The 144,179-nt window shown below is 38.1% G+C and overlaps 1 protein-coding gene and 1 pseudogene across 17 annotated transcripts; both read right to left on the bottom strand.

The window, feature by feature from the left end:
• Positions 1-47,434: 47,434 nt before the first annotated feature.
• On the bottom strand, positions 47,435-131,575 carry RBM26 (RNA binding motif protein 26). 17 transcript variants are annotated; one of them, XM_062194046.1, is made up of 25 exons: positions 131,442-131,575; positions 109,115-109,233; positions 108,372-108,508; positions 104,740-104,828; positions 103,842-104,059; positions 101,338-101,598; positions 99,254-99,493; positions 98,668-98,838; positions 98,207-98,362; positions 92,097-92,208; positions 90,885-91,044; positions 87,784-87,948; positions 86,102-86,224; positions 84,815-84,886; positions 78,458-78,583; positions 78,038-78,112; positions 75,595-75,762; positions 73,377-73,481; positions 69,137-69,337; positions 66,326-66,412; positions 57,600-57,713; positions 56,492-56,559; positions 54,777-55,978; positions 54,105-54,163; positions 47,435-50,413 (listed from the first exon to the last, which is right to left on the bottom strand). In XM_062194046.1, the coding sequence occupies exons 1-23, from the start codon at positions 131,510-131,512 to the stop codon at positions 55,873-55,875; spliced, it is 3,144 nt and encodes a 1,047-aa protein (XP_062050030.1). In that variant the 5' UTR covers positions 131,513-131,575; the 3' UTR covers positions 47,435-50,413; positions 54,105-54,163; positions 54,777-55,872. The 17 variants fall into 17 exon arrangements, with proteins under 17 accessions (XP_062050030.1, XP_062050027.1, XP_062050026.1 ...); XM_062194043.1 differs by having other exon boundaries at positions 47,435-50,410; positions 86,102-86,233; positions 131,442-131,574; XM_062194042.1 differs by having other exon boundaries at positions 54,105-54,160; positions 86,102-86,233; positions 131,442-131,574.
• Positions 74,475-74,588, bottom strand: LOC133762685 (U2 spliceosomal RNA; annotated as a pseudogene).
• Positions 131,576-144,179: the final 12,604 nt, after the last annotated feature.

Here is a 144,179-nt window from a genome sequence, read left to right as displayed (position 1 = left end):
ATCCACTCTGTCTGTCAAAAAAAAAAAAAAAAAAAAAGAAGTTGATAGAGAGCAGGTGCCATTTTAGATAATGCGTAACAGCTGCGGAAGCCCATGTCCATGCCTAGCAACCAGCTAAGTGGAGAATCCTGAGTCTGGTGGGGAAAACAGACAGGGGGCTGGATGCCCGTGACGGGGAGGTTTGTGTGCTAGGACTGTGAAAATACTGAAGCTGCATGGGAGGACTCAGGGTGTGGCTGGGACATTGGGAAGTCACTGTAGGAGCCTCCACACACTCAGAGCTCCCTGGTGACCTGGTGAGAGACATTGCTGGGGAATCTGAGCTTACACTGAGGACTGCACAGATTCTTTGTATAGTCCTTATGGCAGAGCTGATGAATAATATACCCACTGGGGCTAGCTCCCAGCACTGGTCTCCTTTGAGGAGAGGAGCTCAGCTGAGTCTATGCCAACAGACAAGAACAAATCTCCACTATGATTTAAAAAAAGAGAGAGAGAGAAAGAGATTTACCATGCTAAAACTGGGTGTGTCACCTCAGACACATCCTTCACCCTGCAGAACAGAACAGAGTTCCCTGGCCACACCAACCACACACATCTAGGTATTCACTGAAAGCAGACACTCCACTAATCCACACATAGTCCAAAGATAAAAGCCACCACAGCAAAAAAAAAAAAAAAAAAAAAAAAAAAAGAAGAAACCAACAAGTATCTCCACAAATGCCAAACAACAATCACACCTATTCAAGAAACGAGAATAAGGGAGACAATATGACGCCCCCAAAAGAGCACGACACCTCGATATAAGATTGTGAAGATGATAAGATTGAAGAAATGCCAGAAATGGAATTCACAAAATTGATCATAGGATTACTTAGAAGTAATCAGAAGTAAGTGCATGAACTAATGAAATCTGTACATGACATGAAATAAAATTTCTCTCATGAAATTGAGATCTTAAAGAGAAATCAAAATGAAATCTTGAAAATAAAAAATCCAATAGAATGAATGAAAAATACAGTGGAAAACCTTAACAACAGAATCAGTGAAGCCTAAGAAAGAATATCCAACTTAGAAGACAAAGCACAGGAAATTATACAATCAGACAAAACACAAGAAAGAGAAATTAGAAAATCAAAAAACGTTGTTGGTAATCTACAGGATACTACTAAATGACCCAACATATGAGTTCTAGGAGTTCCTGAAGGCATGGAAAGAGAGAAAGGATTATAAGACCTTTTTAGTGAAATAATAAGAGAAAATTCACCTACTTTGGAGAAAGAAAGGGACATCCAAGTTCAGGAAGCACATAGAACTCCTAATAGACCTGACCAAAAGAGATCTTAACCATGACACATTGTAATCAAACTCTCCATAACATAAAACATAAAAAAAAAAAAGATTCTAAAATGTGCATGAGAAAAATGCCAGATTACTTTCAGATGATCTCTAATTAGACTCATAGCAGACATCTTATCAGAAACCCTACAGGCAGGGCCAGTGCTGTGGCATAACAGGTAAAGCTGTCGCCTGCAGTGTTGGCATCCCATATGGGCACTGGTCTGAGTCCTGGCTGCTCCACTTCTTTTTTATTATTATTATATAGGTAGAGTTACAGACAATGAGAAAGAGAGAGACAGAGAGAAAGGTCTTCCTTTTCTGTTGGTTCACTCCCCAATTGCCCACTACGGCCGACGCCGCACTGATCTGAAGCTAGGAGCCAGGTGCTTCTCCTGGTCTCCCATGCGGGTGCAGGACCCAAGGACTTGGGCCATCATCCACTGCCTTCCCGGGCCACAGCAGAGAGCTGGACTGGAAGAGGAGCAACTGGGACTAGAACTTGGTGCCCATATGGGATGCTGGCACCACAAGCAGAGGATTAATCAAGTGAGCCACGGCACCAGCCCCACTGCTCCACTTCTGATCCAGCTCTCTGCTATAGCCTGGGAAAGCAGTAGAAGATGGCCCAAATCCTTGGGCCCCCGAACCTATGTGGGAGACCTGAAAGAAGCACCTGGCTCCTGGCTCCAGATCAGCACAGCTCTGGCCATTGTGGCCTACTGGGGAGTGAACCAGTGGATGGAAGACACCTCTGTCTCTCTGCTTCTCCTTCTCTCTCTGTGTAACTCTGACCTTCAAATAAATAAAAATATTTAAAGAAAAAAAAAAAGAAATCCTACAGGCTAGGAGAGAAGGGAGAGATAATTCCAAGTCATAAGAGAAAAGAACTGTCAACCCAGAATACATACCATAAGCTACAAAGCTCTCATTTATGAATGAACATGAAATTAAGACCTTCTATGACAAACAAAAATTGAAAGAATTTGTCACCATCTATACAGCCCTGCAGAAAATGCTTAAGGATGTGCTGCACACAGAAACACAGAAACATGGTCATCACTATGAAAGGAGGTAAAGAAGGAAATTCTCCAGTAAAAGAACAAAGGAAATCTGAAAAAACACTAGGAATATTTATGGGAAAATGGCAGAGCAAAGTCTTTACTGATCAATAGTCACCTTGAATGTAAATGGCCCCAACTCTCCAGTTAAAAGACACAGACTGGCTGAATGGACTAAAAAAAACCCATCTATTTGCTGCCTACAAGAAACACATCTCACCAACAAAGATGCATGCAGACTGAAAGTGAAGGGATGTAAAAAGATAATCCATGCTAACAGAAACCAAAAAAGATCTGATGTACCCATTCTAATATCGGACAAAATAGACTTTAACACAAAAACTGTTAAAAGAGACAAAGAAGGGCACTATATAATGATTAAGGGATCAATTCAACAGGAAGATGTAACTATTATAAATGTATATCCACCTAATAATAGGGCACATGGCTATTTAAAAGAAATGTTAAAGGACCTAAAGGGACACATAGACTCAAATACAATAGTAATGGGGGACTTCAATATCGCACTTTCAGCAATGGACAGATCAGACAAAAAAATCAGCAAGGAATCAGACCAAATGGACCTAAGAGATATCTACAGAACTTTTCATCCTATGGTTACAGAAAACACATTTTAAAATTTTTTTGGTAATATATACTTCTTTATTAACAAAAATATAGAAGGGGTGTTAGATTCTATCACTATAATGAGAGTATTTCAGAGGAGAGGAAATGGGAGGGTGGTCTCTGGACCCTTGTGAGGACAGTTTGATGAATGTGGCTTAAAGCTGATCCCAGCCAAGACTGGGAGAAAAGGCCACTTAACTTTTGCAGGTAGCAGGGTTTGTCTGTAGAGAAATTCTGAACAATCATACAATATTAAGTGGGGGAGAGGACCATCAAGACAGTTCCCAAAGGTGACAGTGGGCCAGAGGTCGATGCACCAAGGACAAGAAATGGAGGTCAGACGACCTGATTTTCCTGTCTGGCTTGCTCTTGATAAAACAAAAGAGCCATCAGAAGGGTGGGATACCTAATTTGTTTCTCAATAAGCAGGGAGCCCAAAAGGATGGGATTACCACTCCCTTGCTATTCTTATGGTAAAACTGGAACAAGAGAGGGACAAAAGACCAGTTGGAGGACAAGGGCTGGAGAGTGAAAGCATGGAGACAATCATTCCCAAACTGATAAGACAGAGAGAGTAGACTTTGCACCAGGTGAGTAGACTTTGGACCAGTCCTGGTTCTAAGATAAAGTCTGAATTGCTAGGTGGGAGCAGGAGGTACAGTGAGATAGTGAAGAGTTGGGGCCGCAAAAGTGGAAGGCAGAGGTTTTGGCTTAGGCACTTGACCTCTAGTGGAAACTTTGGAGGCCAATAGGACCTGGACCAGAGAGCAGTAAACATAGAAGGTTTAGATCAAAGGTAGAAAAGCTTGAGCATATGGGATCGCCTTCCATTTTCCTGAACGCTCACAGAAGTGATAAAAATCCTGGATGATATCAGGGTCAAACCACTCTGACTTTGGGCCGATCCCTCAGGGCCAAACGTGCTGCTGTGGAGGGGCCAATTTTGATTGACTGTTAAAGTCATAATGGGCTATGCTCGATTACAGAGAAATATGAGGCATCAGTGTTTGAGAGCTAGAGCCAATTTGAGAGGGACTTAAGAGGAGAATTGAACAAAACGCATGAGAAATTTCCCAGGGTGACTTGTAGAGTCAGATTCATGGACTGCAAGCATCCTTGAATCCCAGCAGTCTGACTAATGAGAGGATATGGGAGTAGAAGGCGGGGTCGTCACCCAAGCGCCCACTGGAGCCCATGGCTTAGCCTGTAAAAGGGGAACAGAGGTTGAGTCGTCACTCACACCCACTGTTGCCAGGACACAGTGTCCGTAGAGACTAAAAGCCTTAAGTAGGAGTTGTGGTTAGTGCCTAGTACTATGACTTAGAAAAACCTCAGACAAGCAGACGACAGTAGACCACAACTCAAAGTAGGAGTCACCGTGAGAATTTCCCTTTCCACATCTTACATCAGAATTTGGAAGGCTGATGTATGGATGGCGATCATGGAGCATTCAGTGGCGTGGAAGGAGTTCCAGGGGTGTGTTTTGCAACTGGCAGAAATCCAGGGCCCCAGAGCAGCTCAGAGATCACCAAGGGGAGAGCAAAGTCACTGGATCACCAATGTAAGATTTTCCCGGCCCATGCACCAATGTTAGGCAGTCACAAACACACCAAACACTGGAGTAAGGGAAAGAGTTTATTGGGGAAAATCCAGCAGACTGGAGGGAAGGAGTGAAGAGGGAAAAAGGGAGAGAAAGAGAGTATAAGAGAGAGACAGAGAGGAGAGGAGCTAGCGAGGAGAGAAGAGAGAGATGAGAGGAGAGCAGACGAGAGGAGCCAAGAGACTAAAATTGTTTTTAACCACTGTACTCCATCATTCTTTCATTCTCCTAGATTCTAAACACCCATAATCACAAACCCTAATAATAAGAAACACAAGATAGGAAGGCAATCATCATAGAGGTTACTGCTGTAGCACACACTCAATGTTTATTGAGCTGGAATGGGTGTTAGCTTCACTTTGTAGATTTATACTACTTATGATATTCTTAAATTCACATATTTACTCTAAAAATATGGAATCTGGCCGATATGAAACTGTCCATATGTCAGGTGAGCTTTCCACATCTTCAGGATCTGAAATGCAGTAGCAACTTCAATCCCAAAACTATGTCTATACAACATTAGATCACTCAGTTAAAGAAAATCTAAACTTTTTTTTTTTTAATTTGACAGCAGAGTTAGACAGTGAGAGAGAGAGAGGCAGAGAGAAAGGTCTTCCTTCCATTGGTTCACTCCCCAAATGGCTGCTATGGCCGGAGCTACACCAATCCGAAGCCAGGAGCCAGGTGCTTCTTCCTGGTCTCCCATGTGGGTGCAGTCGCCCAAGCACTTGGGCCATCCTCCACTGCCCTCCCAGGCCACAGCAGAGAGCTGGACTGGAAGAGGAGCAACTGGGACTAGAACCCGGCGCCTATATGGGATGCCAGTGCTGCAGGTGGAGGATTAGTCAAGTGAGCCACAGTACAGCAAGTGCAAAACTCACCAAACACCTATTTTCAGACCTCCATAGAAATGTATTTTCATATGGGGCCAGGCTTGGGAGGTGGTGGGTATTGCCTATAACAGCGGCATCCCATATGAGTATTAGTTCAAGTCCCAGTTGCTCCACTCCCAACCCATCTCCCTGCTAATGTGCCTGGGGAAGCAATGTTCTCAGGGCCTGGACTCCGGCCATCCACATGGGAGACTCCAGGCTCCTGGCTTCAACCAGGCCCATCTCTGCCTTTGGCATCCAGAGAGTGAACCAATGAGTAGAAGATTTTTTTTTTTCTCTATCTCTGCATCTCACGCTATAACTCTGCCTTCCAAATAAATAAATCTTGTTTAAAAATAAATTTATTTTTACAAATCAACACAATCTAAAAGGGAGGCCTTGGTTCTCTCCATGGGCGAAAGCTTACCAATATTATGAAATAAGATGAAGAATGAAGCAATAGGGCTTTTGTCTGGAATATCATTTCCTTGAATCTGAAAACATAAAGTGCTGTTAGTGTCTTAGTATTAATCAAAGCAACCTACATTTGGATGCCGGAAAACACATGACAGTTCTTTCATAAAGAGAAAAAGTCATCCCATACTTCATCTTCCCTAGATCTTACGGGGAATTTTGTTTTGGTTTGCTTTTTTGTGGTTGTTCAGGATGCTAAAAAGCATTCAAAACTGGTAGCAAATCAAGTCAACCTAATTTACAGTCTCAGAGTTAACTGACATTACATTAAACAGATGATCAACCATCAAAATTACTACAGCAGTGTTTATTTTCCAGATCATATTTTGTAGTCTTTGAAATGTCAAATATGCACTCCCACTGAGAGGCAAATGTGGCTATACATATGCAAAGATGTCATCAACATGGAGAAGATTGAAAGGAAGTTTACAAGGATTCATCATGGATGTAATCTTTCCTAAAATTCTGATTAAACAAGGGATAGCAGACAGCTTGTTTGATTCTAGGGGATTCTGGTTACTAATTGACTGACGTAGAAACTAGAGCACCTGAATTATTTGACCAAATGGAATTTTGGACCTGAATGTCCATGACTTCCTCAAAAAGGACATCCATCTAAGCGTATTTTATCCAAACCGATGTCATATACTCCCTTCCGACCGGCAACACACTGGGAGCTGTCACCTGAAGCACTGTGTTCCTTCCCATCACATCGAAGAACAAAAAGTCACAAACATGCCTGTTAATGAGTCTGAGTCTCTTGGATACACACAAATGGTGTAGAACTATAACAGGAAATGTTATTCCAGACACAGTGCCAATCACTGGTGTTCAAAACTTCAACTTGCCTTAGCTTTCTGGCTTCGGCAACTCCTCCTCAACCTGCATCAGCAACACACACTGTGGATGCATCACCATGACACACGGGAGGGGCACCTCTCCTGGTAACCACTCTCCTTAATCTACCTTTCCCTGCTTCCTGTCACAAAACATAGAGATGCTATTTTAGAACAATGGCTGACCTGCCTTCACACTCCTCATCCCTTTGTCTTCACACTGGGATAGAGAAGGTCATATAGTTTTCTCTTTGAGAGACTCACATTTCACCGCATGGAAACAAAACCAGCCAATGGCCAGGTAAGGGAGGAGGACTAGAAAAGATGCCAGCTTAAGGGAGGAGTAAAGGGCAGATAAAGGATGAGCAGAAGAGAAGCAAGCAGGAGGAGCAGAGGAGGGACAAAGGGACACAGACAAAAAGCACAGGAAGCAGAGGTGCCGTGCCTGCCAGGGCTCCGTGCGGAGCCTCATTTGAGCCAGGCTGGAAGGGACTAGGAGAGCAGTGGGACACAGAAAGCCAAGGGCCGCATTCCCACTCGGGGAACAGCTTTGGAGAGTGCAGTATTTCCTGCAATGATGACGCCTGTCGGAATGTACAGATGGGCTTTACATCACTGAGACTGGAGCGTGTTAGTAGCAAATTTTAGGGATAAATTACTAAAGGTCTTCCATGCTGACCTGGGAACTGTTTTAAAGAATTTCATTCCATAAGTAAGATATTATAGTTTTAGAAGTTTCTAAATTAATCTGTTTCTTCGTGTTTTACCACATATTCACCTAAGACCATGAAAAGGCTCTTACCTTCATTTGAGAGTTTATAGTATTCTCCAACCTATGCAAATACCTTTATTAACCTTAGCTCAAAGGCCCATAAAAGGAGAGAATGCATCTATTCTAAGTATATTAAGCCCCCTCTAACTCCTCTTAGCCCTCAGCAAGTGGGCTGGAAGTGCAAGGTAAATCTCTTCCTGAATTTCTCTGAGTAATCTGCAGCTTTGAATTGTCTACAAGTAATATTCACCAGAGAACCCTTCAGAAGCCACTCCTCATTTTTCTGTTTAATTTTAAGATTTATTTATTTATTTATTGGAAAGGCAGTTAAACACTGGTTCACTCCCCAAATGGCTGCACTGGCCATGGCTGTGCCAGGCTGAAGACAGGCACCAGGAGTTTCTTTGGGTCTCCCACGCAGGTGGCGGGGACCCAGATACTTAGGCTATCTTCTACTACTTTCCCAGGTTTATTAGCAGGGAGCCGGATCAAAAGTGGCACAACCGGGCTTGAACCGGTACCCGTATGTGATGCTGGACATCACAGGCACAACACTGGCCCCTGAAGCCTCTCATCTTAGTTCTTCATATTCAGTCATATTTTAGGAAAGATGTCTCCAAATAAACAATGTTCATATATTTGGACCTTTTGTCCTGCTTTGTGGTTGTGCAGTGTGACGACGCTTCCATTCCTTTTCCACTGCTGCCGTCAAGTGCTGCTAGCACTTGATTCTGGGTACACCTGAAACACAGGTGAAGATTATTTTCTTGCATTCCTATGCAAAGAAAGTCTTTACAGAAACTCAAATGCTCAAAAATGTATTCTCCAAGTGCCTGGTTTGGGAGAACTTTCGGCTAATTTCCAAGTAAACAAAAGGAGCAGCATAGCTTCAGACAAGGCCACCTTCCTGGAACAGATCTGACCACAGCACACAAGAGTCTTTGCAGGTGTTGTAGCACAGCAGGTTGAGCTGGTGCTCGGGACACATGCATCCCATATCGGAAAGCTGGCTTCAATCAGAGCTCATTTGAGTCAGAGCTGGTTTAGCCAGAGAGCAGGCACATTTGCTTCCATTCCAACTTCCTGCTCATGCCGTGCTGGGAGGCTGCAGGTAATGGCTCAAATGCTTGGGCTCCTGCCACCCCCATGGAACAACCAGATAAAGTTCCTGGATCCTGGTTTTGTCCTCCCCAGCCCCAAATGTTGCAGGCATTTGGGAAGTGAACCATCAGATAGTAGAAAATCTCTCTCTCTCTCTCTCTCTCATCTGTCTCTCTCTGCCCTTCAAATGGATGCAAATAACTAAAGGTTTTTTTAAGTAAATAAAGAAAATCAGCCTTTGCTTTACTTCCAGCTGGAGCGAATTCTCTGACATCATGGCCCCAGGTCCACAGATGTAGTTTATTCTGAAAACGTTCCAGAAAGCCCCAGGAGAAAATCTCTGCTAGGGCTCAGAAGAGCACTGGTGCAGGCCTGCAGGTCACAAGTCCGAGGCCAATGCAAGCCACCCTGACAGGCTGAGCTTCTCAGCAACTCCTACATACTCCGCAGCCCCTCTAAGTCAGCCACTATGCATCAACAATGACCTGCGGCCCTGGACTGATGGAGCTGAGGTTCCATCAACAGTGCCTGATAATTAGGTCACACAATCACTCCACAGCGACTGGTATTTCAGCTTAACAAAGGGTGGCTAGGGAATGGAGCCACTTTCTAAAGCACTGTTCTACGCCCATCCCATTTCATCCTCATAGCAAGCAATGGCAACCCTGGAGCTGAGGAACACCCGAGGCTGAGGGGAGCAGTAACTTGCCTGTCCTGCAGCTTTGAAGGCATGCACTCAGAGCCACCTCCAAGAGGTCTGCCCTGCCCTGCACTGCTACGTATGCTGAAGCAAGGAGGGTTTAGTGAGTGATCCAGGGCGATGCGCAATTTATTTCCTCCTGGAGACAGCTTTCAGGTGTGTGATGGGCAGAAGGGAGCAGGAGAACTGAGGAAGGGAAAGGCATGGAAGGGGAAAGGAGAGGAGGGAAGAGAAAAAAAGAGGGGAGTTTTCCTTGCTGATTTCCATGTTTCCAAGTAGACAATGAGATTGACTTGTACAAAATTGAAAGCACATTTCATTATTGGAAATGCGCTGGCTTCGTGGGGTGTGCACTTGACACAGAGGTTATGATACCACTAGGGAGGCTCACATCCCGTATCAGAGTGCCTAGGTTTGAGCCTGGCTCCACTTCTCACTCAGTTCCCTGCCAGTGCACTCCCTGGGAGATGACAGGTGATGGCCCAAGTACTTGAGGCGCAGGCACCCACATGGGAGATTCTGGGTTCCTGGCTCCTTGTTTTGGCAGTGCCCAGACCCAGTATTATAGGCATTTTGGAGAGTGAAGCAGCAGTTGGGGATCTCTCTCTTTCTCTCTCTCTCTCACCTCCCTCCCCCGCCCCATAGAGTAAATAAATATTGTAATAAAATATTAAGCTAAAAGAAGTATGTGTGGTTTCAGAGTATGTGTGGCGTAGAGTTTACAAAGATATTGGAGATTTTGCATATTGATATCCCTGCTTGTCTGCCACGCCGATCTGGTGGCCCTCAGTGACTCAGGGGCAGGAAATTCATGAGGCATTCAGGGCTCAAGGCCTTGAGTGCTGTGCCCTGCTGGTAGAAGGCAGGGATTCTGAACAATGATGGAGTTAAGACACTAAGATGGGAAAATTGAAAAAAAAAAAGTCATTAAATTTATCTTTTGCTAGCTAGTTCCTGCAGAAATTTCATTTTCTCCATAACTCCGTGTCTACGAAAAGGGCCACTTTTTCTTCTTTTTATTTTTTATTTCCTTGGAACCCAGGCCTTTTGCTCACGTTGCATCCAGAAATATTTGTAGAGGGACAATTTCACTGAGGAAATACTTTGTGAAGCACAATTGAGAGACATCCCCACCCTGCTCCATGCACGATGAACATCGGAGATACATCTCAGAACCCTCGTGTTAGGCCTTGCAGCCTTTTGATTCGCGAAGTGTAATAGTTAGATTACATAGAAATTACCTTAACTGTGGGGCCAGCAGAACAAAATAGCTGGTAATTGGTCTCAACCAGAGTAAATAATGCCCTTCTTTTTACTTACATTTGGTTTTCGTATAAACTGCCTACTGGGTTGTGTGGAACTCAGAGGCTAGCAAAAAACTGAATCCCCATCCATCAGTATTAATCTCACACTTTACTGTGGCTCCATCCATTTATCTTTCCGACACAAATTAGAAATTCAAGAGTTTTAACAAATGAGCCTGCAAATGTAAACTTATTAGGCCATATATTTTTACTACACACTGTGCAGTGCCCTCCACAAAGCTGTCCCTTCAGAGAGCATTTTCCTATTTTGTGTTATTGATGGCAGCTAACTAATCACATTTTTAATGTTGTCTTTGGGGAGGGCGGTTTGAGTGAATGTGCAAGCTAAACTACCCAGAATAAATCTACCTTATTAAATGCTTGAAATTATGTGTCTTTTACGATAAAGAAACTCCCGAGCATTGTTACATTTGCTAACCTTCTTTTTGCAGGAATCAAAAGACTGGGATTAATTAAAATAATACATCAAAACTGGGGTGTTGTACAGAATGTGTCTGCACATGAGGAAGGGCCAAGAAAAATTGGTTAATTGGTCTCTTCATCCCCATTCACTCCTCTCCATCTAAATAGCGTTAAGTGTTGCTTTCTGGAATGTTACTACAATAGCATGGGCTGGGGAGGCAGAGTTGCTCTTCCTGTATGTCAGACAATGGCCAGTCCCAGCCCTACCCCACCCCCTAGGAAATTGGTACTGGTTCACACAGTGCCTCTCTGATTAACAAAGAACACCAAAATTTTTGGTCCCTAGACCTACATGCTCTAAAATATATAAAAGGCATAAGTATATTGTGACTTCAACTTGGTATTTCATCTAAGCAAAGATGCATGGATTTAAACGCCTCGGACTTCTGTCATTTTTCACAAGTGTCAAAAGAAAACATCTGGCAGGTAAATAAATGCTTCACTCAAAGCCCAGGTCCTCCTTTCCCGGGCAATCCAACAGTGGGCCTCCCTCAACAATGTACACAATCACTTCATTATTCTGAGATGGTTTAATTACTGGCAGGTCCTTTATGACTGAGCTCACGGGCTAATCTGAACCCTGAGAGCATCTGCTTTCTATTTCTTTGTAAGTTTTGCACCCTCAGAAGCAAAGGCAAACATGGCCACAACTCCAGCCTGTCGCATGCATTTCAAGGATAAAGAGTGATGTGTAAGTTTGAGGAGAGGGTGTGGGGATCATTTGGGAACCAGAGTTCTCAATGGCACAAGTACTACAGAATTTGGAATCCACATCAGTACTTACCCTTCAGGACATAAAGAGGTGTAATAGAAATCTTCATAGAAGAAAAAGAAGATGTTTGGAAGTTGGAAAGATAAAGCAAGAACTCAATTTTTTGCAAATTATTTTCCAGTTCTTGACCATCCCGCTTGAGATGTATAGTCTTTGTGAAACTGACATTGATACACAATAAACATATGCTTTTCATAGACATTAAAGCCACAAGTATTGCAAGCTGATGCAATAGATGGTTTTAGTGTCCCCCTGCCAGCAGAGTCCTCTTTTACTTAGCTTGGAGGAAAAACATAAACTTGATTAGTACTTAACTAAAGTGTGATGGCTGATAAATTGTCTGTAATGTTTCAAAGCTAGACAACCAGGGTAAGGTTGCTTAGAATTTATTTCTTGACTATACAGGCAGGCTCATTTTTCTCACTCAGTCACAAGAAATCAACATTTTAAGGATGCATTGGCTCTCTTGAAGTGCATTTCTTATTTATTTGGGATTATTTGATCAGAGTAAAGATTTAACTCTTACATCTAGCAAAGTTACAACCCAAAGACAAGGACTAATGGACTCATAAGAGTGTCAGGGATTGCTGAGGTGAAAGTCACTGGGCAGGTCTTTTGTATTGGAAGTTGGTTGAAAAAACGCAAGAAGGTTTTATTTAGTCACTCAATGAATATTGATTGAGCACCTAATAGGAGCCAAGCTAGAAAGATAAGGACAATAGCCCCGGCCCTCTGGGATTTACTAGAGATGACAACCTTTTATAAGCAGGTAATGAGGCTGGCACCGCGGCTCAATAGGCTAATCCTCCGCCTTGCGGCGCCGGCACACCGGGTTCTAGTCCCGGTCGGGGCACCGATCCTGTCCCGGTTGCCCCTCTTCCAGGCCAGCTCTCTGCTGTGGCCCGGGAGTGCAGTGGAGGATGGCCCAAGTCCTTGGGCCTTGCACCCCATGGGAGACCAGGAGAAGCACCTGGCTCCTGCCATCGGATCAGCGCGGTGCGCCGGCCGCAGCGCGCCTACTGCGGCGGCCATTGGAGGGTGAACCAACGGCAAAAGGAAGACCTTTCTCTCTGTCTCTCTCTCTCTCACTGTCCACTCTGCCTGTCAAAAATAAAAAAAAAAATTAAAAAAATAAGCAGGTAATGAAACACAGTGGGCAGTATTGTAGAAACATAAACCAAGAGTTGGGGAGCCCAAAATCATCACCAAACAAAAGGTCCTGCCCCTCCAAATTAAACTTACAATGTGCTTAGAATCTAAATTACACTTGCTGTCACTGCATTCTCAGGGAAAAAAAATCTATTTGCTGTTATTATTAATGGAACCAATATTCACACTTTAAATAGTTATGTTGGTACCTTCATTGCAGGCAGGTGAAACTCCACAACACAGAAGAGTTTCTACAAATTAACTATAAACACCAATATGTATTCCTTTCAAGTAGGCCATACCAAGGGCTATTTACCCTTAAGGAACACTCTGAAATTAATCCTTTACTTAAGCAAAGACTGCTTTTTCAATAGGAACAATCTGCATATTTACAGCATAAGCCTGGATTTTCATATATTAGATTTGAATGCAAAAATCTTAGTGATAGGTCCCCAGGCAACATGCCTCATTGTCTTCTTAGGCTGTGACATTGCCTGTGCTAGCAATGAATAGAACAAAAGCCATTAAAAGCACTAATCCTCTTGCCCTCAGGATAAGTTCCACGGTCCTTAACCTTTCCTGGATCTGGTCTACACTGCTTAATTCTCCAGCCTGTGGTTGTGTGACATAAGATGATAGTGGGGCCTGCTGTCAGCTGGTTCCTGAGTGACCACATGGAACAGAGTCACCCACACCTGGTCACTGCCCCCTCTTGTCACATTGGATTTATAAGATGATCCATAAATCGATCATGGTTGTGAATTCCCTTGATTCAGGCATTGTCTGTCATGGCAGCATAGCCCAGTCCTTTCTCAGCCCTTGGCCAAGCCATAGGGTAGCATGATCTAGATCAAGGGTTTTCACACCTTGGGCACTCAAGTACTATCTTCACAAGTTTCTACCTATCTGAATAGCTTTCACTTCTATCAACTTAATTTCATCCACCCAAATATATTTATTTTAAAATAAAACTACATATCACTTCCAATAGGTAGAAAACTAACTGTAAAAAACAAAACTTCTAAAAGGAAGTATTTATCTATGTACCCCATTCAAATCTCTAAAGTAACACCAGGATAGATCTAACCCACTTTTAGAAAGGCTGGCATAGAAAAGAAAGGCATAGGTCTTGATGTCCACCATAATTCAAGTTGAGTCCCAACCCTACCACCAACCAACTTACATGAGGACACATGGTTGGTGGTAGGGTTGGGACTCAACTTGAATATTAAATGAGAAATGGATATGAAATGTCTGACATGTATTTTAAATGCAAAAATTCTATGGTTTTTAATATACTAGTCTAGCACACATTTAACGCTCAGTAACATTAGATGTGGCTGTTATTAATGTCACATAATCAGAAGGTGGTGGGTGCCATCTCTTGTGGTGCTTATTTATCTAAATCCTCATTTCCCACAGCGCTGCCTTTGCACATCAGTAGGACTAAATAAATGCTCATTGAAAAGGTCTGCAGAATTAAAGATTTCCCATCTTCCCTAAGGGGATTGTTTTCCATCTTTTGTATACAATCAACCAAGCAGTTAATTGGTTCTCAAGGTTCAACTGTCAACCCACTGTGTCAAGGTCTTGCCTGCTTCCCAGCTAATCAAGGATTCTCATCTTTTATGAGCTGCTCTCATCCCTAAGAAACAAAAAACATGCTATCTGTCTTTTAGTTTGAAGATTTACTAATTAGTAGCAGAAAAGATCTCAAATCTGAAGGTTTACTGAATGTAATTATAACAGAAGTCAAAGCCAGGTTCTACTTTCAGAAGCCACAGGATCCATGACATTTAGTGTCAATTACTGCTTCCCTTTCATGGACACACTGGGAAGCCATTCTGTAGAGTTTGAACATGCAGAATATAAAACCAGACAAGTTTCAGTTTGAACCTTGAACCCACCATGGCCAAGTTTTACTAAACTGCTCTCAAGTCCTTAGTTTCCTCATCTAAAATACACAGCAGCCTCCTCTTTGGATTGTCATGGGCTCAGAGGTGAAGACGAACAGAGTTTGGATGGGTTTAGGACAGGTAGTGGCATACAGCAAGAGCTTAATAAATGTTAGCTGTTAGTACTCTCCTGTTTGTATGCCCAATTCTTGTGATTATAAAAATTTACATTCTGACAAAGTATAAGGACTCAGACTTCGATTCAGTATAAGCATTTCAAGTGACTAAAGAGGCAGTTTTGGGCATCCTACAACTGCCTCTCTCTTATATTTTAGTGTTTCAATTCAGCTATTAATCAAGATAAGCTAGATTATCCTGTAGCAAGAGAAAGAGAAAGAGAGAGGGAGGGAGGGAAGAAAGGAAGGAAGGAAGGAAGGAAGGTAGGAGGGAAGGAGGGAAGGAGGGAAGGAGGGAAGGAGGGAAGGTCCAACAAAAGTTGTATTTGATGCCCCCAGATTTGACTGCTGTGGTGCAGATGAGACAATACACCAGAGTAGCTAGTCCCTCCATGGGGCCTTTGCTCTCACCTGCTTCAGTCTCTGGACACCTCCACAGCAACACCCAAGTCTGTGACTGATTGCTGTTGGAGGGAAGAACAAGTTTAGCAGGAGAGCAAAGAGTCATCACTAACACACTCACTCACCTGGGCCAAGAATACTGCAAGCATAACATGACAATCTTTAGGGGCAGCAGGTGGGCAAAAGCAGCCCACTGAGCTGCAAAAGGTAGAAAAGAAGCAGAAAGGAAAGCTGTGTGGTGATGCCCGCCTTGTTTATTAATGATCATAATAATCACTCATCCGGTCTTTGAGTCTAGATAGTTATAATGTATCAAAGCTCATTTTAAAAAAGCTGGTACGGCATTGCAAATCCTATAGGACACGGAATTCCATAGCAGATGTTAAAGACTTTTAAAGAAGAATCCTACTAAAACATTTTTAATAGTTAGTACATTTTTAATTATATCACAATTTCAGGAACTTATAGTAACTTCCTTTTGCACCCCAAATATCCCCTCTTTGCTCAGATTACCTCCATGGCTTACACTTGCTTTCATCTTCAAACTACTGAAACAAATTATATCCTCTGATATTCTTGTTGGTTATTTTCCACTTCCTTCCATGTAACTTTCATATTGGATCTCCAGATTTGCAGCTCTAGTCTCAATAACCCATCGAGACACCCTGCCTCACTTTGAACACCTTACTTCACATATTTGGAATCACACTCAGAATCCCAACTCCCCCAGTTTTCATTGTTTCTTAGTTCATCTTTTGCCCAAGTGTGAAACATTGGTGAATGTTGACACCTCTTTTTTTAGCCCCCAAATGTATCTGTCCTCAGAAGTATTAATCCTTTTTATATGATGTTTCTTTAATGTGGTTTTCTCTTTCAAATTTTCACCACCAGTATACCAGTGTGGGTGCTTATTACCTCACACTTGGACCATTGAAGTCATCTTCTAACTAGTCTCCCTTTCTCTAGGCCACTTTCCATCTTGCAATTTCACCATGCCACCTGCACAAACACCCTAAAATGTTCCTATTCTTATTTTAAGCTCTAGGGGATGGGAGGCTCTTTTGTAGTTGCCACTGCATACAGCATCAATACCAACTTTTCATCGTTGGGGTTTTCAACTTGGACATGAGTTTCCTCTTCAATCAAATCTCAGGCAGGATCACCTACCTTTTTCTTCTGACTTTCCCATCCATTGCCTCCATCTGGCATATGGCCTCTCGTCTTTACCTAGCTAAACCCCACTAGTCACGTACAGTCTAATACCAATGCCTTCCTAATCTTTCTGAACTGCAGTAAATATAATGTAACCTGTATGCAAGTAGTCACAGAGTAGCTTCCCATAGAATGTCCTTCAGAAGTATCTTCTTTGGTCAACACAGTGCTGGTGTTTTGTTCTTGTTTAAAACTAAATTTTGGGGCCAGCGCTATGCCGGTGCCATGGCTCACTTGGTTAATCCTCTGTCTTGCAACACCGGCATCCCATATGGGTGCCAGGTTCTAGTTCCAGTTGCTGCTCTTCCAGTCCAGCTCTCTGCTGTGACCCAGGAGGGCAGTGGAGGATGGTCCAAGTGCTTGGGCCCCTGCACCCGCATGGGAGATGAGGAAGAAGCACCTGGCTCCTGGCTTTGGATCAGTGCAGCGCCGGCCATAGCGGCCATTTGGGGAGTGAACCAACGGAAGGAAGACCTTTCTCTCTGTCTCTCTCTCTCACTGTCTATAACTCTACCTGTCAAATAAATAAGTTTAAAAAAAAAAAAACTAAGTTTTAATGCTCTTAGGGAGCACTTGAGTTTGAAAACCTTGGTCTGTGCCATGTCATGCTGGTAGTATTGTTTATTTCCTAATCTTCATGACTTTTTTTAAACAATATATTTTGTTTATTTTGCCTACTAACTTGCAACTCTCTTAAGGTCAGGGAAATGTTTTATCAAATTAAAAATTTAAGTAGCACAAGAAGAGTAGAAAGCACTTTGTAAACATAATTAGCCAAAGAGGTATAAACAGCTCCACGGCTTTTATCCCAAGCCCTGCCAGCACCAAGACCCAAGGGTATCTCGGAGTCCCTCAGGTACAGAAATGCTTTTATTCACTGGGGAAAGCAATGAACCCATCGACGTCTCTTCTCTTCTTTTTCCCTCTCCCTACCAAACTGAAAACTTTGATCTCCACATTAGTTGATAAATTCCTTCAACCTGTTACCCCTATCTAAGCTTGAATAAAAATTTCTTCCTGTTGAAGCATGCACTGGGAAGACTTTCAGATCTCAAATAAAAGAAGAAATTTTGAAGCAAGGAGGTTCAATATGAAAAAAAAAAAAATGAGGAAAGATTACCTCAAAGAACAAAATCAAATTCAGCACAGAGAAAATATTATCTCAGTTGTTTACAATGCTTTGGAAATTGAGAAAGAAAACTACCTGCTGGAAATGTTTTAGAGAAAACAGCAGAAGAATGTAGTAATGGTTGAAACAGTAAATAAATGACTATTTAATTGAGTGCCTAATGCCAGCCAAGATTTCACATGGCTGATATCCCAGTAACCCTGCAAAGTTAGTATATGTGGTTGTTCTTACCCCAAGATGAAGAACTGAAGTTCTCTGAGTTTACACAACTTCATAACTAGTAGCATCGAGATTCAAAGTAGGATCTCTTTGATTTGAAGACCTGCATTTTTGGAACTAGGATACAACATCTCACAATAGAATGAAATGGAAATAGTGGGCTTAGTAGATGAAAGCTGATGTAATTGTTTATTTGCACTCATAAAACTCAGGGTGAGGATCTGGTATAGTAGTTAAGACGGTACTTGGGAAGCCTGCAACTCCTATCCCACTGACTGGGTTCAGGTTCATGGCTCCTGCTTCTAACCCAGCTCCCTGCTAATGCACATCCCTGGAGGTAGCAGTTGATAGTTCAAGTAGTTGGGTCCCTGCCAGACATGTGGGAGAAGCAGACTGAGTTCCTGGCTCCTGGCTTCAGCCAGGCCCAGCCCTGGCTGATGTAAGCATTTGGGGAGTAAACCAGTGAATGGAAGATTTCTCTCTCTCTCTCTCTCTCTCTCTCTCTCTCTCTCTCTCTCTCTCTCCCCTACCACACTCCATCTTTAAAGATAAAATGAAAATAAATCTAAAAGTTTTTTAAAATTCATAACTTGGGGTCAGTGCTGTGGCGCAGTGAGTTAACGCCTTGGCTTGCAGTGCTGGCATCTCATATTGGCTCCAGTTCGAGACCCAGCTGCTCCACTTCCAATCCATCTCTCTGCTATGGCCTGGGAAAGCAGTAGAAGATGGTCCAAGTCCTTGGGCCCCTTCACCTACATGGGGGGCCCGGAGGAAGCTCCTGGCTCCTAGCTTCGGATCGGTGCAGCTCCGGCCATTGTAGCCTATTGGGGAGTGAACCAGCGGATGGAAGACCTCTCTCTCTCTCTCTCTCTCTCTCTCTCTCTCTGCCTCTCCTCTCTCTGTGTAACTCTGACCTTCAAATAAATAAATAAATATTTTTAAACAACTCATAACTTTAATCAAACAGATTTAGAAACACCGATGAAGAAGAGCAATTTCATTAGATAAAAAAGGGCAGAGAATAATTATTTCATAGTGAAATGAACAAGAAAGGAGGTGTCACACACAGATAAATACAAAAGACCATTATCATAGTTTAGAGTTCTCAACCTGGCCTGTGACTTTGAGATGATGAAGACCAATGGCAGGAAATTCTAGCAAGACCAGCCCTGGTGAGGGCAGAGGGTACAGTCAGAATTGTGAGGTGGCTCAGTGTTTTTGGATGATGGTTTTACAGCATTATTCAAAAACCTAAGATGATTATGCCAAATGAAGCAGGAAGCTCACCTCTGAAAATGATTCAGAGGGGTAATATGAAAGGGGGGAGTGAGAGCAAAGGGAGCCTGAATACAGAGAGCTGCATTTATTTATAAAAGAAAAATTAGGGAGCCTGGCACTGTGGCACTGTGGCACAGTGGGTTAAGCCACCACCTGCAGTGAGGGCATCTCATATGGGTGCCAGTTAAAGTCCTGGCTGCTCCGCTTCTGACCCAATTCCCTGCTTAAAGGCCTGAGAAAGCAGTGGAAAATGGCCCAAGTTCTTGGCCCCTGACACCGACATGGAAAACCTGTATGACACTCCAGGCTCCTGGCTTCGGCCTGGTTCAGCCTTGGCTGTTACAGCCACCTGGGGACACCCCATTGGCCCAACTAACTAAAAAAAGAAGAGAAAAGACCCAAATCAATAGGATCAGAGATGAAAAGGGAAACGTAACAACAGACACCACAGAAATAAAAAGAATCATCAGAAATTACTACAAGGACTTGTATGCCAGCAAACAGGGAAATCTATCAGAAATGGACAGATTCTTGGACACATACAACCTACCTAAATTGAGCCAGGAAGACATAGAAAACCTAAACAGACACATAACTGACACAGAAATTGAAACAGTAATAAAGGCCCTCCCAACAAAGAAAAGCCCAGGGCCAGATGGATTCACTGCTGAGTTTTACCAGACATTTAGAGAAGAACTAACTCCAATTCTTCTCAAACTATTCAAAACAATCAAAAAAGAGGGAATCCTCCCAAATTCTTTCTATGAAGCCAGCATCACCTTAATTCCTAAGCTGGAAAAAGATGCAGCATTGATAGAGAATTACAGACCAATATCCCTGATGAACATAGATGCAAAAATCCTCAATAAAATTCTGGCCAATAGAATGCAACAACACATCAGAAAGATCATCCACCCAGACCAAGTGGGATTTATCCCTGGTATGCAGGGATGGTTCAACGTTCGCAAAACAATCAACGTAATACACTACATTAACAGACTGCAGAAGAAAAACCATATGATTCTCTCAATAGACGCAGAGAAAGCATTTGATAAAATACAGCACCCTTTCATGATGAAAACTCTAAGCAAACTGGGTATGGAAGGAACATTCCTCAATACAATCAAAGCAATATATGAAAAACCCATGGCCAACATCCTATTGAATGGGGAAAAGTTGGAAGCATTTCCACTGAGATCTGGTACCAGACAGGGATGCCCACTCTCACCACTGCTATTCAATATAGTTCTGGAAGTTTTAGCCAGAGCTATTGGGCAAGAAAAAGAAATTAAAGGGATACAAATTGGGAAGGAAGAACTCAAACTATCCCTCTTTGCAGATGATATGATTCTTTATTTAGGGGACCCAAAGAACTCTACTAAGAGACTACTGGAACTCATCGAAGAGTTTGGCAAAGTAGCAGGATATAAAATCCATGCACAAAAATCAACAGCCTTTGTATACACAGGCAATGCCACGGCTGAGGAAGAACTTCTAAGATCAATCCCATTCACAATAGCTACAAAAACAATCAAATACCTTGGAATAAACTTAACCAAGGACATTAAAGATCTCTACAATGAAAACTACAAAACCTTAAAGAAAGAAATAGAAGAGGATACCAAAAAATGGAGAAATCTTCCATGCTCATGGATTGGAAGAATCAATATCATCAAAATGTCTATTCTCCCAAAAGCAATTTATACATTCAATGCAATACCAATCAAGATACCGAAGACATTCTTCTCAGATCTGGAAAAAATGATGCTGAAATTCATATGGAGACACAGGAGACCTCGAATAGCTAAAGCAATCTTGTACAATAAAAACAAAGCCGGAGGCATCACAATACCAGATTTCAGGACATACTACAGGGCAGTTGTTATCAAAACAGCATGGTACTGGTACAGAAACAGATGGATAGACCAATGGAACAGAATAGAAACACCAGAAATCAATCCAAACATCTACAGCCAACTTATATTTGATCAAAGATCCAAAACTAATCCCTGGAATAAGGACAGCCTATTCAATAAATGGTGCTGGGAAAATTGGATTTCCACGTGCAGAAGCTTGAAGCAAGACCCCTATCTTTCACCTTACACAAAAATTCACTCAACATGGATTAAAGACTCAAATCTATGACCCGAAACCATCAAATTATTAGAGAGCACTGGAGAAACCCTGCAAGATATAGGTATAGGCAAAGACTTCTTGGAAAAGACCCCAGGAGCACAGGCAGTCAAAACCAAAATTAACATTTGGGATTGCATCAAATTGAGAAGTTTCTGTACTTCAAATAAATAAACATTTTTTAAAAACCAGTAATATCAATAGTTGGGGAAATAGTAGGTAAACTACAGAATACTAAATGAAGCCATTAATATGGTCAATATGATTGTTTAGAAATCTTAGAGGGGCCAGCACTGTGGCATAGCAGGAAAAGCTACCACCTGCAGTGTCAGCATCCCATATGGGCCCCAGTTCAAGATCAGGCTGCTCCACTTCTGATCCAGCTGTCTGCTATGGCCTGAAAAAGCAGTAGAAGATGACCCAAGTCCTTGATGGCCCTTGGCCCATGTGGGAGACCTGGATGAAGCTCCTGGCTCCTGGCTTCAGATCGGCCCAGCTCCAGCCATTGCGGCCATTCTGGGAGTGAACCAGTGTTGGGAAGACTGTCTCTCTCTCTCTCTGCCTTGCCTCTGCCTCTCTGTAACTCTTCCTTTCAAATAAATAAATAAATCTGTTTAAAAAAAGAAATCTTAAAGAAGAATTGAAAATTGGTAAAGAAAAATGTAAAGCATTACTCTTGAATGCACTATATTAATAGATACTGTTTTTGAACACTGCTTATCAAATTCTGATCTAAACTATCACACACATTAACTAATTTGAGCTAATAACTTCTCTATGAGAATGGTGTTATTATCATCTCCATTAAGTAGAAGAGAAATCATGGAGAAGTCACAGCAAGGTTGCCCAAGATCACACAGCTACCATGAGAATTGGACAGGATTCAAATTCTCATTTTCTGACTCTGAAGTTCAAACTATTAACAACAGTGTTAATTCTACCTTCATACGGATATGGAATTAAACCAGTGCAAATGTGAAATGTCTGTGGACAAGGAATAAGAAATATTACTGAAGTGGAATTAGCATGACTTGCAGTCGAATGAAAAGCGACTAGACTAATTTTGTGGTTGTTGCTCCTACTCTGTACAGGGCTTTTGTACTAAGTGTTTTAAGGAGGAATTTCTCTGCTAATGGTTTCATTCAATCCTTCCTGAAGTATTAAATGAATTTTGGAAGAATTTTCTGGGGGCCAGCGCCGTGGCTCACTTGGCTAATCATTGGCCTGCAGCACCGGCACCCCAGGTTCTAGTCCCGGTTGGGGTGCCGGATTCTGTCCCGGTTGCTCCTCTTCCAGTACAGCTCTCTGCTGTGGCCCAGGAGGGCAGTGGAGGATGGCCCAAGTGCTTGGGCCCTGCACCCGCATGGGAGACCGGGAGGAAGTACTCGGCTCCTGGCTTTGGATCGGCGCAGCGCCGGCCCTAGCGGCCATTTGGGGAGTGAACCAACGGAAGGAAGACCTTTCTGTCTCTCTCTCACTGTCTATAACTCTCTCTCTGTCTCTCTCTCTCTCACTGTCTAACTCTGCCTGTCAAAAAATAAAAAGAAAGGAAGAAAGGAAGAAAGAAAGGATTTTCTGAACTTTTAGATATATGAAATATCCCATTAGTAATATTTACCATTGTGATTCATATGTACCTAGTCAAAATTCATGCATACAAGCTCATACTGACTTTCATTCACAAAATGAGAAATTATGATATAAAAATCATGAGTTATAAACAAAATATGAGTGAATTTATTCCCCTAGGTCTGTCAAAAATTTCAACACTTAAATTTTTCATGTATATTCCAAAGCATTTCATGCCATAATCTAACTTCTTTGAACTGAAATGGGATGAAACATTCTAAAGATATTTATATACACTTAAATTTTCTAATTAGATTTAATTCCTTCACAACTTGCCACAAAGAGAATGACATATTGGGTTTTTCTAGGATTATGAGTGTAGAAAATGAAATAGTTGTATGTGTAATACATTCATTTATTTATTTATATATTCAAATGCATATACATTCAAATATTTCTTCCATTAATCTACTTCATGTGACCTACTAAAAATAAACCTTAAGGGAATAGTGCAATATATGATGATACATCCAATTCTTGCTACATTCAATTTTTGACACAAACCGTCACTGTAATGTCACATCTCATTTCAACTCAAGTTCAAAAGTATCATCTTCCAATTCTCAAAGGTGACTTAAGCTATATTCAACCTTAAAAGGGTTCAACTTAAGTTAATGCCATCTTCATTGATGCTTTAACATTACATATATAAAATACCAGGAACAAATTAATGCAGCAAAGCAATCAGAGGTATTCTCCTAAACAAAAGGGACTTTTTCTTTTGTGACTTCTGGAAAATGAGTTTTTGAGTATGACACAACATATGTATTGTTTTAATGGGTATTTTAAAAATGACCAACTGAATGCCCATAGAAAGAAAATACCTAAAGCCTCTTTATAACAAATACTGAATACGGATTGTGCATACGACACATATAAATTTTTGAATTGTCCATATTATGTACCATTTAAAACAGTGCTCCTGCGATTGGGAATTGTAAGCAAAGGAATTTTACCCATTGTTTCTAATACTATTTCAAAGGGAATCATTTGAAACCTTGATTTAAAATGTATACTATTTCTTCAGGTCAGGTATTGGGAAATAGGAATGTGCTTTTTAAGATCCATTATACAATCTTTGTTATTTGGAGAACAGAAATAAAGAAAATAACACATAGATTTTTAAAAGAGCAAAAAGCTAGATATAACACCCAACCTGACATTTCTCCTACAAAAAGGTTATATAAGGAAATAAAATAATCAAATGGAACAGCTCATGGAGGCATACACCAGCATTGTAAAAATCAATTTAAGGAGTGCAACTGCAGTTGTCTTTCCTGGGTTTTAATTATGTGTTTGTTTGCCAGGGTGGCCTAATTTAGTCAAGGAGATGAGCCCACATTAAAAGCTGGTAGGAGAGGTAAGTAATCCCCAGGGTGGGCTGCGAGTGCTCAAGAGTTTAAAAGCTACACAGACAGAGGCAGAAGCCAAGGCACATTTGAGAAGGGGGTCCACATGACAAACAGTGAAAGGCGAGCAAATCAAATTTTTCACAATTAGTTGAACAACAACTGTGACAGGTTTAGCGCTTAGCATTTTCATTTGTGTGCTCAAATTTGGTTATCTGTCCTCTTTTATGCAAATGCAATGTGACAGGAGAAGCTGGGAGCATTGGAGCAGGCCAATCACTCACAACAGGGGCTAGGGCTGCTGGGCTGAGGGGCCAGGATTAAATGGACTGAATGCTGATGGATAAATGACAGGAGCCGCACTGAAAGCCTCATGAACTGATTTAAAACTTCTAAGGGAGGATACCAAGAATATAATTATGCTTTATGCCCTCGCCTAAACTGTCAAAAATAAAAAGATAAAAGAAGAATATAAATTATACCAAATGAATATTATCAGCATTCATAATTTAACTAAACCCAACATATTTATCCTACACTGGAAAATAGATAAGATTGGAAAGCTGTGTTCTTGTACCACAGGCCTTAGGACTGAAGCAAAGTTTAAAAATTTACAAGCTGAGTACAATGGAGAGGAAATCAGGGCAAGTCAGCCTCCTTCTCAAAGAGGTTCCATCTCCAGAGGGGCAGGAGTCCCCTCTGTAAAGTCGGCACAGCCAGTTCGTCTTTAAAAGCATCTCCACTCCATTGCACTGACGTGATTCTGCAAAGAACTACAGGGACAAGGAGGCATCTCATTTGCACTCAGGGCCTTGGAGAACAGTCTCTGGCACCTCTCAAGGGCCATTGCCATGAATTTGTAGGATGTCTGCCCTCTCTGCCTCCTAGTACTAACTTGCCATGGGGTCAAACCTCTCCAGAACTTGGTAGCTTAATTCCTTCACCTGGGTTTACACCTTTATGCAATTATACAAAGTACTTTAAAGAAACTATTTTCCAATGTGTTTATTTGAGAGGTAGAGGGAAAGAGAGAGAGAGCATTCCTATCTACCGATTCACTTCCCGAAGGACCAAACCAGCAGAGGGCTAGACCAGGCCAAAGCTTGGAGACGGGAACTCAGTCCAGATCTCCAATGTGGGTGGCAGAAACCCGATTACTTGAGCCGTCTCTGCTGCCTCTTGGGGTCTGCAATCACAGGAAGCTGGAGGCAGGAGTGAGAACTGGGTAACAAACCCAGCTACTCTAGTCTGGGATACAGGTGTCTTCACCTCTAGGCTAAAATTCCCCTCCCTCTACACGTTCTTAAGAGGATGTTTTACAGCTCTAAATTTCTTCGGGAGTAGTCCCCTGTCTGAAAACAGGGATCTGAACTGTTGCCCTTGGTTTTTCAATATGATTACATTTTCTCTGTTATCACTGCATATATATACTAACATAACTTTCTGGGAAGATACCAACCATCAGAGACAAAAAGAAAAATATATATATGAGTATATGGGCAAATGTAATCTTACACTGTTTTTAAAGAAAGGAAGAAAGCCAAATATTACAACCAAAATGTAAAGAGAACAAAAAGCAAAGACAGCAGCAAATGCAAACTGTTTGAATCGAATATGAAATACCTATATCCAATGAAGTAAATATATAATATTAAAAAATAATTTTTCCTACTAGTTAGCTAATTCCATTAGCTAATAAAATTTTTCCATTCCATATGAAACTTAAATTCATGTTTGATGTAGAGGTTAACCACTATAAAAGATGTTATAAAATTTAGAAAATACTGATTGGTATGCATACATGGTTTTGAATAAAAATACTGCCCCCTTGTGCAAGAGATTTGACCCTCATGTACTAATATGTAAGAAATAACTAAACCCATCTTTACAAGACTAGGCTAATATTATAAATAATATTATAAACATCTTTATTAATTATTATAAATTACAGTGTATTTTATTTATGTTATATTATAAATTATTATATCACATTATAAATGATAACGTGATAATGTTTGTTACAAACAGCCCTTTCCTGAAATGTTTTATGGAAGTAACAATGTGCATGCAGAAAACTGCACAAGTCTTACGTATACATATGGGTGAAGTTTCCTACAACAAACATCTGTATAGGCATCATGCAGACCAGAAAATGGGTGTCACCAGCACCCTGATGAGCTGCTTCTCAGTCACTGGGTAACTGTTCTCCTGAATTCCAGCAGTGGGGCTTGGATTTGCCAGTTTGGAAATTCATACAAATCAAATCAAACAAAATCTATTCTTTGTGGTCTGACTACTTGTGAGTGTGGGGCTGGAGGGGTGGGAGACTGAGTACTTTAATCAATATTATGTTCATCGTATCTATTTACGTTCTTTAAGCAGTAGTTGATTCTTTTTTGTTGTTGCATGACATTCTATTGTATGCATCAAATATTCAATCATCAGTGAGCATTTGGGTTGTGTTCAGTCTGGAAATAATACAAATGTTACTATGAACATCCTTGTACATTTACTTTGAGGTAGGTACATCTATTTCAATTTCTGTGGATTATATAGCTAGGAGTGGAATTGTTGGGTCTTAGGATATACACATATATTTTAATTTGAATTTTAGTAGATCCTCCCCAAGAACAAAACATTTTTCATATAGTAAAGGAATCTCTCTAGGGTCTGTGAAATTTTGTTTCAAGTTACAAAAGAAGAAGAAGAAGAAGAAGAAGAAGAAGAAGAAGAAGAAGAAGAAGAAGAAGAAAGAATATCAAGAAAAAGAACTGCCCCAAATTAAATACACACACCACACATACAACTCTGAGTCATAAAATATCATGCCTAACTTAATGTTCCCTTTCCCTCACCCCATCCCTCTTGTAAACTTGAAAAGAAAGGGGTGATAATGTCGACCATCAACTCTGATGCAGTCTTCTGAAAGAGTTCTTTGTTCTGCAACGTGAGCACTTCATTGACTGTCTTCCCAGAAAGTATGCTGAAGGCTAAAACTAGATATATCTGCCCACAAATCCTAATCTTAAGTGGCAGACACAATGTCCAATCTATATCATTCAGAATATGAGCCTCTTTTTACTCCTCCAACACTTCAGGTCTTATCTTTTTAGAACAGAAGCCAAGTTTCAGTTTTAATCCATAAATGGGCTTTTCCAGTGGGTTGGTTAAATGTACAGAGACCTCACTCTTCAGCCTCATAGCTATTCTCAGCCAAGAGAGGGCCTAGACTACTCTGTCCGTCATCATGGCCTAAATCAGCCTCACCTGCTGCCAAACGGTGACGCGAATCCAGCTGACACCTGCACCGGCTGGGCCTCCAGCGGGTAGTCTAAGCACCAGCAATGGGACCCTCTGGATAATGTTCAGGTCTGTTGCAGGGAAATTTGCAATCAGATCCAGCGCACTTCATGCCATTCTCTTCTCTTTTTCTTCTTCTCTCTCTCTCTGGCTCTCACTCTCCACATCTTAGCAGTTTTTATTCTGAATTTTGGAAAGGCAAAAATCAAAATCAAAAATAGTTGTTAGAGGAGAAACAATCTGTCACAAGTATCTAAACACAAGAGATATCTACAGTGAGCATTGCAAAATCACGTAGCAATAAGCAATGGCTACTAGCAACATAATTTTTTTTTCAAAAATAAGAACTCCTTCCAAAAATGATTTAAGAATGTGTCAAAAAGTACTGAGAGTTAACAGATTACTTGGGTGACCAAAAAAACTCTACTAACCTGGGAAGAAAATAACTTCATCATTTCACTGAACAAGGATCCAAACTTCTACTTTTACTCTTTTTGTACAGTATTCATGTAATAATTTGTAATAGAAGATTTATTTCTATAACTCTATATGTATGTATTTAGTCATATATAGAAATAGAAATATGCAAATAGGCAAAATCTTTAAAGTTTTGGCTATAGCTTTAAATTGTAATTAATATGATAAACCAAATAATGCATACATGATGGTACTTTAAAAAGTTTAGTGGAAAAATAGAATTAAAAGATGTTGTTGGGGCTGGCGCTGTGGCATAGTGGGTAAAGCCGTCGCCTGCAGTGATGACAGCCCATATAGGTGCCAGTTTGATTCCCGGCTGCTCCACTTCCAATTCAGCTCTCTGCTACGGCCTGGGAAAACAGTAGAAGATGATCCAAGTGCTTGGGCCCCTGCACCGGCGTGAGAGACCCGGAGGGAGCTCCTGGCTCCTGGCTTCAGATCAGCTCAGCTCCAGCTGTTGCGGCCCACTAGGGAGTGAACCAGCAGATGGAAGACCTCTCTCTCTTACTCTCTGCCTCTCCTTTTCTCTCTGTGTAACTCTGACTTTCAAATAAATAAATAAATCTTAAAAAAATGTTGTTTTGGCCGGCGCCGTGGCTTAACAGGCTAATCCTCCGCCTTGCGGCGCCAGCACACCGAGTTCTAGTCCCGGTTGGGGTGACGGATTCTATCCTGGTTGCCCCTCTTCCAGGCCAGCTCTCTGCTATGGCCCAGGAAGGCAGTGGAGGATGGCCCAGGTCCTTGGACCCTGCACCCACATGGGAGACCAGGAGAAGCACCTGGCTCCTGGCTTTAGATCATCGAGATGCCCTGGCCGCAGCGGCCATCGGAGGGTGAAGCAAAGGCAAAAAGGAAGACCTTTCTCTCTGTCTCTCTCTCTCACTATCCACCACTCTGCCTGTCAAAAAAAAAATGTTGTTTTGGCCCCCAAAATTTTCAAATCCATACAGTTTCATCATAATACACAATTTCCATGTACTTTTTGAAAAGCTCTCATACTAATTATCTTCTTGATAAGTTACAATAACTTTTTAATAAACATAAACCCATTTCATATACATGTTATATTTATAATTATTTTTACCTAGTATAATCCCACTCATTCATTATCTTTTTTAAAAGATTTTATTTATTTATTTGAAAGACAGAGTTATGGTCGGCGCTGCGGCTCACTAGGCTAATCCTCCGTCTTGTGGCACCGGCACACCGGGTTCTAGTCCCGGTCGGGGCACCAATCCTGTCCCGGTTGCCCCTCTTCCAGGCCAGCTCTCTGCTGTGGCCAGGGAGTGCAGTGGAGGATGGCCCAAGTGCTTGGGCCCTGCACCCCATGGGAGACCAGGAGAAGCACCTGGCTCCTGCCATCGGATCAGCGCGGTGTGCCGGACGCAGCGCGCTACCGCGGCGGCCATTGGAGGGTGAACCAACGGCAAAAGGAAGATCTTTCTCTCTGTCTCTCTCTCTCACTGTCCACTCTGCCTGTCAAAAATTAAAAAAAAAAAAGAAAGAAAGAAAGAAAAAAAGAAAGACAGAGTTATAAAGGTAGAGGCAGAAAGAGAGAGAGAGAGAGATCTTTCAACCACTGATTCACTCCCCAAATGGCCACAATGGCTGGAGCTGAGCCAATCTGAGGCCAGGAACTTGACCTTCTTCCAGGTCACCCATGAGGGTGCAGGGGCCCAAGTACTTGGGCCGTCTTCTGCTGCTTTCTCAAGCATATCAGCAGGCAGCTGGGTTGGAAATGGAGCAGCTGAGACACAAACTAGCACTCATATTTAATGTCAGTGTTTCAGGCTGTGACTTAACCCACTGCACCATAATGCTGCCCCCTAGAAGAAATTCTTTTGGAGATAATGCCAAAATACTTAAATTGCCCTCTCAGTGACACATTTTTATTCATTCTTGAACCCTCAACTCAGATGTGACCACCTCTGTGGAAAATGCAGCAAATTCTTTGAGACTAAGTTACTCATTTCATGTTCTGGAGTCACAAATCTGTTACAAGTTCTATTGTAATTACCTGCTAGGATGCTTGGCTACCCAACAGGGCCACGATCCCCACAAGAGCAAGGACTGTGCCTTATTCGTCTTCCAATCAGTCATTTCAATTCAATTCAGCAAATATCCAATACCTAGCACTGTGTCAATTTCAAAGTTGGTGTTTATAAACATTTCACAGGAGAATGAGAGTGAAGGTGATAAATTTGCATTATCTCAAAACACTTTCAAAAAGTTCTGGCAGAAACTTCCTTTTCCATTCCCACTTTCAAGGAAAAAGTGTGTTTTTCCAAAATTTACATTTAGATCAAGGAACCTCAATGTTTGTTTTTCCAGATTGTTTGTTTATAAGTTTGAATGATCAATTATGTGAATTCACAGTACAGCACAAAAGGCCTGGAGGTAAACCTAATCTGGAGAGATGGCTAATATGTGACACTAATGGCTCACTTTACCACCTGCACCTGTAGCAGATAGCGCTAATAGATTATGGCAGTCTTTCTCATTAATTTCAGACTTAGCACTAGGAATTCTCAGCACTTCACAGGTTGCTTTCTGGAGCTGGTGGTCAAGGTAAATCCTGTTTGCCTCCCATTGTTCTAATTCATTCTCTTACATTGCAGATAAGCAAATCGAGGTCAGAGATGTTAAACAATTTTGCTTAGGCAGGTCGCAGTGCTCATTCTCATTAGAGCCTGAACTAGAAACCAGGTTACCTAAAGGCTCTTTCCATTGTACCACACTTCAATTTTGAAATCCATGCATAGTTTCTTCAAAATGCATATTTTTCATGAAATTTTTAAGACCCCTCATATGTATGGCTTGCAACAATTTTTCTACCAAGTAAACTTATCATATAATTCCATTTCCCATTAACTTTCTTGAAGTGCTCTTTTATATGAATGAGTATTTTTATATATGTATGATGTTATGATTATAGTCAAACGTTCAAAATTACAACACAAAGAATTCTAAAATGTGCAAGAGAAAAGCACCAGATCGCTTTTAAAGAAAATCCCCTAACATTGATAGCAGACTTTGCAATAGAAACCTTACTGGCCAGGAGAGAATGGAGAGATATAGTCCAAATTCTGAAAAAACAAAACAAAGCAAACAAACAAAAAATAGCCAACCTAGAATAGATTATCCATTTAGGAAAGTTCTCTTTCCTAAATGAAGGAGAAATAAACACTTTCAAAGACAATCAAAAAGGAATTCATCACCACTGAACTAGCCTTACAAATGATACTTAAGAATATAAGATGCACTGGCATTGTGATATAGCAAGTAAAGCTGCCGCCTGTGAAGCTGGTATCCTATATGGGCACTGGTTTGTGTCCTGGTTGCTCCCCTTCCAATTCAGCCTCCCCAATAATATCCCAGGAAAAGCAGTAGAAGATGGCCCAGATGCTTGGACCCCTGTCATCCACATAGGAGACCCAGATGAAGCTCCTGGCTCCTGGCTCCTGGCTTCAGCCTGGCCCAGCCCTGGCTGTTGTGGCCATCTAGGGAACGAACCAGCAGATGGAAAATCTCTCTCTCTCTCTCTCTCTCTCTTTCTCTGTAGCTCAAATAAAATAAATGAATCTTTAAGAAACAGAATGTAAGAAACAAATAAAGGTAACTTTCATCGTTAAAATGCGAGAAAGTGTGCAATCTGCTAGAAAAGAAAAAAGGATACTTAAAAAAAAACACAAGAAATTTTAAAGGAAAAATAGCAAAACCAATTCATTACTTATCAATAATAATCTTTAATTTAAATGGATTAATTTTCCCAATTAAAAGATACAGAGTAGCTGAATAGATTTATAAAAGACCCAAAAATATGCTGGCTACAAGAAACTCACTTTACCCATAAAGATACACATAGACAGAAAGTGAAAGGATGGATATTCTTTATAAATGGAAATCAATATTGGTATCTGATAAAGGCATTTAGGGAGTGGCCAATTGATGGGAGTGCTCTTTCTTTCTCTCAATCTCTCTCTCTCACTCACTTTCTCCCTCAGTGTGTGTGTATGTTTCTCTCTGCCTCTCAAATAAATAAATGAATCAACAAATAAATAATTTCTTAAATGGTAAAACACAAAGAAATGTAATGAAAAGTAAGCCCTGGTTAGTTTAACAGGGTTATCATTTAAGGCTCTTAGCACATCCAAGACATACTTGGAAAAATATACTTACAGAACTTGGAAAATAAGACTAATCACCCATATTCTTCTATCAATCAGTTATTATTTATTAGCTTTCACTGTTTAAATTTCAATCCTCCTCCTCCACTGAGATGGCACTGCCGTCAATGCCAAGGGCAGTCATGGGGGATCTCAGGACTGTCTCTCATACTTTTTAGACTGCTTAATTGATGCAGGTGCCTATCTTTATGACACAAAAATGTTTATGTGTAAAATGTATATATAGAGAGAGGTGGAAAGGGGGAAAAACAAGAAATACATCAAGAAATAAATAAAAGCTACTGTTTTCTTTGTCAGGGCATGAGCTTAAAATTCTCTGAAGGGACAGACTTGATTCCTCCAAGTAGGCCAGCAGGGGTATAAGAAAGAAACAGAGAATGTTGAAATAAATTAAAATCTCAGATTCCTCAGTCTCTTTTCCTTTGAGTAGCAAACTGAAAGATACTCTCAGAGAATCAACACCCAGGACACCTCATTACAAGAAATACAGACGCAAATGAGAAAGGGAGTACACAAAAAGCAACCCCACAGTCTGAAAATAGATAAAAGATGACAAGCAAAGGTCCTGGATATGGAATCACACAAAGGTAGTCATTTGAGGATAAGAAACGAAATAAACTATTAGCAATAAACAGTGAGAGCCTTCAGGAAAACAATTTCTGATTTTTGTCGACCAAGAAAAAAAGTTGTAACTGACCTCTGGCTGACATTTGGGCTACATACGTCCATTTGTGTCACAGCATGATTTACAAGCGTAGAAGACTTATGGCAATGGTCCTGGAGATGTGCTTCTTCAGAGACTGGGGGTATCAGAGCAAGGTAATAGCAGTCCTTTTTGCCAACAATCTCCAGGAGAAATAGTGGTGGCAGCTATATGAGTTATTTATCTAGTGTCTCTTTGTTGTGATCTAATCCATATATTTGACTCAGCAACACCAGGATATTTTCCGGACTGACCTGACAGGTAGCTCCCAGTTAGTTTCTGCCCATGAAAAGCAGCATTGGGATACTGCAAAGGGGAGGAGACAGAAAGGGAGGTATGATGCTCCCGGTTGTAGCTCTTGTGTACCTCCCTCCAGTATGCGATCAGTTTCAGAAGCAGCAGTGTCTGGTCCCCTTAGAAGTCCAGTTTCCTGCTGTTAACTGGTGTCTCTTCCATGAGAGCTGTCTATTCCCTTGTAGTCTTTGCTCTGGAGACAACACTTCCGCTCCATCACTTATAAGCTGTTGTAACTCACACATCATCATCCAGTTTTGTAAAACATTATGTAAGTTCATGACTGGGAGATAAGCAAGCAACACAACTACATGTTATGCTGTATGTGTATGAATTGGATAACAGACGCACTGTGGTCAGTAACTGAGAGACTTTGCAGAAGCAAATAATTGCTCAAGGATGATGGTACGTGTCTCTTATTTACCATGACTTATGAACTTAAGAGATAGCCGTGAAGTTTGTGTTATATACAATCAATCTCAGTTGACACATCATGGTAACTGATTCTTAATCATGCTGTTGGAGGATTGGTGTTCTCTGAGTAAACTGTGGTAACATGTTTGTACCCATTGGAACAGTCCAAAGATAGGACTACCCATGAATATTTTTATTAACACTTAACTATTTGAGGAGTGCTGTGATTTGGATGTGGTTTGACCTTCAATGTGGCAGTGTTGACACGGGAGAACCTTTACAAGGAAGGGCCTAGTAGACACGTTTAGTACACCGGGAGCCTTGCCCTCTGAAATGATTAAGGTAGTTTTTATGGGACCATATTAGTTACCAAGAGAGAGCTATTATAACAGAGATAGCCTGGCCTCAATCTCTCTCTCTCTCTCTCTTTGGCTTTTTATGTCATCATGGGATCTTTCCCTCTTGCAGACTCCCACCACAATGACATCACCATGAGGCCCTCATAAGAACTGGCTGCTGCCTAGACTTGCAACCTCCAAAATTAAGCAATAAACCTCTCTGTTTTTTAATGCACTCCTCAGCCTCAGATATTTTTATATAACTGCAGAAAATAGACTAATGCAAATGCTTATAACTTCATTCTTTTTGAATCATAATTCATCTATCTCAACAAATATATCTCTGAGATTTGATTGACATTTTCTTTCTGATACAAATTCATGACAGAATTTTGTTAATGTTAAGAGTAATCAGTTCCCTTATATTCTCCATTCCCTTGGGCCATTTACACTGTTCCCAGCATTCACACACTGGAGGAATAGGTGAATCATATCCATTGATCTATTTACCATGGGCTGCTCTATTCAGTTGCCTTTTGTCTAGGCACAGTTGAACACTAAATGAGACGAAATACATGATGAGTTGTCTAGAATAAAAGTTGAGTGGTTGTTCACTATTCTTCACAATTTACTGTTTGGGAATTTTACATCCATATCCTTTGCCATGTGACATTTCTCTGTTAGAGAAGGCAGCGAATTCTTACTGCCAAATTAGTAGGTTGGCAGATGGAATTTGGGTGGAGGTAACAAAGTGCCAGAATGGGACCCACTCAACTTTGTGAAGACCCCCTAAAGTCATTTGATTCAGTTCACACAATCACTAAACCTGAATTGCTCCAACTCTGTATTCTAGACACATTATCTACTTGTTTTTAGAAAGCAGTGGCAGAAACCATCTCTCGCCTGGGAAGATTTTCATTACTCTAGGCAACAAGACTCAGTCCTTGAAGGAACCAAACAATTGCGATTGAGAAAAATATTAATTTTGTTCTTACTCATTGCAAGTATAGACAAAACACATTTTTCCTTATACCAGGTATTTTTACTGACACTAGGATTTGTTATCCCATCTCTCCTCCTTGGGAGCCACTCTCTCCACTACCCAGTCCTGCACCAATCACTATTTCCCTTCTCCTAATCCCCATAAAAACAGAGGGCAACAGAATCCATTTATTTGAAAATGTTTTGATGCTTATGATGCACAAGGAACTTCTATTGTGCAGTGTACAATTAGAACATTCCAATTGTGCTCATATTTCTGGGAACTGGTTGCCAGTGACAGCACACCCCATCACCTGATACCTCCTCTAGTTCCAATAAAGTTTCTAGTCCTGGTTGGGGCGCCAGATTCTGTCCTGGTTGCTCCTCTTCCAGTCCTGCTCTCTGCTGTGGCCTGGGAGTGCAGTGGAGGATGGCCCAAGTGCTTGGGCCCTACACCTACATGGGAGACCAGGAGGAAGCACCTGGCTCCTGGCTTCAGATCGGTGCAGCGCACCAGCTGCAGCAGCCATTTGGGGGGTGAACCAACAGAAAAGGAAGACCTTTCTCTATCTCTCTCTCTCTCTGTCTAACTCTGCCTGTCAAAAAAAAAAAAAAAGAGAGAGAGAGAGAGAGAGAGAATATTTCATTAAAACTGATTTAAAACTCTCTATCCAGTTTATTTCATGCATTTCTGTCAGCCACACCACACTCAGGTAGTCCTCAAGAATGTGGGCTTTGGTTACCATATTCTAGTATATGATGGTATTTTTAAAAGTTTTTGGAAAATATAGTTTCTGAAAATACTATTTATAAATTTCAAGAAAAATTGCACCAAAAATATATTATTTTTCTATTCTATGTTCCCACAAACTTTTCAAAGTACTGTGGTGCTCTTATCACTGTTGTCACAATTTCTTCTCTGCCATTCCTTTCCATGGTATACTCTGAAACATCTACCAATTATAAATTCCTTTACATTTTTAATCTCTTACTTCCCATTTTTTCTTTTTCTTCAGTCCATAAAACTTGCTTATGCAATTTCTTGCCTATGAATTGGGGCCCACCATTCAAAAAGAAACAAGTTTCATCTTAACTGCCAGTTCAAACTTCAGTTCTTTCTCTAGAGATTTAAGTCTCTGTCCTCCCTTTATTTTCTGCTCTGGGAACGTTTAGTGTCTTTCTCTTCTACCCTTAAAAATCATCTCAAAAACTTGCCTGTCTTCATATCCTCATTTTCTTTTAACTCCCAAATTCATCGTAAAAAGACAATTAAGGGTACAGTTAAATGGCCCAAGTTTTTGGGTTTCAGCACCCACATAGGAGACCCACATGTAGCTCCTGGCTTCTGGCTTCAGCCTGACCCAGCCCTGGCCATTGCAGTCATTTAGGGAGTGAACCAACAGATGGAAATCAACCTCTCTCACCGCCCCCCCCCCCCCCCGAGTAACTCTACCTTTTAAATAAATAAATTTAAGAAATAAAAAGCACCACTTGGGATGCCCACATCCCATATCAGAGTGCTTAGGTTTAAGTCTCAGCTCTGCTCCTGATTCCATGCTCCTGCCAATATGCACCCTGCAAGGTAACAGATAATAGGCAACTTCTTGGATCCTTGCCATCCATGCTGCAAACTCAGGTTGAGTTCCTGGCTCCCGGCTTCAGTCTGACCCAACCCATGATGTTGCAGGCATTTGGAGAGTGAGTCTGCAGATGGAAGATCGAACTCTCTTTCTCCCTCTCTCTGTCTATTATTGTATGTGTATGTGTGTGTGCATGTGTGTGTGTGTGTGTGTCCGTCTGTCTCTGTTCTCTTACAAATAAAATGAAAACAAAAACTGAAAAAAGGCATAAAGTAAAAAGCAATAATAAAAACCCCCACTTCAGGGTCATCAATAAAATCTTGTTGGGGACCACCACATGACCTAAATTCTGTCAAAGGCCTAGATTTTGGAGACCACCACATGGCCTGAATTCTGCTGGAGACATGCTTGGCCAGACTGCAAAGGTGATGGGTTGAGTTATGTCAATGGCAAAGGTCATTTGACATGATGCTGAGGCAGCTAAGGAAATGCTGTGGGCCCTCGTAAACAGCAAGTGGGATGTTCACCCGTTAATAATTAGTCCCCCTCAAGACCCCTCCACATTGTGAATGCTCTCCTACTCCCAGCTTCCGAGCAAACAAGTCCTTCCTGTAAACACTGAAACTCCTCACTGTTTTCTGTTGCACTGTTTAAACTCCTTCACCATGAAATCTTGTTTCCATGAAACTGCACATTATGTAAGATTTATCGATCACGTCACCATTGATAAGAAATACTTGGAGTAACCAGTATTACTGGGCTTTTGCCTCTGCTTCTGCTTCCCACTTGGCAATGGACAGAGTGTCCCCTGGCTTCCCCACATTAAAATCTCATGTCTAAATCTGCTTCCTTAATCTACAGGCCACCTTCCTCTTTTGGCTTAACCTGAAACCCTGCTGTGCCAGATGCAGAAAAATCTAATGCACATTTTTGTAAATTTCATCTTATTTTACCTTGCAATGTTGACACTGTTTATCATTCCCTCATTCCTAAAACATCTTATTCTTATTTTGGCTTCCAGAACTCCCTTTCTGGAGCTTCCTCTTACCTCTTTATCAGCCCATTCTAATTCTTTTTTTTTTTTTTTTTTTTTTTTTCAGAATCAGTCTACACCACCAAGATGTAATGCAGAGTTCCTCACTGTGTTTTACTTGACCCCTAAACAATCTCATCCTTACCCATAGATTATCTTAAGATTTGCACACCAAGATTATCTTAAGATTTGCACACCAAGGCCGGCGCCGTGACTCAGTGTGGCTCCGCCTGCGGCGCCGGCACACTGGGTTCTAGTCCTGGTCGGGGCACCGGATTCTGTCCCAGTTGCCCCTCTTCCAGTCCAGCTCTCTGCTGTGGCCCGGGAGTGCAGTGGAGGATGGTCCAAATGCTTGGGCCCTGCACCCGTATGGGAGACCAGGAGAAGCACCTGGCTCCTAGCTTCGGATCAGCACGGTGTGCCGACCACAACGCCCATTGGAGGGTGAACCAACGGCAAGGGGAAGACCTTCCTCTCTGTCTCTCTCTCTCTCTTACTGTCCACTATGTCAAAAAAAAGATATTTGCACACCAATACTTCTCAAATTTTATGTCTGCACATGCAGCCACATGACCTTCTTTCAGTTCTTCAAAGGCACTATATTTGGTCTTTGTATATTTTTGTGAAAACTGTTCATTCCATCAAGAATGCATTTCTTCTTCTTCTTTTTTTTTTTTTTTTGACAGGCAGAGTGGACAGTGAGAGAGAGACAGAGAGAAAGGTCTTCCTTTTGCCGTTGGTTCACCCTCCAATGGCCGCCGCGGTTGGCACGCTGCGGCCAGCGCACCGCGCTGATCCGATGGCAGGAGCCAGGTGCTTCTCCTGGTCTCCCATGGGGTGCAGGGCCCAAGCACTTGGGCCATTCTCCACTGCACTCCCTGGCCACAGCAGAGAGCTGGCCTGGAAGAGGGGCAACCGGGACAGGATCGGTGCCCCGACCGGGACTAGAACCCGGTGTGCCGGCGCCGCAAGGTGGAGGATTAGCCTAGTGAGCCGCAGCGCCGGCCAAGAATGCATTTCTTCCAATAAACTGGTACTCAGCTCTTAGATCTGTACTTAACTTCTTTGTAGGAAGCCTTTCTGAACATCGTCCCAAATCAGATCCATCTGCTTTACAATCCCATAAAACTGTTTCTTTTCTTCAAAGCATTTGATTTATGATTATGCTGCTGTTCTATGTCTCTCCCCTTCAGGATGATTGGAAGCCTGATGACCTATGGATAGGGCAGGGAGAGCAAGGTTAGCAGCAGCTGTTTTAATAGTCAAACACATTTTCAGGTAGGTGAGCTCTGCCATTTCTCAGTCTCATGGCTCTTAAAGGCAGCAGTGCTGATAGAAGAATAAATGAAGCAACATGTGTGAGGGATTCCCTTCATTTACAGGAACTGACGGTAGTGTAACCAACAGGAGAAATAAGGATCTGCAGTGTCTAAGAAATTCTCAGGTACGCAAACTCAATTTATTCCTTGTATACCTCAAATTCTTGCTCTCAACACCTCATCTTTTATAGGGAGCACACATCCTTCCAAGACATTTCTTCAGACTCTACAACTCTGAGATGTAACTGGTTACATGTTACTCTGCCTTTGATTGCATTTTGGCTTTTTTTCCAAATTCAACTTTTTTGATAATTTTAAATTTACATGCAGGTCTAAGAAACAACAGAGAGCGATCCCAGGTACCCTTGCCAAGTCTCCCCCATCCATGGTATTATCTTGCACAACTTCAATGCAACACCACAATCAGAATACTGATAGTGATATAGTCAAGATATAGAATATTTCCACCAATGTAAGAATCCCTCAAGTCACCCTTTTACAGTCACTCCTATTTCTCTCCTAGCTCCACCACCCCACAGACTTCAACAACTACTAATCTGTTCACCACTTCTATAATTTTGTCATTTCAAATCTGCTATATAAATGAGATCACTCAATCCCCTTTTTGTGATGCTCTTCTGTTTTCACTCAGTCTGGGATTTCATCCAGCCTGTGGCATGGATCAATAGCTTGTTTGTTTTTGCTCCTGACAATTATTTCCTGAAGAGTACACCAATTTACCCATGTATCTATTGAAAAGATGTAGGGCTTATTTCTTTTCTTTTTTTTTTTTTTTAAGATTTGATTTTATTTGAGAGGTAGAGTTACAGACAATGAGAGGGAGAGACAGAGAGAAAGGTCTTCCTTCCGCTGGTTCACTCCCCAAATGGCCGCAACGGCCGGAGCTGCGCCCATCTGAAGCCAGGAGCCAGCTGCCTCTTCCTGGTCTCCCATGCAGTTGCAGGGGTCCAAGGACTTGGGCCATCTTGTACTGCTATCCTAGGCCACAGCAGAGAGTTGGGTTGGAAGAGGAGCAGTTGGGACTAGAACCGGCGCCCATATGGGATGCCGGTGCTGCAGGCGGAGGATTAACCTACTGCGCCACAGCAATGGCTCCGATGTATGGCTTATTTCCAATTTTACTACGATCAATAGTTTCTAAAAGGATTATGTATACAGGTATTTGTATGAAAATAAGTTAACTAAGAGTGGAAACAGTAATTGCAAATGTGCTACTTAGGAATCTGCCAAACTGCTTTCCAGAGTGGCTGTATAATCTTGTATTTCCATTGGCAGCATACTAATGATGAGCCTTCTCTGTGTTCTTCAGCATCTCGTGTTGTTACAATTTTTTCTTTTGCAATTCTGGTAACTGTATAGTGACAGCTCATGGTTTAAGCTACCATATCACTAAAACCAGGTTGAACATCTCTTCAGGATCTTATTTGCCATCTGTACATCACCTCTGCTGAAGTGTTTATCTTTTTCCCATGTTTACTTGGATTGTTTCCTTTTTATTGTTGAGTTTTGAGAGTTACACATTCTGGATACTAGTGATTTGAAATATATGAAAACTAGATATGTGGTTTGCAAATACATTATTCTGCTCTGTAACTGGTCTTTTCATCCTGTTACCAGGTTCCTTTCTAGAGAAAAGATTTTTACTTTTGATGAAATCCAATTTAACATACTTTCATTAATCACGATTTTTGGTGTCAAGTCTAAAAAATTCTTGCCTAGTTCTAGATTCAAAGATTTTCTTCTGTTTTTTCTTAAAAGTTTTATAAAAAAATAAAAGTAATTTTTAAAAAAGATGGGTATTTGGCCTAGTGGTCAAGATGCTGGTTACAGTGCCAGCCTTCCCATATTGGAGTGCCTGGGCTTGAGTCTCAGCTTAGCACCTGATTCAAGCCACCTGCTAATGAACACCCTGAGGGCATCAGGTAATAGCTTAAGTAGTTGGGTGCCTGTTACCCACATGGGAGACCCAAATTGAGGTTCTGGCTCCTAGCATTAGCCTGGCCGGCCCCAGCCACCATGGACATTTGGAGAGTAAACCAGCAGTTGAGAGTTCTCTCTGCCTCTCAATAGAAAAATTTTCGTTTCAGTTTTAAATTCTACATTTAAATCCATAATCCTTTGTAACGGCTCTGTTCAGTAAGGTGTGAGACTTGGTATTTGTTTCTTATCTATGATGCTCAATTTCTTTTTTTTTTAAAGAATTTTTTTTTATTTGAAAGACAGTTACAGAGAGAGGTCTTCCATTCAATGATGCTCCACTTGTTGAAAAGGCTTAATTTCGTCTGTTCAATTTTTTTGTACTTTATCAAAAATCAGTTGCACATTTGTCTAAGTTCATTGTGGGGTTCCATGTTCTGTTCCATTGATCTACGTATTTATTCTCCTATCAAGAACCCTCCAACAAGACCATATAGTCTTGATTATTGTATCTATACAATAGGTTTTCAGACTGCACTGAGTTCTCCCATTCTTTTTCTTCAAAATCGTTTTAGCTGTTCTAATTCTTTTGCCTTTCCACATAAGTTTTAGGATAATCTTGTAATTAAAAAAAAGTCTTCTGGAATTTTCTCTGTATAGTGTTAGACCTGTACATCAATTTAGAGACAATTAACACATACATTGTTAGGTATTTGATTCATAAACACAGGTTGTCAATTTCTGTAGGTACAGATTTCATCAGCATTTTGTTTTCAGCATGAAAGCTGCAGTTTGTTAGATTTACACCTAAATATGTCATTTAAAAATTATGATTGGCATTATATTTGTGTGTGCAACGCTCATACAAATACAATTGACTCCTGCAAGTTTAATTTTATCCTGAAATGTTACAAAACACTGGGTGTAGACAAAAAGGCCAGTTTTCTTTCTTTCCAACCTGTATGGATTCTTCTTGATTTATTTCATTAGCTAAAATTTCCAGCACTATGTTGAATGAACAATGATGTGAGCAGACACCCTTCTTTCTTTCCCCCATCTTGATGGGGAAACTTAGAGCTCACCATTAAGTGGAACATTATCTGCAGTTTTATTGTAGGTAACCTTTATCAAATTGAGGCAGTTACCCTCTATTTTTGTATTTGAGGTTTTTTTTAAATCATGAATTTTAACTTTTGTGAAGGGGTTTTTCCTTTGATTGCATGATCAATGACCACCACATTTATTTTTTTAGCCTGCTGACAGACTGATTTTTAAGTTCTACATCATCTTCACACGTCTGAAGTAAACGCCACTTGGTCTTTCTGTATATTTTTGAATTTGACATGCTAGTATTTTTGCTGAAGATGTTCATATCTATATTCATGAAAGGTATTGGTCAGATTTTTGGTTTTTCTTGTACTTTGTTTTGATATCAGGATAATACTAGCTTCCTAAGATGAACTGTTAAGTATTCTATTTTCTGGAAAATATTGGGTGGAATTGGTATTAATTCTTTAAATACTAGGTAGAATTCTCTAATGAAACAATCTAGACTTAAGATTTCTTTCGGGGCCAGCGCTGTGGTGCAGCGGGTTAACACTCTGGCCTGAAGTGCCAGCATCCCATATGGGCGCTGGTTCTAGTCCTGGCTGCTCCTCTCCCAATACAGCTCTCTGCTATGGCCTAGGAGAGCAGTAGAAGATGGCCCAAGTCCTTGGGCCCCTTCACCCACGTGGGAGGCCCGGAGGAAGCTCCTGGCTTCTGGCTTCAGATTGGCGCAGCTCCGGGTCGTTGCAGCCATCTTGGGGGTGCACCCGTGTTGGAGACCTGAAGAAGTTCCTAGATCCTGGCTTCAGATCGGCGCAGCTCCGGCCATTTACGGCCATCTGGGGAGTGAACCAGCAGATGGAAGACCTCTCTCTCTGTCTCTACCTTTCTCTGTAACTCTTTCAAATAAATAAAATAAAGCTTTAAAAAAATAAAAGATTTCTTTTGGGGAGTGAGGGACTTTTAAACTGCAAGTTCAATCTGCTTAGTGGTTTTAAGAAAGCATCCTTTAAACTTTTAGAAAAAGGAGAAATGACATTCTGACAAAGAGGTATGTAGACAAGATTCCAATGTAACAAAATTGGGGTACAAAATGTGGCACAGAATACCTGGTTTTCAGTATTGTAAAAACCATGGGTTCAGGCTGGTGCCGCAGCTCAATAGGCTAATCCTCTGCCTGCGGCGCTGGCACACCGGGTTCTAGTCCCGGTCGGGGCACCGGATTCTGTCCCAGTTGCCCCTCTTCCAGTCCAGCTCTCTGCTGTGGCCCAGGAGTGCAGTGGAGGATGGCCCAAGTGCTTGGGCCCTGCACCCACTTTGGAGACCAGGAGGAAGCACCTGGCTCCTGCCTTTGGATCAACGTGGTGCGCAGGCTGCAGCGGCCATTGGAGGGTGAACAAACGGCAAAGACCTTTCTGTCTCTCTCTCTCACTGTCCACTCTGCCTGTCCAAAAAAAAAAAAAAAAAAAAACAAACACATGGGTTCCTTCAGGAAATCTGTCAGGGAATTAACACAAGACGAGCTAGCTGCTCTTGTTCAATCTCAGGTAAGGACATCACACCCCCACACACAACCACCACCTCTCCATTGAAGCGCCACTAAATTTGGAGAGATGCTGTGGTAGACCATAGCTGGAACTATACACATGAAGGCTCTAAGTGAACACATATGGAGAATTTCCAGGTCCAGCTGGGCAAGAGTAGTCAATTTAAGTTATAAAGAACAGCACAGTAACAATCTTGAGTCACTGAGCCTTGACCATGGCTTTGAAGAGTATGGCTTATACCTCATGTGGTAATATAAATTGTGAAGTGCTCTTGTGGCAAAGAAAATGAAAGGGTACGCAGGAAAAGCAGCAGCAAATGGCCTTAGTGTGTGGACCCCTGCCAACCACCAATGTGGATGACCTGGAAGAAGCTCCTGACTCTGCCCTGACCCAGTCCTGGCCATAGAGGCCAATTGGGGAGCTGGTGGATCAAAGATTGATATCTCTGTCTCTTCCTAACTCTTTGAAATAAACCTTTAAAAAAACTTTTTAAATAACAGAAGCTCTGCTCTTTTAGGTACCCAAAAAAAGGTTATTAGGATTCTGAACATTTTTACAGTATGTAATTTCCTTCTAGTATTATGACATGTTGGGGCCACCATTGTCGCACAGTGGGTTAATCCCCCGGCCTGAAGCGCTGGCATCTCACATGGGCGCCAGTTCGAGACCCAGCTGCTCCACTTCCCATCCAGCTCTCTGCTATGCCCTGGGAAAGCAGCAGATGGCCCAAGTCCTTGGGCCCCTACACCCATGTGGGAGACCCAGGAGAAACTCTTGGCTTTGGATCGGTGCAGCTCTGACGCGTGCACCAATAGGGGAGTGAACCATCAGATGGAAGACCTCTCTTCCTCTGACTCTCCTCTGTGTAACTCTTTCAAATAAATAAATAAATCTAAAAAAAAAAAAGTCAAATTACTATCAGACCAGAAATCAAAGAATATTTTTGTCTGATTGCCTTTTTGGGTTTTAATTAAATTATGATATAATCTTTGTTAAGTGCCAGATACCCTCCTTTGCATTGTTTGTTAATGTTTCTTTTCAATTTTTAAAATTTGAAAGACAGAAGTGGAGATTGCCACTTGCTGGTTCATCCCCAAATACCCCTAACAGGGCTCAGCCACACTAAATACAAGAGCCAGGAATTCAATGCAGGTCTCCCATGCGAGTGGCAAGATTCTAAATGCTTGAGCTATCACCACTGCCTCCTAGGGTGCAGGCAGCTGCAGTAGGACCAAGTATCAAATCTAGGTACTCTGATAAGAGATGTAGGGATCTTCATGGCCAACCTAAACACCGCCCTCTTTTGTAAAAATTCAGGTTTAGTGAGTCCCTTGACATGGTGGATATTCACCTACATTTACAGATAACCTGAAAAACCTGATTTAAATCAGATCTTTAGGATAAAGACATTTTAACACTAAAAATGTTTCATGAATTTCAAACTTTAATGGCTTCCTTTTATGTGATTAACTTTGTCTATGAAATTTTAAGTTTGTTGGTCTTCTCATTAACCCCATGTCCTAAACTCAAAACACACAAAAAAAGCACATAGCATATGGTATACCATCAGAATCTTAATTCTCATAGCACTGAATGCAAAATGTATTACTGCATATTACAATACACACTTTTTATATTATTAAATGAACCAAAAGCTGAGAATTTAAGAAAATTCTACTGTAACATTACAAATCTTCTAATATTGGAATGTTATACTGTAATTACACCCAAAATGTTCCCATTTTCAAATATTATCTACCATTGTAGATAGCTGATGAAAATATTTATAGTTTGCAAAGAATTTTGCTTTTCAGTAAAATGGATTATAGTTCCAAAAATGGTCTTTCATGTTTATGAGGGAAAAAAAAAGAGGGAATCACTGTATTTGCATTAATTTTCTTTCAGTCTATTTCATTCTGTGTGCGTATCAATCTCAACATCATAGGGAAAACACACATTACAATTTTTGGAAAAAAAATTTAGGGATGAAAAATGTGGTTTTTTGGATTGTTATATTATTGGCTTTTTTATATATTCCTGTAGTGAATATAGTACTAGAAACAGAATTTACTATACTGATTCTGCCATTTAATCTTATTTAAACATAAAGATTACTTGCCATATCTTTATGAAAATTTACTAGATACTGTAACAAAATTATTAAAAATCTGCAGTTCCAAGAAAAAACAAACTCTACTAAGGTATACAGAATCCTGACAATCCTATAGTATGGAAAATAACAGTGCAGCCGTGACTGCATTAATGCTTAACTGCTCTCTCAGCCATAATTCCTATTATAATATAAATATGGAATAAATTCAGTAAGTTTGACAGCTCCAAAGAAAACTGAAGTTCTGCTATTTTTCAAAGCTAAATTATGAATGTATTGATGTGTTTATACATACTTTGCTCTGTAAAAGATCAAATTCAAGATGCATCCTAGTTTTAGAAGCTAGTATACTTTGACCACATAGTTCTGAGGATTACATATCATGGAGAAATAATCAAAGGTAGACAGATTTTTAACGGCACAATAGCGTCATTTATATTAAAGTAACAAACAAAAAGGCACTAAGTGTCCCAAATGAGAACTGATTACTTAGGGATTCATTTTCAAATGAAGGAACTCTTAAAAATGGTATAAACTTATCATAAGTGAAAAATGGCTACATTATAAATTATATCCCAGTTTTTAAAATACCCAGTGATCATTTATTGTAACAGACTATAATACTATGCCTTTGCTTTAAATTTCTAGCTTCTCTACAATGACATATACAAATTTCATGTGATTTTTTTTTAGAAAGGATTTTAAAAGGACAAGTTTATTCATACTTTGTGGAGAAATTCTTCTTGGATTAAATAAATAACTTATATTTGCTCAGTCCTCAGGGGATGGCTATATATACAAATATGTGTGCTTTAAAATAATTTTACCAAGTGCATTGTTATTCATTAATAATCAAAGTTGTTGACTATTTCACATCCAAATATTTTGTTAGATTTTGAGGCGTGTGTGCTTCTATGATGTGAATGTATTTTTTCACAGAATTGGTATCACAATCAGAAGTTAACAAACTTAATTCACCCATATTACAGATAAAAGGTATATCTACAGTGAAAAACAAAAGAACAAATATGCAATATTTGTCATTCAGTGAAGTTAAATACAATATGAACACGCTGAATGCTAACTAAGCAGGCCAAATGAAATCAGGAGGAAGAAAAAAAAGTTCAGATAAAAATGGTGAATATTATGAAGCAAAGTTCTCTGAAGGCTTTCAATGGCTTTGAAGACTGACATCATGAGTACTTTATGTCTAACTTCACATCTTGAACCAACGGTATTTTTATACATACAATAAAGAGTACTCCTTGACTACCAAGTGGAATAAAGACCAAGTTTCCAGCAGTTAAGTTAGGAATTAGAAAGGGTAATGAAGATTTTGTGTATGTGTGAGAAAAGGAGTCAGGGACACATTGGAACCAAAACTGACAAAAACAGTGAGAATGGAGGGTAGAGACAGGAAGAGAAAATGTGGAGCCATTTCTTTTTGTAAACATTTTCAAGGCTCTCAACTGTGAATACCTGACAGATACAAATTTTTCTTTCTAGTCTATGTTAATATAACTGATGTAAGAGGTAGGGCAATTTTAAAACGTTAACAACTGTTTTTAGTAAGACTATTTTATTTTAAAAATTTGCAAAATATAAAAATAATAAACATGAATATTTAACAAACAAAACAAATTCAACTATAAATAAAAATGTTGACAATCTCACATAAACATGTAATACTATAAACATTCTAAGCATACAAGAGTAATTTTCTAGTTCAAGTTTTATCTTTTTCAGTTCAAGTTTTATTATCACTTCTTAAAAATAAACAAAAAAGCTGCTACAGCTTAACCAATTACTTTCGCTCCACTCAAAGAGCAGGGAATTTTTTTTCCCCCATGCCAACACACATTCATGAAATGGGATACTTATGGGCACAGGTATTAAAAACTGGAACAATCCAGTCTCCAGACAAGAAAAGACTCCTTTGGTGTTTTCAGATTCAACAGTCCACAGAAATTGTGTTAAAATAAACCACTTATTAAAAGGAAACCTGGTGACAGACAGTAAGCTGAAGTAATTATCACACCTCAAACAAGTTCAGGATTCTGAAGAATCAAAAGTAAACATCTATGAATGCTTTGTTGATAACTAACTGTATCTTATGAACATTCAGTTGAGTGCTGGAATGAAATCTTGGGGACAAAACAAAAATCTATACATCAAAGCAAAACCTTTACAATGTAATAATACATGTCTTTACAACTCATCAAATGTTCTATAAATATTTAGGAATTACTGTTCTTCCTACTAATCAGACTGATGGAAATTTAAAGCAGAGCAAGATCATGTCACATTTTAGGATTAGAAAAGTTTTCCATTTGAAATGAGAAAAAGCCCTGCTGTGAGCCAAATGAACAACTTATCAAAATAAACTACTGAGGAGATGGAAACTGGGCACAAGTAAGTGTACATTCTGCATCACTTCCTTAAATTATGAGGTGTTTTTAAAGGGTTGGGCTCCTTAAGTGACTCAGCACAGACCACTTTTATAATTATTCTGCTAGATTAGGATAAATCACAAGCAATCATAAATGAAAGCCTAGCAAAGTCTAGACAACAGGTTCAAAATTAATAGTGAAATGTTTTGTAGCACCAATAACATTTTCCTAAGACACTTGAGGGGCTAGTATCACTTTAAAGTATTATTTATCTTGTAAACAAGACCAAAAATATTCAGTTGATCTGTATTTTGAGCATAAATATTTATAAACTCTATTTAAAAAAAAAACAAATATAGCATGACTAGAGCAGCTAATAGTGTAAAATCCAAGTATACCCAAAAATATAAAGATATATAAAAGGCTTCCATAATGCAATCATGCAGAGTTAAATCACTTCATTCATTTACACAAAAGTGATTCTATACATTATCTACACACAGCTCCATAAGAATCTTATTCAGGAAAATGAAATAATGAGAACCTTATCTTAAATTTATCAACGTATGGGAATTTAAATATGTAACTGATCGACTGGATTTTGACAATTTTCAAAAAGCACAATGATCTTAAAGAGAATGAAATCATACTGACTTCCAATTCTCACTTTTTTTTTTTTTTTGGCTTTATTTTGCTTTTAATTTAAAAGCAAAGGGGAAAAAAGGAAGATGCCAAAATAAATTTGAAGGCAATCCACATTCAGAAACCAATCAAAACTGTTAACAAGAAGTATTATCTCTTCAGAAAATGTTCTCTGGGTTCCAACCTAGCAGGGAAACTACACTGTACAGGGGCAGACAATCCTTCCTTGAGAATAAAAAGTTCCAAACTAATCTAGGAAAATATTCATGAACTTACTTGCAGCTATTTACTAATTGCAAATGTGAACCAAAACAAAAGTCTACTTAAGAAAATGCCTTGCAGACTATTAGGACATAATTATTTAGAAGACCTTCAAATATACATACTTTTCCTTTAGTCATGCCATGTTTAACCAATGTAGATCAAAACAGAAAATTTACATTATGACTGATGTGTTCATTACATTTTCTTCTTTATGAAGACAACTGCAACACATATGCAAGGAAAAAAAAGTGTTTGCAGAACAGTTAGCTTTGCACAAAAAGAGGGATAAAATGAATATGGCTGGATATAAGTAAAAAAGGGGTAAACATAATCTGTGTAATTTGGACTTTTTTCTAATAGATTTACTACCAAAAGTAACTACCAATTTCTAAAATGTCTCTTGATAATCTATGAAAGAACACTCAGAAACATTGTCAAAAATTTTTTTGATGATGCCCACTATGTATGTGGGTGAATTCAGGATAAGATTTAATCATATTTGTCATAAGTCTAAGCCATATTGCTTATAAACAATTTACACATAACTTTTTAAGCAGAAGAAAACTATACTCTTAAGATTGTCTTTGATGTCTTATTGCAAGTGAAGAAAACATGGAAAAAAAAACCCTGTAAAATTAGATATTTAATAGATATTTTAATATTTATATTCCACAGATCATCATCTATTATTTGCAAGGAAAGAAAATTATTCGCTTTTTGAAGAACCAAGAATAAAAAAGAAAATCAGTTGGTGAGTGGTCTTGGCAACACCAGTAAACACATTCAGAAGAAACAGGCAAGCTATTACAGGGTTAAAAAAGTATTTCATCATCTGTTCAAAATTATTTTAACTGACTATTAATCCCAGAAATATATATTAAAGCCCAGAAAAATTTAAACCAAACTCATATTTAAAGTTTTTAATTAAGTTCTTCATTCTAAATTGTTCACACTAATGAACACAGTATCATGGCTTTATAGATTTCCCAGACACAATTCCCAATTTGGCTGAAACTGAATGTATCTCATATTAGGAAACCAAGAGGCTTGTTCCTTCATAAAATGTATTTAAAAAAAGAAATGGTTAGAAAGAAAATACTGAAAAATAAGGTCAGAGCACACATTTGGATACATTTCTAGACTCAGATGTACTCTCAGACTAACCATAAAGATAAAATGATAATAATGTACATGTGAACATCTATTCAAATTAATTAATAAAGGACACACATAAAATGATAGAGTGGTATTATTTTAACAGTCGTCTCCAGACAGGAACAGCTCTTGCTCTTGTAGGTCACAAAGCTAAATTCAGGCAATGATGATTTCTCTCTGCTGGAAAAAGAGAAGACTATTAAAAGAAAACCTTTGAAAACAGTAAATAAATCTAAAAATTAAATAATACCATAAACTGATCTCCAATTTCTCTAAATGTCCAAAAAAAAAATCTATTTGAAAAAGGAATAAAAAAAGTCAAAGTTGTAGACGAATTACACAGAGGACCATTTTTGGGCTAAAATGATTTTTAACAACACTTCTCTATATCATGCTCCCTTAAGTCATTGAGCTGTAAAGATCATACAGTTATCACATGGCTATGATCTAAAATTTTTAGCTAGACAATCTAGTAACTTAATAAATAGCATATTTTCATAGAGGTGTGGATAGGCAAAGAAGTTTTAAGAAATCAGGAACAAACTTTAAGACATTGTAAATAAAAGCAAAAATAATTTTCTCAAAGCTTCCCAAATATTTAAAAGTAATTGCAAGGTATGTGTAATTTCCTTTAAATGCCATATGATGATCATTTCATTCTTTAATTACACTACATAATGTGAAATTCCATACCAAGAGCACAAAGGGCAACAAGAAAAAAAGGAACACATCAAATGAGACATTGTTTGGTAAAAAGGGGAAGGCTAACTTGATGATGGGAAAATGAATGGACAGATGGAATAAACAGGAAGGGAGGGATTTAGAAAGGAATAGTCATAGAATAGACAGAAAAAAGCAAAATTAAAAATGGTTTCAACTATATTAAGTAACGAATACATGATACTGATAAACTGTAATAAAAGTTATATCAAATTAGATGTTTTTCTAAGCAAGCATGTTGTCATTAGAAATTACTGAGAACAGTAGTTATTTTCACTAATATTTCTTTCTGTCTTTTAGGGAGCTATTTTGGAAGAATATCTGTTTTATCTGATAAGTATATAATGAGAGAGAGAAAAGGAGAGAAAAAACTCTTCTCTAAAGGCCTATATACATACCTTAGAGCAACTAGCCAGGTCAAGAAGTTAACAAGAACAAGGCAGTTTCTGAAATCTGGGAAAAGGAAATGTCCTTTCTGCCTCACATATACTTTACACTAGTATTTAATTCTACAGTAAATTTTCATTTTTAATTTATAGGATTTTAAAAGAACAGAAAAGGCCTAAGAAAAAGATCAAAAAGGGAACTAATTTAGTTACCTAGAATTTCATGCAGAATATTGTATTTTAAAAGGCTAACAGTCTTTTCTAAGGGGGGAAAAAAGTTTACTTAAATAAATTCTAGGACTAAAATGAATTGTCCATAATTAGTCTATATTACATGTTAGAGGAAAAAGAAAATAAAGATTGATCAAATTTGTATAATACCCTACAAAAGCCATTGATATTTCAACATACTGAACAAGAAATTGCTTTCTTTCTGAACCTTCATAACCAATGGTTAGTGTCCCAAAATTTGAAATACAATCCCCCAAAACCTAGTTACAAGATATTTCCTTCAATTAAGTTCAGCCATGCTTTCTATAGTTAATCAGCTAAAACAGCTTAAGTTTTGACTTTATAGTAAACTACTAGGTATTACATTTGATCATAATACAATACAACAAAAGCTATGGAAAACTCCCATTCCTGTAACACATTTTCAATAAATGCGTGGGAATCAGTTAAATAATTATTAAAATGTTACAATTACCCAATAACATTTAAAACAATGCTGCTTAGAGACAAAAAGAGTAAAATATGTAAAATGACAACTCAACCATCCCTTGAGGTAATCCTAATCAATCTTTGTACCAGTAATATTTTCCCTCTTTTTTTCCTACAGGAGCTGTTCACATTGTCCTCAATCCTTTGCCCACTCCCAAATCAGCCTGCACAGCCCAGTTCTGTACTAAAGCAAAGAATTTGTTAGAAGAGCTGTTGGATTAAAAAATGCATTTATAGTTTCAGGCAGCACATTGTAAAAGGAACAAGCAAAGTAAACTGAGATGCAAAGATTTAAATCCATCTTGGTGGGAGAACTGACTGTGATTACAGGCACATATTTATATTTGTAAACACTGAGGATAGAAACAAAATGAAAAGTTAAAAGTTCTAATGGGGAAAGGGAAGTGCTAGTGAAAACAGAAGTTAGTCTATATAGTTTGAATGGAATTTGTGCTGGCAAATGCAAGCACTTTGGAACACCATATAGAAACTGTACCAAGAGACAGTATATGAATGAACATACATCTAAGTTGTTTCCACTGATAAGATGATAGAAACAACAGCAACAACAGGTAGGAAGTATTGATTTAGATATTTTAAATTAATTTAGGCCAAATGCTAATATAGTACCATGTAAATTTCTCATGTGAAAGTGACCTTAGAGATCATCTAGTCCAACCCTTTTCTTCACAGGCAGGGAAACAATCCTTGATGAGGTAGGAGACTTATCTGAGGCCACAGTTAGTTGCATAGCCAGGACCAAAAATCTCTTACCCCCTGGCCCAGTCCTCTACATTAGGCTGTTTTTAATGTAAAAACTAGTTGGGTGGACTAGATTGTGGTTCTCAGCCTTTGCAATCATAAGATACAGAAATCAAAAGGCTTTTTACACATGAAAATGACTGTTAACATTTAATATTTCAAAATATTAATGGTCTAATTATTGTGGAAATGCCACTTGGGATTACATATGTATACCTCCAGCAGTACTTGTCACCCCACTGTGAGCAGCTTAACTGTATCAATTGTTTAGCAAAACGGTTCTAATGACTGAGCAGACCTTCAAGAGAGATTTTTAGAAAATTGATAAGAATTAACAAGGGAGGTAATTGTCACTCCATTACTGGAGATTTAAATATGCATTCATTCATTACTTCAATCAACAAACATCTAAGTGCCCATTATGATCAGGGCTTTATGATAAGCATTAGAGATAAAAAGATGAATAAGACATGGTCCCCTTCCTAGAGGAGCTTGTAATCTAGTGGGGAAGACAGACATATAAACCAGATAAATTAATTACAACATAAGTACTATAACAGAGATATGAACAAAGTGCTGTATTAAAAGGGAAGGTAAAAGTAAGAATTACCTAATGACCAAGAACTTCTAATTTTGAGCAATATCTTTGAGGCAAGAACTATGACAATTATATAAACACAATCTCATGCACAATCCATAACCAGGAAGAGGCAACAATGTGGAGTTTAAAAAATGGCACTGGAATCAGAATGTCTACATTTAAATCTAATCCTTCCATTTACTAGGAGTTAAGTCACTCCATCTGTATTAGCATAAGTTTCCTTATCTGTAAAATGAGAACTAACTACTTCAAAGATGTGTCTTAAGATTTAAATGAGAACATGAAAGTATATGTAGAATATTAGTATACAAATATATTCATAAATAAAAATATAGTAATAATACTAAGTAATATTTATAATTCAAATCATACAAATGCTATAAAATATAACTGTAAATCTAATCAACATTTGTGGTATTTAATCCCCATAACTTGGGACCAAACTGAAACATATCTGGAAAAAAAAAAAAACCATGGCTTAATACATTTTAAATCTAGGCTACTAGAGAATTTTACGATAAGGTAATTGAATGGCTATTTATGGACTGAAATAAACAGAGTAGATCATTTCAGTTACTTTATAAAGGGATTTTACAATAATTTTTAAAATATCAAATTATAAAGCCAATAATCAGTATGGAGATTTAACTGGCCTTTGAAAGATTTACTTTCTTTATAATACCTGTTTGGTGTAAAGAGAAGAAACGTGAGCCTCTGCCAATTTGGCATCTTTCACGACTACTAAAAAGAAAAGAAAACAAACTTACCTAATGAATCATAATAGCACATAGTCAACATACAAAAGACTACATAAAAATATACCAAAGAGCTTAGTAAAGAAGCTTTTGTGTAAAGTCACTATTTTGAAAACTGAAATCTGATTTTGAGATTTTAAAGTATAAACATGTGCACCAATTGTAGCCAAACGTTTCTATAAAATGGTATTATCGAGAACATACACACAACTTTAACCCCAAGTGGGGTGTGGGGAAAGAAGAACACCCACAAGTTACTCCATTAACACAAGACCATGATGGTGTCAGAATTAACAGTTTTTGATTGTGAGGATCCCAATATAGAAGAAAGTTACTTTGAATGTAATTTCTATATTATCATTATCAAGAAAGGAAAAATACTTGCAGCAAAAATGATGAATTTAAAGATAAACATGTCACCTCCCACCCCCTCATGCTACAAAGAATGCATTTATTTCCTAGAAACTGCTATATTAACTTTCAATGATCATGTTCACGTGCCAGAGAAATCCACTTAAAAATCACATTTTTGTAAAGTTCAAAGATTTTTATACAGGTATAGGAAATACACACTTAAAATATCAGACTGAAACACTTACCAAACAGTGTTTTCCTAAAGTAGTATCTATAGTACATTTCTTTATTCATATATCTTCAAATGGTCAAGTTTTCTTTCATACATCCAAAATGTAATGTGATGTTTTCTTATTCACCAAATGTTAGCTCTACTTGAAGTCTGGTTCCAAACTAATCAGCCTGCTTTTAAATTTTAAGACATCTGTTGAAAATTTATAGGATCAAACCAAACTGAAGTGGTATAAATTTTAAACATTGGATTGTACATTATTATAAAGGTACCGGTAACTATTATTATTATTAGGAATAAGTTAGTGATTATAGCTCCTTTTGTGATAATTGGGGGGAAGGGTAGATCACCATCTGGAATGGTCTATGTATTTTAATTTTTTTTCTTTTTCTTTTCTCTTTTTTTCTTTTTCTTTTTCTTTTTCTTTTTTTTTTTTAGAAATCAAGGAACATTGTCTTGGTCTTTTTTTTTTTTGTCATTGCCTTTTTTTCTTTTCTTTTTTTTTTTTTTAAGAGACCATTCCACTTTATTTTTTAACATCCAGATGCATAAGGGCTCATATGTAAAGCAGTCATACACCATTATCATTAAAACCCATATGGTAAAATACATACACAAGTCCAACAAAAGGCTAATACATAGTAAAGCCTAGGCATACTACTATGTAATATTATGAATACATAACTTGGAGACTTTAGTTAGAGTACTATGTTATCTATTCATTTTTGAAAACATTCATTAAGATTTTAAATGCAAATTCATTCCTTATTTGGAGTAAAACAAAATCCTCTAAGTTATAACAAGTATTGGTCATAAGTTTTCAGACCTATTCATTAAATTACAAAGAACCCAAAGAATTCTGTAATGTTCATAAGTATGTAATAAAAACATTGCATATGTTTCTAGTGTGATGTCTTTAGCAATTGTTTACTGAAATAAAACGTAAATATCAATCTTTCAAAATACAGGATCAGAAGGTAGTTTTCTTCTCTTTTGTCTATTTGTGAAATCCATCTTCATCACATTTTACCAAAAATTGTTTTTACAAATATGTAAAAGTACATTAGATAATACTAATGCAACACAGGTAGAGTTCTAGCATATGCAGATCATTGATCAGTCAAATCATCTTCTCCAAGAACGAGATTCATTGTCCTCTTCTTCTTCATCATCATCTTGAAGTAATGAGTCATCCACCAAAGACTCTTCCTGAAACTTTAGGTTAAAATGTGTTTAGGAATTTACCCAAAAAAAAAAAAAAAAAAAAAAAAAAAAGAAAAAGGTGACACTTTTAAATATTGAACTCTCTCAACAAAGCTGAATACAAAAGGTACTTCTATAGCTAGAACATTCAAGAAATAAAGAAAAGTAACTTTTATTCATTTAATGGTTTTCTACAGTATCAACTGCTTGCATGAAATAGGCACCAAAGAAATACCATAATAAGCCTTTGTAAATGCCATTTCTCCTGCCTCTCTTTACCAAATTATTCTACTTTCTACATATTCAAAATAGTGCTCAGCATTTTTGTAAAAAAAAAAAAGTCATAAGTTTTCTGACTTATACTAACCTTGAACACTAATGAACCAATAACTTGCATAAAATTCTACCAAGATTTCTATTTCTTTTCTGCTACATGTAACAAACATTTCCTTGTATAGCATTCCTTTCTTTCCCACATTCCCTTTATAAGTTTCTCAGACTGCTTTTTCAAACTTTTTAAAATACCTAATACCAGGAGCTCTCCTGCTTTTCTCCCCATTGAATTCAAACTCATGGAAGGACAAAGGTATAATCTAAAATATAAAATGACAAATCATGTATATGAGTTTCATAATACACATTTTATTCTTGCATTTGACTATGGATATGTATAACAGCCTTGAAATGCTCTTCAAACAAACTGAAGTGCCATTATGAAATCTAACATAGGTAAAATATGGACACATTACCTTCCTTACCTTAAACTTAGAAACTTTTTCCTACAGTTGTTTCATGATTAAACAAAATAGTTAATTACTTTTAAGTGTTTGGTTTCCAAGGGCTCGCTTGTTTCACGGTTCTGCATGCCCACATCTCTCAGTCATCAAACTAACTACTGATTCCCAAGAAAAATGCACTTCTCCAAATCTATCCTAAAGCTTATCACTCTGCCTGAAATCTCTCTCTCAACTACAATTCCTAGTCCATTGTCTAATAGAAAGCTATTTTATCAGTTAGGGTCCAGCTCTACTGTCAATACCTTAAGATTCTTCTTGACAGTAATAGTTACTCCTTAATCAAGGTTTCCACAGCATGTTGTCCAAATCTGTATTCAGCGTATCAGCCTGCCTTTTCTTATAATTAATTTCTTATGTATCTGCCACAACCCCTCTTTCCAGATTATAAGCTCCTTGATAACGGGACCGTGTCTTATTCATTTTTGTGCCTATCACCATATCTACCATATAGCATTCATTCTAATGAACTAAAATGATATGAGTTAAAATAAAAGAAAGCTGAAATGTTAATAAGGCAATTGAGTAGAATAGATATCCTAAAACTTAAAAATGTTACAAGATTTCCTGTGGATAAAAATCTAATGAATAATTATGATGTTCTAAGAGTAAATGAAACTCAGTATATTATATGGTTTTCTTATATTTTCTTTGGATTAGCAATCCACAGTTCTTCTCATTAATCCAGAAAATTTAGTTGTCTGTATTTATCTGATATCCCCTGCCTGGAATATGGCTCAGGAATAAAAGCTTATGTTAAAAATCACAGCCATAAAAATCACACTTTATATAAAAACTATAAACAATTAAGGGCAAAAACAAGTGGGAAAAAAACATACTTCCTCTTCATCAGGTTCAATTTCTTCTGTTTCCACTGCTGAAATATTAGCTATTGGTTTATTCCATGCCAGTTTTAGATCCTGCCCTTTGAAACGGGCTCCATGAACTGCAGCCTAAAACAATTAAGAACATTGGAATAGAAAACATTAGTTATTTCTGAACAAAAAAATAAACATAATTAAAGACAGCTTCCTATTTTCTTTGCAAGAGTTATTCATCTCTAAATTTACTATATTATTATAATTTATTATGCTTATGTAATTTACTTTTTATGGTTCTTTACTTCTAAAACTGGATTAGTGATTGGAAATAATTTTAAAAGGAAAACAGGGAACAGTTTAACATAGCAGAGTTATTTTATCATTGGTTAATATTTGACCAGAAAAAATATGTCTGTATGTTTACTATATAACAATAACTAAGATAGCAATCCCAAGACATTTCAAGATCCTGGATGTGACTTCAGAAGCAATGTCTAAGTCAGGATTGTATTTTAATTGCTGATTTACAGATATATATATATATATATATATATATAGTTATATGTATATATAACTATTAACTAGAAACCTTTAACAAGAACAATTTTACATTTGTAAGGTATCTCATCATTTTCAAATTACATCAAATGAACATAACTGCTGTAAAAATGTCTGATGTGTAAGTAATATGCAACACAGATAACTCAATAAATGGGAAAAATCCTTGACCTTTCCTATTGGAAAATACAGATCTCCTCAAAGTTTTTATAACTCAGTATGAAAAACCTTGAATTTTGGAAACAGTCAATTCTAAGTACTTGCTATCTTACGTGCCTGGTTTGGAAACAGTGCATTCAAATTAAAGTAACACAAAGTAACATAAATCAATGTTAGCAACATACCGAAATAACTCATAGTCACAAAAGATTTATAGCACAATCTCAAAGTATGGCATAATATGAAATGTAGAAACAATTACAGGTTCAATGACATCTGAACATGAATTGTGTGATATTAAAGTCCCTAGGTATAAATTTTAAAACTGCACATATAAATTTATAATAAATTTAGAAGATTTCATGTCCATTAAAATGCAGCTTAAGAGTTTTTAATCTATGGTTTCATCACAATGTCATTCAACTAGAATTTTTTTAAAGTAGTCACATATATTTAACTTCAGAAACAAATTGCAAATTTTAAAGCTATAATTATTACATAAAAATACATCATGCTACTGTAAGAAATTCCAATTATTGCATGCAAAATTATATTCATAAAACTCATCTTTCGATTCGGTTTCTTCTAAAAAGCAAAAAATGTTATTGACATTTTCCATAATTTCTTAAGAAAAATTTCTCATGAACTACTTCACACATCTTTATATTCAGCACACAATTCAAATTTATAAGATGAGCCTACACTTTACAGTGGCACAGCAGGTTAAGCCATGGCATGGGATGTTCACATGCCGAGATTAAATCTGCCTCCACTTCTGATCCACCTTACTGCTAATGAGCCTGAGAAACAGTGAATGATGGCTCAAATACTGAGTCCCTGCCACCCACATATGAAAAACTAAGTACATTTAACTTTTTATTAATTTTGCTCCATTGGAAACCTATTAGACTATGTAAATCTTTGAAATAACTGAGTTTTTGCTTAATGAAGATGTAAATGTAATTCAAGAACAAAAATTTCTAATGTTATTAGAAACATTATTTATATTCCATAGTTACTTTCACTTTAACAACATTTTATAATAAACAGAAAATTTAATAAATAATATTTCAGGTAATTTACAACATAAAATCTCTAAACAATTCCTTCTGCAACCCACACATTTTTTTTTTAATTCAAAATTTCAGACCATATAATGTAAAAAATTCTAACACATGGTTATCCTATCCTCAAGAGGTAACCACTATTCTATGAAGAGTTTGTTATAAAATCCCACAAGTATTTTTCTACATATATACCAGAAAACTTTCCATACACAAGTATATATGATAGTTTATGGGAACATATTTTACTAATTTATATCTTCTTAAATTATTACAATTGATTTTTCAGATACTTTTCAATATCCATATTATTAGATGTCATTTTTCTTGAATGACTGGACATATATTATATGCTGATATGTGTTTATATAATTAACAAACTCCCATCTATTGACATGAACAATTTTGTCTTTTTGTAAATATGTGTGACTTTCTACAGGAATAAAATACTTCTTTACTTCTCAAGTAATGGCCTTTCTGTATTCTAATTGAATGGAGTTTGTCAAATGTATGGCAACGTACCTTCCTCAACTGGATTCTGATTCTGTTTACAATGCATGCTTTTACTGAAAATGAAAGGGTGTTTTTTTTTTCCCCATGATTTTCATATATTAGAATTTGTCAACAATTTTCCTTTTCGAATACTGCACCGTATTTTTAAAAACCCTCTCTACATTTACTATTTTCAGAAATTCCCCAGCCTTTTCTAGTTTTATTAAAAACAGAAAAAGAAAAAAAAAAAAAAAAAAAAACAGGCCGGCCTTGTGGCACAGTGGGTTAATCCACCACCCAAAATGCTAGCATTTCGTATGAATGAGCATTGGTTTGAACCTTGGCTGTTCTACTTCAAACTCAGCTATTGCTAATGCACCTAGAAAGCAGCAGAAGATGGCACAAATGTCTGGGCCCCTGCTACATGCATAAGACCAAGATAGGGTTACAGGCTCCTGGCTTCCATCTGGCCCAGCCATGGCTACTGCAGCCATTTGGGAAATGAACCCATGGATGGAAGATCAATCTCTCTTTTTGCCATTCAAATAAATAAATAAATAATCATTTAAAAAAACCCTCTTATTCAATTTGAATTTATTTATATATAAAAAATAAAAGACATAATGCCCTTTTTCCCTCAAATAAATAGTGGGCTGTCCTGTAACACCACTTACTAAATAATCTGTCTTTATTCCTTGTTTTAAAATAACTCCTTTGTGATACATACTAAAACCCTTACATAAACTCAGAACAAAATAGAATACAGAAACAGATCTAATATCTGTTTATTCCATACCATTTCTATATTTTTTAATTTCATAATAAATTATTATTCTTAATTCTTTTCACAATATTCTTGGTTATTCTGATGCTTTTTTTGTCCTGTGACCTTCAGAATCTTTTGGTCAAGTCCAATATCATATTGTCTCTATCACCACTACACAATAATTAATATGAACTAGTCAGTACTTTTCATAACAATGCACTGTGGCAGTGCTTCAAGACTTCTGCAAGCATTTCACTAAAATTCACTTAAAAAGACAAACTACATAATCACTTATAATATGTTAATAAAGAACACCATTTTGTATTTCATAAGATGTCTACTTGAGCAAGGTGGAAGTAGTCAAAAAGGTAGAAGTGGGGTGAAATGCTAAATTCATAAACTAAGAAAGGAAGTAAGTGGCAGAAATAACCTCAAATGAAGATAAGATTAAATTTGTTCACCTTAATTAAAATACAGTTAACAATCCAGCTAAAAAAAATTTTTGGAAAAACTACCAAAGTATAAACAAAGTCAGCATAAAAGTCTATACAAATCATTCCTAGCAAATAAAAAGAACACTTTTTAAAAAATTTATTTATTTGAAAGGCAGAGTTACAGACACAAAGAGAGATGGAGAGACAGAGAGACCTTCCATCTGCTGGTTCACTCCACAAATGGTCACAACGGCCAGAGCTGGGCCAATCTGAAGCTAGGAGCTACCTCCGGGTCTCCCACATGGGTACAGGGACCCAAGGACTTGGGCCTTTTCCCACTACTTTCCCAGGCACCTGGATCAGAATTGGAGCATCTGGGACTCTATGCCTTACCTGCTACAACATGGTGCTGGCTCCCAAAAAAAGGCTTTTTAAAAGATTATGGTGTAGCAGGAAAAGCCACTAAGATGCCAGCATCCCACATGAGTACAGGTTCAAGTCTCTGTTGCTCCACTTCTGATCCATCTCCCTGCTATTGTTCCTGGGAAAGCAACAGACATGGCTCAAGTGCTTGAGTCCCTGCACCCACATGGGAGACCCAGAAGCTCCTATCTCCTGGCTTTGGTCTGGCCCCGCCCTGGCTGTTGCAGCCATTTGAGGAGTGAACCAATGGATGGAAGATCTCTCTCTCTATAAATCTTTCAAATAAATAAATCTTTTTAAAAAGGTATGTTGCACCGTGGCTCAACAGGCTAATCCTCCTCCGCCTTGCGGCACCAGCACACTGGGTTCTAGTCCCAGTTGGGGTGCCAGATTCTATCCCGGTTGCCCCTCTTCCAGGCCAGCTCTCTGCTATGGCCCCGGAAGGCAGTGGAGGATGGCCCAAATCCTTGGGCCCTGCACCCGCATGGGAGACCAGGAGAAGCACCTGGCTCCTGGCTTTGGATCAGTGCAATGAGCCAGTCGCAGCGGCCATTGGAGGGTGAACCAACAGCAAAAAGGAAGACCTTTCTGTCTCTCTCTCTCACTATCCACCACTCTGCCTATCAAAAAAAAAAAAAGAAAGAAAGAAAGAAAAGAAAAAAAAAGGTATGTTGGCTGGCGCCGCAGCTCACTTGGCTAATCCTCCGCCTGTAGCGCCAACACCCTGGGTTAGTCCCAGTTGGGGCGCCGGATTCTGTCCCGGTTTCTCCTCTTCCAGTCCAGCTCTCTGCTGTGGCCTGGGAAGGCAGTGGAGGATGGCCCAAGTGCTTGGGCCCTGCACCCACATAGGAGACCAGGAGGAGGCACCTGGCTCTGGCTTCGGATCGGCACAGCATGCCAGCCGCAGCACGTCGGCCATAGCAGCCACTAGGGGTGTGAGCCAATGGAAAAAGGAAGACCTTTCTGTCTCTCTCTCTCACTGTCTAACTCTGTCAAAAAAAAAAAAAGGTAAGTTTTAAAAATTATTTCACAGATAAATTCCTATAAACTTTAAAGAAACATATCTACAATGCTACTTAAATTATCTCAGAGTACAAAGAAAAATGGAAACATTTCCATTTTTTCAAAAAGTAAAGGTAATATTCATTTATACGTAATGAAAATAACATTCCTCCCAAAATCAATCTTAAAAATATGTATTTTAGAAGTAGAAACAAAAAAATTGAAAAAAGGACAGATTTCAGTGACTTATCAAAGAAAAATACAATTGGATTTACGCCAGAAGTAAATGGCTAGTACAGTAATAAGCAAGCATATAATAGATGAAAGGGAAGAAAAAAACCTTCATCATCCTAGAAATATACAAACACAGGATAAAATCCATTTTGGATTAAAAAGTCTTTGGTAGTTTTTAATAAAGCATAGTTTGTATTCAACTTTAACACAAAAAGCCAGCATCTAATACTAAAAATACTAGAAGCATTTTAATATAGTTTATCAAGATACTATTACTAGTGTTTTTAATATTTTTCTGAAAGTACTAACAGTGTGAAGTGTAGAAATGTAAGAGATAAGTAAAACCATTATTTTAATGAAGTTATGATTGAATGACTACTCAAATCACTATGTATATTAGAACATATAATAGAAGAGGAGCTCTCATTTAAAATAGCATTGAAAAGATGAGATATCAGGGAGAAATTTATAAGCATTTATGGTCTTTTTTTTTTTTTTTTGTCAGGCAGAGTGGACAGTGAGAGAGAGAGACAGAGAAAGGTCTTCCTTTGCCGTTGGTTCACCCTCCAATGGCCGCCGCGGTTGGCACGCTGCGACCGGCGCACCACGCTGATCCGATGGCAGGAGCCAGGTGCCATCCTCCATTGCACTCCCTGGCCACAGCAGAGAGCTGGCCTGGAAGAGGGGCAACTGGGACAGAATCCGGCACCCCGACCAGGATTAGAACCCGGTGTGCTGGTGCCGCAAGGCGGAGGATTAGCCTAGTGAGCTGCAGCGCTGGCCTTCATTTATGGTCTTTATAAAAAAAACTTTAAAATGTTCTTAAAGGATACAACTTATGTATTTGAAATGTGGAGTAATAGGGTGGGGGGATAGAGAAAGATGCCTGCATCCCATATTGGTGTGCCTAGGTTCAATTCCCAACTCTGCTCCCAATTCCAGCTTTTGCTACTGCACATCCTGGAAAGCATTGAGTGATGGCTCGAGTAGTTGGGTCCTGCCATCCATGTGGAAGACCCAAATGGAGTTCCTGGCTCTTGGCTTAGTCCTGTTCCAGCACAGGCTCTTCAAGGTGTTTGAAGAGAGAAATAACAGATGGGAGATCTGTCTATCTGTCTCTACTCTCTCTTTCTGCCTTTCAAATAAAAAAACTGGCATCCTTATGTCAAACATATTGATTTTTTTAAAGATTGTATTTATTTATTTGAGAGGTAGAGTTACAGACATGGAAAGGAAGAAACAGAGAGAAATGTCTCCCGGCCGTTGGTTCACGCCCCAAATGGCTGCAACAGCTGGAGCTGCGCCCCTCTGAAGCCAGGAGCCAGGTGCTTCTTCCCGGTCTCCGATATGGATGCAGGGGCCCAAGGACTTGGGCCAACTTCTATTGCTTTCCCAGGCCACAGCAGAGAGCTGGATTGGAAGAGGAGCAGTCGGAGCTAGAACCAGCGCCCATATGGGATGCCAGCGCTGCAGGCAGAGGATTAACCTACTGCGCCACAGCACTGGCCCCAAACATATTGATTTTTAAATTTCTATATATTATTTCCTTGAAATCTAGAAGCTTGAAAATCACTAGTCTATATTCTGCTTGCCTGACAAAAGCTTCAACTGAATTTTATATTCTTTTCAAAATAGAATGTAACAGAATTTTAAGAAACTTTCTGGGTTAAGGATATGTTGCTAGTTTAGCAACTTTTATTACTCAATTCCAAATGTTTATCATAGCAGTAGTAGTTATTCTCTCCAGCCTACTGAGTAAATCAAAATAAAATGGTATTTACCTTGAACAGGTAACTCTCTTTAGATCTAGCTTTCTTCTTAGTTATTCTGTCATTTATTCAACTTTCACATAATTCAGTGTTAAATCTTTATTAAACCGGGTATTTTTAACTGACATGTATTCATTTTGGAAAAAAAATACACATCATATATGAAAGCATAAAAACACACATGTAAGGTAGAAAAAGCAAGACCCAACAAAAAAGACATGTGTCACTAGGTCTGACCAACAGGAAACCTCCAGAAATTATTTAAGCAAGAATTTTTTTTTCTTAGCCATGTAAGTAAACAGGGAGTAGTACACATGTTTTTCAAAGTTCTTAAAATATTTGTAATATTTTAACCATTTGTACATTAACAGTTAAATAAATGACACATTGAGATATGCTACTCAAACTACATATATAGCGATGGACTGAAAATCATCATTGAAGCCACCAATGAAAGAAAGCTTATCTAAACTTGTACTCAATAATACCTGTAAAAGAAAACTTGATCAAGTTCTGGTTTTCCAATATAGCACACATACAAGTTTACAAGAAAATTCCAAACTCTTGTCAAGTGGAAATTACTTTTCATTTTTGTAAATGATTCTTAAATGAGAATACTGTACTAGACTTTAAAATAAAAAACACTAGACTATCAGGAATCTACTCTAAAAAACAATCCACTATACCCTCCTTCCACTACCAAAAACAAGATTGCTCCAGGGATCCAGATGAACGTTTTTCTGAGTTATTAGACTCAGATTTATACTAGTTAAAATGCCTTAAGAATAACTCCTACAATGAAGTCTTCAACAACATATCATTTTAATGGCAAAAAAAGATTCACTACAAAGAATATATGTCAACTTAGAAGGTGTTTCAAAACTGATTTAGGTCACAATCAACGTAAAGCTTCTGAAAAGTATCTCAATCTTCCCAAAAAACAGAGTTAAATGTTTGGAAAAATGATTTTGTTCTTCAGAAAAAAAAAAAAGACAAGGATAAAATAGTTACTTTATCTTTTCTACAATTCATGAAGAAAAAATACAGAAGACTATGAGTCCCCCATACCTCTTCCACTTTTGTTCTTTTAATCATTTAAACCCAAATTAAAAACAAAGTTTTGTATATATTTGTATTTATATATTTCTGGTCAGTCCTTGGAAGGACAATAAAGTTATATAGTTCAAGACAACTCTACTAAGTATCCTAAAAGCTAGCGCATATATGGGTATAGTATAGCAAGTAGTAGAGATCTTGTTGAGGGGTATGCTGAGCTACTGGAACTTCTCTACAGTCATCAGATAAGGATGGTTAAGGATGGACATCAAGATTAGTCAATTTTTACTTGTCCCTCAACACTCAAAGCAGATCTTGCTTTGCCCCAGTTGAAGAAAAGAATAATGGAAAGTGGGAAGACCCTATCTCCTATAAAAAGAAAGAAAAGGGAATTTTGGTCTCAAGACAATATACTTTGCCACTGAACTTGGCAAATGACCATACATGTTCTAATTATATGTTATATATAGACTTGCCTAACTGCATTAGGCCATTCCTATTTCATAGACTCTACCTATTATTGAAACATAATTACTCAATAAGTAAAAAAAAAAATTAGTCTAAAGGAAAAAAACAGAAGGAAGAGTGTAAGAAGGAAGGACGGAGGGAGGATTGTGGATAGAAAGGGAAGAAGGGTAGTATGGTTAGCTTAGAATTGTATCTATGAAATACATGAGATCTGTCCTCTTTATATTAATAAAAATTATCTAAAATTAGTCTATATTAAAACTTAAAAGCAGTGTTTACACATTTAAATTTGAATTTTTGATAAGTTTTTAATACTTACTACTTCAGCGTCTACTCTTGTCTTGAATGTAATTACTGCATGAAGTGAAGAGTCATCAATCTGACAATCTTCAATTTCACCATATTGCTTTAAATTAAAAAAAAGTATTTCCCCCAAATAAATATTTTGAAATATCCAAAAAAAATCCTAACGGCATTTAAAACATTAAATACTAATAAATATAACAGAGAATATGTAACAATTCATACTGGTTAACAGAAAAGAATGGTCAAAAATTCATTTTAGTACTTTATAAGAAAAAGGAGTGGTCCTACCTTTCAATATTACTTATAATTCTATACTTTCAAGAATTAGCAAAACTTACATTCTATTGAAATATTTTTTAAATAAGGAAACAAAGGTCAAAGCCTGAATTTCTTCTTATATTCATCAGTCCAATCTCAGGATATCAAATTCTTAGATCATTTTATGAGCTTTTAGTATCATTTCAATAAACGGGAAAAAGATTCAGAAAATTTAAATAATTTTCCCAAAATAATTAATAATACCAAGATGAGAGTCCAGATTTTCTGATTTGAAAGGTTGACATTCTAACTGTGCTATATGCTCCACTACACAATATACTATTTTAAGGGTATTTAAAAGCTAATCACATTACATTATGACTGTTTTTGGTGTGCTGGACTTTTTTTTTCATGTACAGGAAGACTTTTCTATATGACCAAATAAAATTCTAGTCCTTTATATATAATTAGTATGTTCCTTTTTACCCCAAAATAAAATTATATCCATATCTCATTAAATGTATGCATATACAACATAGAGAAAAGTTATATAAAAAGAACTGTCTCTAAAGACCCCCAGATCTCAACTCTGCCAATTAATATTAGCTATGTAAACTTGAACAAGTTACTTCAATCTCGTTTCATTTTCCTCATCTATAAAATAATGGGCATAATAAAGGAACCTACCTCACATGATTATCCAAACTACTCACAATAAGTTATTATAAAGTACTCATAACTATACCTGCCACAAAATAAGGGCTCCACAAGTTTTGGCTGTTATCTTTTATTACTACTAATCCCAGTGGGTAACTTAAGGAAAGCATTTTGTTCATCCCAATGTTTATAGTCAATTTTGAAATGTGAAGTATCACTGCTGACTTCTCAGTGGAGTTTGACTCTCTAGATGCATATAAGAATTTTCTTCTCTGAATATTTTTCAAATCAAAACCATATTAGGGGTTGGAATTTGGCAGTTATTAAATCACCACTTGGGACACCAGCATCCCTTCTTGGATTGCCTGCTTTGAGTCCCAGCTCCCCTGTTTCCAGTCCAGCTTCCTGTTTACACACACCCCAGGAGGCAACAGATGATGGCTCAAGTGCTTGGGTTCCTGCCATCACGTGGAAATCCCAAATTGATTCCAGGTTCCCAGTTTTAGTCTAGCTGTTTCAGGCATTTGGTGAGCAAACTGTTGTATGGTAGATCTATTTGTCTTTCAAATAAAATAAATTAAAAAGAAAAATTTTTAAATCTTAGTCTCACCAAACCACAATCATAGCAAACTCACCTTGCTTGTTTGCATTATTTTAGCAGATTTATTTCTAGTTTCCTGATCAGCTTCACAAGACACTAAAGTTACCTGGATCTCCTTTTCTTTGTGGAAGGGTATGAAAGTGGGATGCATTGCAGGAAAGAGCTGGGCTATATTATCTCAAACTTTTCTAGCTCCTTCCTTTTTCCCTCTGAGTCCACTAAGCACAGGACTTCCTAGATTCCTCATCCTTAAATATTAATCATTTTAGTTATTTCTTAAATCATTTCTTTCAATACTTCTTTATGTCCTGACAGAGCTGTAAGCCTTTCTACAGTCAAATCTGACTTTTAACAAGCCTAAATTATTTGTGTACCTATCTACAAAAGCTTACCTATACTTTAAGATCTAACCTCCAGTTTTATTACCTCATTAAATTTCCTCTATTATTTCTTTCATCGTATGCCATTGTAAAAGTTACTTCCCTAAGTTAATAAAGTATTTATAGTGTTTAATAAACTTAAGTTGATTGCAAATTATCTTCATAGTTTACTTTAACTGGTTTTGTGAAACCAATATATGTAAAAACCTTCAGGGTAAAAAACTGATTATTTCCTTCATCTCTCTGGAGCAATTACTGTAATGCTGAGGGTAAAACTGATGCTTAGTAACTAATCTTTGGGATACCACTAAGAATCACAACTTTTAAGTCAAAAACTGTAGGCAGGTGTAATCTTCTTCATTCTGCAGATGAATCCAATGAATCCCAGAAAGTACAAATTAAATAACAGATTAGCAGCGACTAGAATGCCATTCTCCTTTCTTACAGATCAATTGATTATAAGTAGATAGACTCCTTAATTAAACCCTGACACTGCTTATAAGGCAACTTCAAGATCTCATATCAAAATTTTATCTTATTTTCAATCTGGGTCAGCTAGATCAAGACCACAGTATCAACAAATAAATTCCACTTTAACGTAAAAAAAAAAAATGAAAGGTAACATGTTAACTATCTCCTTAAAAATAAATATCAAATGAAACTAACTAAAGGAATTTCCTCTCTGAAATATTAAAGTTTAAGTCATTCATTTCACAGTATTTTAAAAGCCAACTAAGTGTAAGAGTTGTGACATTTCTTCCAGAAAATTAAATTAAAATTAATAAAGATTATCATAGATTAATCAAACCCTTTGTTCAGATTACTGAGTTTAAATTACTCATGTCTTTTTCATAATTTCCTCTTTAATCATATCTATTATCCTCAATGATGATCATCAGTATTTGTTTGTTGGGTAGTAAGAAAGTACCGCAAAATGAGGAAGAAGATCTTCTCTATCACTCTCTGTAAATGCAGAAATCTCCAATGCCCTGGGACGGTGATCCACCACAGCATGACCAGGCACACCTCGCCCTCGACCTCGACCCCTGCCTCGGCCATGAGCTGTACCTCGACCTCTTGAATGTATTCCTCTACCCCGACCAGATGAAAGAATCCCTCGTTTTGCAGCCTAAAAGAGATCAGATACACAGGTTAATAATTCTGGACTTTCTGGTTGAATATCTCTTTATATAAAATATTGAGTCCAAAAATAACTCAGATTTTAGCTTTTCAGATTTTGTAGTATTTGTGCAGTTTCCCAGCTGAGCATCTCTAACCACAAAATCCAAATCTTTGGAGTATTTTGAATTAGAAAATGTCAACCTGAAACTGACAGAAGCAAAGTATTATACTCTGGCAGAGATGTCAAAATTTTATGCAATATGTCATCATATTCAAATAATACCCTATAAAAGGATCAAATAGGGGCCAGCATTGTGGTGCAGCAGTTAAGCTGCCTCCTGTAACACCAGCACCCTATATCAGTACCAGTTTGGGTCATGGCTGTTCCACTTCCAATCCAGCTCTTTGCTAATGCACCCAGGAGGGCAGTGGAGGATGGCCCAACTGCTTGGGTCCTTGCCACCCACATGGGAACCCAGACTGAATTCCAGACTCCCAGCTTTGGTCTGGCTCAGCCCCAGCCACTGCAGCCATTTGGGGAGTGAAGTAACAAATGGAAGATCAATTTCCATCTCTCCCTCTCTTACGTGTGACTCTTTCAAGTAAATAAATAAATAAATATTAAAATAAAAAAGATCAAATTATATAAGCCACGGTTTTAGTCTTGAAAATCAAAGCAATTTTAGGCAGCTAATGAATTCAGGCAAAATTTTTAACATTAAGATTCTGAAATTATTAAAAGCACCTTTTTCTTGTTCTAAGTTCTTTTTCTCTAAACCATCAGGGTATATTACAAGATGATCAGTGACTTTAGATTTATAAATAATATACAATATTAAATATAATTACAGAAGTAAATATACAGATACATGATACCTACACATAATAAACATACTTTGCCAGTTTTGATGTTCAAATATAATGTTTCTCTTTCTTTGCCTGTTGATTCATAGTACTCTTAAATTCATCATTTTAATCATTTATTACTAACATGATTATGAGACCAATGTAGCATACTACTTTATTATATGATATGAATATGAAAAGTATGAATAATGCACCATTCCTTTAAACCACAAATATTTACTGAACACTTCCTGTTTAAATTCTTACCCTCATGAAACTCAAATCTTAGAGGGGTAAAGAAACATTAAACAAGTTATTTAATTATATCAATGAGAAATTAATCAGAAATTACTCAAAAAGCAAATGACTTACTTTAAAATAATGTAAAGATATGAACAGAACAGAACTTCAAAGATGTGCAGTGAACTAAACCACCCTGAAGGTGTTTTTATCTGGTTTAGTTTCTGCTTTATTTCCAATACCTTTAGTTTCTGCTTTATTTCCAATACAGTACTTAAGCTACTATTGAATAAGGTTGAACTTAGTATTTGCTCAACAAATCAATAAAGAAACAACAAAAAAGCCAAGAGTAAGAACAATGGAATCAAGGTTAGAAAGAATATGGTTTTACAAATACTGAATAAAACTCAGTGCAACTGGACGGATGAGGATGGAGAGACAAATTCAAATCATGAACACATGGGGCCGGCGCTGTGGCACACCGGGTTAACGCCCTGGCCTGAAGCGCCGGCATCCGATATGGGTGCCGGTTCGAGTCCCGGCTGCTCCACTTCCAATCCAGCTTTCTGCTATGGCCTGGGAAAGCAGTAGAAGATGGCCCAAGTCCTCGGGCCCCTGCACACACGTGGGAGACCCAGAGGAGGCTCCTGGCTCCTGGCTTCAGATTGGCGCAGCTGCAGCCATTGCGGCCAATTGGGGAGTAAACCATTGGATGGAAGACCTCTCTCTCTCTGCCTCTCCCCTCTCTGTGTAACTCTGACTTTCAAATAAATAAATAAATCTTTAAAAAAATTCATGCACATAACTTAAAGGATTTTGACTTTTATCCCAATAGCCATGGACTTTAGGAATAAGTAATGAGAACAGTTTTGAACATGTTGACTGTTAAGATGTTTAGATTTACAAGTGGAAATGTCAAGCTGGCACAACTGCTGAATCTCTACTAGTATTTTAGTTTCTTATCTCAAAACAGTTAATCTTAACATTAGCTAAAATAATCATCTAAAATCCAAATAACAAGGCTAAGTGAAAGAAATGTCTAATTCCACCCTTTTCTTCAGTGTTCATATCTAGTTAATTAACAAGTTTTACCTAATTATTTGTTCTTTTTTTTTTTTTTTGAAAAGTTAAAAAGAGGCCAGGCACAGAATTACAAATACTGTATGACTTCACTTAAATGTGCAATCTAAAAAACTGAACTCATAGAAGCAGAGAATAAAATATTAGTTATCAGGGTTGTGGGTATGAAGCATGGTATGTTGGTCAAAAGAGACAGCTTCAGTTAGATGGAAGGAGTTCTGGACATCTATTGTACAGCATGGTGAAAATATTTAATAATAACATACTATAGACTTGAAAATTGCTAGTAGGGATCTAAATCTTCTATTTTCATAAAAAATTAGGTATGGGAGGAGATGGTCATGTTAATTTGATATGATAATGTGTGTGAGCACATACACACACATTTCTGTACAGAGACATTCCCAACTTTTTACGTCAAATAAAAAATAAACTATTAAAAAATCTAAATACTACACTTAAAGGCTCATAATAGAGCAGCACACATAAAAGTACACTCAGGAATATTCATCTCAAAATATTCCTTGAAAATAAAAGTTCATGGAAAAAAACTTTGAGCAACACTCAATACATATTTTTGGAGATTCACAAATTAAAAGCCTCTTCAAAAACCTATAGTCAAAAAGGATGTTTAATATAAGCCTTACAAACTTACTTGACCTCTAAACCTTTTTTCATCACATCTGTTAACTACTAAAAGAATTATTGTGATGAATGAATACACTCATTACTGGTACACGCTAAGATTAACTGCAAAATAAACAAGCTATCATAAAAGAAAAAGTTATTCAATATTTAGTTATAACAGAAGAAAGGAGTCAAATTAAAGAATTTTGGTACCACTAATATTAATTTACTAAAATTATGGACATGAATTTTGAAAATGGTTTTTTAAAGTAGCACCAATACTAGCACAAAACCTCCAAAATGGGAAAAACACAATTTCTGCATTAACATAGAAGAAATCTTTTCCAAAACCTATTGTCTTGGGCAGAATACATATGCAATTCCATCTAGTTCTCAAAGAATGCAAATTTATGCAGGTTTAAGACAATATCCTATAGCTTCTTAAGACTTTCAGGCAAAATAGGGCCTTAAGACAAGTCTGGTCACTGCTAAATGTCAAGTCTTTAATATTTAGAAGGCAGTGCTCAACACAGATTTCTTCTATGCCAAAAAAAAAAAAAAAATTAAGTTGTCAATCTGAAGGGAAAAAAACATTTTCAGGCTAAATAAGATACAAAACATTAAAATCATTGTGTCAAACAATGGTTAAATGCAGACATGTACCTAGTAATGACATTAATGTCTATTCTATATTCAAAATATAACTAATTTTTAACCATCTTTTTGCTAATTATTAAAAATTGTCATTTCATGTAATAGGACATAGGTTTCTTATATAAATAACCATCTAACAAAATTAAAAGTTTATTTTCTTTTATAAACACCCACAGCACCATCTATAGGCAAAACTTAAGTTAGCATGTTTTTCAATACAGTTCTAACAATGAAAGTCTTATTCTTACAGCAACTTAATATGCCTGTATAGACAAATATACATATGTATATATGCATCTCCCTAAGAATACCTGAAAAGTCTAATAGTTTTCAATCCCAGGAAGAATACACTAAAAATAGAAAGGAAAAAAAATCCACTAGAAATGGAGGGGCTAATGGAAGTTTATAGGTAGAATGCACATTAAATGAGATTTTCCTCCCTTAACTCTGAAAAATTTAACCACTTTCCTATATCAACATCCCAATATGAATACCAGTCAGCAATTGTTGACTAAAATGAAGAGAACATATTTTCAAATTAACCACTACAACTATATCTGCTCCTTTTAAGTATATTGTATATTTGTAATGAAACGTACTTCCAGCTGTAATTCTGTATATTTCCTCCTAAGTTCAGTGACTTCTTCTCCAGCTTGCATCTTCTTATATAAATCCAGTTCTGTGTCAAGCAATTCTTTTTGCATCTAAAAAAGAGTAATGAATTAGTATTCTTGGCGACAATAATCAATATTCCACATTTCTGTCAAACTTTTTATAAGGAACTTTTAAACATTCCCATTTAATCCATATACATATATATTTTAATCCCCAGTATTACAGCACTCTAGTTTAAGCCATCAACTCTCTGATTCACAGTATTGTAACAGCCTCTTAACTTGCTACTACTTCTACTGATTTTCCCATAATTCATTTTGAGTACAGTAGCCACAGTGAGATTTCTATGTGATAATATGGAATAATTTTCACAGAAAAACTATGAGAAGAAAATGGGGTAGGGGGCAACAACAAAAAATGCAAGGTTCTAACAAGCTATATATATGTATATATGTATGTATGTTTGTGTGTGTGTGTGTGTGTATTTTAGGTAGGAAAAAATACTTACACACAAATTGACACATATACATATATCTATAAAAAGAATCATTAGAAGGATCAACCAACAATTAATAATACTGGTTACCAATAAGGGATGGTTAGGGATAGAGTATCAGAGATCAAAGGGGAAAGGTCTTCAACCATACGTTTTTATATAGTGACTTTTGAATCATGTTAATGTCATAGTTATACAACAAAACAGCATTAAATCAAGAAGCACTGGGGTCACAGGAAGGGGAATCCAAAACTGAATACAAACAGAAAGAGACCTAACTTTACTAAATTGATAACATACATACACCAAATGAATTAAAAAAGTAATCCTAGGGCCGATGCTGTGGCAGGGTAAGCCTCCACGCGCTGGCTGTGTAACTTTGGTTCCAGCTCCCTGCTTGCTAATGAGCCTGGGAAAACAAAGATGGCCCAAGTGCTTGGGTCCCTGCACCCACATGGGAGACCAGGAAGAAGCTCACGGCTCCTGACTTTGGCTGGTGCAGCTTGTTGCAGCCATTTGGGGAGTGAACCAGTGGATGGAAGACTTCTTTCTCTCTGCCTCTCTCTCTCTCTAACTCTGCCTTTCTAATAAGTAAATAAGTCTTTTTTTTTTTTTTGTCCTTGGATAGAGGACGTATCAGATATTAAACTGATAAGAACAGATACTACACTTGATCTTAGCCAAAAGGCCGAGAAGCGATCGTAAATAAGTCTTAAAAAAAAAAAAAAAAAGTAATCCTATAACAGAGTTCTGACTTTATATCCATAGTGGAATACAGATGTTTTGTTTGTAAAGAATGCAAAAAAATGTTTGTAGTTATTCTTTGTTCAGTCAGTTGTTGGAAACAGTATTGTTGCATCAATTTTAGAACTATCTTGAATGTATTACCAGACTATCTATGAATAATATTACATTAATAGGTCCAACTTGTGCTTATGGAACCAGAAGATAAAACCCAAAATGAGAAAGAGGAACCATACGGTTTTCGATTAGAATTAATAATATTAATGATTTTATATATATACACTGGGTATAAATATTGTATAATCCTGCATTTTTTCTTTAATCACTTATTACAATCTGAAATCAACTTATTTATTCACTTATCTTTACCTAATAAGGCATCTATCTGAATATTTTCCTTTCCAATCTATCTCTATTGCTGCCAGAATGTTAATTCTCTTTCATTAACCTTTAAATCACCAAGTACTTAAGTTCAAAGGCAGGTGCTGTGGCATAACAGGTAAAGCCGCCAACTGCAGCACCATCATCCCATATGGGCATTGGTATGAGACCCAGCTACTCCACTTCCAATCCAGCTCTCTGCTATTCCCTGAGAAAGCAGTAGAAGATGGCCCAAGTCCTTGGGCACCTGCATCTATGTGGGAGACCCAGAAGAAGCTCCTGGCTTCAGATTGGCCCTACTCCAGCTATTGTGGCCATTTGGGCAGTGAACCAGCAGGTGGAAGACCTCTCTCCCTCTCTGCCTCTCTCTAACTCTGCCTTTCAAATAAATAAATAAAATAAATCTTTATAAGACTAGTAGAGTTTACTTGTTTGTACTTATTTATCAATGACAGGGGAAAACAGTAAATATAAGGGTCAGATTTTTAACAAAGGATATTACCTGAAAGAAAAACTGAATCCTAAAAATTTAATGTTTAATATTATCTACCAAGTAGAAATATGGACACAAATTAAAATACCTGAGTCTTGGTTTTTATACTTTTTGGAAGACAGCGTCCAGGAGAAGCAGCTTTGACCTCATCTTTCAACTTGGTGATATTTTTTGTCAAAACCTCCAAAGTTTTCATGATTTCTGCTTTATCTTCAGACTTCATTGTTTTGTTTTTCTCCAGTTTGGAAATTAACATCTGTGGAATTTTTAAAAAACAGAAAAAATCCGAACACACTCCTACTATTAACAAAGTGAACATAGTAAGCATATATAAAAGTAAATAATACCATTCTTAGTTTATATATTCACAACAACGCTAACAACTATTAAATATTTAAAGATAGTAGGGGGGCTGGTGCTGTGGAGCAGCGGGTTAACACCCTGGCCTTAAGCGCTGGCATTCCATATGGGCGCCGGTTCTAGTCTTGGCTGCCCCTCTTCCAATCCAGCTCTCTGCTATGGCCAGGGAAAGCAGTAGAAGATGGCCCACGTCCTCGGGCCCCTGCACCCGCATGGGAGACCTGGAAGAAGCTCCTGGCTCCTGGCTCCGGATCAGCGCAGCTCCAACTGTTGTGGTCAATTTGGGGGTGAACCAGCAGATGGAAGACCTCGCTTTCTCTCTGCCTCTCCTCTCTCTGTATAACTCTTTCAAATAAATAAATAAATCTTTAAAAATAAAAAATAAAAATAAAAAGGGAGTAGGACAGCCGACTTGGTGATACTAACTATAACTCAATTCAAGTCTTACTCTTGTTTTTTATGAAGAATTATATTGCTATTTGGAACTCTCAGAAAATTAGCTCAAATCACACAACCAGCAGAAATTCAATTCAATTCCTGAAAAGTTGTCAATATGAAATATCAAAAATTTTCCTTTTCAAAGTAGTACAAGATGGCCCAAGTCCTTGGGCCCCTGCACCCACGTGGGAGATCCGGAAGAAGCCCCTGGCTCCTGGCTTCAGATTGGCACAGCTCCGGCCATTGCGGCCATTTGGCGAGTGAACCAGCAGATAGAAGACCTCTCTGTTTCTCCTCTCTCTGTAACTGTCTTTCAAATAAATAAAATAAATCTTTAAAAAAAGATTTTTTCCTTTTTAATCTATTTGTTGATAATATTACCTCTAACTATTCCCATGCCAAATTTAGTATGCAACCCAGAATATGCAGGGGGAAAATTTTATAGACCTTATCATATAATCAAGTATTAGAAAAACTGAATGCTTAATTACTTTATCATAGGTAACAATAACTGGTTAACTTGAAAATGATATCCCCAACATGGATAGGAAGATAAGAAATATAAAATGGGCCAAAGAAACCATGTAATAAATAGTACAGGTTCTCTGAGTCAAGAAGACTTTGATTTTAGGTGTAAAGCTTTATTGATTTCTTATCATCAAGTGTATCCAAATTTGAATTAGAAAAGACATACATTTCAAATTGATATTTGGTTTCTATATTTTCAATCTTCTGAAATGTTACAGAGCTAACCTTCATTGCCCAACAAAAACTGACAAGTAAAAAACTAACACTAATTAAATATCAAAAATTAGAGCGACAGTGTCCAAAAGGAATGTCAGTCACCTAGATTATCTGCAAGTTTCCAGGAGTCACATTAAAAATAAACAAAATTAATTTCATCATATATTTTATTTGACCAATATATCAAAGATTTTACAAATACTGTGATTTTACTTTTTCTCTTCATCTTTAAAATCCAGCGTGTATGTTACACTTACATCTCGATTTGAACCAGACATATTCCATATACTTAATTAGTCAGATGTGGCTACTGACTACTCTACTAAATAACACAGAACTAGAGGATATCAAGCAAGTAAAAAAAAAAAAAAAGATACATTGAGAAAAGGGTTCCATCTCATTATCTGTTGTTTAAATTGCTATGCAGCAACAGCTGAATGAACACTATCTTGTTTTCACTTCATGTTGATAACCACAGATCCATTTAAACTACATTCACCATTTAATACATGGTTTTCAACTTCAATACAAGGTTACTTCAAAAGTTCATGGAAAATGGAATTAAAAGATAAATTCTTTTCTGTGAACTTGAGATGAATTTCATGAATTTCAAAACTTTTTTCCACCAAAATCAATTTACCTTTTAATTCCATTTTCCATAAACTTTTTGTAATAGCCTTGTACTTCAACTAGCAGAAATTCAGTTCAACCCCTAAAAATCTGTCAATTTAAAATATCAACAATTTTACTTTCTAAACTATTTGTTGATATTGTTGCCTAAGTATTCTTACTCTAAATGTAGTCTGCAACCCAAACTGTATTTACATTGATAATAAAACACATTAGACTGATAAAAAAATATCATTGATAAATATTTCATTTTATCAATTATAGTAAACCTGTTTTCTCAGGACTATGCATATTTTCAGATTAAATTTACTACAAATTATGACATTTGTAAATATATTCTGCCAAATTTAATATTTTACCTTCTGTGTTTCAATGTGCTTTTCTAAAATTTCTTGTTTCCTTTTCCTTACATCTTGCTGAAGTTTCAGTGCCTCCTGGAGTCAGGGACAAAAAATACCATTGGCATATTACTAAGGATAAAAAAATTATTCAAGAGGAGCAGTATGATTCCAATTGTAGAAACATGGCAACAAAAATTATTTGCAAACTTTTGCAATTTAGAGCTTAAATATGTATGTGTGTTTAAAAGAACAATCAAGGGAAATTTTCAAAGAAAAAATTAAGTTATTTCTACACTATGAAAAATAAAGGTTCAGTGGCAACTACTGTACACATTTTTAGTCTTTTAGTCTTATTTTATGGTAAGTACTGAAGCAACACTTGCACAAAGAAAAACTTCCTTATTTGCAAATTCTGTGCACTATACTCAGTGTACTTACCTGTTTTTTTTTCTGTGCTTCATTATTATCAACTGCAGAAGTAGAAACAAGTAAGGATTTTTGTGCAGCCTTCAAAGCAGCCGGGTTATACACTGTTTTTGTTAGGCCAGTTGATGTAGATAACACCTATCAATACAAATTCAATTTCTTAGGAAAAAAAAAAAATCAATGATTCATGATTTCCTAAGTCCCATTTTCTATAAGCATGTCTGTAAACTCTAGCACATTATACCAAATGCACTATATACATATAACTAAATTGCAACTGATGATTTGAAAGGCGTAGAAAAGAGAAATAAGCTCTAATATGAAAAAATTTTAAATTACCAAATACCTACAGGAAAAAAGCAAAGACAAACATACAAAATGCCAAATCAAGAAAAAACATTACCATTGCTGTATCACTCAGAAAATATTAGTTGCTGAATACCTTACTGCTATTCATAGTGACTAAAGCAAAAACTATACACAAAAACATGGCACAAGAAGAAATTGGGTGCTGTCTTCAAACAATTTATTGTATTTTGCAATCTGCAGTTCTAAAATAAATCCTATTGTATTAATTCTCTAATTCTTTTCTAGCAATGTGCCTTCTGCCTCAAGTGATCTTATCTCCTGAAACCTAGCTTGGGTTTAACATAACACAATCAAGACATCTACAAACCCCTACACATTTCACTCTTTGACCCTAAATCCATGTATAAAATTTTATTCCTTTAGCTATTAGATAAAATCCTAATAGCTATTTTTAGCTAGCATTAGCAACTTGGTAAAAAGGAGCTAGGTATATTAATTTATGTGTCTTTCTGTTCACACTATTCAAGGACCTTGCAGTAAAGACCATACCTTTTTCCTTTTTGTGCTTCTTCCAGTACCTAAGTCTTGCTACATAAATAATTATGAGCAGAGATAAGATCAAGCACCTTTTTGGGGGCTGTCTGCTCATCTATAAAATTAGGAAGCTCAAGGTGATGGTCTGAAATTCTTATAAAACCCCAAATTTCATTCCACAAGGATAAGAATTTTTGCTGTTGTCTCTGGTCATTGCTATATCTTAAGTTCATAAACAGTGCCAGGGCACAAGAAAAAAAATTCAATAAACATTTTTTCACTAAAGTGAAATGACAGTAAGTTAAAGAAGACAATCTTTCTTACACAAGGATCAATTTTTTAAAAAATGAAAGTTTAAAATAAAGCCAGTGGGGGGGCAGTGCCATGGCAAAGCAGGTGGAGCAGCCGCCTGTAGTGCTGGCATCCCATGTGGATGCTGGTTCGAGTCCTGGCTGCTCCACTTCTGATCCAGCTCTCCACTGTGGCTTGGGAAAGTACTGGAGAATGGCCCAAGTCCTTGGGTCCACGCAGTCTCATGGGAGACCCAGAGGAAGTTCCTGGCTCTGGCCATTGCAGACATCTGGGGAGTGAGTCAACAGATGGAAGACCTCTCTCTCTATCTCTCTGCCTCTCTGTAACTCTGCCTTTCAAATGAATAGACAAATCTTATAAAAAAAAAAAAAGATTTTATAGGCTGTCTTTATTTCCTTCAAAAGAAAAGCAATTCTAAAATCCATGGAATAGCAACTGGTTCATAGAAAACAGCCAATGTATCCTTTCAGTGAGATCTACGAATGCTATAAAATATGAAACTGTGTGAACATTGTAATTTTTCAGAGGAAAAAACATTGTTTCTAAAGTCTTAAAGGAGTTTATAACCTAAAAAAGGTTGTAATAACCACTCAAATGCAGAGTAGTAATGAGAAAAATTGCACTTTTAGATAATTAAATGTAAACATCTGGTACATCATAGTAGTAATCTAGAAGCCAACTCATAATCTTTCACCATGAAATTAAATTTTAAGAAATTTATTTATTTGAAAAGCATAGAGGGAGACAAAGGGAGAAACAGTTCCTGTCTGCTAGTTCATTCACCAAATATCTGCTACACCTGAGACTAAGCCAGATCAAGACCAGGAGCCAGGATCTCAATCCGGGTCTCCGACAAGGGTGACAGGGACCTACTTTCTTGAACCATCACCTGTTCCTTCCCAGGCTCTACTTTAAGAAGAAAATGGAATGGGAAGTACACCTGGGTTTCATATCTAAGATACCCCTAAATAGGATGCAGGTGTCCCAACTGGTGTCTTAACCATTCCTTAATTTTTATTTCATTTAGAGACTGACTTTCTTAGAATAGTGATGAGTTGCCAAAGCAGTGTAATGTTCCTTAATCTAATTTCATGGTGAGCTAATTTCATGTTAGGCTAAGCCTCTTGCCTGTGGTGCCAGCACCCCATAGGAATATTGGTTCAAGTCCTGGCTGCTCCTCTTCTAATCCTTTCTGCTGTGGACTGGGAAAGCAGAAGATGGCCCAAGTCCTTTTGTCACTACACCTGCATAGGAGACCCAGAGGAAGCTCCTGGCTCCTGGCTTCAGATCAGCACAACTCCGGCCGTTGCGGCCATACAGGGAGTGAACCAGCAGATTGAGGATCTCTTTCTCTCTGCCTCTCCTTCTCTCTCTGTGTAACTCTTTCAAATAAATAAATCTTTAAAACAAAAAAAATTTGAGCCGGCGCCGTGGCTTAACAGGCTAATCCTCCGCCTTGAGGCGCTAGCACACTGGGTTCTAGTCCTGGTCGGGGCGCCGGATTCTATCCTGGTTGCCCCTCTTCCAGGCCAGCTCTCTGCTATGGCCCGGGAGTGCAGAGGAGGATGGCCCAAGTGCTTGGGCCCTGCACCCGCATGGGAGACCAGGAGAAGCGCCTGGCTCCTGGCTTCGGATCAGCATGATGTGCCGGCTGCAGCGGCCATTGGAGGGTGAAGCAAAGGCAAAAAGGAAGACCTTTCTCTCTGTCTCTCTCTCACTATTCACTCTGCCTGTCAAAAAATTAAAATATATATATATATAAAATTTTAAAAAATTAAAAACTAAAGTTCTTAAATAATACAAGATATGCACCTAATTTGATAATTTCCTTTCAATAATAAGCCCATTACCTAGCTAGGTATCACTAAAAATACAAAATGGCTGCATCATTAAAATATAGCATGAACAGATGTAGTTTTAGTACTACTTCAATGACCATTTTCTGTAACTCTAGAGAAAAATTTCTTCCATGCTATTTTACCATGTGAAATGTCAAACATTTTGTATATACTTTATAAGGGCAGAAACACAGAAAACAGAATCTGTTTCATAAAGCTGTGATCAAAAAAGATTTCTATTGTCAGATAAGTTGGAAACAATGAATATCCTAACCCCTCTCTCCAGGTTCAATGGTTATTATCAAAATAAAAGCACTAAGAACGCTAGAAGTAAAAAAATCCATGTAATTGGTTTAATTTAGTATTTCTCCAACTCCAATGAATAGGAAATATTCTTTTTCAAAGTATCTTTAACATCTGAAATTAAACTAAAGAGAGCTGGCTCAAAGTGAATGAAAGTATTGGCAAGAATGAGAAGATACTTTTATTCCTAGAAGCATTCCTATTTCATTGTTTTATCCAGGAACTTTCTTCTCTAAAAACAGAACTTCAGCTTAACATATTTAATTGAGCCTAAATCAAAATGTCTATAAAACACAATAATTTTATATAGCCATGCTATAAAAAAAGGCCGCCAACTATAACCATAAACACCAACAACTGTATGTAGTCTAATTTCTGATTGTTAAAATACAAAAATAAAATTTTTAAAAAAATGAATATAAATATTGCTCACTATGTAAATCTATTTGGTTATAGCTTTGGACAGTAAGAGTTTGAATAGCAAGGGAAATCTTTTTTCAAAAGATGAAAACCTATTAATAATACAACCAGTGGAGGGAAGCAACAAATCCAATAGAAAAGATGATGCTACAATTCCTCGGAACATATTCAAGGCATGGCAAGTGGCCTTTCCAAGCAACCATATCTCTGTATTTCCAAATGGGATTCTGCATGTTTCAGCAAAACAAACACTTTCACATAAACCTTATTTCCTATAAGAAAAATAACCCAGGTAACATCCTGAGACAGGTCGATACATTAGTAAATGAAAACTTAAAGTACTAACGGTTATGAAGGGGGAAAAAAACATAAGAATCCTTTATCTGTGTATTTAAGGTGGTAAAGTTTTTAGAAAAATTGTACTTTGCGTAATGAAACAGCAAGTAACACTTGTTCTCTACTTATACTATGAAAGCTGCTAAATCAATAGCTGAAGCTGCTACATGATATACAGTGATCTTTCAATTATACCACATAATTTCCTTTTCAAAAGTTCTGTGGTATAGCTGTTAACATTTCATCATGCAAAAAGATCAAAATTTTTAGACTGCAAAAAACAGTATGTGGGATATTCAAAAAGTTCAAAGGAAATGTATACCACAGAAAAATGCATGGATTTCAAAATTTTTTGCACCAAAATAGTTTTAATTCCATTTTTTCATGAACATTTTGAAGTTACCCCGTTAGTAAACTATCAATTCCAAATTCATATCCATTTATTCTAAAAGTACTCAAAGCATCTTTAAAAGTCAATAATAAAAGCAGCAAACATACTATTTTTTAAAAGTTATAATTAGAATAAACTTCAATTTTAGAATCCAAATCTTAACATAAGCAGATCTTAAACATAATCGTGTATTTAGATGTCTCCAGAACTGCTCAATAGTATACTAAGTATAGCGGATCTTTCAGTGCTTTAATTCCTGAACTACTCATTATCAGAATATAAATCTAATCAAAATGAATATCTGATATGGCTACAATCAGTAGCACAGACTAAATCACACAGAATCAGAGGGGGCCATCATATGGAAAAATCTGGTGGTTTCATGGGAGATGATAAGAGATTTTCAACTGTTACAAAATGGTTAGAGCTATTAGGCAGACAAAAGGGAGAGGGGACAAAAAAGGAGGGGTGGGGAAGGAAAGGGCATAAGGGACATTAAGTAGTAAAGTACTTCCTAAGGTAAAAAGGAAAGACTAGAGAAAAAGCAACAGAACCAGAATAACTGAGGAATTGATGAGTTTTGAATCAAGCAATTTAGCTGAGAAATTAAAAGCTTCTACAATGAACTATATTTAAAGTAAACTTTAGAATAGGATGGCAATAGTATAATTAGAGGAGGGGAATTTCAGGATGCCAGCTAAGACACTGCATCCAAAGGCCAGCGACCTGAAGGTGGTAGAGAAAAAGAAGTGGACTACAAACAAATAAATAATGATTATACAGCTTAGAAAGTAGTCATATCACTTCCTGAGCTGGTAGTTAGAAGTTAATTTTTATGGGACATAATGAATTCATTTTAGGCATGTTATGCCTGAAGTTAATGCTGAGATGCCCAAAGGAAAGTTTGATGGACAGAATAAGATTCAGATTTGAATTCCTAGAATTGCCAGGTTAACACAGTAAGTAAGGAAAATAATATACTAAAGAACAAATGAAGACAGCAGGTTAGCTACCTCACTGGATCTTTTGTTCATCTGTGAAGTCAATTTCTATTGTAATCTTCAGAATGGTTAGGAGCTGTGGACTAGAAACAGGAGACCCAGATTCTAGTTCTAGCTTAGTAATGCACAATGTATAGTGTAACTCATAAGACTACTTGGGCCCTGCTTTAAGTAAATATGTAGAATTGAGGGAGATTTTCTAATTCTAACATTCTGTAATTCCACATACCCCAATTAACACTAAAGATCATAGTATTCACCAATACCCAAACAAAAAAAAATAGCACATCTACACAGAAAGAACATAGATCCACAAATGGTCTTAAAATAATCAGTATTTATGCCTTCAATCACTTAAAAAATGATTAAATATATTGTCAGACGACATCAACAGCAGTGTGAGATTATAAACATTTATGTTATCCTTTCCAGTTTACAAAATATTTTAAAATTATTTAATCCTTATAAAACCCAGTGAGCAAGACAATTACCATCACCATTTTATAGATGAGTAAAAAGATTCAGAAAAGTAAAGAGCACTGCCCAACATCATGCAGTTAGTAAGTGAAAAGCCAGGGATCAAACTCAGGTAAAACTCCTCTAATTCATGGTCCTTTCTAATAGACTGTCAGAATTTTCAAATTAAAATGTACAATATCTCTAAAGAAAAGTAAATTAAAGAAAAAAACAGAGAATGGAGCACATGAAAATACAGTGAGGCAAGTATTAAAATGCTGATGCAAAAATGTAAAAAAAGGTAAGCAAATATTTTTCTTTTTCAGCAAATGGAAAGCAAAAAGGTAGGAATAAGAGATACAGATACTATTAAGAAGCAAGTTTGGAACTATGAAAAAAATTAAAAATTAAGATGCCACCTGAAAACATTTATGAAGCCAAGACAAACACATCATGCTATTCTTCTTACCTTTTCAGTTGCTGAAACAGATGACTTTGATACAAAACCCAACCTGTCCTTCACAGATAACTTAGTTACATTCTAAAAAAATTAAAATGGACATATTCAGTGTTTTCCCAAAAATATCTCTGTTGGGATTTTGAACATTCTGATTTTATTAATATATACTGAGTCTAGGAATACTAATACTAATCACAGAAATGTGGGCCTTTTTTAAAAAAGAGAGACAGAAAATGTGTGTGGAAAAACAAAAATAAACAGTATGCAATATTACTCCAGCATGAAAAAGTATGATATAAAATAAGAGGTCTGAATCTGGTGGTTGTTGAAGTCCCTTCCACTGATAGAGAATCCTAAATTCTTAGGGTCTTATGTTAACAAGTAAAAAAATCTTCATTTTGAATAATAGATTTGAGTAATTAAAATAAATCCCTGCTTCTACAGCCTAAAAATAAAATGTCATTCTTTGCTAAAGTATGTTTGCTTTATACTCAAATACACTGTATTTGGTGATGATATAGGATATAAAGGTTGAGGATCTTTTTTTAGTATAACTTATCAATTTACATTCTGGATATTCTTTTAAGATCTCAGCATCTTACTTCTTGGAAGACCATTTTAAAAAGGTGGCATCTATTAGCTAAGTAAGATACTACATACTAATTATTTTACACAGCAAATGATGAACCATCTGGAGACAAAAGAAAGCTTTATTTCAGAGACTGAAAGTGTAGAAACAAGAACCTGTGTTCTTCCTATGTGGAAGGAAGTAGGGAGGAAGTGACATTTTTGAGAAGAGAATCCCAGAATCAGAAATAAGTGATGCAAAGTTCTAACAGAGTTGCATTAAGTACTTGGAACAGAGTAATATCAAGCATGAGTAACCTGATGTTTTATGCCTTCCCATCCCAAAAGTTTTCATGTCAGTCTACTGCACAAGTATATCTGCAACAAATTCTAATTAAGTAAAAAGATGATGGGAAAACAAGATTCAGTGTACTAAACTTCATTCTTCACCTAGTTTTGCTAAAATATATTTTTTCCACAAGGTAAAAAGAAATCTAACAAATATTAATTACAGCAAAGAATTTAAGACTCAAATACTTTAAGAAGAGACTGAAAATGTTATGGCAATGGTAAAAAGAAAAAAACAATTGATAGGTGAGTTTCAAATATGTAAAGACCATCATATTTCTGTCAAATTAATACAATTAACTATAATCAACCACCACGGAAAATTGGTTTACTGAGAATGTATAATATGTAACAAGAACAATGGTAAAACCTTCCATATACCTGAGGAAGTTCTGAACTGGCACTCTGGGCTTCTGCTGGTTCAACGGTACTTGAAGGTACTGGACCCAATCGCTCCTTGACTGACTGCTTCACAACAGGCAGAATGGGTTGCTGGACTAAAGGCTGCATAACCTCAGAACAACAACAAAATTTCAAAACAAGCCAATTAGTTCAGGAACTAAACTAAAGTCAACTTTTGGTATTTTGTAATAAATTGTCCAAGCACAGAAACTTTTTAAAATGCAACTTATAGCTGAAACTGCCTTTCAATTTCATTCACACAAGGATATTTTCTTTGAAAAAAATCATTCATTTATAAAGAAAAAAATTTAAATCTATACTTCATTATTTCAAACAATCAAAAAACAAAATTATCACAATAAACCTCTAGAAGTAATCAATCAATTGAACATTATATAGTAGTTCCTCTCTTATTCTTGGGAGATATATTCTAAAACCACTGGTGAATGTTTCAAACTTCATATAGTACTGACTATGAACATATTATGCTTCACTCTTGCTATAAATCTTAGCAACTCTGGAATACAATTTTTCTCTATCCCTATTAAGAACTTCCACCTTGGGGCTGGCGTAGCAGGTAAAGCCACCACATACAGTGCCAGCATCCTATATGGGTGCCAGTTTGAGTCCTGGCTGCTCTATTTCCAATCTAGTCCCCTGCCATGGCCTGGGAAAGTGACAGAAGATAGCCCAAGTGCTTGAGCCCCTGCAACCACGTGGGAGACCAAGAAGCTCCAGACTTCTGGCTTCAGATTGGCACAGCTCTGGTCGTTGCAGCCATTTGAGGAGTGAACCAGCGGATGGACGACCTTTCCCCCCTCTCTCTCTGCCTCTGCCTTTCTGTGACTCTGCCTTTCAAATAAATCAATCTTTAAAACAAAACAAAACAAAACAAAAACTTCCACCTTTTCAATTAAAGGAAGCACCTGGGCTTCTTTTTGGTATATCCGAATTGCTAGTTATCACTGCTCTTGCATGTGGAGGTCATATTAAGTAAAATAAGGGCTACTTGAACACAAGCATTATAATGAATCTGATAACCAAGATGGCTAGTAAATCATTAATCAGCAGGTAGACTATATCATGTGGATAAGCTGTACAAAGGGATGATATACATCCTGAATGGGACACAGCAGACCTTCCAAGAGTTCACTGTGATACTCAGAACAGCACACAATTTAAACCTTATGAATTGTTTATCTCTGGAATTTTTCATTTAGTATTTTTGGACCACCACTGACTGTAACTGAAACTGCAGAAATTGAAACTCTGGATAAAGGGGGATTATTGTGTACTGATTGAATCAAGGAAGGGACAAAGAGAAGTGAAAGAGGAAAAAAGAATTTCCAGGATGAACCCACATTCTGAATTTCTGGAATGAATCTAAGTATAGCTACCAGTTGCTGAATGTCTATGACTTGACAAGAACTGTTCCGTATGTTAGCTTTACACACATCATTATGATTCTCTAAGTAAAGAATTAACTTCACAATTAAATAAAAGGTTTAACTGGAGTAGTTAAATAACTTCCTCAAGTCTATAACATTAACAGTAGCAGAGACAGGGTCTAAACCAAGTATACTTGATTTCAATGCCTCTGCTCTTAAACACTTTGCCAAGAGCTGTCTAAGTATGTAATTTCACATAAATTTCTCTCTTACCTTTGGGGAAGTAGTTTGTAACTGTTGAGTGCTTCCTTCTCTGTGCCAATAAACCTTAATAAAGCGATTATTTAACACTGCTTCTGTACTTGATATTGCTTTCTTTGCTTCTTCATACGTTGCAAATTGGATAAGGGCACCTTCAGGATCACCATTATAAGCAACCTAAGATTTAAATTATTAACAGTGAGTTTTCCAATGGCATCTGTTGCTTCCTTAAGTAAAACTGCTCAAGAAGTTAAACACTAGCCCTCCAGGAGGAGAGAATCTTCATATTTCCTTCTATTGCGGCAACTGTCACAGTTTACTTTAACTCCAGAAAGAAAAATAGTAACAGGATTGTTCACAGTACAAAAAAGAGCCTTCTCTGTGTTAACAGTAGAGAATGCTGATAGCACACGCTACATACAGGAAGTTGAAGCGTTCTCTTTTCACCCCTAATTTAATGCTAATTATGAAAAATGATACCTATATGTCAATGAGTGACATGGCCAAGAATTATGTAATCTGGAGAAGGCAGTAAGCTATTTTGGAAAGTGTTATCTCTAAATAAAAATTACAGAAAAACCCACTTGTACAATATCCTAGATCTGTAATTCTCACAATATTTGCAGAAGCACAAGAAAATTTAAGAACATACATAACAAAAGGATCACTCTTATTTGCCATATGAGGAAATGAATTCAAGGAATATGATCCTATAGACATAGACAACCAATAAATATAAATCCATGAGTTTTCATATCAAATTTCTTATCTTTTCAATAATAAGAATGTTTTCTAAAGTGTGGCAAATAAACCACTGGTGGTGTGCAGCGATACATAATAAAGATTGAGATACAGTCTGATTCAACTGCCTGGCTCAAACTTTGTCTGCTATTACCACATAAGCATGAATGAGTTATTTAACTTTTCTTGCCTCAGTTTCTTCTTCTGTAAATGAGAATAATAACAGTACTCATTTTGTAGTGTTACTTTGAGAATTAAATGATTCATGTAGAACAGAGTAAACCGCAAATATTCAGTAACTATCATAAGGAGGATTTTAGGTAGCATTTCAGTAATTATACAATTATTAGAATGTAAAAACATCAAGTTGACCAACACATTTAATTAAGAAACAGGTAAATGTGTTTTTTCAGTTGATTTTGAAAAACATATACTTCATAAATCATAATACAGGTAAATGTGTTTTTTATAATTGATTTTGAAAAACATATACTTTATAAATAATAATGCAGTTAGTATACAGATACAGCAAAAGGACCAACAAAGAGAAGGTATCGACTTCACTAATAATTAATGCAAACAGAAACAATAGTGAGATATTATGTTTTGTACCTCAGCTTTGCAAAATTTTTTAAACTAACATCACTACCAGTATAATTGTGTGAGGAAAAGAATATTCTGAGAACTTATTATGTCTAGATGTAAAAGTAGATCAAACTGAACACCCTCAAAAACATATTCAGAGATAATTTAAGATTAAGGAACCAAAAGGTAAAATGTGTATTATGGGCCAATAAAAACCTGTGTAGATGGACACAAAAATATGCAACAAAAAATCTAGAAGACACAGAAATTGAGACAACAATTTAATTGTATATGGGTATATGTGAGACACCATGAGTTGAAGGAGAAATGTTTCCTTTAAATTTTTTAGACACCCAAGGCTGGTGCTGTGGCATAGAAGAATAAGCTACCGCCTGCAACGTCAGAAGCCTATATGGGTGCCAGTTCAAGATCTAGCTGCTACATTTCAGATCCAGCTCCCTGCTAATGTACTTGGAAAAGCAGCAGAAGATGTCTCAAGAGCTTGGATCCCTGAACCCATGTGGGAGACCTGGAAGAAGCTCCTGGCTCCTGGCTTTGGCCTGACACAGCCCTAGCCGTTGTAACTACCCGGGGAGTGAACCAGCATATGGGAAGACCTCTCTCTCTCTCTGCCTCTCTCCCTCTCTGTAACTGTGCCTTTCAAATAAATTAATAAAGAATAAAAACTTATATACTTCGATTGCCCTACTCAAAGAGAAGCTTCATTTTTTTTCCTTTATTACATTTATAATAGGATTCTCTAAATGGCAAGAAAACAAAATTTTCTAAAATACCAACTGTAACCTCTAAAATTTATTGATATTTTATCAGATTATAAAATTATTTTTTGAAAACAAAAATACCATACAAACTATAATATTTTCAATAATTAAACATATCACATAATGTAAACTTAAATCACTAAAAAAAACCTCACAGGTTATATACAACCAAGCCAAGTCTAATTCTAGGTGAAGTCAAATATAAATTATACTGTAATTTATATTGAGTGATGTTCAAACAGAGTAAAGAAATATGTGTAAAATAATTACAGGGGCCAGCCTTGTGGTGCTAAGCTAGCACCTATGACACCAGCATCCCTTACAGCTCCAGTTCAAGTCTGGCCTGCTCCACTTCCTATCTAGCTCCCTGATAATGTGCCTGGGATGTATAAAACCTCGATGGAGTCCCAGGCTCCTGGCTTCTGCCTGGTCTAGACTTAGCTGTTGTGTCCATCTGAAGAATGAACCAGTGGATGGAAAAGTATCTTTTTCTCTGTCTCCTCCTGTGTCACTCTTTGGGGAAAAAAAAAATCTTAAAAAAAACTTTATTAAAAACAATAATTACAGATTATATGGTACTTGGGCCCTGAAAGTACCTAATAAATGCTTTCCCATTACAGAGGTGGTAAAAAGAAAGTCTGAAGTATCGTGTTGCAATGATATTGAAAAAATAAAAAGCTAAAAGATAAGATTTACCTGTGTGATAATTTAACTTTGTAATTTACAACATTTATCATTTACAACAATCTCTATCAGGTAAAAAGTTTATAACATTATAATCAATCCAAACTCCTGTCTTTTAAAAAAATCTTACTTAAAATCACACACTTTTATATCTGATCTTAGCTAAAAGACCAAGAAGCATTAAAATAACACATTTTCCTAAAAGGTAAAGTTTCATTTCAAGTCCAATTTTCCAAATGTATACTATTAACAAATTTCCCATAATATTCCTTACTACATTAAGTTCCCTTTAAATAATTAAGTAGAGATAACAGCTCTCACCTGTAGGTTAACCAAGGTTCCAAATCGACTAAAATGTTCATTAAGTTTACTGATATTATTTAATTCTGGAGGAACTTTTCTAAGTTCAAGTTTGGTGTTCTCATTTCCAAACTGAACCTTCTTCTGGAAGCCTGGGCTGTTTGTCCTGTTAAAATTTGGCCTATAAACAAAAATCAAGTTAATTAATACATTAAGTCTTAACCTCTACCAAGTACAATGGGATAAAGTTTTACATGTAAAATTAATATCAAGTTCAATTCTCCACCCCTACAAAAAACGATTTAAAATTTATTTCAAACAACAAAGTTTCCAAATTAGAAATAGTAACATCTTTCACAAAGTGAATTTACAAGGGTCCTGCCATGTCATTTTAACTTTCCATTTTTGATCTGCTCCTACTTAACATTCTTAGCAAAACAGGTTCTATTTCCCTATTTCAATCAATTTGCATATAATATTCTATTTCTGCAAAAACTAATTTACTGAAATGGGTTTAAAGTTTTGGTTAAATGTAAAATTTGAAAATGCATTTTCTTTGATGCAAATAATCACTTCTCTTTTCCACTTAAAAAATGAATTGCTAGAAATACAGATCATACATTTGACACTTAAATCACAGACCTGGAACTAGAAACTAGCCATTACAAAAGATACTAAAGCTCTATGTGATCCCAGTCTCTCTTCACAGCAGATTTATAAATAAATCATCACATACACCCCCCACCATTACCACCAACACCCAACATTTTGGTTCCTTACCACTTGATCTAAAGCCCTTCCTTGACAATTCAGTGTCTATCCAGCTTTTCAAACTCCATAAAAAGCCCTAGAAAGCTAACAGGAACTGCCTATATGCTAGTCTCTTCCCAAACCTGATCCACATCTCCTTCTCGTAATGATGGGATATTTATGACCATCCTGGATATAGTTTGTATTCAATGACATATCTAAGTTACATAAGAGGAAGTTTTCTGGAGAAAAGGAAAGTGGAAAGGGGGAAAATTATATCCTCATCCACCACACCATTTTTCCAAGAAAATTCCTTTATAGTACCAGACAACTAATTTCTTAATTTTTTAGAAACTTCAGATTTAGTTGGTGATTCTCTACATAACAGAATCACAGTTTTTGAAAGAAAATACTATATTCTGGTCATAATACAATAACAACTGCAAAATCAGAGCACAATGAAATTCATCAATTTTCTCTTACTTGTCAAACCAAGTCTTTTTTGTAGGAACTCCAGGCTCCCCAGAACCAATGGTTCTTTTCCTTGATTCTGAATCCACTACTATCCTCATACTGCTTTTATTAGGTGGCTTTTCTGTTTTAAAACAAAAGGAAAAAACCCCACAGATTAGTATTTTCTGTTGATTATACCTACTTACTTAAAGTCATACTGAATAACTTCTGGTTTTTTGTCCAAATATATACATTTTAGAACAAACATAAAAATTTATGTTCAAGAGCAGGCATTTGGCCTACTAGTTGAGACACTGGATTCCTATATCAGAGTCTACCTGGGTTCAATTCTTGGTTCCAGCTCTTGACTCTAGCAGATCCCAGGAGACAGCATGGCTCCAGTTAATTGTGTTGCTGCTGCCCACATGGGAGACATGGACTGAGTTCCCAGCTCCTGGCTTTGGCCCAGCTGAGCCATTGTAGACATTTGGGGAATGAATCAATAGATGGAAGCTCTCTGTTTCTCCCTGTCTATCTCTTTCAGTCTCTCAAATAAATAAGTAAATAAAATCTATATTAAAATACAGCAATCTAAGGGATTTTCAAACTATTTCAAATACATTCTTTCATCTCACATTTAACTGTAAAGAAGAATAATTCTCACATGTCAAATCAAAATGTGATTCTGCAGATCACTTCTATGGAGTAAAGCACATGTCACTGCTCCCATTGGCCATTACACTCAACACAAATAAATACGAAAATATTCAAATAAACAAATACATCATCCTGAGACTCAGTTTTGAAATCAAACACACAATCTAACAGACTCAAAATGTAACAATCCAATAACCTTTCAGAATCACTAACAGAGTTGAGACTGAAGTGAACTGCTCATATAAACAGCAGCATATTAACATAATGAAAATGTACTTGATTTAAAAAGGAAAATACGTAAGACTGGAATCCACTACAAATTATTGCTAGTTTCAACAATTTATATTTACTTAGAATTTGATGAGAATGGAACATTTTAACCTGTTATCCCCAGATGACTTTAAAGTTCAAAACATGCAAACTTCAAACTACACAGAATTATATGGTTTTATATTTAATCAAAAGAATTTAGGATGTATTTCAGCACAATCTATTATGATTACAACTATGATCTCCATGAAGGAGAACACATCAATTTCTTATCACCCAGGAATGTTGTGCTGAAGACTAGTCCTAAATTTCTAACTTCTTGATTTTCTCTAGTGAGTTTCTTCTGGAAATCCTACGACTATCTGAAAACTCAATAGGTACAATATTAAAATTACCTTTATATTAAAATGTTTTTATATTTAGACCAGTGTTGTGGTGCAGCTGGTTAGGCTGTTGCCTGCAATTCTGGCACCCCACGTGGGTACTAGTTAGGTCCCAGCTGCTCCACTTCAGATCCAGTTCCCTGATGGTACACCTGGGAGTACAGCAAAGGATGGCCTAGGTGCTTGAGGCCCTGCTGCCCACGCAAGAGACCTGGGTGGAGTTCCAGACTACTGGCTTTGGCCTGGCCCAGCCCTGACCACTGTGGCCATTTTGGGAGGTGAAGCCGGGATAGGGTATCTCTCTCCCACCCCACTCCCTCTCTTTGTGGCTTTGCCTGTTGGATAAATACATCTTTTTGAAAAAATTTTTATCTTTCTTAAACATTTCTATTAATTCCACCACAATTTTCTCAAAGACCATAGTCAGTCATATTTCATTCCTGATACTCCCCATATCACTTCAACTAATCTTTCATGCATTTTTTCTCATTTTTAAAATATCCCTAGTATAAACTTCTCTTACTTTTGATTTAGTCTATCTTTCTAACTGGGCTTTTACGTCCAGATTCTCCATCAATTGATTTTTCCCACACAAACAAGAGTACTTCAAAAAGTGCATGGCAAATGGAATTAAAAGATAAGTTTATCTTGGTGCAAGCCAATTAAATTCAAGAACATGAGAGGTTTCCAAAATGTTCATGGAAAATGCTACTCTGAAAAAAGATTTACACAAGGTTTTCAAAAGTTTTTGTACTGGGGCCAGCGCTGAGGTACAGCAGGTTAACCTGCCATCTGCAGAGCCACCATCCATATGGGTGCCAGTTGGATTCCTGGCTGCTCCACTTCTGATCCAGCTCCCTGCTAGTGCACCTGGGAAGGCATCAGAAGTTGGCCCAAGTCCTAGAGCTCCTGTACCCACGTGAGAGACCTGAAGGAGGCCCCAGGTTCCTGGCTTCATGCTGGCAACTACAGTCATTTGGGGAGTAAACCAGCAGATGGAAGATACCCCTATCTCTCTCTCTCTCTCTCTCTCTCTCTCCCTAATTTCTTTCAAATAAATAAATAAATTCAAAAAAAATTTTTTTGTACCAAATTAAACTTACCTTTTGGAATCTAACTACTTTCCTCCATATTCAACTTTCCCACAACACAGGTGTTTCTCATCAATATTTAAACATTACAGCTCAAATTACTTCATTTTTAAAAAAGAAAACCTCATGAAACCAATTTCAGCTACCTCATTTTCTCTCCTCCTACCCCCATAGCCATTTCCTAAGAAAGGCCTACACTTACTAACTTTGCTTCCTTTCCACCCACTCACAAATCCTGTGAAAGTTGCCAGCTGCTTCCATTACTGCTCTTAACTTGGTCTTATTAAAACTGCTATTCAAATTTGTTACTCAAACTTATGAAAACTGGGGCCGGCACTGTGGAGTAGTGGGTAAAGGCACCGCCTGTAGTGCTGGCATCCCATATTGGCTCCAGTTCAAGTCCCAGCTGCTCCACTTCTGATCCAGCTCTCTCTGCTATGGCCTGGGAAAGCAGTGGAAGATGGCCCATGTCCTTGGGCCCCTGCAACTATGTGGGAGCCCCGGAAGAAGCTCTAGGTTGCTGGCTTCGGATCAGCCCAGCTCCGGCTGTTGTGGCCATTTGGGGAGTGCACCAGCAGATGAAAGACCTCTCTCTCCCTCTCTCCATCTGCCTCTGTAACTATGCCTTTCAAATGAATAAAATAAATATTAAAAAAAAAAAAAGCTATGAAAAGTTCTCAGTACTTCTCTTACTTGACTTCTCAGAGGGATCTGTTGCTGCTGATCACCTTATCTTCCCTGAATTTTCAGGAATCTCCCCTTCTGTGTTTGTTGCTTTTTGGTTTTATTCTTTCAGTCCTCTATGTTAGCTCCTTTATATACTTAAGCTTTCTCATCTTACTCCATGCAATACCTTTAAGACACATCTTTCCTATCATTGCCATAGCTTCATTCATCTTTTTCAGTGATGTGGGATAAGGGGGAAGGAAAAGAGAGGGGGCAGTAGGATAGTAAAAACCCAGGAGAAAGGCTTTTATAATCTATGTAAGACATACCCATAGACTTTGGTGTGGCTCCTTTCAAATCCCCTTACCTGACGAACAGGATAGAAGAAAACGTTAAGAACCAAAGTCCTGGCAGCTAGTCAGCCCCTACCTAACCTGCTTGCCGCTGCTTCCTTGCAGTGTGTCCAATAAGTACAGTCCTGCTCACTGGAAAAGAATCAAAGTCCTACCTATTACAATCACAAAATCTGTACTTTCTAGTTAAGTGCCTCTCACGGATCTCAAACTTCCACATTTTATCTCCCACCTAACATTTTTATTCAAATGTCCCCTGGAGGGGCCCCTGCACACTGCTGTGATGAACTGGGTTAACGCCCTGGCATGAAGCGCCAGCATCCCATATGGGTACCGGTTCTAGTCCCGGCTGCTCCACTTCCAATCCAGCGCTCTGCTATGGCCTGGGAAAGCAAAAGATGGCCCAAGTCCTTGGGCTCCTGCACCCACGTGGGAGACCTGGAAGAAGCTCCTGGCTCCTGGCTCCTGGCTCCAGATCGGCGCAGCTCTGGCCGTTGCGGCCAATTGGGGAGTAAACCAGCACAGAAGGAAGATCTCTCTCTCTCTCTCTCTCTGGCTCTCCTCTCTCTGTGTAACTCTTTCAAATAAGTAAATAAACATTTAAAAAAAAAAGTCCCATGGACAAAACAAACACATCCAAATTTATCTTCCTATCAAATCTATTGTTTCTAATGAATGATATTATGATCTGCCTAATTATCAAGGGCAGAATTCTCATGTCTAGTTTCACTCATTTCCTTACTCTAATCCCCACAATTAACTACTGTCAATTCCTTCCACTAAATTTAAATCTTTGACTTCACACTTGCTTATTTATTATTTATGTGAAAGGCAAACCAATGGAGAGGGCAATGGGGCTGAGGCGGGGCGGGGGAGATCTGATCTTCCATCTACTGGTTCACTTCTCAAACAGGTTCACTTCCTGCAACAGTCATGGCTGGGCCAGTACTAAGCCAGGAGCCAGGAACTCCATTAGGGTCTCCTACCTGGGTAAAAGGGACCCAAGTACTTTGAAACATCATCTGTTGCCTCCCAGGGTGTGTGTCAACAGGAAACTGGATTGAAAGCAGAGGCATTCTGATATAAGATGTGAGCATCCCAAGCAGTAGCTTAACCTGTTGCACTACAACACCTGCCCTATCACTTCCCACTGTTTTTGTCTGAGTTTAGCTACTAAAATTTCTATTGTAGAATTCTTTAAATTCTTTAATTGGCCTCTTACCTCTATCACATCCCTTACTTCTTCTATTCCAGTCACAAAATTCTTTTAGTTTCTACAAATTACCACAGGGTGCCTACAGTTTGTCTACCCCCTCTCCAATTATGCTGACTTATTCCACATTTCCAAAGCTGATCAAGTGGAAACATCCTGCATTTAGCATTGGTCACAATACATAGTGCTAAGTGGCACTTTCTTTGTCCAGTAGTACTTTCACTACATTTTTACAACAAGACTTTTGCTCCTACAAATGCCTCCCAAGTCTGGTTCACTGGCCCTCTTAGAAACTCTAAGCCATCTAAAATCCTGCTTTACTTTTAGTACATTCTGTATCTGAAGGTTTACTAAGAAAGATAGTAATATGCTGTTCCTCTAGTAACTGAGATGGGTTTGATCCAATTCATTTGTATTATTTCACTCAGATTCCCTCTCACTGATATTTATTTATGATGGAGCAATGTTAAAAACACAGAGCAAGTTCTTCCTGGTATATTACCAACAAATATGTCTTGGTAGTTTATGAGTTTTGTTCTCAATGTTCTTTTATTAAATTGTAAAATGTTTTTCTGCTTAAAATTGAGAATACTGGTTTTGATTATTATTAATGGAAAAATATTGAAATCCTTGTGTCTATATTGAATCATGGCCGGCGCCGCAGCTCACTTGGCTAATCCTCCGCCTGCGGCGCTGCCGGGTTCTAGTCCCAGTTGGGACACCTGATTCTGTCCTGGTTGCTTCTCTTCCATTCCAGCTCTCTGCTGTGACCCAGGAAGCCCTTGGGCCCTGCACCCGCATGGGAGACCAGGAGGAAGCACCTGGCTCCTGGCTTCCGATCTGCACAGCGCGCTGGCCGTTGCGGCCATTTGGGGGGGTGAACCAACAGAAAAGGAAGCCCTTTCTCTCTGTCTCTCACTGTCTAAATCTGCCTGTCAAAAAAATAAAAATAAAAAATATATATATATTGAATCATGCCAGTATTTACCAATTTCTCCTCCTCCTTAGAAATTCTGAAAAGAATTATGAAGTCTCTGGATCACTTTTAAATTAGTAATAATACCAAGTCATCAAAAGGTCTACATTATTTTCATTTGTTTAATAAGGGTAATTCCCCATAAAGGTTTAAATTAGTAGACATAAAGGTCTAACATCATGACAAACTTAAATCAAAGCCATCTACAGCCTATTACAAATGTATAATAATTATATAACAAACACTTTTAGAAACTGTTTATGTGTCACAATACAGGACAGTGACTCTGGAACTCAAACAGAGAATACATCAGAACATACGGGGGGAGGGGGAGATAGCAATAATAGCATAGACAATCTTCAATTTAAATGGGTCGCTAAATAAGTTATTTGATACACAAAAAACATGTTATTAATGAAGAATATATTTTTAAATCAGCTCACAAAATAAGTACATGATATATGTATGCAGTATAAAGATTATCACTATGAATTACACAACAAAGACTCTGAGAAAAGATGTTCAAAGTACCTCTGGGTGGCAAATCCATATCCCCTGATGTTAGTCCTATCAAGTTAGGCCTCTGTGCATGTACTCTGTGTCTATACATAGGTCTGGAAGTGTTTGTTATACTTGGGGCTTCAGGATTGTAGCCATCTGTGTCATATGTATCTGGTAATACAAAAACTGCAATTAAAAAACAGTTATAAAACTCCACTTGGTAATTTTTAATATTGATAACAGAAAAAGCTAACCATATACCAACACGTTTTATATGTATTAAAAACTTAATGTCATAAGAATAAAAATTACATTTTTAAAAAAACCATAACTGGCAATTTATTTATCGTATATTCACCATCTTTATATTATATGCTATATAATTTTAGTAAGGAAAATACTTCTGATAGACCAATTCACTATCTAGACATTTTTAAATTCTTCATCTAAACCTGTATTGTATTATCAATATAGGGAGGGCAAAACTGCACCTGCAGTAAAAAGAGAGGGTGGAGCTGGAGGAGTTTGATGATGAATGCCAGTTGTTACTACAGTAGGAACAGAACTGGTCGCAGAATTTGGGGGAGCATCCATGCCAGATGGTTGTAAAGGAGGAAGTGGAGGTGGTGGTCCTGTCAAAACCAAAGAATAAGAAATATCATCTGAAAGCAAACAAATAAAATGAGTTATTATATATCCAAACATGATATTCTTATTATCAATACATAATATATACAAACATCAACCAAATTAATCATGACTAAATTAATTTAAAAGGTAAAATCTCATTTCAATGTGTTAAAAAATAGGTTTTCCTTAAGCTATAAGTGATTCTCAACAGCCAGGATTTATCAGTGACATTCATAATTCACAGGGCTAATCTAAACCACAGTAATAGGTCTGGCATAAGCTGAAAAGTGGAGGCATACTACCAATGCAGTATGCTGCTTATAATTTCCACCAATGATTTATGCTACTACTTGAAGTACTTGTAACAAAATCAAATATCAAACTATTAAATTTATAAAAAGACTATGCATGAATACATAAATATAGAAGACACACATATTAATTTACCTGTGACAGGTGGAAGACTGGGTGGTAATGGACCAGGAGGTGGCACTGGCGGTCTAAGATTCACAGGTGGGGGTGTAAGAATTGGTGGGGGCGGGGGGAGTCCAGGAGGAGGTGGTCCTTCAACAACAGGAGGCTGTGCTGGAAAAGGCAGCATACCAGGAAGATTCACATCTTCTACAACTACTGGGTCACTTCCATGATCAAAAGGGCACATGTCTCCTCTCATACAAAAACCCTTTTCTGTGAGCAAAGAAAAAATCACAAACAAATGTAAAAAAGCACTAGAAATATAAATTTTAAGTTAACAAAAGGTGCTTAAAATATAATGATTAAAATACATTAGGGAAACACATACTTAACTATTTCACAAGGGATACTCATTTTCTGTAATATAAATATTCATCAAGTAATATTATATCTAATATACACATGAAAATAATATATCACCAAACTAAAGAGTATCTAGCTAGCAAGATGATAAAAAATATATAATCTTTGTCATAAAAGACATTAACTTTAATTTAATCTCCCATTACTTATAAAACTTTTACAGCATATCTTTAAGTCTTTAATTCAGGAGTTTGTAATGTGCTGCAGCAGGCTAAGATAAGCCACAGTCTGCAATGCCAGCATCCCATATGGGCCCTGCTGCAAGTCAAGGCTGTTCTACTTCCAATCCAGCTCCTTTCTAATGTGCCGGGAAAGCAGTAGAAAACAGCCAAAGTGTTTGGGTACCTACACCTACGTGAGAAACTTGGATAAAGCTCCTGGCTCACAGTTTCAGCTTGGTCCAGCCCTGGCCATTGCGGCTATTTGGGGAGTGAACCAGCAGACAGAAAATCTCTTTCTCTGTCTCCTCCTTCCTGTAAATCTTTCTTTTTTTTATTTTTTTTTATTTTTGACAGGCAGAATGGACAGTGAGAGAGAGAGACAGAGAGAAAGGTCTTCCTTTTGCCGTTGGTTCACCCTCCAATGGCCGCCGCGGTAGCGCGCTACGGCCGGCGCACCGCGCTGATCCGATGGCAGGAGCCAGGTGCTTCTCCTGGTCTCCCATGGGGTGCAGGGCCCAAGCACTTGGGCCATCCTCCACTGCACTCCCGGGCCATAGCAGAGAGCTGGCCTGGAAGAGGGGCAACCGGGATAGGATTGGTGCCCCGACCGGGACTAGAACCTGGTGTGCTGGCGCCGCAAGGCGGAGGATTAGCCTAGTGAGCTGCGGTGCCGGCGCCGTGGCTTAACAGGCTAATCCTCCGCCTTGTGGCGCCGGCACACCGGGTTCTAGTCCCGGTCGGGGCACCGATCCTGTCCCGGTTGCCCCTCTTCCAGGCCAGCTCTCTGCTGTGGCCAGGGAGTGCAGTGGAGGATGGCCCAAGTGCTTGGGCCCTGCACCCCATGGGAGACCAGGAGAAGCACCTGGCTCCTGCCATTGGAACAGCGCGGTGCGCCGGCCGCAGCACGCCTACCGCGGTGGCCATTGGAGGGTGAACCAACGGCAAAAAGAAAGACCTTTCTCTCTCTCTCTGTCTCCCTCTACTGTCCACTCTGCCTGTCCAAAAAAAAAAACAAAAAAACAAAAAAACAAACAAAAAAAAAACCCAGTAGCTTTAAATTGATAACTATCAGTACAGACTAATCAAAGATTCAGTGAAATTTCCCACTATTTCCAGTCTTTGAGTTACTGTGTACAACCTAAACTTACAGAATGCAGACAGGTTTATTACTTTAATACTCCATGTGGGGGCTGGTGACACCCTGGCTTGGAGTACCAGCACCCCACATGGGCGCTGGTTCAAGACCCAACTGCTCCACTTCCAATCCAGCTCTCTGCTACGGCCTGGGAAAGCAGTAGAGGATGGGCCAAGTCCTTGGGCCCCTGTACCCGCATGGAAGACCTGGAAGAAGCTCCTGGCTCCTGGCTTCAGATCGGCACAGCTCCAGCTGTTGCAGCCAATTAGGGAGTGAACCAGCAGATGGAAGACCTCCCTCTCTCTGCCTCTCCTCTGTGTAACTCTTTCAAATAAATAAATAAATAAATAAATCTTTAAAAAAAAAAAAATACTCCACGCAACAGCTCAAAGACTTACCATCATAGTCTCTACAACGTTTCTTTGGCATCGGTGGTCTTACATAAGAGTTATGGTCCACCTGATCTTCATGAAATTCTGACCAGCTTTCGGTAGTGTTGTTACCATGATGAGTAGGAGCAATTACTGTAATAGTGCTGCTCAAAGTAGGTACAGGATAGTGGCCAGATGAAATATTAGGTACCGAAGAGACTGGAGTATAATTATTTTCTAATGGATCTGTTCTATCCAGGTCATATTTAGGTTTTACCAGATCTCTTTCTGCAATAAAATATGCATTACTTAGAAAATTATACTCTATTATAAAAAAGTCTTAGATGTAAGAAATTATATTTTTGCTTAACAGAAAAAAATTTTATATTTTGCACAACTTTTTCATTTTAAAGCTATTTAATAATAAGCAATACTCTGAAATCAGCTATTTAAGTATGACCTAAACCATAAAATCACATATACACCTGCTTTTTGGGGCCAGCACTGGCATCCCAAATGGGTGCCAGTTCAAGTCCCAGCTGCTCCACTTCCGATCCAACTCCCTGCTAATGCATCTGGGAATGCAGTGAAAGATGACCCAAGTTCTTAGGTCCCTGCACCTATTTAGGAGACCGGAAGAAATTTCTGGCTCCTGGGTTTGGATCAGCCCAGCTCTGGCTGTTGTGGTCATTTGGGGAGTGAGCCAGCAGATGGAAGATTCTAATTCTACCTTTCAAATAAAATAAATAAATCTTTAAAAAACTAAATAAAGTTGCTTTTCATTGGAGTTTTGCTTACTGAAGTAAGATTTTCATTTTCCTCACTGCAATCTTAGTCTCATAACTGTAGCCCACAAAACAAAATATGCAATAAAAGTATGGCTCTTTTCCCTGTGATGAACACTTGTTATCTTGCATCAAATAGATCAGTAAGAGAATAAATGGGCAAAGAGGAAGAGAAGTTCACGTTAAACATGAGCCAAGAAAGTAGGCTTTATATGGTTCCAACAAAAACAGTAAGATATTAAAGAAATTATGTAAATGAAGCAATGTGCAAAGGGACCTGCTTTACCTAGATCTCAGTGAGGGAAAACACTGTACAAAAAATATAACAGGGGCCAGCTGTTATAGTGGGTAAAGCTTCCACCTGCTGGCATCCCACAAGGGTATGGTTCTAGTCTCAGCTGCTCTACTTTTGATCAAATACTCTGGTATGTCCCGGGAAAGGAGTGGAAGATGGCCCAAGTCCTTGGGCCCCTGCACTCACATGGGAGTCCCAGAAGAAGCTCCTAGCTTCTGGCTTCAGACTGGCCCAGCTCTGGCAGTTGCGGTCATTTGGGGAGTGAACTAGAGGATGGAAGACCTCTCTCTCTCTCTCTCTCTCTCTCTCTCTCTCTCAGAAGAAGCTCCTAGCTCCTGACTGCAGACTGGCCTAGCTCTGGCTGTTGCGGCCATCTGGGGAGTAAACTAGAGGATGGAAGACCTCTCTCTCTCTCTTCGCCTCTCTGTAACTCTACCTTTCAAATAAATAAATAAATAAATATTTTTTTAAAAAGAAAAATATAACAGAATATACATCTTACATAAAGGCCATAGAGTATTAATTAGAGTTGAAAAAAAATCTCTAAATTAGAGCAAAGGTATTTTACTCAAAGGTATTTTACTTGTTTTACAATGTCTTCCTTTCAATAATACGCATTCAAAGTAAAATTACACATATTGGAGATGACATGCTCCTATAAATCATATCTGAAATGATAAGTGTTACACAGTGAATTGCACATGCTTAAAATGTACAATTCAATTATTTTTTAATCCACGTATGCCTATGAAACCAATACAATTCAAAATGAACATACTCATCACTCCTAATCCAGGCCTCCTTTAGTACACTAATTTGTTTTCTATCATAACAGACTAGTTAATATTTTCTAAAATGTTATATACCTATGTATGTTTGACTTCTTTCACTCAACTTAGTTATTTTGAGGTTCAATCATTTTGCCACATGTTTTAACAGTGGCTGTTTCCTTTTTATCCATACTAGGATATAAATATACTAAAATATCTTAATCCATTTACATGTTGATGGAAATTTCAGTTGTTTCTAGTTCTATTATACGAACAATTCTGTATAAGTCTTAGTGAGTGGACTTATATTCTCATTTTTTTTTACTAAATACCTAGGAGTGGATTGGCTGAGTCATAGGCTAGGTTTAGGTTTAAAATTTATGACAATGACAAAGTGTCTCCCAAAGAATTCTGGTTTATCTACATTCTCACCAGCACTGAATATAGTCAATCTTTTTCATTGTAGCCATCCTGATGAATGTGCAGTGCTAATTATTTGTGATTTTACTTTGCATGGAATGAAATTTCTTAAAGAAACTTTTAAAAAGATTTTACTTAGACCACAAGACCCAAGAACAACATAGAAGAAATGAAGATAGCAGTGGCAAAACGTTAAATAATTTAAAATAAACCTTACATGTGGAATGCTAACCAAAATATACACACACGTGCATTATTTACCTCTACTTCGTGTTCTGCTTCTGCTTCTAGTTCTGCTTCTATCTCTATCCCTGTCACGAAGCCTCTCTTTACTCCAACTTCGACTTCGACTCCTGCTGTAACTGCGACTCCTCCCCCGTCTTCTGTTGTACCGGTCTCTGTATGAATCTCTTCGAGGAGGGTTTCGATCATAATCTCTTTTGCGAGAACGATCATCTTTTTTCCTTTCATCACGACTTCTAAAAAAAATATATAGTTGCTTTTATGTATATAGACAATTTCAAGTGGATACAGGAAAAACTCTTTTAAGTGTCAAAGTTATATGTAATTCTTATAACATTGTAACTTTTTACCCAACCACACATTTGTATTATATGCCAACTACTCAAACTGAAAAAAAAAAAAAAAAAAAAAAAAAAAAAACCCGAGTTTAGATACTCCAAAATCCTTTTTAAATAAAAATAAACCTCTTTTAAAGTCTTATTCTTTAGTCTTAGTCACAACAGCACCTACACAATCAGACATTTGTACCTAAAAGCATCAATACATGTCTCATGTACATACTGTCTTGTACATACACTCTCGTAGGCCTATCACTTTCACTGTACTCAACATACTTTGAAAACCTTAAAGGATAAAATAAAAATAATCTAATGACACTAAAGGGAAACTTCAGCCAAAAAAAAGGTCTTACATTAAAATTCCACTGGATTTGAAGTTAGCAATAAAAATTATAACTAACATATGCCAAGCATTATTCTAAACCTTTTACCTCAGAGATCTACAAAACTGACCTAGGTTTTCATAGTAGAAAAGCACCTAGTTACTTTGCTATACCAACAAAAGAGAGCACATTACTTGTTCCTATGCATAAGGCAATCAAAGTCTAAGCATCAAGCATGGTTCAATAACCACTCACCTATTTTCTCTATAACGGGAGCTTGACTGGGGAGGACTGTGATTTAGCCTTCTAGAAAACTTCTTCTCTCGTTCTTCCTCTTTTGTGATCTTACAAACCAAAAAAAAAGATACTCTTCTTTGCCATGTTACTATTTCAGTGATTTAATTATTAAAATTATTAATAGAATATGTGAAAACTATCATCTCGTAAATATTAAAACAAAATAAACTTCTTTACTAGTTAGAATTATTCAATTATTTAATTTAGCCATAAAAAGGCAATCCACTCAAAGTTGAAACAAATGGTAAAGAAAAATCATAAATATATATCTTCAGATAAGAACATTAAGCAAACATTTAAAATATCCTCATTTTAACATAATTCATGGAAAGTCAATTTTATTCCTTCTTCTAAAATACTAATATGCACTCTTTTTTTTTTTTTGGGGGGGGGGAGATTAGTCTCACACTAAACACATCAAGGAACAAAGGAAAATACATTTGAAATATCCAAGTCATTAAAAGAAAATAGTTGAAAATCAGTAAATCTGTAAGACAAAATATTCTCAGTTTCCCATTACACTGGGTCTTACAAGGTGCCTCCATTCATTCAAACTAATCACTACTAGAAAGCAAACCTGGAAAATACTGCCTTGATTAGTAACACTTTCTCCAGACTATAATATCTACAACACTGGTTCTGTAAGACATAAATAGATATGATTAGAATAAAAGGCTTTAGAGGTAAAATATACTCAAGAAATACTGAACACTAACTTTTGTAAATACAAAAGGGCTAAAGATTTTGCATTTTTAATAAGAATCTTAAGACATTCTGAAACAGAGTATCTACAAATAGGGTACTCATGTTATCGTTTATAGCAGCTTTTCTAGCATCCCTTTATGTAAGAGCTTCTTTCTGTCAAAAGTGTGCCACTTGGATTAGATAAATTAAATGGAAACTCTACTAATAGACTGAACTAGAAGAAACACTCTTTAAAGCCTTCTTTCAATAGCTTGACATTTTAAAGCACTTTTATTATCTTCCCATCCACACTCTCTTCCCAATCTAGACAAAAAAAATGATACAAATACATTCTTCCTGATGCAGTTTTTCCCTTCTCTTTACTTCACTGCACTCTTGGAAGTAATTTATGTTGACAGAATACCACATTCCATAGTACACGCCTTTCTGGGAACTTTGAGTACACCCACAGCATTTAAAAAATGAGACTGCCATCTGTCATTTTGACAATTCTGAACTATCAAGGCTAAATATCCTCCACAATTAGTCAAGAAAGCATTGATGTTATACTACTAAATCAATAAATGTAAGACTAAACAATAACCTGCTTCGATGGAAGACTGCTTCTCAAAACCAAGGGCCTATCATTTACTCAAAATTTTTTTAAAAGATTAAAGCATAATTTGTAATAGTAAAAATCTGAAACTAATCAAAATCTTCATTAGTGGTCAAAACTTAAATTACTATATTTTATAAACACAATGTGCAGTGTCCTAACAGGACCTATATCCTTTCAGGTATAAAATAAGCTCAGTTATAAAATTATACTTTTGATCTCTCCTTGTAGGTAGAACTATCTGGGATGTTGGGAAAAGCAGGTATAAATAAATAAACACACACACATATATCCATATGTGTAAATATATTTAGATATGAGATAGATATTTGAGAATTTTTACATATTATAAATATATATATTATTTCATAACAAACTATATTGTTTATATAATCCGGGAAAAAGTATGAGGTGGAAAAACAAAGGTTACAATCATATCTCCCATCACACATATTCTCAACAATGATAGCAGCTTTCATTTACTGTGATGCTACTTCATGCCATACCACACACTATTTTACATATATTTTATTTTCTTCACACCTCTATAATATTTCTACGTCTCAGTCAAGTGAGCCTCAGAAAAGTAATGTTTTCAATGTCACAAGGCAATAACTTGTAAAAATCAAAGTTTAGGCCCAAGTTCTTATTTTTTTTGTTTTTTTTACCCAATGCCAGGAAATGCTATAATGACTTAACGGCCAACAATTATGATGGCATTTCAAAAAGTTCATGGGGAAATGGCATTAAAATATAATACACACTTTCCATGATCTTTTATAAATTTTAAATTATAAGAAGACTTCTTATAATTTTCCTAAAATTTCAATCTTTAAACATTAAATTGATAAGACCTGAAATACTATATTATATACCTATAAGAGTGAATGGAGAAATTATAAGATATAAACATTTAAAAGTATCTTAAAGTATGAACATTTCCATTGTCTTGTGAAGTCTTGTATTCAACAATGTTAAAAATAGTCCCATGGGGCTGGAGCTGTGCTGTGGTGGATAAAGCCGCAGCCTGCAGTACTGGCATCCCATTTGGGCGCCAGCGAGTCCCAGCTGCTACACTTCCAGTTCAGCTCTCTGCTATGGCCTGGGAAAGCAGGAGAAGATGGCCCAAGTCCTTGGGCCCCTGCACCTGCATGGAAGACCTGGAAGAAGCTCCTGGCTCTTTGCTTTGGATCAATGTGGCTCTGACTGTTGTAGCTATATGGGGAATGAACCAGCAGAGGGAAGACCTCTCTCTCTCTCTCTGCCTCTCTGTAACTCTGCCTTTCAAATAAATAAATAAAAATAAAAATAGTCCCTTGACAGAAAGCATTTAGCCTTGTGGTTAAAACATTCTGGAGTGCCTGGGTTCAGTCTCTAACTCTGGATCCCGACTCCAACTTCCTGCTACCGCATACTCTAGCAAGCAGTAGTGAGATGGCTCAAGTAATTGAATTCCTGTCACCCATCTGGGAGACCTGGATTGAGTTCTCAGATCTCAGCTTCAGCTATAGTCCCAGTCCAGCTCAGTCCTGCCAATGAAGTCATCTGTGTTGAAAACCAGTAGATAGAATCACTTGCTCTCTTTGCCTCACAAATAAAAATAAAATAGAAAGTCCCCCTACAAAATATATGTAGGACAAAAGCACACAGATCTAAACTCAATCTAATAATTTTCATAGAACACAGTTAAGACCCCATGTCCGTAAGATAAAAGAATTAAAAGCAGACTTGAGACGGCTATCTTTACAGAAGCCTGCTTATACGACTGGCTGCTGGCTGGCTTCTAGAAACCCTGAGTTCTGCAGAGTGCTCAGCATTTCCTGGTAAGAATGGCTCACTCTACTTGATTTATGAAAATAACATGATTTATGTTGAACATATAATTTCCTTTTGGGAGTCCAATACATACTAGGTATACAGTGCCTAAATGATCAGCATCAAATAAAAACCCTGGCATTTGGCTCTAGGGAGCTTCCTTTAATTCACATGTACTATAACAACTTGTTGCAAGGGCAAGTGCATCCTGCATGACTGCAAGGAGTCTGGAAGCTGTTTTCTACCTGATTTTCTCATATACTTTCTCTTTGCTGACTTTGCTTTGTATCCTTTTGCTGTAGCTAAAACACAGCTATGAGTATGACTACACATTGAGTCCTTTCAGCACTCCTAATGAAATCATCAAACATGGGGGTGGTCCTGAACACTCCTAACACAGAGATAAAATAAAACTTGGTTAAATTATTCCTTGTATGTATTTAAAGACTGTATAAGGTACATCAAAGATCCTTACCTCTTCCTTTTTTATATCTTTTTCTTGGTGCTGAAAAAATTCTACCTTCAGGCTTCCTGACGATGGCTGCTCTGGAGGAGGTAGATAACTCTTTGTATTCACAGCATCGAAAAGCTTTTCCACAAATATCTGTGTCTCTAAAAATAAAAACAAAAACCACAGATAAAAAGACATTTGCTAAGATATTAATTCTCCACTTCTTTACAATAGATCTCTAATATCAGATATATGTACTTTTATAAACCTAGAAATTATACTGAGACCAACAGTTTCCCAATCAGGGTGTCATGACACAAAATCCAAGTTTTCAGAGTGGTGGGGACTTGAATGGCCCAAGCCTGTGGAGTAGTTGCTTCTAGCCACAACCAGTCTTCCCCATTCAGCCCCACTCATAAATCCAACACAAACAGTTTGTTAACCTAGGTGTCAGCAAAGTGCAAAAAGTCAGAAAGCAATAAAGCGAAGTAGCTTCCCAAGTAGTACCATCTTTAAATAAACACCTACCCAGTCATGGTCTTAAACTGTAAACCTATGCAAGAAAAAAATACCACCATGCTTCCAAAATGAACATTAGGACATTAATGAGAAGAGGCTCCCATTTTAAATCAATTAAGGATATAATCAGTCATCATACTCTTTATTCAACTTTGATACAGTTAGAACCTGTATCTTATTGAGATCCTTGAATACTCTGTGGGTAATCTTAAGTAAACAAAGTAGTATCATAAAACAAAAGATTTTACCTTTCTGAAGAAATACATCCAGCTGATCAATACATAATGCTTTTAACTCTTTTTCACTTTTGTCTTTCTTTACCAAAGCCAGAACGTATTTTGCTAGGGCTGATGGATCTGCATCACAGCTAAAGAAAAGAGCAAGTTGAAGGAATTTTGCCATGTATAACAGCCATATACAACTATCCTGGAAATTCCAGTTACAAGTTAACTTAGTAGTGTAATAAACAAAATTAAGTAACTAAGTTAATACATGCAAAAAGCACCTGAGTCAAGGACAGCACTAAAGAAATATGTTCTCATTATATTTGTATCTTGTATGTCACACATAGCCATCATCTCTTAATAACATACCACATGGTATATTATATAGCAGAAAAGAAAGTCTAGAAATAGAGCCAATTAAAAATTTGATTTTATAATGTAGCATCCAAATCAATAAAGAAGAGTTAAACTATGCAATAAATGATTCTGAGACAACTTAGCAGTTACATCTTAAAAAACTAACTTGAATCCATAACAGTCTATCTACTACAGTATATATAAAACTGTAAAAACATGAAACCATTAAAGAATTATTTTGTAATGAGTTATTTTTGTAACTCTGTAATAATGAAGACCTTTTCAATTATAATGCAAAATCCATATCACAATATTTTGATTTTTGTAAAAAGGACAACCTGCAAGGAAAAAAAAGAGTCAAGTAACAAATGAGGAAAATGTTCAGATAGTTTTATTCATCATAAAAAGGCAAATTCTTCTAAAACATAGTTTCTATCTATCAAGAGCAACACTGTAAAAGAAAAAAAAAAAAAAACTATAAACACAAAAAGAAATGGGAGCCAGGAGTGTGGCACAGCAGGTTAAACTATTGCCTAAATGCTGTAACTCTGTATGGATGGTAGTTCCTATCCCTGCTACTCCATTTCTGATCCAGCTCTCTACTAAAAGCAGCTGGGAAAGCAAAAGAAGACAACCCAAGCACTTAGGCCCCTGCCACCAATGGGAGAAACCTGGATGGAGTTCCAGGTTCCTGGCTCTGGCATGGCCCAGTCTGGCCTACTAAAGCCATCTGGGGAATAAACTAGCAGATGGGAGATTCTGTCACTCTACCTCTTAAATAAAATAAATCAATCTTTAAATTTTACAGGTCAGTAGAAGGGAGCTGGATGGGAAGTGGAGCAACTGGGACTCAAACTGGTGCCCTTGTGGGATCCCGGTATCATAGGCAGCAGCTTTACTCACTATGTCACAACACTGGCCCCTAAAGATCATTTTACAACTTAAAGTAAATTGCCGTGAAAAAAAAACAGCTTTTTTTTTTTTTTTGATGGGCAGAGTGGATAGTGAGAGAGAGAGAGAGAGAGAAAGGTCTTCCTTTTGCCGTTGGTTCACCCTCCAATGGCCGCTGCGGCCAGCGCATCTTGCTGATCTGAAGCCAGGAGCCAGGTGCTTTTCCTGGTCTCCCATGGGGTGCAGGGCCCAAGCACTTGGGCCATCCTTCACTGCCTTCCCAGGCCATAGCAGAGAGCTGGCCTGGAAGAGGAGCAACCGGGATAGAATCCGGAGCCCCAACCAGGACTAGAACCCGGTGTGCCGGCCCCACAAGGTGGAGGATTAGCCTGTTAAGCCACGGCGCCAGCCAAAAACAGCAATGTTAACCACTAACATTTACTAAACCTGTCTGTGCCATGCACTCTACTCCTAGCTGTACACACTCATTAACCTCTCAATTTACTGATGAAGAAACAGAGACTTGGGAAAAAATTTGGCAGACTGACCAAAACAACACAGCAATTATGTAAAAGAAGATTTAAACCTAAATCTCATTCTCCAAAGTTCTCTCCTCCCTTCAGAAAAAGGTACCTCCTTCTTTGATGGCCCGTTCTTTCTGCTGGGATCTCACTTGCAGAGATCTTTCATTTAGGGTTTTTTTTTTTTTTTGCCAGAGTGTCTTGGCTTTCCATGCCTGAAATACTCTCATGGGATTTTTAGCCCGATCTGAATGCCTTAAGGGCTGATTCTGAGGCCAGAGTGCTATTTAGGACATCTGCCATTCTGAGTCTGCTGTGTATCCCGCTTCCATGCTGGATCGTTCTCTCCTTTTTGATTCTATCAGTTCGTATTAGCAGACACTAGTCTTTATTTATGTGATCCCTTTAACTCTTAATCCTATTATTATGATCAATTATGAACTGAAACTGATCACTTTGACTAGTGAGATGGCACTGGTACATGCCACCTTGATGGGATTGAATTGGAATCCCTTGGCACATTTCTAACTCTACCATTTGGGGCAAGTCCAATTGAGCATGTGCCAAACTGTACACTCTTATATTTAACAGGGATCACTTTTCAGTTAAACACCTAAGAATAACTGTGTGTTAATTAAATAGCTCAACCAATAGTATTAAGTAGAATTTAAAAAATACTAAAAGGGATAAAGTAATAAGTTGTTCCTCAACAGTCGGGACAAGGGCTGATCAAGTCATTGTTTCTCATAGTGTCCATTTCACTTCAACAGCCATCCCACACTTTGGAATTTACCCAAAGGAAATTAAATTGGCAAATAAAAGAGATGTCTGCACCTCAATGTTTATTGCAGCTCAGTTCACAATAGCTAAGACCTGGAATCAACATAAATGCCCATCAACAGTAGACTGGATAAAGAAATTATGGGATATGTACTCTATAGAATACTATTCAGCAGTAAAAAAAAAAAATGAAATCTGGTCATTTGCAACAAAATGGAGGAATCTAGAAAACATCATGCTGAGTGAATTAAGCCAGTCCCAAAGGGACAAACATCATACCTTCTCCCTGATCCGTGACAACTAACCGAGCACCAAAAAGGAAACCTGTTGATTTTACAAGGGTATTAATGACAAAAAGGCTCAGCAACAGCTTTGTAAAAGAGAAATAAAAAAGATATTGGGGGAGTCACAGGAGAGACAGACAACTTCAAATGAGTAGTGAGGAAAAGAATACATAGCTCATTTGAAGAAAAACAAATTCACATGTGATACATGTGACACAACATCCTTCAACTCATTTTTATTGCTTGTTTTTGTAATAACTGTTAGCAATTTTAACTCTAATATAAATATGATACAGATTTCATGTTCTACACAAAGTTCAAATGCTAAAATATTAATAACCTATACACATTAAAGCTAGAAAATAATACAAGACATACCAAAATCTTTTAATTCCTATACTTATCTAAAATATAAAACAGTTCAGTAAAAGCACAGCAATAATGTCACTAAATCAAAGCTACACCTTAAAAACAGTGAACAATTTGGGATATACCAACAGAATCACCAACAAAAAAAAACTAATTGCAAATGAACAGGTATAATTCAACCATCTTCAATTTGTTTTGTTGCATTTTATAAAGGTTCCACAGGTTATAATAGTGTCAGAGTTGAGAACTATTTTATTAAGGAACTAGAATAGAATTTATCATATAGAGTATAAGACTTCCTTATCTGCATCATTATGGTGATTTTAAAGTACTTCCCAAATTCTTTACCCCTCCCTTCAAAACTGTAATTCCTCACCCCTTGAGAGTGGGCTCAATTTAGTGACTTGTTTCTAACTAACAGAATATGGCAGAGATGATGGTATGTCTGACTTCTACGACTAGGTCATAAAAGGCACTGAAGTGTTCTCACTGTTCTCTCCTATTATGTGTTCTAGAGAAATCAGCAACTGCATCCTAAAGACACTTAAGAAACCTAATGGAGAACACCCGGTGGCAATGAAATAGGGTTCCAGCCAATAGCTAGCAAAGAATTGAAGCCTCTTGCCATAGACCAATAGTAAGTGAGTTTGGAAGCAGATTCTAAAGTCTCAAAAGAACCCTAAGACTGCTTTCCTGACTGATAGCTTGCATCTCAATGAGGTCAGATTCCCAGTTTATCTGCTCCTAAATTCAGAACCTCTAGAAACAGGGGAATCATAAATGTCTTCTATGCTACTAAGTTTCAGGGTAATTTTTTCATCAGTAATTATGAATCAAATCTTCTCATAAATCTATTTCCATTTATTTACAAAAACTTTGTGAGTTTTATTCTAAACAAAAAGCTTAAAAAATCCATTTCAGTGCTACATGATTTTTTAAGACTTCCACTTTCTTTCAAAAATGTACTGGAATATACTTATATCAAGAAAATTTTCATTACAATACAATGAAAATTATTTAGAGTTTCATGTTTTATCATAATGAGCATGGAAATATTTGTCTATAATGAAATAACATGAAAACATGGGGCAAAAACTTCATGATGTATCTAGAGAGACAAAATATGCTAGCATTTAGCAATCTGGTAAAACTGTATGACCATGAAGCAATACTTACATTTATATGTTAAGTAACTGAAATGTGCACAATTGACCAGACATCAACTGAGACATCAAGCTAAATATACTTCAGTTACTAGAAATCATGATACATATTACTATTACTGTTATAATGTTTCATTTTAATGGCTATTATCAAATTTGGAGTCTCTACATTGAATCCAGATCTTAAAATTTGATTGAATATCGTTTGATTATTGTGAATTTCCAATTTTATAGTGGCCTTTCTAAGGACTTGTCATTTTCTATTTCTCTTAAATAAATATATTTATTCCATCCTCACAATCATTTTTCAAATAGGACACTCTAAAAGTGAGTTAAAATGTTAGAGAGAAGAATTCTGTAAATTTTGGAATTATTATGGTCCAAAAATTAGTTCGATAGAACAGCAAGCCAAAAAATTCTGAGCCATCTTTGTGATCAATATCTTCTGCAGGAAGCAATTTGAACTGAATCAAAAACCAATAGCCACAACAAGAAACTACCATACACAGAAATGCTAAATGCTTTAAATAGCCTGAAAGGCATATTTTAAAAAGCATTTATTTATTTTAAAGGCAGAGTGAGAGTGAGAAAGTGAGTGAGTGAGGGGGGGGGGGGGAGTGAGAGAGTGAGAGAGAGGCAGAGACACATAGAAAAATCAATCTTCCATCCGCTGGTTAATTCCCCAAATGGTAACATGGGCCCAGACTGGGCCAGGCAAGTCATGAACCCAGAACTCTATCCTGGTCTCCCATGTAAGTAGCAAGGTTCCAACCACTTGGGCCACCATCAGCTGCTTTCCCAGGTAGTTGGATAGGAAGCAGAACAGCTGGAACTCAAACCAGCACTTGAATGAGATGCCAGCATTGCAAATGGCAGCTTAACCTACTTTGTCACAGTGCTGGCCTCCAGATAATTTTTTAAAAATTTGTTACAGTTCAAATTGTATAGTAGAAGCAAGGCTCATAATTTCACACTTAATAGCAAAACAACAAAATTTGCATTTTGGGGGAGTGAAATAGCAGGTGGGGGTGCTCCCTGCTCTCTCCCTTTCTCCCTCTCAAATAATTTTTTTTAATGTTACTGAAATCTTCATGTATATCACAAAGGGTAGGGAGGAGTAATCACATTTTGAAAATGTTTAAGCATTAAGAAATAGTATTAAAAGTCTTTCTCCCTATTTAGAATTTAGACCAAATTCTCACTGCCTCTGTTTCACTACTATTTCATCTCTAAAAAAAATAAACAAAATCTGATCATGAGTGATAGTGACCAAAGAGCACTGTAACTCGAATTACTCTTCTGTATGAATGTATTGGGAATGGGGAGGAGGGGGTCGAGAAGAAGACCAAAGAAAACCAGAAAACTACAAAATAAGAAAGGCGTGAAACCTGACTTACCAATAGCATTTGTGGAAAACTGATGGGTGAGGGTAGGAATGAACACTTTGAGTATTTTAATTAACAGTAACTTATATGAAGTAGTTGGGAGGAATGGTAAGTAATAAAGATGCAATACAAAATAGAAAACTGAGAATTAGTGAGAGAACAATGCTGCAGTAGAGCACTATGGCTTTTAGTTCTAGATACCACCTTTTATAATCATGAACAAATTCTTAGAAAATGATCGTAACAGTAAAATAGATGTCATTATAATACAGCTTACTAGGAACTCACAGCCTAAAGAACTGAATGTCTGAGAGAAGTTGGTAAGTCTTCAAATAATTGAAAGACTACCACAAGGAAGGATTACTATACTAATTCAATATATTTTCCATGTGTATATAATTAGAACCAGTAAATAGAAAAAAAATTTTGGCCTAAAATAGAGATGGACTTTAATAATCAGAGGCCTCCCAAAGGCAGAATAAACTGCCTGGAGCAAAGTGAGTTTTCTATTATTAGAATGGTTTCAAGCATAAGCTGAAGAGGCCTTAGCAAGATAAACACTGGAATGGACAATAAATGTCCTACAAATCCAAAAAAGTATAATTTTCAGGTTTAATTTTGTTCAAAAGATATTGTACAAAAACCTATACAAAATACAATATTCTTTTCCATTACTGATGATATATTAGAAATGAAAACTAATTTTAAAAAATTATCTATACCTATAGGTAAAATGCAAACTATAAAAGAGCTTTATCAAAAAAATTATGAGAATTCAAAAACAGAACATCTTACTAACGTGTGCAGCCTCTGGGCCTAACAGTATCTGAAGGAGAAGGAATACAAGAACTAATCTATCTCACTAACTCAACAGTTCATTTATATTAAGAACTCCTTTTCCATGTTCACAACGCTTGGCTTTGTGACTGGTTATTTGGGGTTTGGTGATTATCTTTCAAACACTGCAGTCATAATTCAATAATATTTAATATTATTCTACGCCCTGAAGACATAACTCAAAAAACTAAAGCCCTGGCCTGAAGTGCCAGCATCCCATACGGGCGCGGGTTAAAGACCCAGCTGCTCCACTTTCCATCCAGCTCTCTGCTATGGCCAGGGAAAGCAGTAGAAGATGGTCCAAGTCCTTGGGCCCCTGCACCCACATGGAAGACCCCAGAAGCAGCTCCTGGTTCCTGGCTTCAGATCAGTGCAGCTCCGGCCATTGCGGCCAACTGGGGAGTGAACCAGGAGATGGAAGACCTCCCTCTCTCTGCCTCTCCTCTTTGTGTAACTCTTTCAAATAAACAAATCTTTAAAAAAAAAAAAAAAAAACTAAACTAAACTAAACTAAAGACCATCTCCCACAGATTTATACTGGGGAGGAGAGGAGACATACACTATGTACATATACATATATTCACGCACATTAACAAGGATAAGAGGGAAAGATGGAAGAAAACAGGAGAGGGAAAAAGTGATAAATACAGTTACTATCTTAGATAAGATCATCAGGGAAGGATTCTGATGAAGTGACATTTAAACAGGGATCTGAATTTAGACAGGGATTGGAATGGAGAACAAGCATGCTTTCAGATTCTAGAAAAAGACACCCCCAGCCAAGTTAACTCAGCACAAACAGTTGAGGTGGAGGCCTAACAGAACACATAGGAAGAACAAGAGTACAGCAAAATGGAGTAAAGTTATTACTATAAACATCTGAATAACATGGCTCCCTCTTCAAGGATCTCAAATAAACTGCCTTAGAAATCTTTGACAAATTAAATATGCATATTACTATGAAGTCATTCAAACCATTGATTTTTAAAGGCATAAAAATAAAACCTTATCAATTTCAAAATATATTGTGTTAAAGATACAGCTAATAAAAACTTTGATTAAAAAAAAAGAGCATACCCTTAAAAGCATAGAAGAGATCATTTATGAGGGTTAATCTCTCCTAGCTGTATCTGGGAAAGGAACTGCATCTACTAAATAAGTTAAGGAAACTGAAGTAACCAGAAAGTCAAATGTTACAATAAAACCTCCCAAACCTCAGTAGTTTAAATACCATGATTCAAATCACTCCTAGAAATAAATTCTAACACACTTGTCATTTTTGTATGCTTTAGTTTTAATTTAGGATTTTCAAAATAAGATTGAGACAGCAAAGTAAAGAAAGCTAAAGCACTCCAGTACTATATTCCAAAAAGAAGTTTGTTTTGCTCAAGTTTCTTGGAAGCGTTAGAAATTCAGTAGAAGATGACTGATAGAATTGAACCCAAGCTTCCATTTTCAGTAATCTTGAAAATGAGGAGCTGGAGGTGGTAGTGGGAATTAAAAATTAAATTTAAATATGTTAACTCAGTAACTTTAGAACACGGATATACACCCACATCTGTTCCTGCCAAATTTTCATTTTATATTCAAGAAAAATATCTAATTTGCATCAAAGTCATGATTTCATATTCTTTTTAAGACCTATTTATTTATTTGAGAGGCAGAAATAATAGAGAGAGAGGTATCTTCCATCTGTTGGTTCACTTCTCAAATGTCCCAAAAAGTTAGGGCTGTGCCAGGCAGAAACCAGACGTAAAGGTGGTAGGTCCTCATTAATGAGGAAGCTGGATCAGAAGTACAGGGTAGCCAGCAGTTTAACTGGCACTCCAAAAGTAGGATGAGGGAGTCTCAGAGAGCAGCTTAACCTACTGTGACACAGTGCCCACCATCATGATTCTATATTTAGTATTAAACTATTAAACCTCCAATTTTCACTATGACAAATATAACAGACATTGAAATTTTTTATTATGTCACTTCATTCAAATAAAAAGGCAAAAAAGATCATGTGTTTATGATGATTAGTTGTAGCAAAGATTTAAGTTCATTGTACAAAATAAAATCACCACCAAAATATCTGAACATGACATATCCCCATGAGCATCACACAATTCATTTCTTAAAACATTGCTCAAACTTATCACAATGAGTTATCATAACACTAAAAATTATTTACTCAGTTCTTTTATTCTCCTCTCAACAGTTTTGGTTTCAGGATCCCTCTATGCTTTATAAATCAGAATTCCAAAGAGCTTTTTACTTTAACAGATTCTATCAATATTTACAATATTAAGAAAACTGAGAAAGTTGTTAGTTTAGAATAACATTACATCCATTACAACTTATCATACACACACACACACACACACACACATATATATATATATATTTTTTTTTTCCTTTAAACTCATCTTTCCCAGCTTGGGTCATGTCCTCACTACAGCTCAGGGATAAACAGCACTCCATTACTGACAGCCTCAGCTGAAAGAAAATACTGGGTTTTTTACATGAAAAAAAAAAAAAAACAACCTTTATTTTCTAAAACATTTTATGAGAATAGTGATATTTCACATTTTTGCAAATATCTTTAACACCTGGCCAAACAGAAGACAGATAAGTCTATGTCTGCTTTTATAATTTATCTGCTGTGATATTTTGTTTGAAGTACCTGAAGAAACCGGGCCATACACATAAAGAAAAAAGAAAAATCAGGTCTTCACAAAATTCCATAAAAAGATCAGGGGAGTCCTCACACACCTGAGAAGCACTGCTTTATGTAAATTACTTACAATTACCTATTAAGTGTCTAAATCAAAGGTAAGTCAATCTTCATATACTCCAAGATAAGATTCAATAATTAGATCACAAAAATCAATGTAAACGCTTAGTATTCAGGGTAAAGAGCATAACCCAAAGGGCAAAGTACGGACCCACAGTACCACAGAACTCTCTCAAAAAGGAAAATCAGAAACTACAAATGGGAGCCTACCAAAAAAATTCATTTAGGAATATATTTTATATTCCAAGTCATATTCCAAGTTGAGGAAGAGGTGGGTTCTCTGGGAAAGAGACTGGTTTCAAAGGCCACCACTTCAGTTAACTCACATTCTACCTAAAACTAGATTATCTGAGGTACATCCCCCTTCAGTTACTAAGAGGAGAAAAAAGGCCAGGGAACATTTTCTTTCATGAACAAGATAAAGCAAAGTTATCCGAGAAATAACGCCAACGACTAGGGGGAAAAATACACACACACACACACACACCCCTAATGCTGTCATTCTGTTATATCAACTTGGATGAGTCAAATAAACCCATAAGGCCTATTTCTCAAATATTTAAAAGTAAACAAACAAAAGGCCTGGCTAACACTGTGTAGCACTAAATGGTACACATTTACTTCTAAGTTTCCTTTTTTTAATATTGCTAGCACAATCATGTTAAAAAAATTTTCCTTAAAAAGGGGAAATTGTAAGACACATTTCCATTCACAAATCTCAGGACTAAAGTTTAAGTTTCTTCATCTGAGATAAATTGTTCTGCTAAATCAGAAATTTTAAATATGATTACATGAAAAGCATTTTATGAGCATACTTCTAAAAGCCCATGGAAAATGGAATTAAAGACAAAATTATTTTGGTGCAAAAAAAATCTCTGAAATCCACACACATGCAGGGTCTCCAAATATTCATCTTCATGAATTTGTGCATTATGTGCATTATGCATAATGTGAATTATGAAGAAACAATGCATGGATTTAAAAAAAAAACTTTTATACCAAAATAATTGTCTTTAAAATATTTTAAACTTATAGTTATGTAGTTAAAAGGCAGACAAACAGATCTATCCACTGGTTCACTACCCAAAAGCCTGCAACAGCCAGGAGCCCAATCCAGGTCTTGCAGCTCAATGCGGGCTCTCAATTATTTGAGCCATTGTCTGGTGCCTCTCAGGGTATGCGTTAGGAAGCTGGAATTGACAGAGGATCCCAGGCACTTAGATATGGGATGCAGGTGTCTCTAATGGTGTTTTTTTGTGTTTTTTGTTTGTTTGTTTGTTTTTAAGATTTATTTATTTATTTGAAAGAGTTACACAGAGAGAGGAGAGGCAGAGAGAGAATCTTCCATCTGTTGGTTCACTGCCCAATTGGCTACAATGGCTGGAGCTGCGCCAGTCCGAAGCCAGGAGCCAGGAGCCTCTTCTGGGTCTCCCAATTGAGTGCAGGGGCCCAAGGACTTGGGCCATCTTCTACTGCTATCCCAGGCCATAGCAGATTGCTGGATTGGAAGTGGAGCTGCCGGGACTTGAACCGGTGCCCATATGAGATGCCGATTCTGCAGGCGGTGGCTTTAGCCACTACGCCACAGCACCAGGCCCTCTAATGGTGTTTTGACCACTGCACTGAACACCTCCACCAAAACTTATTTCTTAATTCTACTTTTCCATTACCATTTGAATTATGCTCTATTAATCTGCCAAACACAATAAGCAAATGTTAAGAGATTACCAATAAATTATACTTAAAATTATAAATTATAAGAAGGAATACACCTGGCTCCTGGCTTTGGATCGGCGCAGTGCCGGCCATAGCAGCCATTTGGGGAGTGAACCACTGTCTATAACTCTACCTGTTTAAAAAAAAAAAATTCCAGGGCTGAGGCAGGGGGAGAAGGGAAGGCTGGCATCATGACATAGCAGGTTAAGTCACTGACTACAATACCAACACCAGCAGCCTACATGGATGTCAGTTCAAGTCTCGGTTGCCCTACTTGTGATCCAGCTCCCTGTATACAAACGCTCCTGGAAAAGCAGCAGCAGATGACCCAAGTGGGAGACATGGATGGCATTCCAGGCTCATGGCTTCAGCCTGACCCAACCCTGGCACTGCAGCCATTTGGAGAGTGAACCAGTGGATGGAAGCACATATGTGCCCTCTTGATTGACCTAAATGCCTTTAAAATAAATAAATCTTACAAAAAAAAAAAAAAAAAAAAACACCTCCCAAGGGTTGGTGCTTTGGCACAATGGGTTAAGCTGATGCCTATTTCCCTGGTATCCGATATCAGAGTACCAGTTCAAATTCCAGCTGCTCTGCTTACAATCCACCTCCCTGCTAATGTGCTTGGGAAACCAGCAGAAGATGTCCCAAATCCTTGGGACCCATGTGGGAGACCTGATGGAGTTCCAGACTCCTGGTTTCAGAAGGCCCCTGGCTCCTGGCTTACACTTAGACCAGTCCTGGTTGGTGTAGCCATTTGGGGAGTGAACAGAAGATGGAAGATCAATTTTGTAATCAAAAAGGTGGAAGTATCTGCTTGCTAATAAAGAATGTTTTCATGAAAAAAAAAAAAAAGATGGAAGATCAATTTCAATCTCTCTCTCTCCGTACCCCTTCTGTCACTCTGCCTTTTAAATATAGTTTTTAAAAAGGAAATGAAAATGTTGAAATAGAAAAAAGCTCAGTGTTCCTTAAAGATAAATATTGACAGACCACTAGCAAAATTAATCAAGAAAATAAAAAAAATTATAATTAAATAGTTAGAATTAAATTAAAGGAGAGACCACCACAATAAACTCAACAACTATTAACTAAATAATATGGGACTGGTGCTGTGTCTTAGAAGGCTAAACTTCCACCTGCAGCATCAGCATTCCATATGGGCACCAGTTCAAGTCCTGGCTACTCCTCTTTTGATCCAACTCTCTGCTATAGCCTGGGAAAGCAGTAGAAGATGGCCCAAATCCTTGGGCCCCTGCACCCACATGGGAGACCCAGAAGTAGGCTCCTGGCTCCTACTGGCTTTGGATCTGCTCAGCTCTGGCCATTGCAACCATCAGGGAGTGAATCAGCAGATGGAAATCCTTTCTCTCTGTCTCTCCCCCTCTCTGCCTGTAACTCTATCTCTGAAATAAAATAAACTGTAACTCTAAGAAAAAAAAATACAGCATTCAAAAAAAAACAAAAAAAAAACAAAAAAAACCATAGCAATTTAAGAGAAAAATCATAAGTTGCCAAAAGTGTCACAAGAAACAGAATACTTACAGACCTATACCTATTACTAAAGACAATAAAATTCTTCATATATAAAACAAACAAACAAACAAACCACTTCAGCCCCTGATATCTTCACTGGCATAGAATATCAAACATTATAAGAAAAACCTAGGCCAGTGCCGTGGCTCAACAGGCTAATCCTCCACCTGCGGCGCCGGCACACCGGGTTCTAGTCCTGGTTGCCCCTCTTCCAGGCCAGCTCTCTGCTATGGCCCGGGAGTGCAGTGGAGGATGGCCCAAGTGCTTGGGCCCTGCACCCCATGGGAGACCAGGAGAAGCACCTGGCTCCTGGCTTCGGATCAGCACAATGCGCCAGCCGCAGCGGCCGCTGGAGGGTGAACCAACGGCAAAAAGAAAGACCTTTCTCTCTGTCTCTCTCTCTCACTATCCACCCTGCCTGTCAAAAAAAAAAAAAAAAAAAAAGAAAGAAAAAGAAAAACGTATAATAATCCCATATAAAGCTATACAGGAAAAACAAAAAAGAGGACAGAATACTTCCCCCACTTGTTATAATATAGCAAATCAAATCCAACAATATCGATTTAAAAAGACAATACACCAAGACAAAGCAGGATTCATCTCAGGAATGCAAGGTAGGCCTGCCATCTGAAAATCAAAACATTTAATATGCCAGTTCGCAAAAGAAGAAAAAATCTCATATAAACATCTCAAAAAATGCAAAAAAAGATTGTTACAAATTCAATACCCTTTCATGACAAAAACAACAAGTTAAGGAAAAAAAAGATAATTTCCTTAACCTAGTAAAAGATAGCTACAAAAAATTTAAGGCTGATATAAATTAATAATGAAACAGTAAATCTCTTCCCCTAAGACTAGGAACTAGAGAAGGATGGATATTCCTTCTTACCACTTCAACTTTGCAGTTTCTAGCCAATGTAATGAGAAAAGAAATGAAGGCATAAAAATCAGAAAGTAAAACTGTCATTTTCAGATTATATGAATGGTACAATAAAACCCAACAGAATTCATGAAATAACTACCAGAGCTATAAAAAGTACTTAGTGGGCCGGCGCCGCGGCTCAATAGGCTAATCCTCCGCCTGCGGCGCCGGCACACCGGGTTCTAGTCCTGGTCGGGCCGTCGGATTCTATCCCAGTGGCAGTGGAGGATGGCCCAAGTCCTTGGGCCCTGCACCCCATGGGAGACCAGGAGGAAGCACCTGGCTCCTGCCTTCGGATCAGCATGGTGTGCCGGCTGCAGCGCGCCAGCCACGGCGGCCATTGAAGGGTGAACCAAGGGCAAAGGAAGACCTTTCTCTTTGTCTCTCTCACTGTCCACTCTGCTGTCAAAAAAAAAAAAAAGTACTTAGTAAAGTTGCAGAATACAGGCCACTACATAAATTTCTATGTACTAAAAATAAAAATTGGAAAACAGTATTTTAAAATGCTGCTTGTAAAGCATCATAAGCCAGGTTAAAAAAAAAATCTAACACAGATTTGTAAGACCCCTACACAAAAACTGCAAAACATTGATTGTATATAGATACAATACCTCAGGAAGAATCACTAGGTAACAAATCTTAACCTTACTCCATGATGTTACAGGCAAAAGATACTAAATATAACCCTAAATTAAAAATAAACATACCTATTTCAGAAGTTACTGCTTTTGTAAACTAAAAAGGATTTTCCACAGAAATGAAGTAGTAAGGATGAAAATGTTTGGGAGGGTTTATCGTTACAAATTTCTCTTTCATTCTTTTCTCTAAGACAAATTGTAAGAAAGAAAAAAATTCCTAGAAGCTATTTAGCTCAAGCTTGAATTAGTCATTCTCATTATATATTCACACCAAACATGAGAATTTCCAATTTTTCCACTTTGCTCATAATACTATCCCTGGTTTTTGGTTTATACATATAAAATAATTCTACTTGAGAAGTCATATAAGCCAAAGTGCTAAAACATATAAAAAATGCTAAATGTATTTTAATGAGTTAACACTCAGATGGAAAAGCTACATAAGACTGCAGCAATGAAATGTAATGAGAATCAACTCATCAAAAGCTAGGGAGATGAAGAGAGTACTGAAAAATATTTTAGCCACTAATTAACTGCAGAATATCAACTCTTTCACCAACTAATTTATCGGATTAGGAACAGGCAGTTAGGCTAGCACTTAAAATATCCAAGACCCAAATTAGAGCACCCAGGTTTGATACCCCAGCTAAGCTCCTGACTTCAGTTCCCTGCAATGCAGACTCTGGGAGATACCAATGATAGTTCAAGTAATGAGGTTCTGCTATCTGCGCGGGAGATCCCAGATTAAGTGACTGGTTGCTAGCTTCAGCCTGAGCCTGACCCAGACCTGACTCTGTGGCATATCATGTATCTCTGAAATAAATTTAAGGCAAGGTAGGATGGACTTTATAGTTTTGCCTAAATAGCTACCTCTTCTGTCTACTTACATTATGAATTTGCAAACTAGAAATTTGCACTAAAAGCATTTAATATTCATGTGCATGTTTCACTCAAGACTCTGTCCTAGGTACTGTACAGAACAGGAAGAGAGATAAATCTTAAGAGTTGAAGTCTGCTTTCAAGTGCCCAAGACTTTAATAATGAAGTTAAAACAATTAACTTCTACTAAAGTAGAAGTTAAACCATTAACTACTACTAAAGACAATGATATGTAAATAAAATTCCTCATATAAAACAAACAAACCACTTCAGCCCCTGACAGCTAGTACACATTTAACTAGTAAATGTGTACAAGTGGCCAGGTGTCATAAACAATGCAAAGTAATGCTGGGAGAGGATAGTCATGATGGAAGGAGTCACTACTTCCAGCTGGACACAACACAGATTTCTGAAAAGTCGACCACATTTTGATTGCTCTATATAAAGGGTATCTAAAATGTCTTGTTTTGAATCCTGTCTCCATCTTTACTAGGCTATGACTGGAGTTCACTACTTAATCTTAAAACTTGACTTCTTTATCCTTAAAAATTGGGGCAAAAGAACTTAGTACACATTCACAGCAGTGCTGTGGTGCAGTGGGTTAACGCCCTGGCCTGAAGCGCCAGTATCCCATACGGGCGCCGGTTCTAGTCCCAGTTGCTCCTCTCCCAATACAGCTTTCTGCTATGGCCTGGGAAAGCAGTAGAGGATGGCCCAAGTCCTTGGGCCCCTACACCCATGTGGAAGACCTGGAAGAAGCTCCTGGCTCCTGGCTTCGGATCCGCACAGCTCTGGCCGCCGTGGCCATCTGGGGAGTGAACCAGCAGATGGAACACCTCTCTCTCTGTCTCTCTCTATAACTCTGTCTTTAAAAATAAATATATAGTAACACTCAATGAATGTTATCCACTATTTAAAGATGGGGAAGAAAGTATAAATATGGCAGAAAATCACAATAGCCAAGTTCAGCTTTGCTTAAATCAAGACTCATAAAAAACAGGAAGATAAAAAAGATATTTGAAGCAGATCATTAGTATTCTGAAATCTAAGCAAGAAAGTAGCCAACACAAAGTAATGTTGAAAGTGCTCACTAGTAATAGGATATAAAGAAGGGTAGATTGGGACCGATGCTGTGGCACAGCCTGCAGTGCCGGCATCCCATATGGGCACTGGTTTGAGTCCTGGCTGCTCCACTTCAGTTCTCTGCTATGGCCTGGGAAAGCAGTGGAAGATGGCCCAAGTCCTTGGGACCCTGCACCCATGTGGGAGACCCAGAGGAAGCTCCTGGCTCCTGATCGGCATAGCTCTGGCCATTGAGGTCATCTGGGGAGTGAACCAGTAGATGGAAGACCTCTCTCTCTCTCTCTCTCTCTCTCTCTCTCTGCCTCTGCTTCTCTGTAACTCTGCCTTTTGAATACATTTTTAAAAAATAGGTTAGGCATCCATGTCAGAAGGGGAAATGTGGAGAAAGGAACAGAGACAGGGAGATTTGCCAGGAAATAAACTCCAATAGTTTAGATAAGGAGTGTGAGTTCCTTACTAAGTAATATCAGTAAGATTAAAAGATAAAATCGGACTAAATGAAGGGGGAACAGGAGTAGAAGAAGAAAAGTCAAGAAATAAAATTTCAGTATTTTTCATGGCTACTGTCACTGAGTTTATCTTCCTCAAGGAATCAGAAATTAACTCACTATGCCAAAAGGAGCCAGTAGAGATGGACAAGGAAAAAGATCAAAGGCGGCAAACAGAATCAAAAGTTAAGGGGTAAAAAGATGACATTGCAAATCTATAAGAACACTCCTGATAAGACACAAAGAAAAATAAATTCTAGCATGGCAGTAACAAGCATGGGTGAGGCAGAAGATACAAAAACTCCAAAGAGGTTTCTGTCTTAAACTCTTTAAAACATCAATAACCACGACACTTTATTTAGAACTTAGACTATTCCTTAATGGTAGTTCCACTATGAAAATGTAACACTAAAAAAGCATATACAGCAACTGGAAAGAAAATACCAGGGCTCCACACTTAGTAGTAGTAAACTAAAAACGTTTTTGGTTCCAGAATCCAAAAACTCAAGTTTAGGGGCAGGCATTTGGCCTAATGGTTAAAATAACACCTGAGACACCCACATCCTACACAGGAGTATCCGTGTTTCTATCCTGATTCCAACTTCTTGCTAACATGCAACTTGGGAAGCAGAAAGTGATGGCTCAGGTAGTTGAGTCACTTGCCACACATGAGAGACATATGGATTGAGTTGTGGCTCCTGGCTTCAGCCTGGCCCATCCCTGTCTGTTGCAGGTATTTGGGAAATAAGCCAGCAAATGGAGAGAGTCAGTCAGTCAGTCAGTCTCTCTCTCTTCCTGCCTCTCAAAGAAGATAGCTTGAATTTAAATCATTATGGGAAAATATCTTTAACTTCATGCTTTAGTGCCTCAGTGTCATTATCTGCAAAATGGAGATTACAATGCTTACCTCACCAAATTTAAAAGTAATATGAAGGCCGGCGCCGTGGCTCAACAGGCTAATCCTCTGCCTTGCGGCGCCGGCATACCGGGTTCTAGTCCCGGTTGGGGCACCGGATTCTATCCTGGTTGCCCCTCTTCCAGGCCAGCTCTCTGCTATGGCCTGGGAGTGCAGTGGAGGATGGCCCAAGTGCTTGGGCCCTGCACCCCATGGGAGACCAGGAGAAGCACCTGGCTCCTGGCTTCGGATCAGCGCGATGCGCCGGCTGCGGCAGCCATTGGAGGGTGAACCAACGGCAAAAGGAAGACCTTTCTGTCTCTCTCTCACTATCCACTCTGTCAAAATAATAATAATAATAATAATAATATGAAACATTTAAACAAGAATGCACACAAATGTTACATGATAGTAACAAGAGTGGTGGTAACAAGAGTAACAGTATCAATACTAATGTAACATACTTCTGTTTAATCAACCAGTATTTGAGGAGGAGGGAAGAGCTAGGCTCTTAAAATATTCATCTTATTCAACTGCAGAAGAAAACAAAATTTTCCCTCTTATGTCAATAAAGAAAAGAGAGGTTCATTTGCCTAGATTGCTCAGCTAGTAAATGGCAGATCTGAGATTTGAACATTTATCTATGTGGAAACAAAGCCTGTTTTCTTTCAACTACACAATACTACCTCTACAGCACTACAGAGCAGAAGAAGCAAAAAATCAGTCATTCAGTTACTACTATGCTTATAAATGCTGAGCATGCCACTAGGTCTATATGCCTCTCCATTTTATTTTCTAAAAATTATGGAAATGGGTAGTTCTTTAGGTGTCCTTTCAGATTTTAAAAAAGTCCATGACTTTATTAAATTACATTTAGCTACGTGTAAACATATTTTAAAATATAGAAAAACACACCTGCTAAAAAGAAAAACAAAAAAAAAACAGATTATCTTTAAAAAAAAAAAAAAAAAAGCTTAAATATTTTCCAGGTCTTCATACTATCAAAAAGAAATGAATGCCAGAGAAAAGACTAACATCTACTGTTATATTATTATTAGCAAATAAGGTTCGGCAAATGGTCAAGGTGAGAAAACATCAATCTTAAGTATCTCAAATGACAAGTATAATATTTACATTCTTGATAATGCATTATAAAGTCAAAACCCTGTAGAGAACACAAAATCAAATAAAATATAGACTTACAGAATTTTATTTTGTGCTGAAAATAGAACCAGGCTTTAAAAAAAAAAAAAAAAAAAAAAAACTTGGAAAACTCATCTGCCTTAAAGTCTTGCACTGATTTCCCCTTATAGCATCCAAGATCCTTAATGGGACTCAACAAGTCCTGTGTGATCCTCTCTATCCACTGCTATTCTTAACCTTGCTCATTTTTTTCAGTATCTTTCAATTCCTCCAGCAAATCTTTTTTTCTTTGATTTTTAGGACCTTCACACAATCTGTTCCCTAAAACCTAAAATCCTTTCACAGGTTTCTGTTCCCATCCTTTTGCCCCAACAAACTGCTCTTCATCTTCCCAAGCTGTGATAAAATGGGAAGTCTTTCCTGGCCTTCTTCATGATACTCATGAGTCTTGTAATTACTTGCTCAACAGCTGTACTCCCTGCTAAACGGTAACCAATAACACTATGCAGCACATTTCTTGGCACAGAGTAGGTAAAGTACTCAACAGTTTTCTGAATTAACCCATTCAAAATTCAGGTTAAGTTAAAAACCTTAGCAGTAAAAAGTTCTACTTAAGTTTCAAGTTATAGCTTATCATTGGTCCCTCATATACTCCTTCTCTGGCAATTTCAATGTTAAAGTATAACCACACCAAAAAAAAAAAAGACCTTTTTAGACAGCAAAGAGAGCTCAAAATTTCACAAAACCAAGGTTAGAAACCATTAGCCTTATTTGGGATTAGCTTTTATAAGTCATCACTAAAAGGAACCTATCTGAAATGCAATTTAATGGACAGGAACTTGGATAAGGGCTCATTTTATCACAGCAAAGTACTTTAGAAAAGGATCATAAAATCACCCTACACTGAGTTCAACAAATAATACGAAGAAAAAAACACTCTTAGTGTAGTGTTAATTTTATGAGTATAGAGTAAACTGAAAATAGATCTTTGTAAAAATTAAGAGTGGGAATAGGAGAGGGAGGGAGAAGGGTGGCAGTGTGGGCAGGAGGGAGGGTAGGACGGGAAGTATCACTATGTTCCTAAATCTGTATATATGAAACACGCAAAACTTGAATACCTTAAATAAAATTTTTTTTAAAAATAGATTGTATCTTGAACAACAAAAAAGGATCAACAAGCATAAGCAGTGCCTTTTTTATGACAACATAAATGATTGCAGCACTACAGTCATGTAGGCTCTGACACATGAATTATGTTTCATAAAACTCAGGAAAAATTACACACATGTACACTATTAATGGCTTTCTCTTTTAGGTTAGTGAAAAAGAAGAAATGTAATAAAGCTGATTTGAAACTGAAAGCTTAAAGTTTTAAATTTGAAAACCAAATGCTTAGAAAATTTGGGAAAAAAGGCTATTTCAACAAGAAGTTTCCAAAATTTTCTGGCCACCTAACACTTATTGAATGCTAATTACACAGAAAGCACTATTCTAAAATTTTCTTTACATTTCATTTTATCCTTCATTTAACAGAATAGGACATGGAGGCAGTTACTTACCCAATACTGCACAGCTGGTAAATGGCAGCTGCAGCATTCAAAGCCAGCCACTAGGCCCCAGAGTTCTCCCTGTCAACCCCTATTCAAGGCTACACACTTTAGCGAGCCTACCGAAATGGGTTTCTATCTGTACCACTCCTGCCAATGAAACTATTTTGTTAAGATCACCCATGGTGTTCACCCTGTCAAAACTAAGGGTCACTTATCTGCCTCCATTCTGCAGCATCCCATCAAATTAACTCCCCTCTTACTTAAGACATTCATTCATTTGGCCCTTTCTTGAATGGGGAAAGTTTCCTCCTACGTTAGTCCTGGGCCCTCTTCTCTTCCCTATCTACACACTCTTCCTGAGATATCTTCCACAAGCACATGGCTTTAAATACTAGTACTATCTACATGACTCCAAGTTTCTCTAGTCCTGGTCTAAATTCTAGATTCAGATACCCAACTACCTGAAGCCTTATTTAGATGTATTAACAATCTCAAACTTATTGATCAAAACCAACCACCACTCCTCTCCACTCTGAACTTGTTCTCTCTCAGCCTTCCCTACCATCACCCATTCAGTTCCTCAGTCCTAACTTCTTAGGCATCATCTTTGATTTTCCCTTTCCCTCATTTCCCAAAACCAATTACCAATTCTATCAAATCAACTTAGGAAATATATTTGGTTCTCCTCTTTCTCCAGTGCCAACTATCCACAACCTTCCCTGCAACACCCTACAGAAAAACCTCCTTGCTTCCTTTCTTGCCCACAAAGCAGGCAGGGTGAAAACAAAACCACATCAGTCCTTACTGCTTTAAATCACTTAATGATTTCTCATTACACTTTAAACCAAAACCTCACTCTTGACTTAGGCCTAAAAGAGCCTATATGACTTCCATCTCCACCACCACCACCTTCTTCAACTTCATATCTTCCAAATTTTCTCATCAGAAAAGCTCCTTGCAGCCACACTGCCAATTTTTTCTCTTCCTGAAACTCACAACCATTTCTGCTACAGGGCCTTTTTGCATTTGCCTTCCTTCGGCAAAGAAGGTTCTTTCCTCCAGTCTTTCATCTAGATGGTTCTTTCACCTCCTTAGGTGCTACCCAAACGCCTTCTACTAAGAAGTAGAATGTGAAGTGAAGTTCAATCTAATCACCCTTTTTATATGACCCTCTAGTTCTACAAAGATCTTAACTCTATACCTAAAATGATCTTATTTGCCTATTATGTCCTGTCTATGCTGAAATTTAAAACCTCCAACCTCAAATCCTCCCACAGTACACACTAGGTGATTAATATATTGTATTAGTAATATTAGAACATTGAATTTTGGTTCTTTATTGTAAACTAACCAAATCTAATACAGCATTTGGTCCAAGATATATTTTGCACTAATAAATCCTTAAACCAGTTCTTAAATTTTCTAATCTAAAGATATTTCAGAGCTCAACTCCCTCTTCCTCCCCATCCCTGCCCCAGTTCCTCCATAGCCTCCACTTAAAACTGCTAAATACCCCATATGGACGGAGATTAAATGTTCTTCCTCCTTTCCAAGCGATTGAACGTGTAGGCGGGAAAGGGGATTTTTACTGGGCACCTTAGCACCTGTTACATCTTCAGTCAGTTAAGAGAGGTGCAGACGAGCCAGATGGCACATGGGAGACGTGGCCTTTATTTCAGGGACTGTATTTATGTGAAACGTGAGCGATTAAAACCAGGTCTTAATCCGTACTAAAAGGCAGTCAATTCATTTAATGAAACAAGGTAAAATAGCCTGTAGGAAGGAGATTATCCTCGAATTCACTAAAATAATCTGATTTTGAGGCCCACAGAAAATACAGGTGTGTGTTGGGGGGGGGGGGGTCAGACTACATATAACGGAGAAACATTAGCAGGAGGAATGGACGGGTTCGAGGCCCAGCTCCGAGATAAAATACAGTTCAGCTCGGACTCCCAGGGGTATCTTGGACCTGGGAAGCGAAGGTGAAGGGGGAGGAGAAAACACAAGGGCCCTGGGACCTCGCTTCCCCGCTTCGGCCTCCACCACAGGCACCTGGGGAAAACTGCACAGATCCGTGTGTCCGCCAGTCTCCCACGGCCATCCCTGCAAGAAGCTTTCCCCCGGATACTCACATGGGCTCGAGAGTCTTGCTGAGCCAGGACTTGAGTGCCTCGAAGTTTTCAATGATCATTTTAGAAACCATCCACAGCGGCCCCGAGGCCGGTCACACTCCTCCGCCCGCCCAGGTCGCGGCCGCTACAGCCGCCGCTGCCCCCGCCCCCTCCTCCGCGCGCCGCTCGCGTGGGCCGCGGTGGGAGGCGCCGGTGGCAGGTTCCCGCGAGTCCCGACCAGCGAGCAGCTCCGTGGGGACCGCCGCAGGCCACGAGTCCAAGGGGCGCCAGGAGCTTTTCCCCTCCCCGGACCCCGGCCCGGGCTGAGGCAGCAACGGTTTGCCCCGGCCCTCCCCCTTCTCCGCTCCCCAGCGAGCCTTGCCGGAGCGGGAGCGCGACACGCGCTTAGACCCGGCCTTTCTCTCAGCTTCGGGACTAGGTGCTTGTTGGCAACGCAGAAGAGGCAAAAGTTGGGGGGGGGAAGGCGGAGACGAAGGACAGCTCAATGGGAACGATTCGGGGGGTCTTCCCGGCTCCCAGCACCCCCAAGAAGATGGCTGCCGATAAATCTCGCGAGAATTAATGAAGTCTCGCGGTGACTCCCAGAGCCTGCTGGGAAGAGACGTAAGATCGGCGGGGAGAGCCCTGAGCGAGTGCGAAGGTTGGGTTTTTGCGTATTTGCGTAACTTGAGGCCTTTGTGCTTTTTCACGGTTGAGTCCCCTTAATGAGTAAAAGTTCTCTTTTTTAACAAAAGGGCAAAGGCCGCAGCCTCTCCTCTAAGACGGTCGTGGTGAGTGAGCATGAAGCTACCTTGAGAGGCAGAGCGCCATGAGAGCGTCTCCATCAGCCGGCCGGCCGCGGTTCTAGGCGTCCTGCGCGGCGCCCCGTTAGTACCACGCTCTGTGTATGCACAAGATGGGTGAATACAGGCTGGTCTGATTAAGCCACTGAGGCCTCCAGAGCATTTCTGTAGTGTCCCAAGTAACTTGACCTGTTGGCAGAGCCCTAAAGACCTAGGGATGCCCCAAGAGAGAGGTGAGAAAACTTTGCCAGCTCTGTTTCCAACCACCTTTTCCCCAGCTACAGGTGAGAAAGTTTTGTCTTTTTATTTCTCTTCAGTTAGAGCAGATTAAGCCCTATCAGAATAGTATCAAAAAGAGAGCCTTTGTACCAGCATCCCAAGTAAATTTCCCTTCTGGGTGGTCAAATAACTTTTGATGCTGCCTGAATTCCATGTATTATTCTCTATCATTAAGTGCTGAGTGGATTTTTATTAAAAGATCTGGGATCTGTGAATTAAAATGGAAAAATGAAAATAATTCACAATCCAAAGACAATAAGTAGACCAATAGAAGCTCATTATGGGAGTCAACAGTGGTAGACTAAATTATCCTTATGAACTCTGTGTTTGTAATTTACCAGAGTTAAGTGTCCTTGGGCACTAAGTGGAAAGATTATCAAGTACAAAGCTAGACGTTTGTTTGGAAAAATAGTATGTAGAGTGGGATGCAAATTAGAATCCAGCGACTGAATAACTAGGGTGTTGATTAAAGTGATTTAGTTAAGTGAAATAAGCTAGACACAATAGGACAAATATGATTTCACGCATATGAGATGTCTTGAGTAGCCAGATTACAGACAGGAAGTCAAATGGTGGTTACCAGGAGTGGCCAGTAGAGAAGGGAGCATGGAGAATGGGAAAAGAAAGTTACTTTTCAGTGGATACAGAGTTTCAGTTTGGAATGATGACAGAGTTCTGGAGATGGGTGATGTTCAGGATTATGTGGACATACTTATCACTGCTGAGACACTTAAAAATCATTGAAATAATTGCTTATTGGCCTTTTGGGTAAGATCAAGTCTAAAAATCATTGAAATAGTAAATCTTCTGTTTCTTTTACAATAAAAATTTATAAATTCGATGTTACTAAAGCGTAAAATCATAATTTTTTAGTCTTTATGTTGTACAACCTTGCCACAGGCTAACTGCACTAATACTTTCCACCTTATCACCAACTATTCCACAACTCTGGCCCTCTGCTCCAGTCTTCCAAACCTTCTGTCAAACACTGTATATTTCAGCTGCTCTCCACATTTCCCACAGAGAATAACTGCACTTCTTTTCCCACTGGCTCAGCCTCTTCCCCTTCAGTTTAAGGTCTTCTGTTCTCCCTAAACAATGGCAGTTGCCTTGAAATCTCTCTTTTAGGCTGCACTCCTCAGTGCCTCTTCTGTTGCCTTCATCATTGCCTCCAACAGCAAATAATCCTAAAGTTTAATCATGTCACTTCCTTGCTTAAAATCTTTGTCAACTTCTGCTTTGTCTTCAGAATGAAATTTTTTACATCTTCTAAAAGGCCATTTTATAAGTCAAACCTCTTAATGTTTGCCTGAAAACTCCTTTTAATACCTTTCAGTCGGCTTCAACCATCCTAAACTATTTCGAATTCCTGAAAAGACAGGTGTTCTCCCATTGAACTGAGTGGATTCCTCCTTATCTACCAAGATTCGGTGCATACAACATAACCTTTGGAAATCCATCCCTGACTCTCGCTGTAAAGCAAGAAACCTCTGAGGTTTCCTTACATCAGCCTCTCCTTCAAGCCAACAAACAACAAGAGGATTTTAAAAAGAAAACAAAAAACAAAAAAACTCTGTACAACCCTCACCTTTTCCTTCCCCCTTTTATTCTCTAATTGGAGTAGAAGAATGAATAATCTTTTAAAGATCCGCTTCTGCATGCTATTCTTGGTAACAGTAACCTTGAGACAAACTGTTACAAAGGTAATCATGTAACTTAAATTAGGTCTTTTAAAATCCATGCCATTATTAGAAGCCGGAAACTGAGCACAAGAAAACAACCAATAATGTTAGAATAACAAACATTAGTCACAGTTAAATGCCCTCAAGAAACACTCCAAAGTTTTAAACCTTCATTCTCCAATAACTAACCACTAGCAATATGTGACAATTGAGCACTTACATTGTGACTAGTCAAAATCGTGATATGCATTAAAGTATAAAATATCCATCAAATTTCAAAGACTTAGTAAGAATCTCAACCAAAAAAGTAAAATAGCTCAGTATTTTTTATATTCGTTGTACATTTAAATATTTTAGAAAATTAGGCCAAATAATACAATTAATTTCACCTTTTATTTGTTTTATGTTTTACTTTTTTAAAATGTGGCCACTAGCCAACTTAAACTTGCCTTCAATTACATGTAGATTACATTATATTTTCATTGCTGCTTTTCTAGAATGTGAAATAAAGAGTCCAGTGTACTAATAATGCAACTAGGCCAGCGCTACAGCTCAACAGGCTAATCCTCTGCCTGCGGCGCTGGCACACGGGGTTCTAGTCCCGGTCAGGGCACTGGATTCTGTCCTGGTTGCCCCTCTTCCAGGCCAGCTCTCTGCTATGGCCCGGGAAGGCAGTGGAGGATGGCCCAAGTACTTGGGCCCTGCACCCCATGGGAGACCAGGAGAAGCACCTGGCTCCTGGCTTCGGATCAGCGCAGTGCGCCAGCCTCAGCACACTGGTTGCGGCGGCCTTTGGAGGGTGAACCAACGGCAAAAAGGAAGACCTTTCTGTCTCTCTCTCTCACTGTCCACTCTGCCTGTCAAAAATAATAATAATAATAATAATAATAATAATACAACAACTCCTAGTCCTTCTATTTTATACTGCTTTGGTGTGTTTTGAAAACTCTCTAGTAAGATACTACTGGAAACACCATTGGTGTTTATTCAGTTTGAGAAGTTCTGGTGTATTATTTAAGGAGGAAAGAATACTTACAGAGCACCCTGCCAACGTGAGGGCAGAATAGGAGCCACCATATTCCCTTTTATGAATTATTAAGAGTGAATACCTACCAGCAGATAAATTATGGGATTATTATAAGTAAGAATGAATAGTCACAAGCAGATAAACTATTTCATGGAGATAACACTCACTAGCAGTATGGGACCTCATAGCTTCCCTGATCTCTCACTCCAGAGGATATTGAGAGGTATATACCTACTCTAATTCAAGAAGGAAGAAGTTGCCACAGCTACTTGACTTTAGGAAAAGAATCTTGTATTTAGATTTGTGAGGAAAATGTATGGAGCTATGAGAGAGGAATGGTGTAACAGAAATGCAATGGGGAGTTATAGAAGAGGGAAAGACAGTAAGAATATCCTAGTGGTCTACCTTAGATGTTCAAGTTTAGACTGGGATGTTCGTGGTGTCAGTCTTTTTAAAATGGTCAATATCTTGTATCTATCATTGATTTGAAAAAAATAATTTTTTAGTTCTTTATCAGCCACAGATCTGCTTTCAACTGTCATTCTATTTCTGACTTCTCTATAGAGGCAGGTATTGTTTATACTGTCTTTGCTTCCTCCTTTCCACCACTCCAGTTCAATGTGAACTAGATTTTATCTCCAGCTTTTTTACCAAAACACTTCTTGCCAAGGTTGTCAGTGACATCTTGTTACTGATGTTGACTAAATCTGTTGTCCATATTCAGTCCTACATTGTTTTATGCCTTGTTCACATCTTCATCTCTTTTCCCCACAGTTTTGCTTGTTTCACACTCATTGTTTTCCCCCTTATTTCTGTGGGCATGCTACTGTTTTTTTTCCTTTCAACCATATTTCTTATCAATTAAATCTGCCTTGTAATTCCATTGTTCATCCTTTTCTCAGTCTGAATGGTACCTGTGGGCCATCATCATCCTTCTTCAATTCTGTCTAAGCATTAATCTCTATTTAGTCTTTCTCCCAAACACCCCTGGAATCTACTCATTGTCATTCAATCCAGACTATACACTGCAGCTGAAGAAATCCATTAAAGCCCCCTGTAATCATACCAATGTCTATTTAAAATCCTGCATGGGGGTACACATGGTGGTGCAGTGGGTTAAACCACCACTTGGGATACCTGCATCTCATATTGTACCTAGTCCCAGTTATTCCACTTCCAGTCTAACTTCCTGCCAGTGTGTATCCTGGGTTGCAGCAGATGGTGGCTCAACCGCTTGTACTCTCATCACCCAGATGGGAGACCAGATTAAATTTCTTCTGGCTTCAGCCTCACTCAGCCCCAGGAGAGTTAGTGAGTGGATAGAAGATATCTCTCTGTCTCTGTCCCTCGTTCTGCCTTTCAAATAAGTAAATATAATATTAAATATTAAATAAATGCTTCCTTACCTCCATGCTTCCAAGCTGAAATACAAATTGATTAATAATAGTACCTAATTGAAATTAAGTATGTTTTATGGCATTAAACATTGTGCTAAGTGCTTTTCATTTATTGTGTGATATTTACAGTTTAGCATTCCTGTTTCACAGCCAAGGAAAATAAATCCTTCGGTTGCCCAGGCATATACAGTGTATGTAGCAGGTATTGAACTCAGGTCAGTAAACGTCAAAAGACTGCCTCTTTAATCTCATACTTTGCTGGGTCATTAGCTGACCTCTGCAGACTCTCCAGCTTTATCTGTCAGTGTTCACCTATCACTGTTTGCTACCAGTCCCAAGAATCTGCAGTTCCCCAAACAAACAGTACTGTGTTATGTAATAGACAAACTGACATATGCTGAAGAAACCATTAAACAGGAACATGAATGTATTTTTAGAGAATTCTGTATTTTTTATAAAGTATCAAACTAAATATAATGAGGAAAATTAAAATCAAACATTATTTTATGTGTATTGTAGTTAGCACAATTTTTTATTTTAATTTCAAATGGAGCATAGGGCCTGTAAAATCGATACTCTATTCCTATAAGTGGGCCATGTTATCTCTTGCATTCTGTTCTTTTCATAAGGTGCTCCTGTTTAGCCTTTTATCATACCCAACTCAATTCACCTAATTCCTAATGATCCCTCAGGACTGATACTAGAAATCACTATCTTCAAGAAGTCTTCCCTGACTTGGCTAAGAATTCAGATTGTTTATCTTTATTATATCACACTATATTGTTAATGCTTGTTTATCTACCACATTGGGAGATTGCTTAAGCAGAAGATGACGTCCCAAGTGTTTGGGTCCCTGCCACCCTTGTGAGAGACCCAGATGAAGCTCCTGGCTCCTGGCTCCTGGCTTTGGCCTGGCCTAGCCCTGGCCATTATGGCCATCTGGAGAGTGAACAAGTCGATGGAAGATTTCTCTCTCCCTATTTCTCTGTAACACTGACTTTCAAATGAATAAACAAAATCTTTTTTTTTTAACTTTTATTTAATGCATATAAATTTCTAAAGTACAGCTTATGGATTACAATGGCTTCCCCCCTCATAACTTCCCTCCCACCCACAACCCTCCCCTCTCCTGTCCCCTCTCCCCTTCCATTCACATCAAAATTCATTTTCAATGCTCTTTATATACAGAAGATCAGTTTAGTTTATATTAAGTAAAGATTTCAACAGTTTGCACCCACACAGAAACAAAAAGTGAAAAATACTGTTTGAGTACTAGTTATAGCATTAAATCACAATGTACAACACATTAAGGACAGAGATCTTACATGAGGAGTAAGTGCACAGTGACTCCTGTTGTTGACTTAACAAATTGACACTCTTGTTTATGGCATCAGTAATCACCCTAGGGTCTTGTCATGAGTTGCCAAGGCTATGGAAGCCTTTTGAGTTCACCAACTCTGATCATATTTAGACAAGGTCATAGTCAAAGTGGAAGTTCTCTCTTCACTTCAGAGAAAGGTACCTCCTTCTTTGATGACCTGTTCTTTCCACTGGGATCTCACTCGCAGACATCTTTCATTTAGGTCATTTTTTTTTTTTTGCCAGAGTGTGTTGGCTTTCCATGCCTGAAATACTCTCATGGGCTCTTCAGCCAGATCTGAATGCCTTAAGGGCTGATTCTGAGGCCAGAGTGCTAGAATAAGCAAAATCTTTAAAAAAGAAAAGATAGATTAGATTCCTTGAAGTCAAAAGTTTATTCTATACACAGTTCTATTCCCACAATCTAACACATAAAACATTTGTTAAATAGACATAATCTCTTTCTGCATTGTGTTCACCTTGCTTATTAATTGACACGTGTGTTTCATGAATTGAAACAGTCCATAGAGAGAATATTTCTTTAAGATGGAATTTCTTTGATATTTGTCTTTCAAAGAGAAGAAATAGAATAAGCTGGCTTTAAGAAAGAACTAGAGAGGTTTTGTTTTTCATCTTATATTTTAAGGAGCTGGAAAGGTAGAGGAGATTAACAGTGCTCTCTCCTCATATTTTTTTTTTTTATTTTTTTAACAGGCAGAGTGGATAGTGAGAGAGAGAAACAGAGAGGAAGGTCTTCCTTTTTGCCATTGGTTCACCCTCCGATGGCCGCTGCGGCCAGCGCATCTCACTGATCCGAAGCCAGGAGCCAGGTGCTTCTCCTGGTCTCCCATGGGGTGCAGGGCCCAAGCACTTGGACCATCCTCCACTGCCTTCCCGGGCCATAGCAGAGAGCTGGCCTGGAAGAGGGGCAACCGGGATAGAGTCCAGCGCCCCAACTGGGACTAGAGCCCGGTGTGCCGGCGCCGCAAGGTGGAGGATTAGCCTGTTAAGCCACGGCGCCAGCCATCTCCTCATATTTTCTAAGCACCTAGTAAATTGCTATTGTAATAGCCTCACAATTTGTTCCTACTTCCTGTATCTGTACCTTTGAGCAGTTTCCTCCCATGCTGATTGTGTACTTGGCCATATGGTTTGCTTTAGCTAATGAGATTAAATACAAAAAGATAAAAATAAATATCATGCAAGTAACATCTTGAAAATTGCTTGTACATTGTGGCTTGCCCTCTCGGAATGCACTGGAACCCTGAAAACTCTGAAACTATCATGTGAAAAACTCCCAACAGTAGCCTGCTAGCCACCAGATACGTGAATGAGACCATATTAAACCACTCACTTGCCCAGCCAATCCAAAGTACTTCCCGGCAGCTCACAGAACGTTAAATAATAAGGATTTATAAGCTACAAAGTTTGGGAGAGTTGGTTATATAGTGAACACTAACAGATACAAAGCTCCACAAACACAAAGACCTATGGTGGTGACCAGCATGGTGGCAGCCGGTTAAACCACGGTAGCATTGGCATCCCAAATGAGAATTGGTTCAAGTCCTGACTGTTCCACTTTTGATCCAGTCCCCTGCTAATGCATGTGAAACACAGCAGAAGGTGGTCTGAGTACTTGGGACTCTACCACCCCTGTTGGAGACCCTGAAGCAGTTCCAGGCTCCTGGCTTTGACTTGGTCCAGGCCTCAGGTCATTTGGGAAATGAACCAGTGGATGGAAGATCTACCTCTCTCTCTCTCTGTAACTCTGATTTTCAAACAAATAAATCTTAAGGCTTGTGGTCTCTATCAACATATATATTCCTTGTGACACAGTCTTAATTTTTACTCTATGAATTCAACCATTCATATTTGGATTACTTATTTTGAAATAGTATTTTTTGCGAAATTAAGTAATTTAACATCAAGAGAAATACTGAAAAACCTTCAGGTCAACAGGATCCAACAAACCTCTAGGAATTGTAGTAGTCAACATTTGTTCCTTGATGGACCATTGCCATACATTGCTCCTAGTTTTGAATGACTCAGTAATAATCATCCTGGGTACCTCTGTTCAAGATAAAAATTGGGACTGGCACAGTGGCGTAGTAGGTTAGCTTCCATCTGCAACATCACCATCCCATAATGGCACCAGTTTGTTTCCTGACTGCTCCACTTCCAATCCAGCTACCTGGTAATGGCCTGAGAAAGCATAAGAAGATGGCCCAAGTGTTTGGGCCCCTGCACCCATTTGGGATAACCAGAAGAAGCTCCTGGCTTATGGCTTCAGATTGGCCAGCTCTGGCCATTGCAGCCATTTGGGAAGTGAACCAGCAGATGGAAGATCTGTCTCTTCCTCTTTCTGTCTAATTCTTTCTCAAATAAATAAATAAATCTTTTTTTAAAAAAATAAAAAATTATCAGATATAATCTAACTGACATGATTTGAGTTATCTACTACTTGTGTCTTTGATCGAAGAAGAAGGATATATTAGGAATATAAGCTGGAGGATCAATGGGCATACTAAACATTGTGACTATAATACAAGCAATACCTTAACAGGAATCAAATTGTTATGCTTTGTCTTCAAAAAATTATGTTTTTTACATGTAATTTTCCAGAAGATACATACTAAGTTAGTCTGTGTTATGCCGTCACAAAACACACCAAACACCAGAGTAAGGGAAAAGATTTATTGGGGGAAATTCAGCAGACCAGAGGGAAGGGGCGAAGAGGGAAAAAGGGAGAGAAAGAGAGTATGAGAGAGAGAGAGGAGAGGAGCTAGCGAGGAGAGAAGAGAGAGTGAGCAGGAGAGTGCAGAGAGCAGGAGAGAAGAGCCAAGAGAGCCACGTGTCCCGGAGCAGGCCCTTTTAAAACTTTGCAGGGGGAAAAAAAAAAAAAAAAAAAAAAACTTTGCCGGAGGGCAAGCAGGGAAGCAGGAGCAGTGAATCCCATTAGGATGGGGGTAGAGCTTGGCACTGGTGGTTGGGCCATGTGGCTACCTGGCTTCCAGCAATGGCAGTGGGGGCTAGAGCCTACAATGGTGTCAGGGTGTAGATTGCGCCATAGATAAAATTGTGCCATTTTCCTAACAGTCTGGGAGTTGTATGTTCAAAAGGCAAATTCAAATCTTGTAGATGAAACACAAAAGCAACTAAATGAAATTAGTGCAAATTAGCATTTTGTAAATCCTAGAGGTAGAGGCAGGCATTGTGGCATAGCAGGTAAAGCCTGTGACACTGGCATCCCATATGGGGGCTGGTTCATGTCCCAGTTGCTCCACTTCCAACCCAGCTCCCTGCTAATGGCCTGAGAAAACAGTAGATGATCCAAGTATTTGGGCACCTGCCACCCACATAGAAAGCTCCTGTTGACCTGGCCCAGTCCTGGCTGCTTCGGCTATCTGAGGAGTAAGCCAGTGGATGGAAGTTTCTCACTCTCTTTTTCCCCTCCCTCTGTCTTTAACTCTTTCAAACAAATAAGTGAATCATAAAAAGAAAGACAGGGAAAGAAAGAAGCAATAATGATCTTGTGATGTCTTAGGACTTTTCCTTCAAATCCAGATGCTTGAGATTCACATCGTGTTGTTTCTCCTAGTTTCCCTACCCCCTTCAAGTCTCTACTAACCTCTTCCTCTTGTAAATTCTTGACATTTAACTGATCTCCCACTTACAATTGTATGAATTTATTTTTGCCAAATAAATTTTGATCTGTTTCAGGATACAAATTATGTTTTGTATTTCTTCATATCCTTGGATGTGATTGTCATTCCTTTCAATAAAAGCTTAAAATTTTAGAAACTGAATAAGGGGGCAGGTGTTTGGCACAATAATTAAGATGCCACTTGGAGCACCACTTTCTATATCCTGTTTCCCTCTCTTCCAACTCCAAGACATGATTTACAAAGCTGGGACAAAAGTGAGACCTTGAGCTCTGTTGTGAACCCTGTTACTGAGAGTTGGTTCAGGGACTACTCCACCATGGACTAATCCAGGAAGTGAAGAACAGCAATGCTAGTAGTTTCTAAACATTCTGAATTCTGAATAGAGTTTAGTTTTCAGAGATCTCTAGAGAGACACTATCCTTTCAGCAGGTTCAGCAGGTTGCCACTGGCACTGTATGACTCTTTTAGGTCTTATTGACTATCAAACGTTCAAGAAGTTTAATGCTGATACTCAGTTGTCCCTGCTTATATTGGTAATCTCTTGTTAATTACTCCAAAAACCTAGTAGCTTAAAGCAACAATTGTTATATCATGGATTTGTGTATCAGGAATTCAAAAGCTGCTTAGCTGAGAGTGTTCTGGCTCAAAGTCCCTTGTGAAGTTGTAGACAAGACTACCAGGTCTACATTCATCTGAGCATTCCCTGGGGCTGGAAAGTCTACTTCCTAAAGGTTGTTGGCCAGAGTCCTCAGTTCCATACTATGTGGGCCTCTTTGTGGATGTTTGAGTATCCTTATGGCTACTATATTCTCCCAAAGCAAGTAATCCAGAAGCCATGATGTCTTTTTTTTTTTTTTTTTTGAAAGGCAGGGTTACAGATAGAGAGAGAGAGGAGAATCTTCCATCCTGTGGTTCACTCCCCCAAATGGCTGCAACAGCCAGGGCTAGGCCAGGTTGAAGCCAGCATCCAGGAGTTTCATCTGAGCTCTCACATGGGTGGCAGAGGTGCATCTGGGCCATCTGCTGCTGCTTTCCAAGGCGCAGTATTAGGGAAATGGAAGTCAAGTGAAGCAACCAGGACTCAAACTGGCACCCATATGGAATACTCTTGCTGCAGGGGGCAGCTTAACTCATTATGCCACAATACTATTCATTGGAGTTATTAGATACAAACCACAGTCAGAACACAGAAACTTAGGCTTCACCTTTTGCTGTGGATTCATTCTGAGAGGAGGAGCATAGTGGGAGCAAGAGGCATGGAGTCACAACACAGACACCAGGAGTCAGGTGCAAACGGGCCAGAGGCGAGCAGCCTGCAGACTCTTATTTCAGTTGGTACAGCAGCTTATATAGCCAAGGCAGCCAATCTGGTCAAGGGGCAGTTTATGGCCTAACCAATCACAGCCTGTTGCCAGGCAGGCTCCATTGCCAGGTGGTTTCCAAAGCCATTCCTGAGTAACTGACGCTGGCTTGCCAGTGGCTATCTTGGCATGGCCTTCTCATTCCACCACATTTCCCCCTTTTTGTTTATTTTTGAGCAACAGGAGGCATGATTCTTGGCCATACCATTGTTGACCTTCTTTCCTTATGGTCTCTGTACGCAGCTGTGCCTGTCTGAGGTTGTCCCCCAGGGGACCTTACCCGTCGTTGACTAACCAGCCCTCAAAATGGGAAACCATGGGAGTGCTTGCTCAGATGAGGGTAGGAATGAGGAACAATGGTAATCAGGAATGGCGTGACCACACACAGGCTGTGGGCCATTTGAGTGGCTGACCAGAGCTAGTGGGATATAAAGCAGTAGTGGATGTGGCTATGGGCAGTTCCTCAGGGCAGGATGATAAGGCAGCAGCTTGACAATCGGTAACAGGTGTGTCTGCTAACAAAGTGGGCTCTCAGTCTTGTTCAGCTGGTTCTGGTTGACAGTTGCAGGCTTGATGTTTCTTGCTGGTACCCAAATCGGCTGTCCCACATTCTCTGGAAAGACACAAGCATATCCTCGGTCCTTGGTTAGCAGAAGCCTTTTTATGGGCATTGGAATCCAGAGCCTGAATTTTGCATCCACTCTGACAATAATGGCAAACATGCAAGTGGGATGGGGTCTAGCGGCTGCCCTGAGAGCTAGGGGTTCCCGGGGACTGCCACAAATGTGGGGATCCTCACTGGGTGCAGATGGGATGACCTCACATGGGTTATTGCCTCGAGGTCATCTAAGTTCATCCCACAGGTATTTGGGGGGTGGCTGACTAGGCATTGCTGCATTGTCTGCTTTCATGTCATTTTCACTGTCAGAGCTCTCTGACCCTAAGTCAGCAACTGTTACCTGTGAGGCAGAGTCCTGGAGTGACAGGCTCTTATCATTCACAGATTCATTATATTTGGCAATCTGTGTGGATTTCTGAGAGGGGAGTATCTTTCCTATGTTTGAGCACTTAAGAGCAGCATGCCATGCCAACTCTAGCTAAAGGAAAGACACCCACAGCACTGCTGCCATTACAGAACAAATTCCTAGCACCTTGGTGGCTGATGGCATTATGCAGGGGGGGGGGG

The sequence above is a fragment of the Lepus europaeus genome, chromosome 6 (assembly GCF_033115175.1).
Source record: "Lepus europaeus isolate LE1 chromosome 6, mLepTim1.pri, whole genome shotgun sequence".
In the NCBI taxonomy this organism is placed as follows: domain Eukaryota; kingdom Metazoa; phylum Chordata; class Mammalia; order Lagomorpha; family Leporidae; genus Lepus; species Lepus europaeus.
This window is presented reverse-complemented; position numbering and strand designations above follow the sequence as displayed.

Excerpts from the sequence above, each read along its gene's own strand:
- RBM26 (XM_062194043.1), bottom strand. The coding sequence starts at position 131,512 with ATGGTTTCTAAAATGATCATTGAAAACTTCGAGGCACTCAAGTCCTGG. Across the intron at positions 84,887-86,101 it reads CCAGTTCAGAACTTCCTCAG|AATGTAACTAAGTTATCTGT; the intron begins GTATATGGAAGG and ends TAATTTTTTTAG. Across the intron at positions 55,979-56,491 it reads AGGAGAGCTCCTGGTATTAG|TTTCAGGAAGAGTCTTTGGT; the intron begins GTATTTTAAAAA and ends TTTAACCTAAAG.